Genomic DNA, 121896 nt, shown 5'->3' with positions numbered 1-121896 from the left:
TCTGTACAATAGAAAGTCACAGAAGAACACCAGTTCCCGTTCTATACAGAATAATCCCGGTCGTGCGATGGAGCTACAGCAGTTCCCCTTCTGTACAGTTGGGGTGGATTGGGATGGAAAAACCAGCCCAAGAAATTTCCAGAAGCAGCCATGGGGGGGGGGGGGGGGGGGGGGTTGTTGAAAGGGCAAAATCTTCCTCAAAGGGCCTGATTATAAGTCAGAACAGGCTGCAGCTCTCCTTGTATCTTCTCAAGCAGTTGTATCTGCGATCTTTTGCCAGTTCCGCTAAAACTTCCTTCCCCAGTCTCTCACGTTATGAGTTAGGTTAGTGTACCCCATGATCCACATAAAGTACATTGAAAAAGCTAGTTCCACATAAAAGATACATGTTTCATTATATATGTACTGTAATAAGATGCTCCCATTCACATTACGTCACAATTGGCACACTATTCATGTTACGACACACAGTAGCAGTACTGCATATCCACATTCTGCCACAGAGTGGTAGCACTACATATACACATTCCGCCACACAACAGTAGAACCCCATATACACATTATGGCACACACTAGTAGTGCGGATACTGTAAATGGCACATATTTATAGCACCCCATGTACACATGCCACACAGTAGTAATACTCCATGTACGCATTACGTTACAAACATCATGCCACACAGTAGTAGTACCCTATACACACACACTATGACAAACAGTGGTAATACCCCATATACACTTTATGCCGCACATAACCTTCTAGTAAATATGTTCCTTCTAAAAACATACATACTGCCCCATAGTCTTACACATGCAGGCTGCATCCATAACCACAATGTACCCAAAATATGCTTCTACACACACAGTATACCCAAGGTAGTCACACAGTGTACCCAAAGTATGTCCATATAGTCATACCGTGTACCCAATATTTATTCTCATAGCCCAACACAATTTAAAAAAAATCACAATGTTCCCAGACCTTACAAACTCACACACTACCCCCATGTAACTTTACTAATGTTGCTCCAGTTTAATGCCAGCTGTGAGTCCATTGGAGGGCTCTTTTCAAACATGTTTTTTTTAAAAAGATAGCTCAATGGGGGGGACAAGGCACCTCTCCAGCCAGACACCATCCTGCTGCAAAGCCTACCCCGACTTCAGGCCACCCCTTCCATCAAGCACACTGTCCTGGCTAGCGGTGTCCCCCTCTGTTGGGCCTACCACAGCAAATACTCGTCATGGCTTAGATCAGGGCTGGGCAACACCGGCCCTCCAGATGTTGATGAACATCCTATCAGTTTCAGCATGGCCACATAGCAAAACTAATGCAAATCATCCTGGGATGTGTAGTTCATTTACATCTGGAGGGCCGGTGTTGCCCAGCCCTGGCTTAGATGCTCCTCTTCATTCATGACCTAGAGAAGCAGCAGTTCCACCTAAATGTTACATGTCCAGTGTGGTGCATACTATGATACCAAACAGCAGAGTGACTACTTTTCTAAAATTAAACAGGATGAATTTTAAGGAAATTGATGCTAATGCAAGAAAGCAATTAGATTGGAATATCACAGTAATACAATGGCTTATGATCTTTTCTAAGGGGTAGTAACAATTCTGGCCAGGCCATTTTAGAGTAGGAGAATAAGCATCAATTTAGTTCTTTTCACGTTTCTTTGCTTTATTTTATGACATATGAAAGGTAAAACGAAGCCTAGTTTGGTGGAGATGGACATAATGTTTGTTTAAGCTCATGCTCCAGGCCAAGTTACTAATGTTAGGGAAGATGAAAAAATTCTTAATATTTTAACTGACAATAATAAAGGTCCTTTAATTAGCAGAGATCTCTTGTAATGAAGACCGCATTCAGTGCAATGAACCTATACACATGGATGTCATGTGGGGATTGGGAATCAAATTCAGCTTCAGTCTTCATCTTGTGCACACGTCATCATTACACTAAAAGAAAACAAGTGTGAAAGGTTATATCAACACGTAATGGAGCATATACATAACCACTGAAACAGTGACATATAAGAGGTTCCGTTACATGGTAAGTACCAGAAGTTAAGCTTTATAAACTCTACAATAGGCATGGCAGGATTAAGCTTTGGAGGTGCCTGCGGAACTTATGACATGAGGGCCGGGATGGTTAATGGGGGGTTATAATAGATAGGACTATGGTCATTGGGTCACCAGCAAGTTGTTAGACAGTCATTAGGTCGACATGCAGGAAGGTCGACAGGGTCAATAGGTCAACATGGATTAGGTCGATAGTGAAAAGGTCGACATGGGGTTTTTCACTGTTTTTTTTGAGCGGACATGTGCCAACAGGTGGCATTTCATGCCCTACCATCCACTAGGGCGTGGTGAGAGAATAAAATACATTTTAACCTGTGTCCATGTCGACTGTGCCGACATTCAGGTAAAAAAAAAACAGCGAAAAACCCAATGTCGACCTAATGACTGTCTCACAATTTGCTGGCGACCAACTGCTCCACACCCATTAGATATGTGCTTATTTCCATTCATCTCTATGATATGCCCTGTTTATTTCTTTTAATATTATGCCTGTTAAAATTGTATTTTTATTCACGGTTATGTTTTATGATTTGCAGTGTTGTCATCCAATCAAACCGCTGTATTTCTACCCCTGATGAAGTCCTGATTACGATGAAACACGTTAGTTTAACAATGTCGATCTACTATATATATATATATATATATATATATATATATATATATATATATATATATATATATATATATATATATATATATATATATATATATATATATATATACACACACACACACACACACACACACATATACATACATACATACATACATACACATATATACATACATATACCCCTGATGAAATCTGGAGAATGTTCAGGTGAAATTGCTGTTGGGTCAGCCATATTGTACTTTGTTCCAAAGATGCTGTGAACCACAATACAACTCTTCTTTATTGCAACATACTCGTGAGTGCTGGTCTGTTCCTTCCCTTACATTAAGGTTGGGTAAGGGCTATGTCCAGGCATTTGCTAGGGCACCAGTCTGGAGCAGCCATGACACGGGCTGCCTTTTCGGGGGTACTGGCCTTACACCTGTTTTCCAATGACTTGGGGGGGAGGGAGTTCCATTGGCAGCTCATAGAACCTGATACTATCTCTACCAGCACTGCTTACTTTCTTGCTTCCTGATTTGCCGCTTGGTTCTACTCAGTGGCAGAACTAGCGGCTGGCAGGCCCAGGTGCAAGTATATGGTTTGGGTCCCCACTAAAGAAAAACAAAGCGGGCCATGTGCCCCAGTCTCTCACGAACACCCCCCCTCCACAGCAACATGTTCCTCACTCCCTACATCCCCATAATTTCTGCCTATATCACTACACAACATCACCACAATATGCTGCAAGATCACTACACTACATTTACATTACAGCTTGTGCAGGAAGAGGATCTTTTCGCTGTCTTTCTACTCCTTCCAGCTTAATGGCCAAAATCTGCAGCACACTGTGCCATGCTCCTGCCCGTAGCCCAGCTTCTGCCTGCTGAACGGACACAGTTAGTGTAAATGTAATGACACATCATTTCTCCGCTGGCCTTGCCCAGAGCTCCATTCCACCTGTAACAAAGCATAGGACAGCCGGGCTGACCTGGGATGGGACTATTCCTCAGAACGGGAGGGATTAACCAGGTTAGATGGGAAGGTGGACAGCACTGTCGCAGATGGTACAGCAGGAGAGAGGAGGCATCGCTAATGCATTGTCCCAGCACTCTAAGGCATGTATTTAATGCTCCTATTTCGCCGTTTATAATGGCGAGTATGCAGGTTTTTTTGAGAGTAGAGAACTTTTCTCACATATTTTGTACCTCACTGTATTCAACTCTGTTACTTCACAGAAAATATCTTGCGAAGCAAACTGTGTTCGCCCAGCGCTTCTCCCCGTTGTTCGCTGTGTTTGGTCAATGGGGATTTCAGTGTGTCTCTCAAAAAGTCTATTCAATGCACAAATAGCGAGTCCTGTAAGTTTTTTTTTTTTTTTTGGAGAGATTCTCCGTTTTTCCTCGGCATCTTTTTTAGGTGAACTATATGCTTATCTTTGTTAAATTTGTCCTTTTTTTTGTTTGTTTTAAAAAATTAAAAATATGTACTGTAATGTATTTATTGCAAGTGCCATAATGCTGTACTACTCTATTAATTGATTTGGAATTTAATAGGTTATTTTAATGGTAACCAATAAGAAATAATTTTGGAATGCTCCTAGTAATTTCCCATGCTTCCTCTCTTCTTCCTCACCTAACCCCCAAACAGGCTTTTAAACACGCTAACAATTATAAAATAAATAAAATAAAAACACAGGGCAAAGAAACAATGCCAAAAGCACAACACAAGGATAAAGGCCAAACAGAACAAAATACACCCGTCTGCACAACCCCAACTAAAATGGTCACACAGCCATTTGTTGTAAAATAAATACTGAACAAAACATTAACCTTTTTAAACCTTTGTAAAAAAATACAAGTCCACAAATGCGAGGAACACGCTGCTGAGATGAACACCATGCTCAGGAATATCCCAGTCTGACCAGATCACATGGGGCCTTATTTTGGTTCATTCTTTCTGACAAAATCCTTCTTAGATGGGCAAAACCATGTGCACTGCAGGTGGTGCAGGTGTTACTTGTGCAGAGAGAATTAGATTTGGGTGGGGTTTTACTTCAAAGTGAGATCTATATTGCAGTGTAAAAATAAAGCAGTAAGTATTTTCCCTGCACAGAAACAAAATAACTCACCCAAATCTAATTCTCTCTGCACATGTTACATCTGCCCCCCCTGCAGTGCACATGGTTTTGTCCATCTAAGAAGGATTTTGTCAGAAAGAATGAACCAAAATAAGGCCCATGGAGAGCAGGAGAAAACAGCTCTCTCCAGTTACAGCACTCCCATTTGAACTCGCATAATAATGCTAAGTTCGCAAAAGGGGCCGGCGAGCTGGCCACACGTTGAATACTGAGGAAGTCAGAAATGAGGAGAGGAGAAAAAGTGCCGAGCGCTTCAGCGAGATCACAGGGACACAGTACAGTGAGCGGTGAGCCAGACTCTCAAAAAACATTGAATACTCCTCTAAAGCTGGGTACACATCTATACAATCCCTGTTTTCTTGCGACCGTTTGACCAACCATAGACGCGTCGGACCTTCCACAAACAGTCGATAAGCGTGTACACACCTGTACAATTTTACTTGCGACGTCCGATGTACTCCCATCCAAACAGTCGCAAGAAAAAGATTGTACCACCGTACACACTCTCCTGATTTGGGCTTTTGACATGATATATATGAACAAAATTATCATAATGGGCTGGGTTAAGGGCATACCAAAACAAAGAGGCGTGATTATAGAACCGAAACCAAAATGGCTGGGTACGTGTCTAAAAATTAGTCAGCCTGCAAGGTGACTAAACTTCGATATAGAAATGCCAGCTAGGACTGTATGAATTATCCTGGAGATGTGTTCCAATCGCAAGAGTTCCTACAGTATATGTCACAACAATAATAATAATTATTCTATTATATGTACATTGCATTCAGAACGCACACTTGAATAAATCATGTGTGGAGGTGACAGGATTAATGTAGTTCACGGAGCCGCGGCTCGCTGCGCATGATATATAAGAGCAGGCTGTCACAACATGAGGAATTTGAGCTGCACAAGCAGACAGGCAATAGCCCTTAAAAGGGCTAAGGATAATACAAGGCACAGTTGCTAATATTTCAATATGCATTAGATAATGTGACACACACGGAACACCAAACTGCTATAAAGCCGGGTATGCGACTATAGTCAGTTTGCGGTAGTCACCCTTGCAAGCTGCTATAAAGACGGGTATGCGACTGCGGTAGTCACCCTGGCAAACTGACTACCCGGCTTTATAGCAGTTTGGTCCTCCGTGTGTGTCACATTATCTAATGCATATTGAAATATTAGCAACTGTGCCTTGTATTGTTTGTCTGCTTGTGTCTCACAAATTCCTCATGTTGTGACAGCCTGCTCTTATATATCATGAGCAGCGAGCCGTAGGCTGTTGCTGTGACCAAGTAATATAAGAGACGGGGCGGCAGGAAGGGGGTGGTGGTGGTAGTGCTGGTCAGAGTCACCTTACCTTTCCCCAGCACTCGCTGTGACTGTACGGGCGCCTGGGACAGTGAGGACGCGGGAGCCTGTTGTGGCAATGCTGTCCTGGACGCTCTGTGCTGCTGATTCGTCTGTGTTCCGTCTAGGGTTTGTGTCCCGTCTAGGGTTTAAAAGGTGCTCTGTTCCGAACATGAATTTGCCAGACATGGTGCACATTATGTTACACATTACATTGCTACAGTGTAACATAATGTGCACCATGTCTGGCAAATTCATGTTGAGAACAGAGCACCTTTTAAACCCTAGACGGAACACATAGTGCTCGGGCATGAATGGCAGGCTGTAAGCGGTGGGAAGGCAGAGCGGTACCCGGGCAGCTTACACTATGGTTGAAGGCATTCCTCTGTGCCCCTGCATCCGTGCTGCCTACTCCGCTCCCCCGTCGCTGCACCACGGTCACTGGCAGGTGCTCCACGACTATGGGAACTGTGACAGGAAGTCACGACTGTATGGGCGCCTACACTATGCCGCTTACTGGGAGTAGTGGTGCCGGGTAGCAGGAAAAGTGGCGCTATCTGCGCCCCCCCCCATTGTCTCCATTTATCATTTATCCCTGTGACTCAGCACTACTACTTCTTGAACATAGCGCCTCTTTTCCTGCTACCCGGCACCGCTACTCCCAGTAAGCGGCACCTTTGCTCCCTGTGCATGGCGCCACTCCTCCATATACACGGTGCTGCTGCTCCCCATACACTGCGCCACTTCTGCTCCTGTGACCCCCTTACACTGCGCCTCTACTTCCTTGACCTGGGGCTCTTCCTCCTGTGCCTGCACTGAGTGGGGAGACGGTAGATGGTGTGCAGGGCATCCGCATAGAGTGACTATGAGCCTGTCAGTCTGGTCTCTATATCAAGTCTAGCAACAGCGCTGGTAAGAAATTTCTCGCAAGACATTGCAGCTAGTATTAATTAAACTGTAGGATCACTTGAGGGACATTAAGCATTTCCAATGTTGGGCATGTGCAGGGGCGGATTGGCCTGCCGGGAAACCGGGCTATTTCCCGGTGGGCCGGCCCATAATAGACCTAAAGCGGCCGCTCACCCCCCTGGCTGGGCCGCGGACCGCACGGCCGCGGCCGCAGCAGTTTTCCCTAAACAAATATGGCTGCCGTAAGTAAAAGTAAATGTAAGCAGCCAGCAGTAAAAATGGCCGCGGGAGAGCTGGTGCGCATGTGTGGCCACACGCAGCTGCTCCCGCGGTTCTGTCACTGTTACCTGCTGGCTGCTGTAGACCCCCGCTGCTGTCAGGCTCTGTGGCTGCCCCATCTGCCCGGCTGACAGTAAACTGTCACACTGACTGCATTGAGGCAGCAGCGCCGGCAGCACACAGAGCTGAGCTCTCTCCTGGCTCCCAACCCCCTTGATGTCATCAATAATGACGGATCCTGGAAAGGGGGCGGAGCTTCACGATGTGGAGGGGCGGAGCTTCACGAGTGGAAGGGGGCGGAGCTACATGGGCACTCAGTTAATGAAAGAATTTGAAAGAAGTACATCCACAGCCAGCTTTTAAGGTAAATACAGTTGTGGTGCTGATGTTACACAGCACTACTACTGGTGCGGGCATTATGCAGCACTACTACTGGTGCTGGCATTATGCAGTGTCACTGGTGGCAACTGATGAGGGCATTATGCAGTCACTGCATAATGCCCTCACCAGTTGCCGACAGTAGTGACACTGCATAATGCCCACACTGCATTGCAGTGTCACTACTGTCGGCAACTGGTGTGGGCATTATGCAGTGTCACTACTGTCGGCAACTAGTGTGGGCATTATGCAGTGTCACTACTGTCGGCAAATGGTGTGGGCATTATGCAGTGTCACTACTGTCGGCAACTGTTGTGGGCATTATGCAGTGTCACTACTGTCGGCAACTGTTGTGGGCATTATGCAGTGTCACTACTGTCGGCAACTGGTGTGGGCATTATGCAGCGCTACTACTGTTGGCAAATGGTGCAGGCGTTACGCAGCGATACTACTGTCGGCAAATGATTAGTGTGTTACGCGGTGCTTCCTATGTCAGCAACTGGTGAGGGCATTATGCAGTGTCACTACTGTCGGTAACTGGTGTGGGCATTATGCAGTCACTACTGTCGGCAACTGGTGTGGGCATCACGCAGCGCTACTACTGTTGGCAAATGGTGCAGGCGTTACGCAGTGATACTACTGTCAGCAACTTGTGCGGGAGTTACGCAGCGATATTACTGTCGGCAAATGTTGAGTGTGTTACGCGGTGCTTCTAATGTCAGCAACTGGTGAGGGCATTATGCAGTGTCACTACTGTCGGCAACTGGTGCGGGTGTTAAGCAGCGCTACGATTGTCGGCAACTGGTGAGTGTGTTACACAGCGCTTCTACTGTCTGCAAATGGTGAGTGTGTTACGCAGCGCTACTACTGTCAGCAACTGGTGTGGGCATTACGCAGCGCTACTACTGTCGGCAACTGGTGAGGGTATTAAGCAGCGCTACTACTGTCGGCAACTGGTGAGTGTGTTACGCAGCGCTACTACTGTCGGCAACTGGTATGGGCATTACACAGCGCCACTACTGTCGGAAACTGGTACGGGTGTTACCCAGGGCTAGTATTGTCAGCAACTGGTGTGGGCATTATGCAGGGCTATTACTGTCAGCAACTGGTGCAGGCATTACCCAGCACTACTACTGTTTTTTTTAATTTGGGTAAGTTTTTATTGAAACAAATAAAAGTGGATGTACATCTGTACAGTTAGCAAACAGTATTGTCATTTTTAAATTGCATCCGTTTATACATGTATGGACAGCAAAAACAATAAAACGCTTGCCAACATTTCGACATAAATCAGTCTCTGAGTGTTCTTTGTGGCAAGGTTAAGCATCCATAGGTAATATCGAGAAATGTTCAATGGTAGCACAGATGTACATATGAAATTGTCAAATAGATTTTTTCCCCTAATAAACTATCCCGGTACTCACGCTTTGAGTACCATCTCCCCTCCCACCAACAAATAGAAAAGAAGTAGAAAGAGGAAAAAAGAGAAAGAAATAAGAGAGATTACAAAAAGAAAAATACAATAAAATAGGTTTGCCTAGAAGATATAGCTGTGTAGGCAAGTAGCACGCCAACCGCTGTGAGGGCAGCAGGGTATATTTATCACGTGCCCCGGACGGGGGGGCATTCTTATTGTGCTAATACAGAGGAGGATGCCGCGACACGGGTCATGGTGCAAAGGGAGGGGGGGGGGGGCGGGGACCATCAGGACCTCCCCCGTGGATGATCAACGAGCTGTTTGTTTATGTCGTGGGGTCGGCGGGCAGGGCCAGCCTAGAGGAGGTCCATCTATCCCACTTGGCAGCATAGGGAACGAGCGAGCCCCTCGACCTGTAGGTAAACCTCTCATGGCCCACAACTTCATTGACAAGCGCCCTCCAGTGGTAAATATTCGGGCATGACACGTCAAACCATTTCCTGGCTATGAGCACCTTAGCGAGGGCAGTAAGGCAGAGGACATATTTATAAACTGGGGGCGAGTGAGACTCCTGTATTCCCAAAGCAAACATACAGTATTTAGAGTCAAAGGAAGGGAGAGACGGCTCAGTGAGGAGTACATCTGCCCAGACCGCCTCCCAGAAGGCCAAAATCGTCGGGCAAGACCATAACATGTGCCAGAAGTCGGCGCCAGGTGCCGCGCATCTGGGGCAGGCGTCATCCGGTCTAAGCCCCGCTCGCAGCATGGAGAGTGGGGATCTATAGGCTCTATGTAGTATATAGAATGACACTTGCTGGTATTTCAGACAGGGGGTAGCGTACCTGACTGAGTCTAGAATCTCGGTCCACTGTTCCCCATCAAGTTCCCCAATACTGAGCTCCCATTTAGCTTTAAGGTGGTCAAGGCTATTAGTGTCTGTTTGGCTGATAATGCATTTATAAATGGTGGAGACTTGCTTTGTGGTGGCCAGGGACTGGAGGAGACTTTTAATTGGGGAGTCGGAGGTAGAGGGGGGGGAGTCACCGAACTGAGTCCGGGTCGCATGTCTGAGTTGTAAGTATCTGTAAAAAGATCTATTGGAAATCTGGAGCTCCTCTGAAATTTGTTGGAATGTTTTAATGGTGCCCGTGGAAAAGAGCTGTGAGATTGATGTGAGGCCTGCCCTCAACCAGAAACCATCAGAGGAGAGCTGTTTGAACTCTGGGTACGACCTGTTGAACCATAGGGGAGTCTCCCCATCCACCCCATCCCAGCCACATATTTTGTGGGATTGGCGCCAGATGAGTAGCGCCTGCCTGAAGAGAGGGGACAGAGTAGGCTTAAAGGGGGAGGAAAGAAGAAACTGAAGGGGGGGAAGGCGGGACCCCACACACTCGGCAAAGGTGCCCTCAAAGGTAGGGCCTGATCTCCCCATTATCCAGTCTGATATATGTGCCAGTTGGGCTGCAAAGTAGTAAAGCCTGAAATCGGGGAGTCCCAGACCCCCATCCACCCTTGGTTTAGTAAGGGTCTTGATTGCGATCCTAGGAGGCCTGTTTGCCCATATGAAGGAGGAAAGGAGCGTGTTGATGGCCAGGAATACATGCTTGGGAATGTAGATCGGGGAATGTTGGAGTAGGTATAGATACTTAGGGAGAATAGACATTTTGATAAGGTTAATTCTGCCCATAACTATCAGGGGGAGTTTCTTCCACTGGTGTATTTTATTCTTTAGTTCCCTGGTGACCGCATGTATGTTGAGGTCTACAAAGTCTGTAATGGTAGGGGTTACCCAGACCCCCAGGTATTTAAACCTGAGGACCCACTGTAGTGGAGAGGCAGTTGGTGGTCTGTCCGGTATCACGCCGGACAGGGGGAGTATACTGGATTTCCCCCAGTTGATGAGGAGTCCCGAAAAGGTGCCGAATAATTGTATTATCTGCAGCATCTCTTTCAGGGAGGCCGCAGCGTCGTTTAGAAAGAGGAGGGTGTCGTCCGCGTATAGTGCGACAACATCTTCCCGACCACCCAGGGGGATGCCCCGGATCAGCGGGGAGTCACGAAGCATGATTGCCATGGGCTCAATGGCAAGGGCAAACAGGGCCGGTGATAATGGGCAGCCCTGCCTGGTACCCCTGCCCAGTGGAAACCCCTCCGTCACATAGCCATTGACTGAGATACGGGCCATCGGTGAGGAATACAGCAGTTGCACCCACTTTACAAATTTAGGACCAAAGGCAAACCTGCGCATGACCTCCCAGAGATAGTCCCACTCCACCGAGTCGAAGGCCTTGGCAGCGTCCAGGGACACCACCACTGCCTCCGAACAGTCCGCGCCACCCCCTTGTAAATGGCAGAATAATCTTCTAAGGTTACGAGTGGTGGAGCGGCCCGGCATGAAACCAGATTGGTCCTCGTGTATGACTGAGGTTACCACCAAATTGAGCCTGGTTGCAAGTATTTTAGCGAGTATTTTTACATCAGTGGCAAGGAGAGATATGGGACGATAAGAGTCCGGGAGGGAAGGATCCTTCCCAGGCTTAGGGATCACGACAATAATTGCCTCTGCCATAGACGGGGGCAAGACACCCACTCCCCCCAGCTCCCCATATAATTGAAGGAGATAAGGGACAAAGTAGTCTTTATATTTTTTATATATCTCTATCGGTATGCCATCACTACCGGGAGCTTTTTTATTAGGGAAGGAGGTTATGGCTGCCTCGATCTCAGCAGATGTGATATCAGCCTCCAGCAGGGCAACCGATTGTTGAGAGAAGTGAGGTATATTGATCCCCGAGAGGTACTGAACTAGCTGTTGTGAGGTGTATGTCGCCCGGGATGAGTACAGTGAGGAGTAGAAGGCCAGGAAGATTTGAGCAATCTCCGGCGTGGTGTAATGTTCCTCCCCCTGAGGGTCACATAGTTTTTGTATGGAGCAGGAGGATCTTTCATCCCGAGCGAGATACGACAAATAGCTACCTCCTACATCAGATTGGGAGTATCTGTTATGGGCCGAAAAGAGGAGTTTCCGTTTAGATTTGTCGAGTAGGTGGTCAGTCCACAGTTTACGTGTGACGTCCCACCTAAGTCTATCTTCAGGGAGACCAGATCGCAGGTACGCAGCCTCACTCAGTGAGCACGCCTCCTCCAACCTGACCTCCTCCTCCCTCCCAGCCCGCTTAATGTTTGCTATTCTCCTAAGGAAGGAGCCACGGATGATTGTTTTAAACGTCTCGTGTCTTACAACCGGGTCCCTGCATGAAGCATTGTCCTCGTGGAACCCGGACCACTCCCCCACCAGCACCCCATTATCAGTAAGGAGAGTGAGCCAAAAGGGGTTGAGCCTCCAGGTGCTAGCGCCGCGAGGGGGCATCAAGTCCAGTGTGACAGATAGGGGAGAGTGGTCCGAAATCCCCCTCTGGAGGTACTCCACAGCAAGGATTTTGGGAAGCAGGTCAGGGGAGACCATCACGAGATCAATTCTAGAGAACGACTGGTGGCCCGGGGAGAAACATGAATACTGCCTGTCAGTGGGGTGTCTATGTCTCCAGGCGTCAGTTAGATTCAGTTCAGTGGTAAGTTTAGCAAACGGGGTGGGCGAGGGACCAGAGGGGGGGGGGGAGCGGCCCACAGCCGACCATCTGTCAAGCGACCTGTCAAGGATGTTATTGAAGTCCCCTATGCAGGCCGTGGGGGCCGGCGGGAAAGAGGCAATAAATGCCACTGCCTTCCTGAGGACATCGTTACTGTAAGGAGGGGGTATGTATATTGCTAATATATTCATGGTGGTGTGGTTGATATGTGCCCTAAGGAAGATATATCGGCCATATTGGTCGATTTGATGATGGGTGAGGTGAAAATTTATGGTTTTTTTAATTAGGATCGCAACCCCTCTGGCGTTATTGGAAAAGGTGGAATGGAACATATGACCCACCCAGGGCTTCTTAAGCGACAACGTTTTAGTGCCCATCAAGTGCGTCTCTGAGAGACAGGCTATATCCACACCATGCTTTTTGATCTCAGCCAGCACCAGCGAGCGTTTGATACGGTCGTTGAGACCCCGCACGTTCCAGCCGAGCATGTGGAGGCCCGCTACAGTATTAGAGGGGGGCATAGGTTAGAGAAGAGACAGGGAAAAAGGAGGAGGGGGGGCGCCCATCACCAGGACACAGGACAGACACGCATATTTCCGGCCAAAGCGGGGGGATACAAAATATCGGCCACTTGCTCTGGAGTAAGGTCCCACCCACCCACGACCCGTCCCAGAAACAATTGGTGGAGATAAAGTCACGGTCCCTCACCCTCAAATCAACCCGGCCACAGCACAGACATTCAATCGAAATTTGGTAACGTGTCAGCCTACACAACCTTGCATTTATAGACAAAAAGGAAAGTAGAGAGTAGAAAGTACAGTAAAAGACAGACAAAGACATAGAAATCAAAAAAAATCCCAACATCCCATCCCACCCGGTATACCTACCAAACATTAGATATACTTGGATCCCAATAACAGTTAAAACTAAACTTGCCCAATTAGGCTAATAACTGTGTTAACTAAGGGGTATAGAGACTAACGGTCTACTATAAAAATGAAACTATTTCCTAGCATACTTTGAGCTCCTTTGTGGAGTACATCCTGAGCTAAACAGGTAAATTTATAAAACAACAGAGCCAGACAAAGGAAAAGTAAAGAGGGTTAGGTGTCCCACCAGTGGGATATTAGTATCATTTTGCTCACGATACGGATGTCAGTTCGGGTGCCGTGGTCTGCGGTCCAGCCACTGCTCGGCCTCTTGGGGTGTGTTGAAGAAATGAGTGGTGCCATCCGCCACCACGCGGAGTCGTGCCGGGAATAACATAGAGTATTGCACCTGTCTGTCCCGTAGTTTACGCTTAACCTGAAGAAATTGGGCCCTGGTCTTCTGGACGTCAGCTGCAAAATCCGGGTATGCCGCCACCACCTGGTTGTCGATCTTAAGTGGGCCGCGTTCTCGGGCCAGCCGGAGGACAGCATCTCTGTCCTTGTAATGTAGAAAACGGGCAATGAAGGTGCGTGGCGGGGCCCCGGGTGGTGGGGCTCCAGTGGGCAAACGGTGAGCTCTCTCAACAGTAAACTGTCGGCTGAAGTCGTCAGGGGAGAATGTCTCTAGCAACCATTTCTCGAGGAATTTCTCGGGGGAGGGGCCCTCCGCCCTTTCCGGGAGGCCAACAAAGCGCACGTTGTTGCGACGTAAGCGCCCCTCCATATCTGACATTTTGGACTTGACCGATGCCATCTGCGTGGTGAGATCCGCCACCGCTGCCTTTAGGGGGTTAGTCACATCTTCTAAGTCAGATATTCGGTGTTCAGCCTCCCCCACCCTCTCACGAACCTTCTGCATATCATGTCGGATAAGGGAAATATCAGATTGCACCTGGCCCATTTTGTCCATGACTCTTTGCTCGGTGGCTGCCAAGGCCATGAGGATTTGCTGGGTGGACTGGGCTGGGGTTTCGGCAGGGGGGGAGTCTTCCTCCTCATTCGAGGGTTGTGAGGAATTGGAGGATTGCGCAGACTGCGCTGGGGGAGGGGGGTGGGAGCCACGGGCATACTTCTCAAGCCTGGACGCGGCAGTTGCGCCCCCAGTTTTTCCCATGGTTAGGGCCACTGAGAGGTCGGATATAACCAGTACCCACTAGGGGGCTGAGTATCGGTGTGGTCAGAGCAGAGGTTTGAAGGTGTAATGGGTCTGAGGCCTGTGACACAGATCTTAAAGGCACGCTATCCCACCAGTTCCCAGCAGATGTCAGCAGCGAGGGGTGGTAGGGTCCCAGCAGCAAATTCAGAGAGCACTCAAATCGCAGGGGTAGAGGGTGACCCTTTTGGTGTGGGTAAAAGCAGGTGGGGGTGGCACTTATGCAATATCAGAGAGCAGAGAGTCACTGAGTAGGAGGCAGATCTCCTAGCGCAGGCCGGAGTGAATGGTGCAATATCAGAGAGCAGAGAGTCACTGAGTAGGAGGCAGATCTCCCAGCGCAGGCCGGAGTGAATGGTGCAATATCAGAGAGCAGAGAGTCACTGAGTAGGAGGCAGATCTCCCAGCGCAGGCCGGAGTGAATGGTGCAATATCAGAGAGACAAAGTCACTTAGACAGAGGGCAGTCCCTCAGGGGGCATCTGCAGCAGGTGGCAATTTCACAGTAGCAGTGTCCAGGGACAATGTCACTACATCCAAGGGCAGTTATTAGGATTACTGGTATTAAGTTACAGGGTCCCAGAAAGAGTGAGGGAGTGATGGCACCGCGTGAGCTGGCAGCTCTCACTCAGGGCTTCAGAGGGGCCCACTGTTAGTGCCCTCACCCACCAGGGGGGCTAAGTGAAGGAGTGGTGATGGAGAGGCTGGGGTGGTGAAAGGGCAGGCCGTGTCTCCAATGCCCTGTTGGTGTCTCAAGGGCAGAATGGTGAATGGGCAGGTTATGGGTTCAGCACCTAGTTGGTGTGTGCAGGGCTGGCAGACAGATTATGAGCAGATGGTAGGAGACCCCAGCGTTCACCCAGCGTCCCCAGGGCAGGCAGCCCAGGTGCTGGAGGGTGGTGGAGGAGCAGGCTGTGGCCCCAGCAGCTGATGGGGGTATCTAGGCAGATAGGATGGAGTGGCGCCTTTCTATTACTCCCTGCCGGACACACCGGCCTGACTCACCCCTTCTGCTGTGCCTCCAGGGGGGGGGGACCGTCACCTCCCGATGGATCTGAAGCTGGGAGGCGCCGGGTCCCCGCGTCCAGCCCGCCGCCTCCTGGTGTCTAGTACCGGGCGGGGGGGACGAGGCCACGCGAGCTTGCGTCAGTGCCGGGCGCCGGGTCTCCCAATCGCAGGGTTGTCGATCACGCCGGCGGCGGCGGGTGTAGCCGCGCACCCGGCCACGGCGTGCAGTCACAGGGGCGGGCGGAGAGGTAATCAGCGGCAGATGGACGCAGCCTCTGTCCGGGCCGCGGCGGTTGCAGAGGGGAGACAGCCCAGGGAGCAGCGTCCCTCCTCCTCCGTCTTCCAAGATGGCGGCGGTCACGAGGGAGCCGGCCAGAGCACCAGACCCTCCACCGACAGGCACCCGCAGCTGCAGAGGACTCCCGAATCGCGGCAGCAGGGTCCAGGGGGGGATACCACACAGGTATGGAGGCTCTTAGGGCTAGTGGTGGCCCAGGATTTTAGGATTAGGAAGGATTAATGGTGGAGCTCCGTGTGAACGCTGCTGTTCACATGCTCGGCCAAGCCACGCCCCCCCAGCACTACTACTGTTGACAACTGGTGAGTGTGTTACGCATCGCTACTACTGTCAGCAACTGGTGTGGGTGTTACGCAGCGCTACTATTGTGAGCGACTGATGTTGGTGTTAAGCAGTGCTACTACTGTCAGCAACTGGTGCGGGCATTATGCAGTGCTGCTACTGTATACTATTGTGGCCAACAGTGGGCATTAGGTGTAAACCGTGCCACTACTGTGGATATTATGTGTGTATAAGGGTTCTACTACTGTGAATATTCCATTACTGTATATGTAGTATAAGCAGCGCTACTACTGTGGATATTATGTGTGTTGAAGGGTTCTACTGTGGGCATTATATGTATAAGCAGCGCTACTACTGTGGATATTTTGTGTAAGGGGCACTACTGTGAAGCGTAATGTGAACATAGGGCACTAGGTGATGTGCAGGACCATAACTAGGTGTGTGCCAGTGGTGCCTTGCCCATATGCACTCTGGGTACACCACCTACATGACCACTCACTGCTGATTGCCAGCTGTCACTGCTCTCAGCGCCTGTTCTTGTCTTACACACACACGTATATATATATATATATGTATATATATACAGTCCACTATGTCGGCGATCTGCAATAAATATTCAATCCCGGTGACCCTCCAAAAAATACATTATCCATCCAGCGAAAGGAGGCACACGGACACCAGCAGGTGAATATAACCATAACAATTATTGCTGTGCCCTGAGGAAGAGGTTATTACCTCGAAAGCGCTTGGCGCTAAATACAGCCTGATTTATTCTATTCATCTGCTGGTGTCCGTGTGCCTCCTTTCGCTGGATGGATGGATGGATGGATATATATATATATATATATATATATATATATATATATATATATATATATATATATATATATATATATATATATATATATATATATATATATATATATATATATATATATATATATATATATATATATATATATATATAGATATAGATATAGATATATAGGTATACTATTTTTTTTAGAACCAAACATATGACAAAAAGCTTTGCTCTAATATATATGTATGGGGAGGTTCCGTAATGAGCATGTATGAGAGAGGCGCTCCCTTAATGAGTGGAGGAGCAGCATGCAGTATGTAATGTAATTGTGGTGCCGGAAGCACTGCTCACCTTTAATACAAAGTACAGCGGGAAGCACTGAAGCTGCCTTTCCCATATGGTCCACCTACACCTCGTCTCCTGCAGGAATGTGCTGCTGGGCCCAGTGGTGCAGGGATTTATTTATTTATAAACTGTTTCTTACATTCCGCATCGTTTTTCACATCAGTCCCTGCCCCAGTGGAGCTTACAATCTATATTCCCTACCACATATACACACACACACACACAGACATTCTAGGGTCAATTTTGATGACTCCGGTCTGATTGAAGTCTCCAATCGGTTTTGTCTCCGGTCTGATTGAACCAAATCATGGTTTTGATGCACTATGATTTGATTCTTCATTTGCACACTTCAATCAGACTGGAGTGCCGCAGTTCGTAGATTATGGATTTAGTATGAAATCCCAACGGTCAAAATCCCGACAGGGTCAAAATTCCGAATGGGTCATAATACCGACATGGACAAAATCCCGACAAGGTCAAAATCCCGACAAGGTCAAAATCCCGACATTTAAAATAACGACAAGGACAAAATCCCGACATTTAAAATCCCGACAAGGTCAAAATACTGACATAAAGAAAGTACAGGTGAAACAGTCAACTTGACTTTGGGTCGACAGGTCGCGAGGTCGACATGGGTTTTTTAACTGTTTTTTTTTACCCGAATGTCGACACAGTCAACATGGACACAGTTGGAAGTGAACCGCAGCCCCTCACTGCGCTCGGCACACTATTTTATTCTCCCACCACGCCCTAGTGGATAGTAGGGCATGAAATACCGCCTGTCAGCACATGTCGTGTGAAAAAACTGTGAAAAAAACAATGTCAACCTTGCGACCTGTTGACAGAAAGTCATGTTGACTGTTTCACCTGTACTTTCTATATGTCGGTATTTTGACCTTGTCGGTATTTTGACCTTGTTGGGATTTTGTCCTTGTCGGTATTTTAAATGTCGGGATTTTGACCTTGTCTGGATTTTGTCCTTGTTGGTATTATGACCCATTCAGGATTTTGACCCTGTCGGTATTTTGACCGTCTGGATTTTGACTGCGTCCCGTAGATTATATATGTGTGAGCCGTTGTGATTTTATGTAGATAGATAAATAGATGTTGTAAAATGTGATTGCTGTTTTCTATTTTTGGCACCTCTCAATAATTTTTTTTTTTTTTGCTGTTGTGGAGCCCAATGTGTTCTTATGTTATTCCTGTGGGGGCTAGCGTTTAATGTTTTTGTTTTTTGTTTTGTCTGGTGTCAGTGTGTTTTTTCCCCGTTGGGGCCACCAATGTGTATTGTTTTCTGTTTGGGCCAATGTTTGTTTTTTCTTTGGAGGCCAGTGTGTTTTTTTGTGCGGGGGCATATGTTTTAATTTTCTTTGGTTCCCCCCCCCTATCGGGGGTCAGTATGTTTGTTACCTGTTGTGGGTCAGGTTTTTTCCTGTGGGGTCAATGCTTTTTATTTATGTATTTGGTGGCCAGAGTTATGGTGTTTGTACAGAGTTGCTCATGTGCAAGCACCAAAAAGTCTATTATAAATGTGTTATGCTTTTCTTCGGGTTACAGGGGGTCAGCTACTCACAGTATGGGCTATTTCACACACTCCGGCTCCTGCCGGGCGGCGAAATCCCTCACGGCCAGGAAGCCGTGCCGTACACAGCAGTTTACAATGGTAGGGATGGCCACAGCCAGGAAGCCGTCTCTTCCAGTGGTGGGATCCGGCTGCAACTGGGCGGCCGGGCCATTGCCGTCCCGTGTGAATGGACACAATAGTGTCCATTGACAACTACTGTGTGCGGCACGGCTTTTGGCCGTGCGGGATTTCGCCGTCTGGCAGGAGCTGGAGCATGTGAAATAAGCCTTAGGGCGTGTTATCGGAGTAATATGGGCGAGTTGCTGATAGTGGTTGCATACAGAGAAGCTGATTTGCTCGCATTGGAGGCCATACTGAGATGGATCATCTGCACCAAGGATAGAGCTGGTGAAAGTTTCAATAATGCAGCCAATGGTGGCAGCGTAGCAGCATTAGCATAAAGTTGCATATGCAACTGCATCAAAAAATACAAGGAATTCCGCAACTGCATGCAACTCTGAATCAGATTCTATTAGTAGGGATCCGCCCCCTCTTGACAGACTCCACCCCCTCAGAAGACTCCGCCCCCAGGGCTGCTTCCATAAATTTCCCGGGCTGGTTTTACATCCCAATCCGCCCCTGGGCATGTGCGCAGTAAGGACATAGTGTAAATGCTATAGATGCACTTTATTCACTATTTAGAAAGAATAGGCAGGATTCTCCGTTGTTATGTACAGTATCTTTTTCAATATATTTCTGTACTTTGTATCTTTTTCAGTTCTGCTTATATCATGAATCTTTGATCTGTTTTCTGGGCTGCTTGCCAGTTATACAATGTAACTGTTTTATGGTTAGTTCTTCATTGGTTAAGCTTCTTACGGGAGTTAGCAGAGTTTTATCGGAGAGCAATATTTTCTTATTAAACAGGTAATTTGGGGCTGTATTCTGGTAGCTTCTCTCTTAAAAAGTTATTTTGTTTCATATATTATTTCTTATTTGCATATAGGCAGTGGGATTTAAGGTGTACATATGAATGCATTAATTCCTTCTTTAGTAATTAATCCTTTGTCTGGAATAATTTGGCACCTGTACTCAGTCATATGCAAATCCTTGTGTTTCATTCAATTATTAATTCCCTTCACTGGTGTGATATGAGTGATTATTTGTAACACAGCAGTTGTTTCCAGCTATTAATATCTGTGTCTAGCTCTGTACGGGCTTCCACAGTTTTTGTAGCATAACCTGTCTACATAGAACTTTAGTCACCCTGCCGGCTGACTAAAACTTAGACGCTAAACACCCATATCTGACCATAGTCATATATATATATATTAGTCAGCCGGCAGGGTGACTAAAGTTCTATGTAGACGGGTTATGCGTGTAAACTTTAGTCAGCCGGCAGCGCTGCTGCAGTCGCTCTCTCTGTGCCTGGATCTGGATGTGTCTGACTGGTACCAGTGCTGCAACCCCCTCTGTATCTAGTGGATCTTACTGACCGAGTCAAGGAGCAGCAGGTCCCCTGTGTGTGGCATGGTAGTGTCCCCTAGTCATGTATGTGTCAGGGATTCATGCTGTAGCTGCGGGCGTGGTCACGCAACCCGGGCTATCCTGTCCCTCCATGCCTGTGGGTACAGTGTTGCTGGTGGGTGCGTGGTGCAGCTGCAGAGCTACTGTGTGAGGCGTCAGTTCCAGGACTGGTGCAGGTTGGGCTTTTGGGAGTCGGGATTTTACTGGGGTTCCCAAACGCTGCATGTGTCGTTCCCTTTGGAAGTTGAAGGTGCTGCTGTTTGAGGTCCATTGAAATGAATCTCTCTGAAAGCTGAGTTATCTGGCTGCAAACAAGATTAACCCCCCCCCCCCCCCTCTGCGCCGCTGGAGAAGACTGTAGTGCGCTGGGCGCATGTTGTATCAGCCGTGGAGGGGTTTATCGGTAATTGTAATTATGCTTGTAAAACAGTAATATTTCCACCCAGGGCCATTTTTAGCTATAGATCAGAGGGGGCACGGGGCGACCTGCTGTATGCTGAGGGATAAATTAGGATGTTAATGCAGCCATCTGACTTAAATCTGGTTAATTGGATGCGGGCAGGACGATCCTGAATGCCTTTCCTGATGCTGTAAATCTACCTTAAGCTTCCCCTGCCGCTTCCTCCGTCTCAGGCTGTTAGGGAATTGGCAGATTTTTGGCTGATTTTATTAGAATTTTTTATGTAGACTGATATCCAGATTTTTGTATATTTATCTTTATTAGGAGTCCACAATTGATTCTATTTGTGTCTGCGGCTAATGATCATTTAACCGCTGCTCTCTATATCTCTAAGCGGCTTCTTAAAGTTTAGACGCATAACCCGTCTATATGTGCTGTAGGAGAGATCAGGCAGCTATGGAACGCCCACATGGGCATTCCAGCTTTGTCAGTATAGTCGCAAGGACGGCAGCATATCGGTCGAACGTGCGTACACACTGCACTTTTGTTCCGATATGAGGCCGTCCTGTCGGATGAAAATTAAACAGCAAAGAACCATCCACCGACCGAGTACGGACGGTCAAGACAGTTTTTTGCCGTTTATCGCTCGTACGGGACAGCGTACACACCTATACAATTGAACGACTGTCCGACCCAGAACGGAAGAACGGCCCGACAATTGTATATATGTGTACCCAGCTTAAGCCTCTGCTCAGTGTCCTGGTCTTATTGACTCTTGCACTTGCTGATCTGAGACAGAAGGCAAGTGCTGATCTGGAACCCGGGGACAGCAATGACAATGTCAGTGAGAGAAAGGTGCGGGTGCCCTGTAGCAGATATTACATCTATGGTCACTAATCACACACACTGCTCTTACACACAGCTCACCCACCCCCCCCCCCCCCCCCCACACACACACACACACACACACACACACCACCCGCTCTTAGGGCCCCAAAACATTAGGCCAACTGGTCCTAAGGGCAAGTCAACCCCAACTTCCCCTGAGCTCCCCCCGCAGCTGCCCAGGAGAGCTGGATAAGATTTGGCACTTGATGTGCCTTTTTTTACATGTGATAAATCGGATGCAGTCTTTTGAATAGGATATTTTCTATTCTCCCAACCCGCTCGCCTCTACCATGGACCCTGCTCTACTGTCACTACCCCACCTGCAGCTCCCCCGGACCTCACTACCTGCTGCACATAAGATTTATCTTACCTCTGGATCTGATCCGATGCGCACAGGATCACGGATCAGATCGGATGACATACACCATGCAATTTGGGCTATTTCACCTGATTTCTTGGCCCGATCCTCCAGAATCGGGTGAAAATTTGTCCCAAACCACGTAGTGTATGGGGGCCTTTACACACAGCATACCCCCCACACTGCTCATACTGATATTACAAACAGCGCACATCCCCCAACACACACACACACCTCTCACATATAGCACATCTCCCCACACGCGCACACACACAACTCCATAGAGGCCCCCCAAAAAACCCTAACACACACTGCTCTCATAGATACAGCACCCCTCCCTTGGCTGCTCTCTCACATTCAGTGCAACCCTCCCCCACCTCACCCCTCTTACACACAGCACTCCCCACCCCCTGCTTTTACACACAGTGACCACCTGCTTTTATGCAAAGTGCACCCCACCCCCTGCTTTTACACAAAGTGCACCCCCTACTGAAAATTTTACCTTACACGCAGCGTGTCAGCGGTACAGAGTAGGGTTCAGGGAACAGTATTTCCTCCCCTCTTTTAATCTGAGAGCCTAATATTAACTAATATACCAGGTGCAGCGGCCAATTCTCACCTGAGGGCGTTGCCCTTCTGTCACATTTGCCGTGATGCCGAGAGTTGTGATTATGGAGTCTAGGGGAACATGGTCACCAGGAGAATCTTGTACAAAGTGAAGAATTACTTTTTCTCCCCCTAGATAAAAAATAAACATGAAAAAAAAAAAAATTAGGAGATTTTCACATTAGATTTTATTATCCATCAAAACAAACAAAGCTGTGCAAATAAATTGTGTCTCATATTACATAGTTACATAGTAGGTGAGGCTGAATAAACACTTGCTTCCATGTAGTTCAACTTATGTTTAAAGTAGCTTATCCCTTGTTGTATAGTATATTATGATATTTTAAAAACAGATTTTGTTACTTATTCATACCGATGGATGTTTTTAACCAATAAATGTTTATCCAACCTTATTTTAAACATATTTATAGTGTCTGCTGACACCACTTCTCCAGGAAGAGAGTTGCAAAGTTTGACTGCTCTGACTGTAAAGAAATTTTTTCTTATAGATGAACAAAATCTTTTTTCTTCTAATCTAAACTCGTGCCCTTGCGTCCTAGATTCCTTTCTAGTAGAAAAAAGGGTGTTTGACAGTTCCTTATATTGGCCCAGAATATATTTATACATGTTGAGCATATCCCCCCTTAAACGTCTTTTCTCTAGTGTAAATAGTCCCAAATTGTTTAATCTTTCCTCATCGTTTAAATTCTCCATTACCCTAATAAGCCTTGTTGCTCTTTGGATTTTTTCTAATTCTATGATGTCCTTTTTATAGTGCGGGGCCCAGAACTCTACTGCTTATTGGGCTTACAGGGACAGATCGGACTTTAAGGAAGAGGTACCTGCTCGTCACAGCTTGCAGGCTAAAGGGGAGGGGCAGACCAACAAAGGTGACACAAACACCGAGAGTCAATACGCCATGGAGCAATGGGTCAGGTGGTACTATTGTGTGACTATACTACTTATGTTTAAAACCACTGTCCCTTTATAAAAGTATGCGAGTCAGGGTACAAATTTAAAGTTTACCGAGGGATGCAGAAAACCCTAGCACTGGCACGGGCTCAGCGCCTCCACCGAATGAGGAGCGTGGGAATTTAGATCCACCACTTCTTCATTGACACTTTAAGCCCTGGTTGGAACCCGTTCTCTATAGTACAGCTCAGATTATAGTACACATTCTATTGCCTTCTTCTGCCAGGATTTCCAGAGAGTGTTTATTGTAACAAGAGGAGAGGGCATGTTTCTGATACAATGTATCCAACAGGAGAAACATTTGTATCAGTGTCTCAAACATTTGGGATTACATTACTGGCAACAAAATAACTGTGGAATTGGAGAACAACGGAGTCTTTCATGTTTGAGATTTTACTTCTGATTTCTCTGAACACTAAGTACATAACAAATGGTCTTATTTATTGTAAATAAAAGTTTAAAACAATATATGACCTTTTTAAACATTTTGGGGTTTCACTAAACCCTCATTTATACACCAATTCATAGCGGTGCTGCATTTAACAAAGGCAAGAGATGGCATTCTTCCTTGTAATTTTAATTAGAAGTGCCCCCCCCCCCCCTTGTGGATAATCTGTGCGCAACATAATGCATTAGTTGAATGTGTTTAATAGTTTAATAAATGGAATGAGATCACTGGTAAAAAAATAAAATAATAATAATATGTTACCTTTGCTGACAATTAACATGCCCCCGCTCTGCAGCAAATCTCCACTGAAATTTCCTTGCACCCCATCTGCATTTGCCTGCAATTTGTAAATAGATTGCATATTAAATACAAAAAATCTCAAAGCTCAGTCCCTCAGTGATTAGACCATTACCCCAATTGTTGAATGTATTTTTTTTTATAGGAGAATTCTTTGTTTGTTTTTTTCTTCCAAACAGCCATCCCCCTCCACCAACCTCCTCCTTCTCAGGCTGCACTTTATACATTAAGAAAATGCTCCTAGGAACAAAGGACAGGATCTACCAACAGTTCGTGTATATCAGGCAACCTGTGGAACTATAGTAGGAATGAATGCAGCATGCTTGAAAATGTGACAGTAATGACTACAGCTGTGCAGCAGCTAGGTGATCTGGGGAATGTGACAGTTAGTAATGACTACAGTTGTGCACCAGCTAAGGGATTTGGGGAATGTGACAGTTCGTAAGGGCTAAAGCTGTGCACCAGCTAGGTGATCTGGGGAATGTGACAGTTAGTAATGACTACAGTTGTGCACCAGCTAAGGGATTTGGGGAATGTGACAGTTAGTAAGGGCTAAAGCTGTGCACCAGCTAGGTGATCTGGGGAATGTGACAGTTAGTAATGACTACAGTTGTGCACCAGCTAAGGTATTTGGGGAATGTGACAGTTAGTAAGGGCTAAAGCTGTGCACCAGCTAGGTGATCTGGGGAATGTGACATTCCTCGCTGGAATCTGCTGCCGATGCCATGGACGGCGTGGCCCAGCAGGAAGCTAGCTCAATGGTTACACCAATGAGGGGTTCCCAACATCCCCTGGTGACGCCGGGCAGACCCGGGAGACTTTGTGTCTGAAATGTTGGCTCCTTCACAGTAACAGGAGACAGTTGCTGCAGGATGTCATCACACTGCATCAAGTGGCTTCTGTCACTGCAGTGGAGTCAGCATTTTGGTGTCACCTGGAAAAAGCCTGCACTTCCCTTTTGATGCCAGTGGCCCCAGTCATTTTTCATGGTTCCGTCTGATAGATCTACCATGTCTAAATCGACCAGGAATGGGAAACCTTCGGCCCTCCAGCTGTTGTTGAACTACACATCCCAGCATGCCCTGCAACAGATTTAGCATGGCCAAATAGCAAAACTGTAGCAGGGCATGCTGGGATGTGTAGTTCAACAACAGATGGCGGGCCGGAGGTTCCCCATCCCTGAAATAGACCATCAAAAGGTCTACATGCAACCGGTCAACAGGAAAAAGGTCAACTCATGACCAAGTTGACATGATTTTGTTTTTTCAACAGCTTGTTCATACTTCACCAACCACGTCAACATAGAGTGAGAATATAATAGCCAAAGCGAGGGTACGCATTACACTAATTGGGGGTCTATGGCAACAGTTATCTGCACGGACACCAAAATTTTTTTTTTTAAATATGTTGACCTTTTGACCCTGTGGACCTATTGAGTATCTATCTAATAACATATTCTCTACATGAATATGGCTTTTGATGTGAGCATCTGTGGACGCAGCCAGTCACCCCCATAATAGGCTGAATCTCTGTGCGTATGATCGTCTGCCTGCCTGTCACAGTTCAGCAGCGCCAAATAGGTTTCGTAGACTGTGCGCCTGAATCAGGACTGCAACGCTGTGCGCAGACAGATGCATGAGCAGAGGAACAGCTCACTACAGTGCCTGACATTGGCAGTGCGTGCGAGGCTGGAACAGGCCACAGGGAAGCTGTACCGAACCTTGGCTATAGAAAATACTTTATACAGATTACGGGACTCACCTTGGTGGTAACATCTCGGACCTTCTTCCCCAAAGCAGCAGGAACTACAGAGAGCGCATTATACCTGCACGGAGAATTCACACATTACCTTGTTGGATTACCCAATAAGCCCAATACTAGGGTGCTTCTGCGTGCTATCCCTTTCTCCAAGAGGAATAGCTGTACCCAGGTGTCAAAGCTGGACCGTTACACAGAAATAAGTAACCCTGCCAATTCCTAATATAGACCTTAGTACAGCCAAAGCCAGAATACCAGTTACAGTGACAGTGTTGCACATACATATATCGTACAGCTCAGCGGTTATAGGTACTGGCACATCACTGTTTGGGGTCGGATGTCTTACAGCGAGGACGGTCGTCCTTTGATCACACTAAGCAGTGGATTCTGCGCTGAACACTGTTGCGGCTGCTTGTCAAGTTTGTGATTTTGGGCCCAATTCAGTCCTGCTCGCTGACCGAGCCCATATGCAGGTCTATGAACGGATGCTTAGACATCAGCTCTCTAGCGCCCGCATTGAGGAGAAATCCTTCAGGGGTTATGTACCATTGAACGATTTCTCCTCTTCCTGTACAGCCTGGGGAAGAGGGGGGCGTCTGTACACAAAACAAAGATTATCCAATAGGTGCCTGCAGCTGTGGGCGGGGCTCTGTGACATGCAGGAGGCAGGGCGCCCCCTGCAGATCATCGATGTACAGCAGGATGAAGATGAAATCATATTGTCTCAGACAAAGAAGTGAAGCAACAGCTCCCCAGACTACACAGAGCATTCTGAAAGGAGGTCACATGACCATTCTGACCTTTTGAATCCAAGCTCCTTGTAGCTCTGCTTCGATTCATCCAGATAAAGTTCTGAAACCAAGAAGAGAATTCCAGCGATGTTAGAGGAATGTTACACAATGCTCACCCTTGTCTTACATGTCCCAATGGCTGTAGATAGCAAGAGATTCACAGATCCTAGATGCGCGATATAAGGTTATTGCTCATTAACAGAGTGTAATTAAAGAATATAGTATCCCTCCCAGTAATGCAATACATATCCATGCTTATCTAACACTGCAATTTACTCCAGGAATGATTTATTATTGTGTTAAAAGAGGAACTGGATAACAAAATCGCTACATATTATGGGAGGAACTGATCAAACATTCTAAAGAGTACAAGTGGAGGCGTTGCCCATAGCAACCAAATGCTAGCTAAAATGGTGCACTCATTGACACATTTTAAAAGATCCACAGGTGGAGTGAATTATTTCACTTGTGAGGAGACTTGCAAAACATGCACTGTGTGGGGACGAGTTTGAGAACCTGTGCTATAGACAAAGATTATTATTAACAATAAATGTTCATTTAAGAACACAGAACATTCCTAAGTAAGTTAATATATGATTTTTATAGTAGCGCTAGTTTTCAGTTAATAAAATGATAACCTTAGAAGAATCAAATAATTTGCTGATTCAGTATAAAATAATCACAATTGGAAGAGGGGAATGAAGCAGCAGAAGCCAAAAGTAAAGTTATATAGTGGGAGATGCAGGGTCCCCTAGCAGCACAGAGTATATCATTAGACTAGGTGATTCATCGTGCACTCTTCACACCGGCGTAAGGGGCTGTGCCCCCTTAATTTGTGAATGTTTGAATTGTGTGAAATATGTTTAGAATTGTATGAAAGATGCCTGTATTGCAACTTGAGTTATAGGTGAAATGGGTACTTGTAAGTTATCCGGGCGCCCGATGTTGAAATTGAATGTCAGTACAATAAGAGTACGATGCGACGCGATTTCCCTTGAAATTTCCTCGTATCCAAAATTGCGTCGTAATCGCGTCGCATTGTATGGTATACAATGCCACGCGATGCGACGCGATTTTAACACTGAATGATATTGGATGTTCACAACCAGGCCACTATCAACGCGAACCCGAAGCGTGGCGAGCGCAGCGAGCCCACGAGGGGCGGCGGTACGCGTCCTCCGACCTTTTCATGCCCTACTATCCACTAGGGCGTGGAGAGAGAATAGAATAGTGTGGCGAGCGCAGCGAGCCACCGAGGCCCGAAGCGTGGCGAGCGCAGTGAGCCCCGCGAGGGGACGCGGATACCTTCACAGGTAAGCGCGTCCCTTCGCGGGCTTCACAGGTATCCGCGTCCGCTCGCCACGCTTCGGGCCTCGGTGGCTCGCTGCGCTCGCCACACTATTCTATTCTCACTCCACGCCCTAGTGGATAGTAGGGCATGAAAAGGTCGGAGGACGCGTACCGCCGCCCCTCGCGGGCTCGCTGCGCTTCGGGTTGGCGTCAATAGTGGAGTGGCGTTAACAATGGGGATGGGATTTAAGTTTTGTCACTTTTTGTGGGTTTTGGCCATTTTTACATTGAAATTAATGTAAAATCGGGTCTCAGGGACCATTTTACATTGATTCCAATGTTAAAATCGGGTACACTGCTAAAATCGGGTGCTGATCTCGTCGCGTCGCATCGCATGCCATTTGGTTAACACGCGATGCGACGCGATCCGATGGTACCCGATCTAAAATCGGGCGCCCGGATAACTCACAAGTACCGTGAAATGTGTTAAATAGAGAGCATATGATTTGGAAGGGGGTGTGTATTTGTTTTGTTCAATTAAAAAGCGGTTACAGAGTAAGATGTACATTGATAGTGTGGAGGATACAGTGGCATTTGTGGGTGTGGGGGGGGTGTGCGTGTTGTTGAGGTGTGTGTGTGTGTGCACACGCAATAGTATAGTAGGGTGTTTTTGAGTCAGCGGCTCCCCACTTGCGGAGGTCACGACACAGGAAAACAGGAGGCCGGGTAGTGATAGGGGTGTGTGGGCATAAGGGGGACTAAAGAGGAGGGTGGGGGACACTGTGCAGCTTCTGCCAGTGGGTGAGGGTCCAGCGTGGCAGCACAGGAGTACAGGACGGTGGCCCTGAGTCAGTGTCTCTTCCTACTGGATGGGAGTTAGGGTGCATGAGAGCAGGAGGCTGGGCTATGAGGCATGATAGGGGAATGTGGGCAACACAGCATCAGCGACTCCCCAGTGGTGGAAGTTACGGTTCAGGAAAGCAGGAAGTTGGTAGTGATAGGGGTGTGTGGGCATACGGGGGACTAAAGAGGAGGGTGGGGGACACTGTGCAGCTTCTGCCAGTGGGTGAGGGTCCAGAGTGGCAGCACAGGATTACAGGACGGTGCCCCTAAATCAGTGTCTCCTCCTACTGGGTGGGAGTTAGGGTGCATGAGAGCAGGAGGCTGGGTGGTCAAGCATGATAGGGGAATGTGGGCAACACAGGGTGAGCGGGACCCCACTGGCGGAAGTTACGGGGCAGGAGAACAGGAGGCAGGGCAGTGATAGAGGTGTGTGGGCATGAGGGGTAGTAAAGGTTTTTGGCTGTTGCTGAGTAGGGAAATGCATTGGTGCAGACGCCATCGATGGTTGGCATTGATGGTGATTTTGCACCCTGCCATCGATAGTAGTAACATATTACTTGGATAACCATCGATTGTTGTAGCTATCGATAGTCATCCATTATATCTGACTGAATAGGCCGTGGGTCAATCAGAACTTGGTGGCGGGACTTCCGGGTGTGGGGGGGCGGAGCTATGCTCTGTGTCCCGGCACCTTAAAAAAAAAATTTAGAAACTTGATCGGTTCTCCTTTGCCATCGATGTAGGGAAACCATCTGGTCCTCCCACATCGATGGCAAAAGTATTCAACATCGGCCATAAACCATCAATTATTTGAAATCATTGATGGTCGATGGGCATCCCTAGAACTGGAGGAGGGTGGGGGACAGTATGCAGCTCCCGGCAGTGGGTGAGCGTCTCCTCGCACTGGGAGGGAGTGAGCGTGCATGAGAGCAGGAGGCTGTATAATAGTGGTATGTGGGCAAGACATTGATAAAAGTTGTGGCGCTGGTGCAGAGGACCGTGGGGTCACTTCTGGCAGTGGGGGAACCTGCAGCGCGGCAGCCAGGGACGGATTTCCCACCTAGGGGCGGCACCTGCTTGTGGTGGTACAGGATTCCCCCATTCCGTGAATCGTGGGAGGGGAGGGGGGGGGGGTCGAGGGGGTCCCATGAATCGCAGGATGGGTCGCGGGGGTCCGACGGGAGGGGGTCGCGGGGGTCCTGCGAATCGAGGGGGGTTGCAAATCGCTGGAGGGGGCGGTGGTCCGCAAACTGCGCGGGGGAGGTCGCGGGAGTCCCGCGAATCGCGAGAGGGGGTGGTCGCGGGGGTCCCACGAATCGCGGGAGGGGGTGGTCGCGGGGGTCCCACGAATCGCGGGAGGGGGTGGTCGCGGGGGTCCCACGAATCGCGGGAGGGGGTGGTCGCGGGGGTCCCACGAATCGCGGGGGTCCAGGGGAGGGGGGTGCTGGCAGAGGGTGGGTGGTGCAGGAGTAATGGTGGATGGTAGCTGTGGAGTAATGGTGGATGGTGGGCGTGTATTGTAGCCCTGGCTGGGCGGGGGGAGGTGATGTCAAGGGGGTGGAACATTATACACATAAAACTCTGGTCTTTTCCCTGGGGGGGGCGGGTTTGTGTATGCCGCTGGGCGGGAACACAGGGGATGAGTGACAGATCTGGCTAAATATATAAGAGATGAATGAAGTAATAGTGAGGACAGGTCAGTGACATTATGTGAGGAGGGGGATAGAGGCAGCAGGAAGCCACAGGCTGAGAGTAATATAGTGGGAGGAGCAAGATCCCCAGCAGCACAGAGTGTATCAGGAGTTGAGTGGTGTCAGTGAGGACAGGCCTGTATGTGACAAGGGCAGTGACATGTGAGGAGGGGAATAGAGGCAGCAGGAATCTACAGACTGGGAGTTATCTAGTGGAAGGAGCAGGGTTTCCAGCAGCACAGACAGTGGCGTAACTATAAATTTTGCTCCCCCCTGCTAAAAAATTTGTGGCGCCCCCCCCACACACAAATATATATATATATATATATATATATATATATATATATATATACACATATACATATATAGCCAGGATGCATGTTCTCACTAAGAGAGTGGAGAGAGACAAAAGGACAACAGAAAGAGAAAAGACATGGGAGAGAGGGAAGCAGAAAGAGGAGAGAGAGAGAGAGAGAGAGAGAGAGAGAGAGAGAGAGAGAGAGAGAGAGAGAGAGAGAGAGAGAGAGAGAGAGAGAGAGAGAGAGAGAGAGAGAGAGAGAGAGAGAGAGAGAGAAAGAGAGAGAAAGAGAGAGGACAGCAGAGAGAGGACAGCGGAGAGAGAGATAAGGACAGCAGAGAGAGAGAGAGATAAGGACAGCAGAGAGAGAGAGAGATAAGGACAGCAGAGAGAGATAAGGACAGCAGAGAGAGATAAGGACAGCAGAGAGAGATATGGACAGCAGAGAGAGATAAGGACAGCAGAGAGAGATAAAGACAGCAGAGCGAGAGATAAAGACAGCAGAGAGAGATGAGGACAGCAGAGAGAGAGATGAGGACAGCAGAGAGAGATAAGGACATCAGAGAGAGATAAGGACATCAGAGAGAGATAAGGACAGCAGAGAGAGATAAAGACAGCAGAGAGATAAAGACAGCAGAGAGAGATAATGACAGCAGAAAGAGAGATAAGGACAGCAGAAAGAGAGATAAGGACAGCAGAGAGAGAGAGAGAGATAAAGACAGCAGAGAGAGATAAAGACAGCAGAGATAGAGATAAGGACAGCAATCATCATTTAGACAATCAGTGTACCGTAGAGGCAGCGGCCATTGTCCCGTGGAGGCTGCAGTGGGAAGCAGGGCATCACATTAGGTAGTGCAGGGCAGCAGCGACGGTGGGTCATGTGGACAGTGGAGGCAGGCATCACGGAGGCTGCAGCGGCAGGTCCAGAGAAGGCTATGGCTGCAGAGCCCGTGGCAGGACTCAGGAACGCTGGGCAGTAGAGCGTCATAACACTGCGGGCGTCCTGTGTTTCATTTCTCGCGCCGGGGCAGTCACCAGAGCGTGACATCAAGCCCCGGCAGACTGGAGGGGGAGGGTCCACACAGGGCTGCTCTGTACCTCACTCAGTACAGTCACCGGGCAGATAAGTGGTAATTGCCGGGGGAAGGGGAGGTTGTTGGGCGTCGGGCCGGCAGCGCAGTGTGCACCGGCGATGCGGGGTGGGCAGCGGCAGGCAAGTATATAGAAAGTGCTGGATGCCGGCGCCCACACAGACAGCGCTGCCACTCGCTCCCCCAAGCGGTGGCGGTGGCTGCCTTAGTGTAGTTACGCCAGTGAGCACAGAGTATATCAGGAAATGAGTGATGTGTCAGTGAGGACAGGGCAGCATGTGACAGGGGCAGTGACATGATGTGAGGAGGGGAATGGAGGCAGCAGAAAGCCACGGGCTGAGTTACAAGGTGAAATAAGCATTATCCCAACAGCAGTTGTAACACAAGATGCAACATATTTTCAGGGCTACCAGGAGATCTGCCAGGCCCCGGTTCTAGGGTGCATGGTCAGGTGTGCGGGAGTCTAGTCATGCACTATTGTGACTAGTGGGGCACTCTTTACATATTGTGCACCACCTGGGGGGAGTGCAGTTATGGAGACATACCTCTGCCATCTCTGCAGTTGGGGTTTATTAGAACATATGAATAGTGGCAGGACATGACTGTGGTTCTTGTCTCTAATACACACGTTAGAGGTTTGGCTCTGTATTCATCCGTTTATTAGCTGTATGTAAACTCACCGCCTGTAAAATAGCCTGCATCCACAAATTCTTGCAAGCCCACATTTTCGGGTCCAATTCCTATGAGACGTATCTGGTTGGCATCGAACGATTCCTTGAGCTTAGAAATTTCTTTTGCTGTCCAGCGGCAAATCTGACAACCAAACCGCCTCAGGAAGAACAGGACACTTGTGTTGTCTATCCACAGAGATTTCAGTTCAACCGCCTACAACAACATGGGGTAGGCGATCATTTCAGTCTTCCAGAAACTAATAATGGAAAAGGTCAACAAATCTGCCAATGTGTAGATCAACTGAAAAACAGTTATCATGCCGTACAGTACAGATCCATACCAGTGCATGGTGGGAAGGCACACCTTTCCCATCATGCATTGGGTCCATATCTACTTCGAGGCAGAATATAAACCTGTGGCGAACGAAGAGAGCCTGCAAGGGTACAATGCAGCTAAAATAAAAGAAAAAAACCTACACCAACCTAAAATTTCAGGCAAAATAAAAAATGCTGCAAGGGCATCTAAAAACTTCCGCCCTCACCTCACGTCACATCCTGGTCCTTTCCGCCAAGGGAAAATAGTCTATACTTGTCTACCTGACCCTCTCCATAAGGGAGAAAATGCTCTGTACCTGGACTTCCCTGGTAATGTATGATTGCCATCACCTGTGGTGAAACACCTTTACCTAGCTCCCCACAGTTGCTGGCAATCATACATTACCAGGGAAGTCCAGGAACAGAGCATGTTCTCCCTCATGGAGATGGTCAGGTAGGCAAGTTGGAAATAGTCACAATCATAATGCTATATGTGCCACACTTCCCTGACAGGCACTAGAGGTCCAGTAGGACCTCTAGCATCCATCTTCTCCAGGGCGGTGGCCATTTTTAGCAGATTCTGTGCAATTGGCCAGGCCGCATGGAATATACCAAGACGGTGTCTGCACTCCAAGCCACTGCTTGGACTGTGGTGGGAATACTATACCACTGCTTTGGGTCCCAGGATCAACCTGCAAGATAGCCGCATTCGATTCCTCAGTCACTGGACCTGGCTTAACCCCCTTCCATTGGGTTATATAGCACCAGTGAAGGGTAACCACATTACACTGCACTGTAAAGGTGCAATGGGCATTTAAGCTAGTGGTGGAACGTGCAAGTTTTAAAGGTCCATTGCAAAACTTTAATGTTCTAAATTTGCAATAGTTATAGCATCACCAACATACCATGATAACTCAACATTACACAATCACACTGACACCTGGTAGCAGAAAATATTACACTTTGAGGCTAGCAGCCCCAGCCCCAGCCTGTGCAGCCCCAACCCCAGCCATGATGCTGCAAGCACTGCGGAGCACGATGAAATCAGACGGCTGCATTTCTCAGTGTATTGTTGGCTTACAGAGGGAGAGGATACACCATGAATAGTACACATTATACACACACAGTGACTACATCACTCTGCTGCTAGAACTAGAGACCATGCATGTATAATATAAATAATACCAGCCGGACACATGAGTACCAGTACCAGCAGAAGACAGCAGGTTACTGGGCACTCACCTCTCCAGTCAGGGCATTCTTCACCAGGACAGCCCCCAGTTTAGCCAGATCCACGTTCCCCATCTCGTCGGTAACAAGACTATCTGCAAACCGGCAAGTCACTTCCTACTCCCAGTCCTAGCTGTTCTAATAACTGACCAATCACAGGGCAGGGATTACGGAGGGGCGTGTGCATAGGGGGAAGGCTAAATCCTTGTATGGTCATAGGGGTGGGGCTCCGTTGTATAACTGATACAATGTGTCTTTCATAACAGTGCAAGGTTCTGGGCTGGGTCATGCGTGAAACATTGTATCCTCCCGGGAGCCTGTGCTGTGTGCTGCTGTCATACTGGGCTGAATTCTGTTATATACAGGGTTACTGTTGTGTAATATACAGGGTTACTGTTACTGTTGTGTAATATAGATGGGTACAAAAACACATATATGCAGGTCAGGATGGCCGAGCGGTCTAAGGCGCTGCGTTCAGGTCGCAGTCTCCTCTGGAGGCGTGGGTTCGAATCCCACTTCTGACATGTTTGCTTTTTAATTAGAAAAATTCATTAGGAAAAATGATTTAGGTAAAGCAGCAAACGTTTCAATGTATTAGATGGAGGTATCATTATTTTGCTGTAATAACTGGATATTATATGAGCATAAGTTCCCAAGGAGCATACAGGGGACCTACAGAGAGGGATCTGGAGGCTCCCTCTCCCTATGTATGTGAAATAGTAGCCGTAAGCTACAATAGGATAACAGCATCTGTCATTACCTATCGGTGACCAACAGCCCCCATAGACGTGTTTTGAGGACACATTTGTAAATGAAGAAACTCAGAGGCAGATATCAGAGATATAATACATCTAGGGGTTTCCTAATATGTGCTGGCACCCCCTAACTACTGATGGCTTGTGTATGATCTACTGTATTATTACTGAGTCATCAAAGTCAGTGGCGTAACTATGTTTTGGGCGCCCCCACCCCCGCCGGAAATTTCGGCCGCCCCCCTCCCCTTAAATTAAAGCTTGTCCCCAACTCCGCTACTTACCCCTCTGCTCGCCGCCGTCGTCGCCGGGAACCGCAGATCTACTTGTCTCTTGTCTGCAGTCCCAGGCGGCTCTCCTCCATGCAGGCTTGTTAATGAAAATGACCCTCAAAAAATGGCCGCCCTGTTACAGCAGACCATTTTTGAGGATGCTAGAGGAGGTCGACACCTCCTCTCGCATCCTCAAAAAGTGTCTGCTGTAAGCAGGGGCGGATTTAGGGAGGAGGGCGCCCCTAGGCACAACAATAATGTTTACTAAGTAGGACAGTTTATAGGGGCAGTATCTGCATGTCCTATCCATTTACACTCTATTTAAGATGGAATATAGTACAGTACAGTGGATATTTTGCAGTTATTGGTACATTTTGGGCTGACAGTACTATCACAGGCATCCAAGTGTCGCCCCCAAACATGTGCCGCCCCTAGGCCGGTGCCTCATGTGCCTAATGGGAAATTCGGCTCTGGCTGTAAGGTGGCGGCCATTTTTGGAGGGTCATTTTCATTTACAAGCCTGCATGGAGGTGAGCCGCCTGGGACTGCAGACAAGAGACAAGTAGATCTGCAGGTCCCGGCGGCAGCGGCAGCAGCGAACAGAGGGACACCAGCAGCAGTGCAAAGCATGATAGCCCCGCAGACCCCTGGCGCCCACACTTAAACAGCGCATCCCCACGACCGCGGGGTCTGCGGGGCTGTAGTTACGCCAATAATCATAATGTCATTCCCCAACATTGTGACCCCGACACTCAGAAGTGGATATGGTCACAAGGTCCACCCTATTTACGTCAACATGGATTGGGTCGACAACTCAAAATTGACAGGGCTAAGGTCGACACCTGAAATATGTCGACATGGCTAAGGTCGACAGAGTTAGAAGGTCAACATAAGCATTAAGTCGACAAGGGGAAGGTCGACAGTCAAAAGATCATGACTTTTTCAGGTTTTATCGAGCCGACATATGCCGACGAGGGAGAATATTAAAGTGTGTTGAGCGCAGCGAGCCATCGAAGGCGGTGCGGAGCTGCGATATGGTGTCCATGTCGCCTATATTGACATTCAGGACAAAAAACCCATATTGACCTTTTGACTGTCGACCTTCCAAATGTCGACCTAATGAATGTGACGACCTTTTGACCCTGTCGATCTTAGGCATGTTGACCTTTATCTGTGCCGACCTAAGGCCTGTCGAACTTCGGTGGTGGACCCAATGTATGCCGACCCTTATTTGGTCGACCTAATGACCCATACCCTTCCTGAGTCGGGTGATCTGTTACTGACATCCACTAATAAAGATTTAAACTACGATCACCAGATCTCTCAGCCTTTCTCACACCAATTACTTGGCAACTTTGGGATAAATTGATGAGAATTAAGATGTCAAAAGTTTTTTTATTTTCCCAGTTATGTGTCAGAGCTCTGCTAGTGACATTAGTAATTGGGGAAATAGTTATGAAAGAACTATACTAGATTGTAAGCTCCTCCGAGCAGGGCCCTCTTCCCTCCTGTTGTCAAAGCCCTCTTCTCTTCACATTTCACTCACAGCTCTCCTATACTCAAACACTCAGTGACCATCTTTGTCTGCATACTCCTCTCCATCATTGGCCTCAAGCCTCTAGTTGTATGTTGATTGAGTCCTCACTACTTACATTTAAGCTGTAATGTGTATTGAACTGTGGCGCTCTTTATTTGTACTGTATTCTTGTTATTTATTCAATGTTATGCCAAGCTTTGTCTCCCTGTATTGTTCCTTTGTACGGCGCTGCGAAACACTTGTGGCGCCTTATAAATAAAATTATAATAATAATAAGCTGTAATGTGTATTGATCTGTGGCGCTATTTATTTGTACTGTATTTTTGTTATTTATTCAATGTTATGCCAAGCTTTGTCTCCCTGTATTGTTCCTTTGTAAGGCGCTGCGAAACACTTGTGGCGCCTTATAAATAAAATTATAATAATAATAATAAAACTAAAAAAAAAAAAACAACTGCCGAAACCCGGGATCGAACCAGGGACCTTTAGATCTTCAGTCTAACGCTCTCCCAACTGAGCTATTTCGGCTGTGAAGTACAGTGTGAGACATATAGGACAGAAGTGAGATGGGTTATCTACCTACCAGATCATGTACAAAATGTATTTCAGCATGAGTAAGAGAATACAGGGCCTAATTCAGCTTGGATCGCTAATCTGAGAAGTTGCAGCATACTTGCCTACCTGACCCTCTCCATGAGGGAAGAAATGCTCTGGTCCTGGACTTCCCTGGTAATGTATGATTGCCATCACCTGTGGGGAGCTAGTTAGTTGGTAAGAAAGGTGTTTCACCACAGGTGATGGCAATCATACATGACCAGGGAAGTCCAGGAACAGAGCATTTTCTCCCTCCTGGAGGGGGAGGGGGATGATGGGAGATATGCATTGACATATTTTACAAGATCCACAGGTGGAGCTAATTATTTCACTTGTGATTTTGTGAGGAGATCTGCAAAACATGCACTGTGTGGAATCCGGAGGATCATGTTTGAGAACCTTATACTGTCTTATACTGTCCACAAGGAGTTAAAATTATCAGTACATAACTTGTCAGGATGGCCGAGCGGTCTAAGGCGCTGCGTTCAGGTCGCAGTCTCCTCTGGAGGCGTGGGTTCGAATCCCACTTCTGACATCACTGTTTTTTAATTAGAGAAATTCAGTAATAAAAATAATTTAGGCAAAGCAACACATGTTTCAATGGGATGCGGTCATTTGGTCGAATGTCATTACATCGAATCCATTAGGTCGAATTGCTAAAAGGTCGACATGATTCTAGGTCGACATGGGAAAAGGTCGAAATGATTCTAGGTCGACAAGGTCATTAGTTCGACATTGTCTAGGTCGACATTCACAAAGTCGACATGGGGTTTTTCACTGTTTTTTGAGCCGACATGTGCTGACAGGCGGTATTTCATGCCCTACCATCCACTAGGGCGTGGTGGGAGAATAAAATAGTGTGCCGAGCGTAGCGAGGCACCGTGCCCGACGCATCGCGAGCGCAGCGAGCGATGCGAGGGGATGCAGTGCACTTTAAACTGTGTCCATGTCGACTGTGTTGACATTCAGGTAAAAAAACAGTGAAAAACCCCATGTCGACTTTGTGAATGTCGACCTAGACAATGTCGAACTAATGACCTTGTCGACCTAATGACCCGTCGAACTAATGACCTTTCGACCTAGAATCATTTCGACCTTTTCCCATGTCGACCTAGAATCATGTCGACCTTTTAGCAATTCGACCTAATGGATTTGATGTAATGACATTCGACCATAATGCATTCGACCAAACGATCCCAACCCGTTTCAATGTTGTAGATGTAGGCATGGCAATATTTATTTATATTGCTGGAATAAGGTATAGGAGCCTACAGACCCAAAGAGCATATAGGCAACCTACAGAGAGGTAAAGGAAGGCTCCCTAGAAGCAGTGGCGGATTAAGGGGGGGAGGGGGCACCTGGGACGTGCACCTCCTGTCATTTTATAGATGATGACCAGGGCTTTCCAACGAGCCCAGCCCCATGGTTCTAGCCCCCCGGGAACCGGAGATATCTCCTGGCAAACCTGTAACGTTTTTCCCCATAGAATAATATTGGACCCGTCAATTCCGACCCCCACCCGGTTTGTCTCATGTAAATGGGTCAGTTGGTTCCGAAGATATAGCCGGTTAAATGAGATAACTTGTTAAAGGCGGGAGGGGTGGTTTTCTCTCCCCCTCACACCAGAAAATGCAGGGACTAGGCTGGTGTAAAAGGGGCCAACCTGGGAATGCATTTTCTCGTGTGAAAGGGGTATTATTTCAAATAGCCGGGACCTGCAGTGCTCTGAAAACAGCCGGGCTCTGCCACTGTCAGTGGCTATCACTTCTGCCTGGCGGTGGCTGTCCCCCATTTACCGTGAGCATGTATTCCCCCTTGGCAATGAGAATGTAATCCCACATGGCAACGAGCATGGAACCTCTGGCAATGAGCATGGAACCCTTGGCAATAAGCATGTAGATAAGCAGAACTTATGTAGCATAATTTTTAATAGGCATTATCGTGTTTGGCATAATACATAATGGACATAATGGCATGTAACTTAACGTGTAATGGACATTATGGTGTAAATGTTTAATAAGCGCCTTTGGTGGACAATGTCCCTGTTTATGAAGCATATTGTGAATTTTGGCTTAATCTGTGTGGCATTTTGTGAATTCTGGCTCAATCCATGTGGCATTATGTGAATTTTGGCTCAATCCGTGTGGCATTATGTGAATTTTGACACAATCCATGTGGCATTATGTGAATTTTGGCTCAATCCATTTGGCATTATGTGAATTTTGGCTTAATCCGTGTGTTATTATGTAAATTTTGGCTCAATCCATGTGGCATTATGTAAATTTTGGCTCAATCCATGTGGCATTATGTGAATTTTGACAGAATCCATGTGGCATTATTTGAATTTTGGCTCAATCCATGTGGCATTATGTGAATTTTGGCTCATTACATTTGGCATCATGACACGCCCCCTGTTGATTGGCCACCCCCCCTTTTCCAGAGTGCACCTTTGGCGCGTGTACAACTACATTCTTCACTTTTGTCGCCATGGTGGGCCTGCGTACTTTAAACGCCAGGGCCTATTTTTTATCCCATTCCCATCCTCTCTCTGCCGCTCTCTTAGCATGTACACTGGCACCACTAACACCGCCCCTCACCCACCTAAACCCTCTTTTATCATGGTGCCCCCCTGTCATTTTATCCTGGATCCGCCCCTGCCTGGTAGTAGTAGTAGTAGTAGTAGTAGTAGTAGTAGTTCGTTTATTTATAAGGTGCCACAAAGTGTCCGCAGTGCCGTACATAGTAAACAAAAAAAAATTACAAGGTAACGTATAGGGTGTGTTGATTCAATACAGCATAAATAGGGGCACAGCTGGTAGAACTAAGATCAGCATCAGTTCTGAAGTAGGTGTCGAAATTGTCGAGGAGACTGAAGATGAAGTAGAGGAAGGGAAGAACTGGGCAGGAGCACAGGTGAGGTAAAGAGGTAGGGTGAGTACGTGAGGAAGGAAGTTTGTGATCTAGTAGCCTGTAAGCTACAATAGGATAACAGCATCTGTATTTACCTATCATGGCGAATTGGTGACCGGAAGCCCCCATAGCCGTGTTTGGTGGTCAGATTTGTAGATGAAGAAACTCAGAGGCAGATATCAGAGATATAATTCATCTACTGGTTCCCTAATATTTGCCGGCACCCCCTAACTACTGATGGTTTGTGTATGATCTACTGTATCATTACTGAGTCATCATAGCACTGTCATTCCCCAACAATGTGGCCCCAACACTCAGAGGGGGATCCGGTCACTTGGTCCACCCTATTTACGTCGACATGCATTTTGTTGATGAATGAAAATTGACAGTGCTTAGGTCAACACCTGAAATAGGTCGACATGGCTAAGGCGACAGAGTTGGAAGGTCAACTTAAGCATTAAGTCGACAGTCAGGTTTTTTTGATCCAACATATGCTGACGGGCGGTATTTCATGCCCAACCACCCACTAGGGCGTGGCTGGGCAATTGCGGCCCTCTAGATGTTGAGGAACTACACATCCCAGCATGCCTTGCATCAGGTTCAGCATGGCCACATAGCAAAACTAATGCAAAGCATCCTGGGATGTGTAGTTCCTCGACATCTGGAGGGCCGCAATTGCCCAGCCCTGCATTAGGGCGTGGAGGGAGAATAGAAAAGTGTGTTAAGCGCAGCGAGCCATGCGAGGCGGTGCGGTGCTGTGATACGGTGTTCATGTCACCTATGTCGACATTCGGGACAAAAAAACTTGAAAAACTCATATTGACCTTTTGACTGTCGACCTTCCAAATGTCGACCTAATGAATGTGTCAACCTTTTGACCCTGTCGACTTTAGGCATGTTGACCTTTATCTGTGCCTACCTAAGGCCTGTCGAACTTTGGTGGTGGACCCAATGTATGCCGACCCTTATTTGGTCGACCTAATGACCCATACCCTTCCTGAGTCGGGTGATCTGTTACTGACATCCACTAATTAAAGATTTAAACTACGATCACCAGATCTCTCAGCCTTTCTCACACCAACTACTTGGCAACTTTGGGTTAAATTGATGAGAATTGAGTGGTCAATAGTTTTTTTTTATTTTCCCAGTTATGTGTCAGAGCTCTGCTAGTGACATTAGTAATTGGGGAAGTAGTTATGAAAGAACTAAAAAAAAAAACAATTGCCGAAACCCGGGATCGAACCAGGGACCTTTAGATCTTCAGTCTAACGCTCTCCCAACTGAGCTATTTCGGCTGTGAAGTACCTTATGGGACATATAGGATAGAAGTGAGATAGGTTATCTACCCACCACATCATGTACAAAGTGTATTTCAGCATGAGTAAGGGAATAAAGGGCCTAATTCAGCTTGGATCGCTAATCTGAGAAATTGCAGCATACTTGCCTACCTGACCCTCTCCATGAGGGAAGAAATGCTCTGGACCAGGACTTCCCTGGTAATGTATGATTGCCATCACCTGTGGGGAGCTAGTTAGTTGATAAGAAAGGTGTTTCACCACAGGTGATGGCAATCATACATGACCAGGGAAGTCCAGGAACAGAGCATTTTCTCCCTCCTGGAGGGGGAGGGGGATGATGGGAGATATGCATTGACATATTTTACAAGATCCACAGGTGGAGCGAATTATTTCACTTATGATTTTGTGAGGAGATCTGCAAAACATGCACTGTGTGGAATCCGGAGGATCATGTTTGAGAACCTTATACTGTTTTATACTGTCCACAAGGAGTTAAATTTTGCAGTACGCAACTTGTCAGGATGGCCGAGCGGTCTAAGGCGCTGCGTTCAGGTCGCAGTCTCCTCTGGAGGCGTGGGTTCGAATCCCACTTCTGACATCACTGTTTTGTAATTAGACAAATTCAGTAATAAAAATGATTTAGGTAAAGCAACAAATGTTTCAATATTGTAGACGGAGGTATGGAAATATTTCATTATTTTGCTCTAATAACTGGATAGTATAGGAGCATACGGTCCCAAAGAGCATATAGGGGACCTACAGAGAGGGATCTGGAGGCTCCCTCTCCCTAAGTTTGTGATCTAGTAGCCTGTAAGCTACAATAGGATAACAGCATCTGTATTTACCTATCACGGCCAATTGGTGACCGGAAGCCCCCATAGCCGTGTTTGGTGGTCAGATTTGTAGATGAAGAAACTCAGAGGCAGATATCAGAGATATAATTCATCTACTGGTTCCCTAATATTTGCCGGCACCCCCTAACTACTGATGGTTTGTGTATGATCTACTGTATCATTACTGAGTCATCATAGCACTGTCATTCCCCAACAATGTGGCCCCAACACTCAGAGGGGGATCCGGTCACTTGGTCCACCCTATTTACGTCGACATGCATTGGGTTGACGAATAAAAATTGATAGTGCTTAGGTCAACACCTGAAATATGTCGACATGGCTAAGGCTGACAGAGTTGGAAGGTCAACTTAAGCTTTAAGTCGACAGTCAGGTTTTTTGATCCGACATATGCCGACGGGCGGTATTTCATGCCCAACCACCCACTAGGGCGTGGAGGGAGAATAGAAAAGTGTGTTAAGCGCAGCGAGCCATGCGAGGCGGTGCAGTGCTGTGATACGGTGTTCATGTCACCTATGTCAACATTCGGGACAAAAAATTGAAAAACTCATATTGACCTTTTGACTGTTGACCTTCCAAATGTCGACCTAATGAATGTGTCGACCTTTTGACCCTGTCGACCTTAGGCATGTTGACCTTTATCTGTGCCTACCTAAGGCCTGTCGAACTTCAGTGGTGGACCCAATGTATGCCGACCCTTATTTGGTCGACCTAATGACCCATACCCTTCCTGAGTCGGGTGATCTGTTACGGACATCCACTAATTAAAGATTTAATCTATGATCACCAGATCTCTCAGCCTTTCTCACACCAACTACTTGGCAACTTTGGGATAAATTGTTGAGAATTGAGTGGTCAATAGTATTCTTATTGTTCTAGTTATGTGTCAGAGCTCTGCTAGTGACATTAGTAATTGGGGAAATAGTTATCAAAGAACTAAAAAAAAAAAAAACAATTGCCGAAACCCGGGATCGAACCAGGGACCTTTAGATCTTCAGTCTAACGCTCTCCCAACTGAGCTATTTCGGCTGTGAAGTACATTCTGCAACATATAGGATAGAAGTGAGATAGGTTATCTACCCACCACATCATGTACAAAGTGTATTTCAGCATGAGTAAGAAAATAAAGGGCCTAATTCAGCTTGGATCACTAATCTGAGAATTTGCAGCATACCTGCCTACCTGACCCTCTCCATGCGGGAGAAAATGCTCTGGTCCTGGACTTCCCTGGTCATGTATGATTGCCAGCACCAGTGGGGAGCTAGTTAGTTGATAAGATTGGTATTTTACCACAGGTGATGGCAATCATACATGACCAGGGAAGTCCAGGAACAGAGCATTTTCTCCCTCCTGGAGGGGGAGGGGGATGATGGGAGATATGCATTGACATATTTTACAAGATCCACAGGTGGAGCTAATTATTTCACTTATGATTTTGTGAGGAGATCTGCAAAACATGCACTGTGTGGAATCCGGAGGATCATGTTTGAGAACCTTATACTTTCTTATACTGTCCACAAGGAGTTAAAATTATCAGTACATAACTTGTCAGGATGGCCGAGCGGTCTAAGGCGCTGCGTTCAGGTCGCAGTCTCCTCTGGAGGCGTGGGTTCGAATCCCACTTCTGACATCACTGTTTTTTAATTAGAGAAATTCAGTAATAAAAATAATTTAGGCAAAGCAACACATGTTTCAATGTTGTAGATGTAGGCATGGCAATATTTATTTATATTGCTGGAATAAGGTATAGGAGCCTACAGACCCAAAGAGCATATAGGCAACCTACAGAGAGGTATTGGAAGGCTCCCTAGTAGCAGTGGCGGATTATGGGGGGACGGGGCACCCGGACGTGCCCCTCCTGTCATTTTGTAGCTGATGACCAGTGCTTTCCAACGAGCCCAGCCCCGTGTTTCTAGCCCCCCGGGAACCGGAGATATCTCCTGGCAAAGCTGTAACGTTTTTCCCCATAGGATAATATCGGACCCGTCAATTCCGACTCCCACCCGGTTTCGACGGCTGCCAGTTCCCCCCTGGCATCACAGAAGCTTGTGGTTGATCTCATTCAATTCCAAATCGCTGGGCATTCAATATGATACCATATCGGTCCATCGGTTCCAGAGATATTGCGTGTAAACCAATTTTTTTTTATTTTTGAAATGTAATTTCATGGCTGTTCATGTTCTTTGAAGGCAGATTACTCTGAAACCAAACGTTCCAGTTTCACTGGACCAAAATCATTCAAAGCCCACTCAAAAGTTCTTTAATATGATACTTGTCTCATGTAAATGGGTCAGTTGGTTCCGAAGATATAGCCAGTTAAATGAGATAACTGGTTAAAGGTGGGAGGGGTGGTTTTCTCTCCCCCTCACACCAGAAAATGCAGGGACTAGGCCGGTGTAAAAGGTGCTAACCTGGGAATCATTTTCTGGTCTGAAAGGTGTATTATCTATATAATAAGTTGAAGAGTCTGTGTGCGTGCGTGTGTGTGTGTGCGTGTCCGTCGCATTGCGGACACACCGTGGCACTCAGAGACACCAAATTTGGCAACAAGATACCTCTGGACCCGGTGGTGTGCACCTCGAAGCCGTTTTTGGGAAATTTCACTTAGAATTTTAAAAAACACCAAGTTTTAATTTTCCTTCATTGATGATCTGGGGAAAAGATCGACGATCTGGGAAACCGTGGACGAAGTAACAACTCCACACCTGATTTCATTGCTGTCATTGAGTATGACAGACACATTCTAACATTATGGTGAAGGCTTTAAACAATTAGGAAATGATTGAGGATATACATAGACCACACATAACACACACACACACACACGTACACATTGTACACGCGCACACACACACAGTACACCACATACGCACACATACATTAGCACACAACACACACATTTATACGTAGAGCACCTCACACACTTAAGCTGTGTACACACGGGGGAGATAGGGGCTGAAATCGCTGGAAACACACCGCATGCAGTACAATACAAATCCATACACACTACAACACACACCCAAAAACAGTACAACAAACACACAACTCCTGGCTTCAATCATTTCTATGGAAATGTAATGTTTAAGTGTGTGTGTTCTCAGTGGCGTAGCTTGGTTTGGGGCGCCCCCCCTGCCGTTAATGGGTGGGCGCCTCCCCCCCTCCCCGCCGGCCTCCCCACCCCCGCCGTTAATGGGGGGGCGCCTCCCCACCCCGGCTACCGGCGCCCCCCCCCCCCCCCCCCCATCGCCGCAGGCTTACCTGTCTGCACGTCCCGGCTCCCCTCCTGGCTTCAATTAATAATTCTATGCAGACGGACCACGATAAAATGGCCGCCCCATAAAGCAGACAGTTCTCTGAAACTGTTTGCGGTATGGGGGCGGCCATTTTATCGTGGTCCGTCTGCATAGAATTATTAATTGAAGCCAGGAGGGGAGCCGGGACGTGCAGACAGGTAAGCCTGCAGCGATGGGGGGGGGGGCGCCGGTGGCCGGGGTGGGGAGGCGCCCCCCCATTAACGGCGGGGGTGGGGAGGCCGGCGGGGAGGGGGGGAGGCGCCCACCCATTAACGGCAGGGGGGGCGCCCCAAACCAAGCTACGCCACTGAGAACACACACACTTAAACATTGCCAGGATATGCACAGCACACTACACACACATATATACGTAGCGCACCTCACAAACTTACACATTCGGCAGATATATACAAAACACAACACACACACATAACACACAACTCACAGTACAACACACACCAACATTCACTACAACACACACCCAAAAACAGTACAATACACAGAACACACACTTAAACATTGCACAGATACACACACATAACATACCTCTAACAGCACAACACACACCCACATTCACCACACACACCCAAAAAACAGTACAACACACACAAAACACACATTTAAACTTTGCACAGATACACAAAGACACAACACACACATACTGTATATACATAGCACACCTCACACACTTACGCATTGGACAGATACATACAATATAACACACAAAACCACATACATTACAACACACACACAAAAACAGTACGACACACACAAACACACAGAACACATAAAAAATAATTTGCCGTTTATTTAACAGTCTGTACCGGCAAATAAAAACTGTACCTAATGTACCATTTCTACTTTGTTCCCCATATCCGTCTCTCCAGTCCTCCAGTTGCACTGAGAAATCTTTGTCCTGGCCAATGCACCCATTGATCAATACAAAGTGGGTACACTGCACTCACCCTGTTAGTCAGTTGGATATCAGGCACTGCTCTGCCTTATGGGTTTCCCAGACTCTGTTGGTTCATAGATAATGTTTGGTCGATGGGCATGAGCGCTGCATGCATTTATTTGAATGTTATCAGTGTAAGAAGTTGAAGAATAAGACTGAGATGAAGATTTAACATGTTATAGTGTACAATTTACTCAATAAATCGTGAAAAAAATATGTGTACATAGAAGTACAATCAAGAAATGAAAGTAGGATTAAAAAATAAATTCTGATTCAAACTGATAATTGTTTGGATGGCGGTGGGTGGGGAAACAAATCTATAGGTGGAGGGGGTATGGATATTGTCGGCATAATTGGTGTTTGGTACACCTACAGGGGGTACCCAGATGATGAGAAATTTTCACTACAGTGTCACCGTAGGGGGATTTCCAATTGGGGTTCAGGTGGTCTTTTAGGGACCCCTTTACAATTCCGTTGGTCTCTTCTCCTGGAGCCTATGGTCTCCCTCAGTGATTGACTATCATTAAGGGAGACCGTAAGCTCAAGGAGAAGAGACCTACAGGATTGTAAAGGGTCCCTAAAAGATCACCTGGACCCCAATTGGGAATCCCCCTATGGTGACAATGTGACCGTGACACTGTAGTGAAAATCCCATCAATTGAGGGCCCCATGTAGGTGTAACAAACACCAATTATGCCCACAATATCCATACCCCCACCTATAGATTTGTTTCACAACCCACCACATCCAAACAATTATCAGTTTGAATCAGAACTTATTTTTTTATCCTACTTTCATTTCTTGATTGTACTTCTATGTACACTTACATTTTTTTCACGATTTATTGAGTAAATTGTACACTTTGTAACATGGCAATTCTTTTTCTCAGTCTTATTCTTCAACTTCTTACACTCAAACCTTATCAATGCACCCATTGATGATTGTGATGGCTGGATCAGTGGATTGGCTCGGCGGGTGTAGGGAAGAATTTGGCACATTGCACCCATTCCCAGTGGGGCATTACAGTGGTGCGGGTAGCGTGTGTCGCGTCATGACATCATGTGGCCAGGCCCGTGGACCTGCTCCCACACTCAGGGGCTGCCCCACTGTTTGGTAGAGATGCCCGGTGCATGTGCTTTACAGATCCCCAGACCTCAGAGACTGCTGCAGGTTCGGTGAGGGGAGTGGCAGTGGCAGGGAGCAGTGAATTTTTAAGTAAGTAACGCCCACCCCGGTCCCTTCGCACTCAGCGCCTGTATTCACACACCCTAGAAACTGTACAATTTGAAAGTATAGAAATGGAGGTGTGGCCACGTCCCTTTCTGATTTTGTACCGATTTCTGACCCTCAGATGTTGGAGGATATGTCATACAGTAGGTGCTAAATCTCAGGAGTGGATGTGGAATTCATCAACACATACAAGTTATCAACTCAGGAGCGTTGTGTTTCAAACAACAACACCACACCTGATTTCATTGCCGTCATTGAGTATCAATGCAAACACATTCTAACATTATGGTGGAATCTATAACAAATTACAATCTTAGGTCTTTGGCACAGCCTATTGTAAGATGACATTTTTCAGCAATTTTGGAAATAAAGAAACCCCAAGGGTTTCCCGGGCAACGCCGGGCGGGTCAGCTAGTTTCAAATAGCCGGGACCTGCAGTGCTCTGAATACAGCCAGGCCCTGCCACTGTCAGTGGTTATCACTTCTGCCTGGCGGCGGCTGTCCCCCATTTACCGTGAGCATGTATTCCCCCTTGGCAATGAGCATGGAACCTCTGGCAATGAGCATGGAACCCTTGGCAATAAGCATGTAGATAAGCAGCACTTATGTAGCATAGTTTTTAATAGGCATTATCGTGTTTGGCATAATACATAATGGACATAATGGCATGTAACTTAACGTGTAATGGACATTATGGTGTAAATGTTTAATGTGCGCCTTTGGTGGACAATGTCCCTGTTTATGAAGCGTATTGTGAATTTTGGCTTAATCTGTGTGGCATTATGTGAATTCTGGCTCAATCCGTTTGGCATTATGTAAATTTTGGCTCAAACCGTGTGGCATTATGTGAATTTTGGCTCAATCCATTTGGCATTATGTGAATTTTGGCTCAATCCGTGTGTTATTATGTAAATTTTGGCTCAATCCAACGTGGCATTATGTGAATTTTGACACAATCCATGTGGCATTATTTGAATTTTGGCTCAATCCATGTGGCATTATGTGAATTTTGGCTCATTCCATTTGGCATCATGTGTAAGGGGCAAGCATAATGGGGTCTAGTATTTTGTTGCATAATGTGTAGAAGTTGTATATGGTGTTGTACACTACACTTAAGGACACGCCCCCTGTTGAGTGGCAACTTCATCCTTCACTTTTGTCGCCATGGTGGGCCTGCGTACTTTAAATGCCAGGGCCTATTTTTTATCCCATTCCCATCCTCTCTCTGCCGCTCTCTTAGCATGTACACTGGCACCACTACTCAAGTCAAAAGGTCAAAACTCATATTGACCTTTTGACTGTCGACCTTCCAAATGTCAACCTAATGAATGTGTCAACCTTTTCACCCTGTCGACCTTAGGCATGTTGACCTTTATCTATGCCTACCTAAGGCCTGTCGAACTTCAGTGGTGGACCCAATGTATGCCGACCCTTTTTTTGGTCGACCTAATGACCCACACCCTTCCTGAGTCGGGTAATCTGTTACGGACATCCACTAATTAAAGATTTAAACTACGATCACCAGATCTCTCAGCCTTTCTCACACCAACTACTTGGCAACTTTGGGACAAATTTATGAGAATTGAGTGGTCAATAGTTTTTTTTATTTTCCCAGTTATGTGTCAGAGCTCTGCTAGTGACATTAGTAATTGGGGAAATAGTTATGTGTCAGAGCTCTGCTAGTGACATTAGTAATTGGGGAAATAGTTATGAAAGAACAAAAAAAAAAAACAATTGCCGAAACCCGGGATCGAACCAGGGACCTTTAGATCTTCAGTCTAACTCTCTCCCAACTGAGCTATTTCGGCTGTGAAGTACAGTCTGGGACATATAGGATAGAAGTGAGATAGGTTATCTACCCACCACATTTTGTACAAAGTGTATTTCAGCATGAGTAAGGGAATAAAGGGCCTAATTCAGCTTGGATCGCTTATCTGAGAACTTGCAGCATACTTGCCTACCTGACCCTCTCCATGAGGGAAGAAATGCTCTGGACCAGGACTTCCCTGGTCATGTATGATTGCCATCACCTGTGGGGAGCTAGTTAGTTGATAAGAAAGGTGTTTCACCACAGGTGATGTCAATCATACATGACCAGGGAAGTCCAGGAACAGAGCATTTTCTCCCTCCTGGAGGGGGATGATGGGAGATATGCATTGACATATTTTAAAAGATCCACAGGTGGAGCTAATTATTTGACTTGATTTTGTAAGGAGACCTGCAAAACATGCACTGTGTGATATCGGGAGGATCATGTTTGAGAACCTTATACTGTCTTATACTGTCCACAAGGAGTTAAAATTCACAGTACATAACTTGTCAGGATGGCCGAGCGGTCTAAGGCGCTGCGTTCAGGTCGCAGTCTCCTCTGGAGGCGTGGGTTCGAATCCCACTTCTGACATCACTGTTTTGTAATTAGAGAAATTCAGTAATAAAAATGATTTAGGTAAAGCAACAAATGTTTCAATATTGCAGATGGAGGTATGGCAATATTTCATTATTTTGCTGTAATAACTGGATAGTATAGGAGCATACGGTCCCAAAGAGCATATAGGGGACCTACAGAGAGGGATCTGGAGGCTCCCTCTCCCTAAGTTTGTGATCTAGTAGCCTGTAAGCAACAATAGGATAACAGCATCTGTATTTACCTATCACGGCCAATTGGTGACCGGAAGCCCCCATAGCCATGTTTGGTGGTCAGATTTGTAGATGAAGAAACTCAGAGGCAGATATCAGAGATATAATTCAGCTAGGGGTTCCCTAATATTTGCCGGCACCCCCTAACTACTGATGGTTTGTGTATGATCTACTGTATCATTACTGAGTCATCATAGTACTGTCATTCCCCAACAATGTGGCCCCAACACTCAGAGGGGGATCCGGTCACTTGGTCCACCCTATTTACGTCGACATGCATTGGGTTGACGAATAAAAATTGATAGTGCTTAGGTCAACACCTGAAATATGTCGACATGGCTAAGGCTGACAGAGTTGGAAGGTCAACCTAAGCTTTAAGTCTACAGTCAGGTTTTTTGATCCGACATATGCCGACGGGCGGTATTTCATGCCCAACCACCCACTAGGGCGTGGAGGAAGAATAGAAAAGTGTTGAACGTAGCGAGCCATGCGAGGCGGTGCGGTGCTGTGATACGGTGTTCATGTCACCTATGTCGACATTCGGGACAAAAAAACTTGAAAAACTCATATTGACCTTTTGACTGTCGACCTTCCAAATGTCGACCTAATGAATGTGTCAACCTTTTGACCCTGTCGACTTTAGGCATGTTGACCTTTATCTGTGCCTACCTAAGGCCTGTCGAACTTTGGTGGTGGACCCAATGTATGCCGACCCTTATTTGGTCGACCTAATGACCCACACCCTTCCTGAGTCGGGTAATCTGTTACGGACATCCACTAATTAAAGATTTAAACTACGATCACCAGATCTCTCAGCCTTTCTCACACCAACTACTTGGCAACTTTGGGATAAATTGATGAGAATTGAGTGGTCAATAGTTTTTCTTTATTTTCCCAGTTATGTGTCAGAGCTCTGCTAGTGACATTAGTAATTGGGGAAATAGTTATGTGTCAGAGCTCTGCTAGTGACATTAGTAATTGGGGAAGTAGTTACGAAAGAACTAAAAAAAAAAGAACAATTGCCGAAACCCGGGATCGAACCAGGGACCTTTAGATCTTCAGTCTAACGCTCTCCCAACTGAGCTATTTCGGCTGTGAAGTACAGCCTGGGACATATAGGACAGAAGTGAGATAGGTTATCTACCTACCAGATCATGTACAAATGTATTTCAGCATGAGTAAGAGAATACAGGGCCTAATTCAGCTTGGATCGCTAATCTGAGAAGTTGCAGCATACTTGCCTACCTGACCCTCTCCATGAGGGAAGAAATGCTCTGGTCCTGGACTTCCCTGGTAATGTATGATTGCCATCACCTGTGGGGAGCTAGTTAGTTGGTAAGAAAGGTGTTTCACCACAGGTGATGGCAATCATACATGACCAGGGAAGTCCAGGAACAGAGCATTTTCTCCCTCCTGGAGGGGGAGGGGGATGATGGGAAGTATGCATTGACATATTTTACAAGATCCACAGGTGGAGCTAATTATTTCACTTAAGATTTTGTGAGGAGATCTGCAAAACATGCACTGTGTGGAATACGGAGGATCATGTATGAGAACCTTATGCTTTCTCATACTGTCCACAAGGAGTTAAAATTCACAGTACATAACTTGTCAGGATGGCCGAGCGGTCTAAGGCGCTGCGTTCAGGTCGCAGTCTCCTCTGGAGGCGTGGGTTCGAATCCCACTTCTGACATTACTGTTTTGTAATTAGAGAAATTCAGTAATAAAAATGATTTAGGCAAAGCAACACGTTTCAATGTTGTAAATGTAGGTATAGCAATATTTCTTTATATTGCTGTAATAATTGTATAGTATAGAAACATACAGACCCAAAGAGCATATAGGCGATCTACAGAGAGGTATAGGAAGGCTCCCTAGTAGCAGTGGCGGATTAAGGGGGGGAGGGGGCACCCGGACGTGCCCCTCCTGTCATTTTGTAGCTGATGACCAGGGCTTTCCAACGAGCCCAGCCCCGTGTTTCCAGCCCCCCGGGAACCGGAGATATCTCCTGGCAAAGCTGTAACGTTTTTCCCCATAGGATAATATCGGACCCGTCAATTCCGACCCCCACCCGGTTTCAATGGCTGCCAGTTCCCCCCTGGCATCACAGAAGCTTGTGGTTGATCTTATTCAATTCCAAATCGCTGGGCCTTCAATATGATACCAGGCTGGTCCATATCGGTCAATCGGTTCCAGAGATTTTGCGTGTAAACCAATTTTTTTATTTTTGAAATGTAATTTCATGGCTGTTCATGTTCTTTGAAGGCAGATTACTCTGAAACCAAACGTTCCAGTTTCACTGGACCAAAATCATTCAAAGCCCACTCAAAAGTTCTTTAATATGATACTTGTCTCATGTAAATGGGTCAGTTGGTTCCGAAGATATAGCCAGTTAAATGAGATAACTGGTTAAAGGTGGGAGGGGTGGTTTTCTCTCCCCCTCACACCAGAAAATGCAGGGACTAGGCCGGTGTAAAAGGTGCTAACCTGGGAATCATTTTCTGGTCTGAAAGGTGTATTATTTCAAATAGCCGGGACCTGCAGTGCTCTGAATACTGCCAGGCTCTGCCACTGTCAATGGCTATCACTTCTGCCTGGTGGCGGCTGTCCCCCATTTACCGTGAGCATGTATTCCCCCTTGGCAATGAGCATGTAATCACACATGGCAACGAGCATGGAACCTCTGGCAATGAGCATCGAACCCTTGGCAATAAGCATGTAGATAAGCAGAACTTATGTAGCATAACTTTTAATAGGCATTATCGTGTTTGGCATAATACATAATGGACATAATGGCATGTAACTTAACGTGTAATGGACATTATGGTGTAAATGTTTAATGCGCGACTTTGGTGGACAATGTCCCTGTTTATGAAGCGTATTGTGAATTTTGGCTTAATCTGTGTGGCATTATGTGAATTCTGGCTCAATCCGTTTGGCATTATGTAAATTTTGGCTCAATCCGTGTGGCATTATGTGAATTTTGGCTCAATCCATTTGGCATTATGTGAATTTTGGCTCAATCCGTGTGTTATTATGTAAATTTTGGCTCAATCCATGTGGCATTATGTGAATTTTGACACAATCCGTGTGGCATTATTTGAATTTTGGCTCAATCCATGTGGCATTATGTGAATTTTGGCTCATTCCATTTGGCATCATGTGTAAGGGGCAAGCATAATGGGGTCTAGTATTTTGTTGCATAATGTGTAGAAGTTGTATATGGTGTTGTACACTACACTTAAGGACACGCCCCCTGTTGAGTGGCAACTTCATCCTTCACTTTTGTCGCCATGGTGGGCCTGCGTACTTTAAATGCCAGGACCTATTTTTTATCCCATTCCCATCCTCTCTCTGCCGCTCTCTTAGCATGTACACTGGCACCACTAACACCACCCCTCACCCACCTAAACCCTCTTTTATCATGGTGCCCCCCATCATTTTATCCTGGATTCGCCCCTGCCTAGTAGTAGTAGTAGTAGTAGTTTGTTTATTTATAAGGCGCCACAAAGTGTCTGCAGCGCCGTACATAGTAAACAAAATAAAATTTACAAGGTAACGTATAGGGTGTGTTGATACAATACAGCATAAATAGGGGCACAGCTGGTAGAACTAAGATCAGCATCAGTTCTGAAGTAGGTGTCAAAATTGTTGAGGAGACTGAAGATGAAGTAGAGGAAGGGAAGAACAGGACATGAGCGCTGGTGAGGTAAAGAGGTAGGGTGAGTACGTGAGGAAGGAAGTTTGTGATCTAGTAGCCTGTAAGCTACAATAGGATAACAGCATCTGTATTTACCTATCACGGCCAATTGGTGACCGGAAGCCCCCATAGCCGTGTTTGGTGGTCAGATTTGTAGATGAAGAAACTCAGAGGCAGATATCAGAGATATAATTCATCTACTGGTTCCCTAATATTTGCCGGCACCCCCTAACTACTGATGGTTTGTGTATGATCTACTGTATCATTACTGAGTCATCATAGCACTGTCATTCCCCAACAATGTGGCCCCAACACTCAGAGGGGGATCCGGTCACTTGGTCCACCCTATTTACGTCGACATGCATTGGGTTGACGAATAAAAATTGATAGTGCTTAGGTCAACACCTGAAATATGTCGACATGGCTAAGGCTGACAGAGTTGGAAGGTCAACCTAAGCTTTAAGTCGACAGTCAGGTTTTTTGATCCGACATATGCCGACGGGCGGTATTTCATGCCCAACCACCCACTAGGGCGTGGAGGGGGAATAGAAATGTGTTGAACGTAGCGAGCCATGCGAGGCGGTGCAGTGCTGTGATACGGTGTTCATGTCACCTATGTCGACATTCGGGACAAAAAATTGAAAAACTCATATTGACCTTTTGACTGTTGACCTTCCAAATGTCGACCTAATGAATGTGTCAACCTTTTGACCCTGTCGACCTTAGGCATGTTGACCTTTATCTGTGCCGACCTAAGGCCTGTCGAACTTCGGTGGTGGACCCAATGTATGCCGCCCCTTATTTGGTCGACCTAATGACCCATACCCTTCCTGAGTCGGGTGATCTGTTACGGACATCCACTAATTAAAGATTTAATCTATGATCACCAGATCTCTCAGCCTTTCTCACACCAACTACTTGGCAACTTTGGGATAAATTGATGAGAATTGAATGGTCAATAGTTTTCTTATTGTTCTAGTTATGTGTCAGAGCTCTGCTAGTGACATTAGTAATTGGGGAAATAGTTATGAAAGAACTAAAAAATAAAAAACAATTGCCGAAACCCGGGATCGAACCAGGGACCTTTAGATCTTCAGTCTAACGCTCTCCCAACTGAGCTATTTCGGCTGTGAAGTACCTTATGGGACATATAGGATAGAAGTGAGGTAGGTTATCTACCCACCACACCTTGTACAAAGTGTATTTTAGCATGAGTAAGAGAATACAGGGCCTAATTCAGCTTGGATCACTAATCTGAGAAGTTGCAGCATACCTGCCTACATGACCCTCTCCATGCGGGAGAAAATGCTCTGGTCCTGGACTTCCCTGGTCATGTATGATTGCCATCACCAGTGGGGAGCTAGTTAGTTGATAAGAAAGGTGTTTCACCACAGGTGATGGCAATCATACATGACCAGGGAAGTCCAGGAACAGAGCATTTTCTCCCTCCTGGAGGGGGAGGGGGATGATGGGAGATATGCATTGACATATTTTACAAGATCTACAGGTGGAGCTAATTATTTCACTTGTGATTTTGTGAGGACATCTGCAAAACATGCACTGTGTGGAATCCGGAGGATCATGTTTGAGAACCTTATACTGTCTTAAACTGTCCACAAGGAGTTAGGTTTATTAGTACATAACTTGTCAGGATGGCCGAGCGGTCTAAGGCGCTGCGTTCAGGTCGCAGTCTCCTCTGGAGGCGTGGGTTCGAATCCCACTTCTGACATTACTGTTTTGTAATTAGAGAAATTCAGTAATAAAAATGATTTAGGTAAAGCAACAAATGTTTCAATATTGTAGATGGAGGTATGGCAATATTTCATTATTTTGCTGTAATAACTGGATAGTATAGGAGCATACGGCCCCAACGAGCATATAGGGGACCTACAGAGAGGGATCTGGAGGCTCCCTCTCCCTAAGTTTTGCTGCTTTCCCACTGCAGACCCGTTTTAAGTTACAGGTAATCTTAAACGGTATTTAGCATTCCCACTGCAGCAGATTACAGTTTTAAATGCCATTTAAGTACCATTCCCATTGCAGGTAAAACGTTTTAGCTCTTCAAAACGTTTTTACAGCACAAATGAGTGCCTGTGACTTAATTGGGCTTTTCTCGGTTGTGGGGAGTGTCACAACACAGGCAACAACCAATTGCTTGAATTGTAGCCTGTTTACATTAAGAATACCGTTTAAAATGCATTCCCATTGCCTCTTAAACGGTAGATTACCATTTAAAACACTGCTTTGAAAACGGGTTGAAATACCGTTTAACTTTAAACGGTATTTCAACTCTGGCGCTTTCCCACTGCAGCCTTAAACGGTATTTTGCCCTCAAAAATCGGCAATATACCGTTTTAAGGCTGCAGTGGGAAAGGGGCATAAGTGATCTAGTAGCCTGTAAGCTACAATAGGATAACAGCATCTGTATTTACCTTTCACGGCCAATTGGTGACCGGAAGCCTCCGTAGACATGTTTGGGGGTCAGATTTGTAGATGAAGAAACTCAGAGGCAGATATCAGAGATATAATTCATCTAGGTAATCCCTAATATTTGCTGGCACCCCCTAACTACTGATGGGATGCGGTCATTTGGTCTACAGCATGATGGTAGACAGTCTTTAGGTCGACACCATTAGGTCGACATGGGGAAAGGTCAACATGGTTCTAGGTTGAAAGGTCATTAGTTCGACAGGTCATTAGTTCGACAGTGTCTAGGTCGACAGTCAAAAGGTCAACATGGGGTTTTTCACTGTTTTTTGAGCCGACAGGCAGTATTTCATGCCCTACCATCCACTAGGGCATGGTGGGACACAGTTTAAAGTGCACTGCATCCCCTTGCATCACTCGCTGCGCGCGCCATGCATCGTGCACACTAGACCGATGCATGGCGAGTGATGTGAGGGGATGCAGTGCACTTTAAACTGCACTTTAAATGGTGTCCATGTCGACGGTAAAAAAAACTGTGAAAAAAAACCCCATGTCGACCTTTTGACTGTCGATCTACATATTGTCGAACTAATGAACTGTCAAACTAACGACCTGTCGAACTAATGACCTTTTGACCTTTTTCCATGTCGACCTTTTTCCATGTCGACCTAAACCCATGTCGAGCTTTTCCCATGTCGACCTAATGATGTCGAACTAATGACTGTCTACCATCATGCTATATACTAAATAATACTGATGGTTTGTGTATGATCTACTGCAGTGGTTCCCAACCCTGGTCCTCAAGTACCCCCAACAGTGCACGTTTTCCAGGTCTCCACACAGAATCACAGGTGACATAATTAGCTCCACCTGTGAATCTTTTAAAATGTGTCTGAATAATGAGTACACCTGCTGGGTGACCTGGAAAACGTGCACTGTTGAGGGTACTTGAGGACCAGAGTTGGAAACCACTGATCTACTGTATCATTACTGAGTCATCATAGTACTGTCATTCCCCAACAATGTGACCCCGACACTCAGAGGGGAATATGGTCTCTAGGTCGACATGCATTGGATTGGGTCAACAGGGCTTAGGTCGACACCTGAAATATGTCGACATGGCTAGGGTCAACAGAGTTGGAAGGTCAATATAAGCCCACATATCTTTGATTATGTGGCGAATAAATAGATTAGATGTCTGCACTTCACATTTCCGGCCTCTTCCGGATCACATGACTTACGGAGGTCACGTGAGCCTAAAACTTTAATTGTATATCTAAGTATGAATGTACAAAAGTGTGTTTTTTTAGTATTTAGAACCATAATAACCTATATATCATTAGTCCTTCTGTGCACTCGTTCTATACAGATGTATAGCACGCATTAAGATTTGTGTTGTATTAGAAAATGTCTAATTAATTATGACCGCATCTGGGACCACTTCCCCAATCAATCCAGGGTATATAAACCCTGACCCTGGTCCCACCAAACACTCCAGCTCCTGATGAAGGCGTGTGAACACGCCGAAACGCGTTGAGCCACAGTATCAATATTCCAGCTCACTTTTGGAGAGACATCCCATCTCACACCTTTCTCCAACTTGGAGCCACCATACCAGACCCCATACGGACCAGTAAATACCATCACTTTGGATTCCTTCACCAAGACTCCACTCTGCAGTATAGGGTATAGGTATACCACAAAAACTGCACCACTCAAAACTTGAGTGACACTTGGCATCCATCACTGGGACTTTGTTTCAACTTCTCCTTAACTAAGGACATCTGCAATATCTGGTAATTATACATCTAATGGTGTTGCTTGGGATACAAATTGACTCTCTCCAACATATTTGAATAGCAGCTGGAATCATTCCCCATTTTAACAGTCTTTGTTTATTATATATACATGTTTATCATGTTTTTTTCATGAGAATTCTCATATGAAATGTATATTGTGTGACATTTTATTCATTGAACGGCTTTTAACCAATTTGTAATACATTTCTTTCAGTAGAAACCTAGTGCTGGATCATATATATTTTTTCTTGTAACTAGCAAACAATGTCTACTTGGATGCTGTACCTGTAACAACAGGTGTGCAATATAACTGTTATTACTACCCCCCTCCAATACACATGGAGACAGTCAGTTAATTAGCAAATGAATCCCAACAAATGCATACTGTACCTCCCAACATGACCCTCTCCAGGAGGGACACAATGCTCTGTTCCTGGACGTCCCTCTGAATGTATGATTACCATCACCTGTTTTAAACCTCTAAGCGTCTGATGCTCCCGCCATACTTTTACCCTTAAAGGGACTAAGAAACCCCACCCCTTAAATGTCCCCGATCCCTCCCTTCCCTTTCCACATGTTCCCCTTTTTCCTGAAATAACCAAACAGAGTCATTTATTTATGGAGAATTAAAGGTCAGATTTATTAATCAGATTACAAATATAATCTTACTCGCTTAGGTGGCAAAGAAAGCACTGCGGTCCACCAGCCCTCCAACGTAACTGAATCAAGCCGACCATGGGGGGGGGGGGGGGGGGAGGCCCCATGGACCCCTTCTCACAACTGAAACCTGTATCCGATCTGGGTCCCCAGTTTGCACAATTCCTTTCTCCCAGACCTGATGTACTTCTTGTAGCTATCTGAGTTCCACCTCCCAATGCATTTAATCTCTTTCTCCGAACACCCTGCGTTGAACGCTGTGGTGGCTGCGCCAAATCTAAACAAGTGCCTACCATACTTCCTTTCCTCCTTAGCCCTCACACATCGCTTAAGCAGGATTTTAAATTGGTATACTCTGAGTGGGGACTCATCTGCATGCGCCAAAAAGCCTCAGACCCTGCTTTACCTTCGCTGGCCCTGAGTGCCAAGTATTCCTTTACTAACCTAACGGGGATGTCGCTAGGTTGCTTCCTTCCCGCAATGCAACCCATTTTCCATTGCCTTGCTGGTCTGTCTTAGACCTGTGTATTTTGCAGGCCACCACCGTTCCACTCATTGATATATTGCATGCCAACATGCCTGACCCCTTGCAACCTTTTAATGCAGCCACCAGCTCGCTAACCCTAAATGCCCCATGGAATGCCCATGCCCTAAGCAACGCTGTTTCGAAAAACCCTTTGCACACGTCCTTAGCTGCCACCATGAGCTGCCCCAGCATTGGCTCAGTAATGAGCCACCTAGTACCAGGCTCTGTTGGGCTCCGCCTGCCCCAACCTTTCATCATTCAGCTGATGGTAAAGCTCTTTGTAATGTCATCCTCCCCTGCTACCTTTGTAAAGAAAGCAATGGCTGCCAGCGCTATCCTCGCCTGCGCCCTAGACTTCCCGTCTTTGTACATTCCCCACAGGAATTATTTTAGTGCTTCGCTTTCCCGCTTACCCTCCTTCGCTGCTGTTTTCTTATGTTTCCCCCATTCCTCCCAAGCTGCCCTGTAGCTTCTCCATGTCGCAGGCGCTAACGAGTTTCACCAGCTTGTTCACGCCATCTTGACAAGCTGCCATAAATGAGGTGGACATGTTAAACCTTGCAGCTGCACATGTGGTGCCGCTTCCCTAAAGGACGTGATTGGCGCGAAAGTTAATGTTGTGCCGCAGGCAAACCAATACCAAATGCCTGATCAGATTAATCGGTGGTGGGGAGGAGGCACTCTGCCTGTTGATCGCCTGAACCACCCCCGGATTGTCACACCAAAAGGTTATATCCTTGTTGGCTAACCAGCTACTCCACAACTCCACCATTACTATGATTGGGAACAGCTCTAGCAGCAGCATGTTCCTGGTCAGCCCGGCCAGATGCGAATACCATTGAATTCCCTTAGAAGTGTTTCCCACATCAACATGTCTTCTCTGATTTCTGCTATCAGCTTAATCAGATGATGCAGCTTTCTTAAGGTGCCCACACACTAGAACGATTTTTGGGCCGATTGACCGATTTCCGATAAATCGGTCGATATATCGTCCAATGTTTATCGATAATCGGTCAAAAATCAGCCGATATCGGTCCGCTGCGGGCTCCCGTGGATCTTAAGCTGAATCTTCTGATCTTACGTGCTGCACGAAAGATCAGGAGGTTTAACAAAAGATCCATCGGAACGCACACAGGATCTTAAGAAAAATCTTTGGTAAAGATGTGCGCTTGCCTGAAATCTTTTGTCCAGGACGAAAAAAAGATTTCAAGGCTAATTTATGCGCACATCTTACGATCGCAGATCTTTCTAGTGTGTGGGCACCTTTACCCCTGCTGTGGCCCTTTCCAGTTTACGGCAGAAGATTCTGCCCATTGGGATAACCCTGCATGCAATATTCAGTGACTCCAGCAACGATTAGAGTTGTTTTAGTGTAATCTTGTTTGCTCTGGCATGCTCTCCAATCTGCCTCATAATGCCAGCAACCTTGTCCTCTGGTAACCTACACAGCCTGTCAGTGGTATCTATTTCTATTCCCAGATACAACAGTTTGTTCGTAGGCCCTCTGTTTTTTCCATTGCTATGGGAACCCCAAAAGTGTGGAACAGCGCCTGCGTGGATTTTAACAGCCACTTGCATGTGTCAGTGTTCGCCTGGTCGACCATTAGAAAGACATCCAGATAGAGCGCAATTGTCCTGCAGCCCGTCTCCACCTCAACGCACCAGTGCAGGAACGTGCTGAATTTTTCAAAGAATGCACATGAAATGGCGCAACCCATGGGTAAGCATAAATCCACATAATAACTGGCCTCGAACTTTAGTCCCATGAATCTGTGACTATGTGGCTGAAGGGGGGAGGAGCCTGAATGCTGATTCGATATCTATCTTCTCCAATTGGGCCCCTATTCTGAGCGCATCTTCAAAAGACTGGTAAGCAACGCTGCACTGTTGCTTTTCCAAGGCATCATTCGCTGATTTTCCTGCTGGGTATGACATGTGATGGATGAGCCTGAATTTCTCATGACCTGGCCTTTTGGCATGTGCTTTGGACTCCCTGCGCTAACACATCTCCGGCTGACCTGCAGCTTCTCCATGCCGCTGTCACTAATGCTTTCTTCGCTATGGCGAATGTAAGGCTCTTGCTACTTTATGCACATACTAACACAACGTGGGGGGAAATGTATGGGCCATTGGAACCTGGTTATACCATCATTTTGTCACCACACTAGAACTCATTCCTGTCAAGAAAGAGTACGTTAGCATACTATGCTTTAGGCATTGCCGTAGCTCAGCGTCCTTCCAGGTCCTGCCCGCCCCCTCCGATCCTTGCACTATGAGGTGACCAGGGGCGAATCCAGGAAAAAATGACAGGAGGGCACCATGAGGGGGAGGGGTGGTGCCAGTGTACATGCTAAGAGAGAGGGTGGGAATGGGATTAAAAATAGGCCCTGTGTGCCTTTTCAGGTGTGAGGGGGAGAGAAAACCACCACCCCCTTTAACTGGCTATATTCAGGGGTAAAAGTGTGTGTGTGTGTGTGTGTGTGTGTGTGTGTGTGTGTGTGTGTGTGTGTGGTAGGGGGGTGAGGTGGAACATTTAAACCTCCACATTGGCCTTGCACAGTAATTATCACAGAAAAGCATTCTATTTTGCAGGTGGATGCCAATAACCCGACCACTGGCCCTGTCTCTGCCAAATGGGGAGAAGGGAGGGGGGGGGGGTAATTAGGTGGCATAGAGAGATGAGTTCACCCACCTCTGCATGACTAATTTAAGCCCTGGCTATATTGATTAACCGGCTATATCTTCGGAACCAACTGACCCATTTACATGAGACAAGTATCAACTTTTGAGTGGGCTTCAAATGATTGTGGTCCCGCGAAACTGGACCGTTTGATTCCAGAGAAATCCAGAGAAATCTGCCCTCAAAGAACATGAAATTGCCATATCGACCTTTTGCTTGTGTCAACCTTTTGACCAAGGGGAGCAACGGCAGATGCTGAGAGTCATGGCAGAAGCTGAAGACTAGAGAGGATTGCAGTGTTGCGTGGCAAAATAACAATATGGCATATTAAGAACTTGGGGTGGGGCATAGAAGTAGACCAAGGCATATTTCAGCACTTGGGCCTATCACTGACAAGTTCTGCTACATGCTCATGGGTGTACATTGAGCATGGATTCCTCCATCTGCCACTGTGCATAGGGTAGTGCGATAGTAAATGTAGTACTATTGGTGGGAAGGGATGATGTTGACGGGTCTGCAGAACCCTATGCAGATATCACATGACTAAGGAAAGCTGGGTCAGTAATGAGAGAGATAAGAAGGAAATGATTGTCATGTTTCATTGCTTCAGCAGTTTTGAGTGTACGGGCGCTCGTGTGTTCAGGCAACCGAACATACATAAGCCCGAGGGCTCCCAAGCGGCCCCAAAGTTCTGGAGCAAGGAGGTGGGGCCTCCCCTGTGCAGCCACAGGGGAGCCTCGGTGATCTAATGCCGTGGAGGTAAGTGTGGGATTGGGGGGCAGGTATGTGATGCTGGGGGGAGGAGTGATGCAAGGGAAGCTAAGCCCGAGACATTTCCAGGTATACCACCAAATAGGTTAATAAATGCTTGCCATCATTAGTGTTATGTGTCAGAGATCAGATACTGAAATGCAGAATTAGTGAAAGTGTAACCACCGGCAACGGGAACACAATTACCTTGGCTTGCAGATGCCGAAACCAATTCACACCCAGTCTTCTTCCTATTTGGTGAGGAGTCTTCTCACTTCCACGTAATGGACACCAAGGAAAGATGGACAACAAATATCACTTTTGACTATTTTATTCTGCGGTCTGTAACAAGGGGCACCAACCTTCCAGTATTCAGCACAAATAAGCACTTCAACAGCACACAATAATCACAATGCAGAAATCCAACAATAATTCAGCAATAATGAACAATAATCACAATACATGCTAACCTGCAGTACCCGGGTACTCTCTATTACTAGGGCCGGACAGTCTTGAACGGAACCGGTGCACCGTGTTAGCGTCCAGGGAGAAAATCACACTTTGACTAATAAGGGTCTTCTCTTCAAGTTATAACAAAGGCTGTACTTTCACTCTTGGGCCACCGGGTGGCACTATTACTCCAGGGATTCTGATGTAGACCCTTAAACAGTAACCTGGTCCTTAATGTATTTTCTGGGAACCTCAAAGGCAGGTGCAGAGGCGGAAGTACCGCCGGTGCAGGCGGTGCAGTGCACCGGGGCCCAAGAGGTTAAAGGGGCCCAAGGCCGCCGTCTGCCCGGCATAACATATTGAATTTTTTTTTTTAACATGTGTGCGGCGTGCCGTGTGTGGGAAAAGGAGGGTAAGCGGGCAGCGCGGGGATCGGGGGTGGCGCGGCTGCCTCATTCAGTGTAGTGGTCTAGGCACTGCAGCGGCTTCTAGAGTGGCAGGCAGCGTGTGGTATCGGGTGGACGCCAGGGCATACATGGAATGGATGCAGCTGCAGCAGCACTCTGCCTGCACGTCTGCATCCATTCCGGCCCGGGACTGGTCTACTGCTGTAGCCTAGCAACAGGCAGCCAATCGCAAGGCTGCCTGTTGCTGCTCTGACTCTGAGCAGATAGGAAGTTAAATCTGCTCTGAGGCTGAGCATGCAAGCGGAGCGGAGGAGCGACGGCACCAGTACCAGGCACCCGAGGTAAGTACAATTAAGGGGGGGGCTAGGGGCAGGCACACAATAGGGGGGCGGGGCGGGGGGCGGCCGTAAAAATATCAGATGGGGCACTGATAAAATAGTTATATATTTATAGTAATAAAAAAAATTCCCTGTACATTTCTGTGAAAAAAAAATAAATATATATATATAGGCACCAGGCCAGGGCCTATAGACACTGGCTGAGGGGGTGACAGGCCACATCCACTATATATACAGGGAATGGTTTTATTTCTTAATATAAATATATAACTATTTTTCTGTGCCCCATCTACGGCGGCCGCCCCCCCACCCCATATTGAAAAATTATTGTGCGGGGGGCCCAAAGCATTTTTTGCACCTGGGCCCATGGCTCGCTAGTTCCGCCACTGGGCAGGTGTCTATATGGATGAGGCTTCGGCAATTCTTGGTGCAACCTCCAGGTCACGCTAGTGTGGGCGCTTTTGCGTTGCCACACTCAACAACACCTCGGTACGGTACTGGGGAAGTGCTATCACCAACTTCTTCAGACGGTCTGCCAAGGATTAACTCCAACTAACTCACCCTTTGGCCATTTGCTTTGACACAGCAGCCCATAAATCACAATGACACACTCACTATTAGCTGGCAGGGTTCAGCTGGGCTCACCATGTTACTGGTGCTGCTTTACTCTGAGACTGGGTTCTGCTGCTGTTGCTTCACTCTGGGACTGGGCTCTGCTGCACCCCTTGCTTGCCACCTGTGCTCTGTGGTGCTGGGGCTCCTCTCTCTCTCCCATGCACTCCACATGAGTCCTTCCCTGCAGGCTTCTCTCTCCCATGCACTCCACATGACTCGAGTCCTTCCCTGCAGGCTTCTCTCTACTTCCTCTTCCTGCTCTGCCTGTCCATCAGGGGATCACCCCCGCCCCCTGCTGCAATTAACCCTGGCTGGGCTGGCAGCATACATTATGCTGTTAACCCCTTACTAACTGTGGCACCTGGTGACTGATATCACCTAATGTCAGGGTGTTACAAAAGCACTAAAAGGTTCTGCCGAAACCCGGGATCGAACCAGGGACCTTTAGATCTTCAGTCTAACGCTCTCCCAACTGAGCTATTTCGGCTGTGAGATACAGTGTACAACCCATCAGACAGAAGGGACACAGACCAGATTCCTGTCATATGCATCTAAATCATTTATTAAATATATTTCATCATGAGTTTTAGACAGGGGCGTAGGGAGGGCGGAGCCGGCAGAGCATGAGCTCCGGGCGCCAAGAGATCAAAGGGCGCTGGAGTTGTGCACCACAAACTGTGCCGCTGTCTCCCCCACCATGCCTGCCCAGCTCGCCCACTCCCCTGCTCCCCTCGCCCACTCCCCCGCCAGCTGCTCTGCCCAGCTGAGCAGCCCTGTCCACCGCTATTTTCAATTAAGTCTCCCACTGGACCACTAGCCAATATGCACTTGTGTCCAGCAGCCAATCAAAAGTAGCATTGATGGCTGCTGGACTACGAGCGCCTGTTGGCTAGCGGTCCAGAAGGAGACCTAATTGAAAAAAGCAGCAGACAGGGCAGCTCAGCTGGGCACAGCGGGAAGCGGGTGGGCTGCAGTCCCCCTTTGCAATGAGCTTTTTAGTGCCTCTTGGCAATGAGCTATTTAGTCCCCCCCAGCAACAAGCTATATTAGTCCCCTTGGCAATGAGCAAATTTTGTCAAATGTGTAGTGGGCATTACGGTTTGTTATACAGTATTTAATGGGCATCATGTGTGGCCTTATATGTAATTGGCATTACGGCATGTAAAACAAAGTTGGCTAACATGTGTAATGGGCATTACAGTGTGTGGTATAATGTTGGACTGCGCCCCCTTTTCGCCGCGCAAGAGCCCCGTCTGCTGCAAATCGGGGGGGGGGGGGTTTGGCGTTTTTTGACCGCATGCGATGCGACCGATGCGATTTACCTTTTACCATTCATTTCTATGTGAAATCGCGGGCATCACATCAGTCGCATCGCATGCCATTATAATGGCATGCGATGTCAATGCGATGCCCGAGATGGGCGCCGTTCTAGGTAACAAGTACCGTTGGACTAGCTATGAGGCATCCACACTTTGAGTCAACATGCATTAAGCTGACATGGACAATAGGTCGTTACAGGTGATTGACATTGTAATGGTCGACATATGAAAAGGTGGACATGAGTTTTTCATGTTTTTTTCCACTTTATTGAATTTTTTATACGTTACCATCTACTGTACATAGACTATGATTGGCAATGGTAAAGTCTGCCAAGAGCAATGGTAGAAGACCATGGCACCTGGACCGAAGAATAATTCACTATTTACACTGTGATCACCAGATCTCTCACACCAACTACCTGATGCTGCTTTCCCACTGCAGACCAGTTTAAAGTACTGGTAATCTTAAATGGTATTTAAAACGGTATTAGCATTCCCACTGCAGCAGATTACCGTTTTAAATACCATTTAAGTACCATTCCCATTGCAGTGAACCGTGTAAAATGTAGAGTGCCTAACCCCCCCCCCCCCCCAGTGTAAAGAGTGCCTAATCCCTCCCCCCCCAAGTGTAAAGAGTGCCTAACCCCCGTACCTGCCCTGTGCCCCCACCTCCCCTCCCCTTGTACTTACCTGCACGGGGATGCAGGGCAGTGGGGAGGCAGCGGGGGTCCATGCAGGGTACAGGCATTCCCAGTGCCTGATGAGAACTAGTAGTTCTCACTTTGCGCATATGTAATGAGTGCACATGCATAATAATGAGCCGCTCATTACATATGCGCATATGTAATGATCGGCTCTTTTTTATGCACGTGCACTCATTACACATGCACAAAGTGAGAACTACTAGGTCTCATCAGGCACTGGGACTGCCTGGAGGCTAAATTACGTTTAAGAGGCATTCCCACTGCCTCTTAAACTTTATTTTAACGTGTAGGACTCTGCTTTAAAAACTGGTTGAAATACCATTTAACTTTAAACGGTATTTCAACTCTGGCACTTTCCCACTGCAGCCTTAAAACTGTAAATTGCGCTGAAAATCGGCAATTTACCGTTTTTTAGCTGCAGTGGGAAAGGGGCATGACACGTATGTGATACATTGATGAACACAGAGTTGTCAGTAAATATTTTTGTCATTATCATTATCAGTGCAGTGCGTGTGCGTGTGTGTGTGTGTGTCAGAGCTCTGATACTTTAGGAAATAGTTATGTGCTGTAGCACTAAAAGGAACTGCCGAAACCCGGGATCGAACCAGGGACCTTTAGATCTTCAGTCTAAGGCCCCATACACACCAGAAAGATTAGCTCACGATTAGGGCTAATTTCGACCGTTGTAACGACGGTTGTGCATGCATTGTGGGTCAATCGTTCGTTTTTCACTCACAATCAGGATCGTTTGCGACGGGATGCGCGCTCCCGTCACGTCGTGTGTCGCATTGGAGATTTTGCCTCCTGCAGCAGAATCTCCAATCCGACCGCAGGTCGGGTGCTGATTGTATGCACATCTGAAGCACATTGTGTGTGCTCCCGTCGTACGGACCGTCGTTCCAATCCGGCTTGTTTATAAAGACACTCCCACCGCAGCCATTTTGCCTCGTGTACTCGCGATTTACTAACGATCCGCACATCCGACGGTCGTACGACCATCGTTACCGATGTCGGATCGTTAGCTAATCGTGTGCACCAGGGAACATGATCGTTCCCTAGTCGTTTACCGGCAGCGGGAGAGCGCACCAGGAAAGTGCACGCCAAATCGGTAGCCGATCGTTAGACGATCCTGGTCGTTCTGGTGTGTATGGGGCCTAACGCTCTCCCAACTGAGCTATTTCGGCTGTGAGGTACAGACTGTAACCCATATGAGAGATGTGACAAAACCAAACTTCAAGTTAAATACTTATGAATCTTCTATTAAAAATATTTCAGAGTGAGGTATCGAATAAAGTTGGGTATTTATAGGACACTTTAACTCTATATATTAATGATAACAAGTTACACTAAAGATATGGTATAGACACAGGAAACACTGGGGGAGATGTAAGAAGAGCTGGTAAATATCATATGTTATATAACCAGCATAACCATGAAATACTGGGAGTTCCAATATGCTAACGTAACGCCTCACGCCCTTCTCTTACATTGGGCAAGGGTCTGCCATCAGCCAGGGAATCTGCAATGGATCCGGCAGGTGTTGGGACCAGCAAATATGCAGATGCCTGAGCAATTTGCACTATATACCATTGACAATATCGATATTGCCCATATCATTAACAATATATCGCTCAGTGTGTACCCAGTTTAAGATCAAGTGACACTTTTGCTATTTGTATGCTGCAGATCTGTCAAAAACCTGTTGCAATATATATTAAGTGCTGCCGGGATGATCAGATGCTTTCTGCAAATGTGTCAGAAAGAAGATACAATTGTAAAGTATAACATAAGTGTCCAAATCAAAGCTTGATTCATGCAAGTGCTGCAACAATAGGCTGGTAATTATCAGTATCAAACTTTCACAGTCAGGATAAATTCAGAAATGAAGACGAATTAACCTTCCAGTACCCATGTGAGGTTTACATATACCCCTACATATATCCCTTTCACATTGCACAAATAACCCAGGTCCGACCCGGGCAGTTTGAAAGGGCCTTCTGAAAATGCTTAGGTCCAGCAACCCAGCATTCCGACACCGGTTAAAAGAAGGGTTAATCCCGGGTCAGACCTGGGTTGCTGTGCATTGTGAATGGGTAATCCGGGTCGAGTGACCCAGGTTCCATTCACACTTTAGGAGGAGGCAGCGGCAGCCTAATCCTCCGCCCCCCATGAGTACATCAGTGACCTGGCTTATTGCCAGGTAGCTGTGATGGACCTTGCATCATCGCAAATGCCGGGTCGCTCCTGGGATGATCCCATGTCAAAATCCCTGGTGGGATGCGGCATTTGCGATGTGAACAGGGTAATAGAGACACTTAAACATTTCACTGATAAATAAGTGTCTAAATATCTATAATAATAATAATAATAAATAATAATAATAACCATTTTATTTATATAACGCACTTTCTCCAACAGGACGCAAGGCCCTTTACAGGCATCAAAAACAATACACATAAAACAGAAGATTTAAAAAGAAAGCCTTGCGGGCAAAATGCAGGATTGGTGGGGGCATTTTGGATAATAACCTCCACGAGTTGTGTCATCTTGGGTGCACTGTGTAGGACTACCCTGGGTGGTATAGGTTACCCCTAGAAGAAATAACACAAAATGGGGTGATTGCAGTGTAGAGTAGGGTCCCTACAAAACAATCAGGACAATGTATTTTTCCATCCCATTCACAATGGTAATAAGGGCCAGTAGCGCACGCAGGGGGGGTTTCCGAGTACCCAGAAACCCCCCCAGAAGTCTAAGGGCCCTAGACTGAAAGCTGAGGGTCCCCTCTTTCCATAGGTACAAGAATTTTAAAAATCGGCCCTTGGGAACCGGAGATATATGACTTCAAATCAGTGGTCCCCATCCAAGCCTGTTAATTGCTCTTCCCAGTCAGATATTTCGGGTTCTATCAGACTTAGAATTTTTCTGAGGGTATATTCCAAAAGCCGGGACTCTCCCCCTTTGAGGGACACCAGTTTCTTGTCTCTACTGTTTCCAGAACTAGAGATATCAGCCTTCCAGCAGCTGGTTACTGCTCCAGCTCCACACACCTGGTATGTAGTTTTATATTCTCGTTGGCAGATTGCTCTGCCTCCTGAACTCTGATCCCCTAGTCCCCAGTACTATTTGGTAGGTGGGATTCTCTAGTTTTTAATTCCTCTACAATCTAAGAAATCTATTTCCGGGAACTTTAGATATCTGCAGTCAAGCAAGCTGTCCTCCCACCAGAAAATTATGAATAATAAGAGTATTAAACATCCTCTACCACCCTGGAAGTTATGTATCAGGGCCCCTTCATTCAGCCCAATGCCTCCTCCTCCCACCTCATCTCCCAACATCTGTGCAGTAAAGGGGTAATTAGTGGAAATTACTGATCCAGGCCCTACATGCAGAGCGGTTCAAATAATACCCCCTACCACCCGCAGGACATCAAAGCTTCCTCCACACCTACCGCTGGAGGATCGGTGGGGGCCCCAATGCATTGCTATGCCCAGGGGCCTACACTGCTGTTGATGCCCCTGTATGTATGTTTGTGTATATATATATATATATGTGTATGTATGTATGTATGTATGTATGTATGTGTGTATGTATGTATATATATATATATTTGTTTTTATTATTTATATACATTTGGTCTATCTATAATACTTTAACTGACCCGGCATATACTGGGTCACCTAAGTGTCCATTTCCGTGCTTTGCTCCGCCCCTCTGGAAACCCCCTTCTGAAAATCCTGCGTTTGCCACTGAGGGCCGCCTTCAGGGGTACATTTGTCCCGGGCCCTGCCGCCCTGAAGAGAGGGGGGCGTCTGGTTTTCTCTATGCCAGCAGAGTATTAAGTAATCAGCGGAGGGCCGCCTGCTACCGCCACACGCTAAAGCCTCCTGTCAGCGGCTGGTTGCAGGGTGCGTGATGCCCGCCGTCCGACACTCAAACAGCGATAGCCGGAGGGGACACAGAGCAGGGACAGATGCTAAAGGTGCCCATCTGCACAACTAGCAATGACAGGGGAGCGCTCAGCGCTATCTGGAAGCGCTGGCATAGAGTGCGTGCCCCCGGGCATCCAGCATCTTATTCACACAGGCTTCTTTGTTTCCTCCGTGAATGCTTGTGTCTCAGTGTGCTCTGCAGGTAAACATTTCAAGAATAAATAATATGTATTGTTTTTTACCCTTGTATTTGATGAATTTCTCAGACCTAGAAACATTTATAATCTTTGTTCCTGGAACCCCATGTGAATGTAATTTTTTAACCCCTGATCCAACCTTCTCCCTCTGTCTCTACTAGGCAGCAGCACACATGTACAGCATGTGCTGTGCTGACAGCACCCTCAGTGTGAGAGCTCATGCTTGTGTGTGCTACTGAGGTGGGGCGAAAATTACACTCTCCCCTTGAGAGTACATGCCTCCCGAAATTAGGCCACGGACCCAAAATTTTACCGGGGCCCGGCATACCTCTCAGCTGCCCTGGGGGCACAGAAAGGGCATGCTGCTAAGATGGCTGTGTTTCAGGTAATTATAATAATGATAAAGCCATTCAATGACTGCACACTGACTGGCGTGCGCACCCTTGGGCAACAAGCACGTTTTCCCCCTGAGCAAAAAGCAAATAAGTGTGTTATAATGTGTAATAGGCATTACGGTGTGTGGCATAATATGTATTAGGCATTACAGTGTGTGACATAATATGTAATGGGCATTACGGTGTGTGGCTTAATATGTAATGGGCATTACAGTGTGTGGCTTAATATGTAATGGGCATTACAGTGTACTGTATAATATGTAATGGGCATTACGTATGGTGAGCACCATAATATATACTGGGCATTTCGGTGTGGGACGTAATATGTAATGGGCATTACGGTGTGGGGTGTAATACGTAGTAGGCATTACAGTGTGGGGCATAATATGTAATCGGCATTACGGTATGCTGTAGAATATGTAATGGGCATTAATGTGAGCGATATAATATGTAATTTGCATTTGCGGTGTCTGACAATGTATTATGTAGTTTTATTGTCATTTAGGGGTTTTATTAAAACTTAAATTGATTGCGCCATCCGTGAGATGGGTGCTGCCAAAATATCTAACTAAATTTATCAGTCCCGGGCCCCACAATTTCTGATGGCAGCCCTGAGTGTAATAGATGAGGTAGCCAGGTTACCCTCGCTGACAGTGGCTAACAATAGCCCTGCAGACCCCGTGGTGGCTTGGAGGCGGGGTGCGCACACATTGTAGTTATGCCACTGCTCTCGGTTGTACTCTAAGGATGTATTTCTGCATGTGCCATTGAGCATTGAGCTTATGTAAGTGCAAAAATAAATTAAGTGAGTGTGAGGAAGCAGAGTATTATCTATTGGTGGAAAGGGATGATATTGGGTGGTCCTCAGAACCCTATGCAGATATCATATGACTAAGGAAAGCTTGTTTTTTGGGGTCAGTAAGGAGAGGGACAAGGAGAAAATGGATGATGTTTGTCATTGCTTCAGCAGTTTTGCAAATCACAATACTGCTCAGTCCAAGATATTTTCACATCCTTCAGATATAACATCACTGTCCACAAGGAGATAAATTCAAAGTTGTGCATGTTGTCAGGATGGCCGAGCGGTCTAAGGCGCTGCGTTCAGGTCGCAGTCTCCTCTGGAGGCGTGGGTTCGAATCCCACTTCTGACATATTTTTTAAGAAAAAGTTAATATATTAAAAAAGAAAGATAGCGGATGTTTCAGTAAAGAGGAAAATACAGTATGTTGTGACCACTGCGTTTGTTACAGTTAATTAATAAATGTTTATATATGTGGAAAGTTTTTATCTGCTCTCCACCCATGAAGTTTAAGGAGACTTGCACGTTCCACATGAATAGCTTTTAATATAAACACTTAATACACAAAAAAAAAAATCTTCAAAAAGTTTATCTGGATATCAAATACACATATAGGTATATATTTAGTTATTTATTTACAGTTTCTTATATAGCGCAGCAGATTCCGATTCCGATTTACTATAGTAGACAGTGATAAAACAAACTGGGTAACAACAGACAGACTTGGAGGTTAGAGGGCCCTGCTGCAAGCTTACAATCTATAGGGACATAGGAGGGAAACACAAGGACAGGCACCAGTAATAGTGTAGCAGTCCCACCAAGTTGCAGGTCCAGAAGGGAAGCTATATATTACATAAGTGCCTCAGGGGGTTATGCGTGTAGAACTTAAATATGATAGGCTTGCCTGAAGAGGTGTGTTTTCAGGGAACGCTTGAGTCTAGTGGAGAGTCGTATTGTGCATGGAAGGGCATTCCATAGGATGGGAGCAACCCTATGAAAGTCCTGTAATAGTGAATGGGAGCTAGTGATACGAGCAGAAGAGAGACGCAGATCTTGCGCAGAGCGGAGTGGCTGAGATAGGAGATATTTTGTGATAAGTAAAAACATATATGCTGGTGCAGTATGGTTAATAGCTTTACTGTATATGCGAGTAGAAGTATTTTATATTGAATATGCGGATCAGCAGACGATGAGCGTCTTGCTAGGAAGATCTGCCTACAGTATCAGCAGCATTTAGGGTAGATTGTCATGTTGTTAACAGTTATGGAGAAATCAGGATGGTACTGTTCTTGGCCAGTGGGAATATGAATAATTCCCTTTTGGATATATTGGGGCAGATGTATTAAGCCTTAACAAGAGATAAAATGCAAGGGCGATAAAGAGAGAAACGTCTAACCAATCACCTGCTAACTGCCATGTTACAGACTGTGTTTGAAAAAAGTCAGTAAGGAGCTGACTGGCTGGATGTTTATCTCTCTTTATATCCTTGCTTTTGATTTGAGTATTGTCCACATACAAGTGATACTGAAATCCGAAAGAGCTGATTAGATTGAGAAAAGCACAGGACCTAAAACTAAGCCTTTCAGAACTACAACTGACAGAGGTAGTTCGTCAATAGCATACGTGGCTATAATAAATGGTTTATTGGAACCACATATGCTATTAACAAAATCACAGCATCTGAATCTGACTTATGATATGACTGCACGATCATTTAAAGGGGACAGAGTGAAAAATGAAACACACATATACATATTTCTACCCAACAGTGGCGTGGCGCTCAAAATCAAGACCACAATGCACTCTTGCAAGATCCCAATCCAGTGAAGTAAACAGGAGATGTATTTCCAATAATTGTTTATTTATCTTCATAGGATTGTCAAGGTATAAAACGCTTATAGACTCTACAAGCGTTTTATACCTTGATAATCCTATGAAGATAAATAAACAATTATTGGAAATACATCTTCTGTTTACTTCACTGGATTGGGATCTTGCAAGAGTGCATTGTGGACTTTATTTTGGGCGCCACGCCACTATTGGGTAGAAATATTGGGCTTTGTTCGTTCCCTATCCCTCAGGGAACACAGTGGCGAGGCTGCCGAGTTTGTAACTGTGAAATCTTATTGTAATCTTATTGTAAACTTATTTGGTGTAATAGGCTTGAGCGCGAATTGGAATATTGAGGATAACACATATACATATATATATATATATATATATATCCTATATAATAGCCCAGATCTGTCACTCTTCACTCTGTGAGCGTCTGTATAATGCTGGGCGGAGTTACAGATGAGGGCTAATAGCCTATCAGCGCAGCATGCCTAGATCGCCCCTCCCCAATCTCTCATCAAAAAATAGCAGAGCTGCCATTGTACACAGGCAGATTACCCCCACACTATTGGATTTTTATTTTAAATACTGCATTCGGCCAGCGCTGCCATCCTGTACCTAATTTATTTCCCTGCCCGTGCCTTCTCTCCCCTTCCGCTGCCAGCGCCTATGCTTTGAACCATGAAGGGGGAGGAGCCGGCATGGTTAACAATCAAGTTTGCTGCTGCGGCTGGTGCGGTGCAGGAGACCCGGCCCTGTCTGCGCCGATTACACAGTACCGCTGATGTGCTGATCCGGCGCTGCTGAGGGGATCCGATCCGGTCTGATGACCATGCGCCCCTCATGGGGCCTATGCTAAGGAGACCCGGCGCTCATATACCCACCGCTGGAGGTAACAACTTCTACTGAAGGAGGGGAAGAGGCACAGCAACCCGTAATGGGCAGGTTACATATATATACACATACACACACACTCCTATTAGCGTTGGGAGGATCAGTGTTAATCCACTATCACCTTTCTAAATTTGAGAATGTTTTGGTGGTATAGATGGATGGTGCAGTAGTGTCTGTTTCGGTTAGGATAATCCCCACCTGTGATAGACATATATTCCAGGCTCATCCGCTCTCAGTCCTGAACTGGGTGGTCTGTTACTAATTCAGTATTTACACTGCGATCACCAGATCTCTCTGCCTCTCTCACACCAGCTATCTGACACGCATGTGATACATTGGCCAACAAAGAAATGTCAATAAACATAGAAATGTCAATAAACATTTGTCAATGCTTTTTTATTAAAACAATTGCAACATTTAAATACAAATATATACATCATATATACATACTTTTCTTTTCCAATATTTACAAATATAGAAACAATCAATTAAAAATAAACAGAAAATCCCCTCACACCCCCCCCCCCCCCCCCCAAACAACATCACTTCACCTACAATTTTTTACAACAAACATTTGTCATTATCAGTGTGTGTCAGAGCTCTGATACTGTAACTAATCATTGGAGAATTAGTTATGCACTGTGAAAGCACTAAAAAAAATCTGCCGAAACCCGGGATCGAACCAGGGACCTTTAGATCTTCAGTCTAACGCTCTCCCAACTGAGCTATTTCGGCTGTGAGATACACACTCTCACACATCTGAGAGAAGTGGCACAAACCAACTTCCTGTCTGACTCCTTTACAAAATGTGTTTCTGCATGAGGCAGAATAAGAGGGTCATTCTAGTGATTTTTAGCACAGCAAAATTAACCATCCGCACTCTGCATACCCGCTGGACAAAATTGCATTGTGTATGGGCGACAAAGCTTGGATTGTCTGGGTCAGTAAGGCGAGGGATAAGTAAGAAATGAATGTTGTGTAGCATTGCATCAGCAGTTTTTCAGATCACGAAATTGCTCAGTTTAAGTTTTTTACATATCCTCAATATGTTCTCATGTCCACAAGAAGTAAAAGTTTATACTTTGCCAATCGGCAGGTGGGCTGAGTGGTCTTCAGGCATTGTGTTCTGATTGCAGGGTTATCTGGAGGTGTGGGTTCAAATCCCATGTCTGAAGTGTTACTTTTTTGTTTTAGTAAACAGTATATTAAAAAAGGTCATATTTGTCATAGGGTTGACAGCACTAAGGTCTTCTACATGCATTTGTTCAACCGCTGAAGGTTTACATGGGCCAAGGTCGAAACAGTCAACATGTACACTGTATCGGTGCTGCGCTACGCTCGGCACACTATTTTATTCTCCCACCATGCCCTAGTCTAGTGGATGGCAGGGCATGAAATACCGCCTGTCGGCACATGTTGGCTCAAAAAAAAGGAAAGATCATATGTTGACCTAATGATTGTGTCGACTTAATGTCAACCTTCTGATAGGTTGACTTTGAGTTATGTCGACCTTTAGTGGACCTTAGTGCTGTCGACCTAATAATCGTTTACCATTAAAAAATAAAGAATGAGGATGTTTTAGTGTTATAGATGGATTTGTGTTTTGCTCTATGTGATTATATTATATTTTGTTCTATTATATTGTCACTCAGTAACAATGTGACAGTGACATGTGGTAATGTCTGCTACTCAGTAACAATGTGACAGTGACATGTGGTAATGTCTGCTACTCAGTAACAATGTGATAGTGATGTGCGGTAGTGTCTGTTACTCAGCAATAATGAGACAGTGATGAGCGGTAGCGTCTGTGACCCAGTAACAATGTGACAGTGACGTGCGGTAGTGTCTGTGACCCAGTAACAATGTGACAGTGACGTGCGGTAGTGTCTGTGACCCAGTAACAATGTGACAGTGACATGTGGTAATGTCTGCTACTCAGTAACAATGTGACAGTGACATGTGGTAATGTCTGCTACTCAGTAACAATGTGATAGTGATGTGCGGTAGTGTCTGTTACTCAGCAATAATGAGACAGTGATGAGCGGTAGCGTCTGTGACCCAGTAACAATGTCACAGTGATGTGCGGTAGTGTCAGGAATTAGAGTGGAAGAGTCCGGAATATCTGACAGTGTAGTGTCTGTCACCCGGTAACAACGTGGAAGTGATGTGTGGTAGTGTCTGTCACCCAGTAACAATGTAACAGTGATGTGCGGTAGTGTCTGTCATCCAGTAACAAAGTGACAGTGATGTACGGTGGTGTCTGTCACCCGGTAACAATGTAACAGTGATGTGCGGCAGTGTCTGTCACCCGGTAACAATGTGACATTGACGTGAGGTAGTGTCTGTTATCCAGATATACTGTTACAGTGACGTGCAGTAGTGTCTGTTACCCAGTACCAATGTGACAGTGACGTGCAGTAGTGTATGATCTGCATTTCGGCCCAATGTCCATTTCTGTGAGGATAATCCAAACTTGTGATGTCAGATATTCGGGACTCTTCCACTCTCATTCCTGAGTTGGGTGATTTGTTACTGACATCCACTAACTGCCTGACAAGCCTTTATTATATTGGGCAAAACATCTGATAAAATAGTTACTTTCAATGAAGATTTTGTCCATAGCCCCAGTGGCCTAATGGATAAGGCACTGGCCTCCTAAGCCAGGGATTGTGGGTTCGAGTCCCATCTGGGGTGTAACATTTTTATGTTGTACTATTTATTTGTAAGTTGTCAAAATGAATCAAATAAAATAAACTACAGCCTCAGTTCATGATACATAACATCCCATTTTTAGTGACTGTCTAATGCCCCTTTCAGACCTCACTTTTAACCTATTTTGCCTTTTTTTACCGTTTTAAAACGGTAATTTGTGCAGTCAGAAAGGTGCAGAGTGAATTTACCGGTTCTATTGAACTGGTATTTATAAACGGTAATAAAGCAGGGTCCTACCCGTTTCAGACCCGTTTTTTTCATCCACTGTTTTCTATGGCTTAAAACAGGTTCAGTGTTGTGAAGGAACAAAAACTTCATTGAAATACCGTTAAAGACATGCGGTGTGAAAGGGGTTTTAGCTGGCAGACCCGTTTTTAGACACGTTTTAAAATACCAGGTCAAAGCCAGTTTTGCAGTCTGAAAGCAGCATATAATAAGCTCAGGTCACACAAAATTCAGTTGAGCGAAAGTGTAGTCTATGCACAGTGGTATTGTTGTCTTCTTATAGGGTCCTATCAGGGACGTGCGGTGAGGTAAATGGGTCAAGAGTCCCTGGCAAGTACCAGAGACAGATTTGCACACACTATATAGCCCCGTACACATGGGGGAGATATATTGCTCAGTTTCTCCTTTTCATCAGCGACCAGAGATGGTCGCTGATGAAAAAGAAACTGCCAGGGGAGCCTGGCAGTGGTAATCAGCTGGTCGCAGGAGCATGTTCCTGCGACCAGCAATCACTACAGGGGTAAAAACGGGAGCGCGCATCCGGCGATATATCGCCGGTGAACACTCCCATCGTGGGCAATATGCTTAGCGACCATATTTCCCGCGATATTGTACAAAATCGCCCCCGTGTGTACGCACCTTATGAGCCATGGAGTACATACCAGCATTATACACATGTGCAGCAGTATACACTGCTGGAGATTCGCTGAGTTTTGATAAGTGATGTGCAGAAAAGGTAGCCAGGTGAGGCACTGCCTCACATGCCATAGACTTTTTACTCCAGAGTTTTGACTATAAAAATTATTATAATAATAAAAATAAGATTCTTTTTATATATTATTTGTATTTTTGACATACTTTATAAATTCAAACCGCCGGCATATACGCTAGTATGACAGGAAAGGCTGTGCCTCACCCCACCGCACGCCACTGGGACCGTCCTATGAGGATGTGACTGGGAATAAGGGCCCTATTCTGATGGACACGCTCCTCTGCAGCATGTACTCGCAGGGGAATGATTTTCCCTGACTGCGCATGCGCATAGTTAGTTATGCACATGTGCAAGCGGCCATGGCGAATAGATTTTTCTCCAGGGGCTCGCACACAACAGTGTGGTCTGGAGGCGAGGTGCGGCTGGCTGGGGCATTCACCCATGGGAATGGCCAGCGTTTCATAGGCGTTCCAATGAAAATGCTGGGCGTTCACATGGTAATTCCCCGATGGTGCGGGGGGCGGTCAGCTGATGTCAGCGGTCATGGTGGGAGAATAAAATAGTGTACCGAGCAAAGTGAGGCACCGTGCCCAAAAGCATATCGAGCAAGGGGATGTGGTGCTTCGTTTCAGTGTCCATGTCGACTGTGTTGAAATTCGGGACAAAAGGGGAAAACCCCATGTCTACCTTCCCCACGTCGACCTAATGATTGTGTCGACCTATTGACCTGTCGACCTAACCCATGTCAACCTTCAGTCATGTCGACCTTCCTACATGTCAACCTAATGCTTGTTGACTTAGTTGCTGTCTGTCCAGTGATCCATACCCCAGCTAAGAACCCAACAAGCCTTGCCATTTCCGGAATGCTTGACCCAAACATTTGGCCACAGCAATGTGACCCTTATCAAAGGTACTAAGGTCATTACACCTGCCCAGGGCCACTGCTAGGGTGTTGGCACCCCCCCTCGCAAACCATAACTTTGTGTATAAAATGCCCATAGTAGTAGTAATGTGCCCACTAGCACATACTTGCCTACCTGACCCTCTCCATGCGGGAGAAAATGCTCTGTTTCTGGTCTTCCCTGGTCATGTATGATTGCCAATCATACATGACCAGTAGGGTGACCAACTCATCCCTTTAATCCGGGACACATATTAATTACACAGGTTCTGTGGCTGGCTTTCACCTGGTTTTAAACTGCCACACCCAAGACTCCATTTTACCTAGTTTTAAACTGCCACAGAACCTGTGTAATTAATATGTGTCCCGGATTAAAGGGATGAATTGGACACCCTAATGACCAGGGAAGACCAGAAACAGCGCATTTTCTCCCGCATGGAGAGGGTCTGGTAGGCAAGTATGCACTAGCAGTGCAAGAACTCGACTTATTGATGCCCTATGCTAGAAAAGGAATTGGTGCCCCCAACTAAGGTGACCAACTCATCCCTTTAATCCGGGACACATATTAACTATACAGGTTCTGTGGCTGGCTTTCACCTGGTTTTAAACTGCCACACCTCAAGACTCCATTTCACCTGGTTTTAAACTGACACAGAACCTGTGTAATTAATATGTGTCCTGGATTAAAGGGATGAGTTGGTAACCCTACCCCCAACATATACACAAAAATAGGAACAGTGTGCACCGAAGCTAGAGCTCCTTAGGCATACTGTGCCAGGTAGAGCCCCTTAGACCCACTGCACCAGGTAAAGCTCTTATACACTCTGCACCAGGATTAAGCACTCCGTAATGCCCGTTTGTCACACGCCGCTGTGCGGCGACACGGCGGGCACAATACTCACCCGTCCGTGTCCGCCGCCGGCTGGCATGTGTCCGGTGGAGTTCTCGGTCGGGCTGGCGGCAGCAGATCATGGCGGCTCAGAATGCTGGCTCTGAAAGACTTGTTGGAGGCGTGGAAGTCTGACTGTGTGTTGGTAGGTGCTGGGAGGCCAGCGCCACCATCTTGGAAAAGGGCAAAACAGTGATTGGCCAGGTCTGGGTCTTTCCCTCCTCCTCTGTCCAGGTGGCCAATGGCAGCAACCCCCTTGCCATAAAGGGGATCTGCCTAAGCTATCCTGTGTCAGTGCAAAGAGTCTCCTGGGAAGATTCTGACTCCTTTTAGTGCCTCTGCTCACTGTGTCCTGTCAGTCGTCCCTGCTGGCCTCTGACCTCATCTCAGCCTCTTCCTGGTATCCGGTCCATTGACCCACCTCCATTCCCGGGGAGCCACTGGACCATCACGGTACCCCCCGGTTCTACCTCCTGATCCGGATCCTATCTTCAATCTTCCAATCATTCAATCTTCCAATCATTCAATCGTCCAATCAATCTTCAAACACCAATTCCAATATTTATGCAAAGACTTGTTTCTCAGTTCTTTCCGAGGTTATTGCAAAGACTTATTATTTATGATTTGTGACTGCTCATCAAAGAAGTATTTGATTCAAGTTCATGTCACTTATATATGAGTTCTTTCATTAAACCTGCTCGTTTTAAACTTGCATCTTCTGGTGAATCATATTTTCCTTTGCACTACATGATACCATCTAATCCACCACCTGTGACACCCATTAGACACTGTCATACACCGTAATGCCCATTACATATTATGCCACAGATTGTAATGCCTTTTACACATTATACCATACACTGTAGTGCCCATTACATATTATGCCACATACCGTAATGCCCCTTACACATTATACAACCCACTTAAACGCCCATTCGTTTGTAGCTCAGCTGCTTTTTCAGGATGGCAGAAGGCGGGGGGTTGTTGGTAGGAGAGTGGAGCATCTAGCTGTCGCCGCTGCTGCCTCCCAGAAAAAGTGACGGTGCCGCACACAGTGGGGATGCAGAACAGGAAGAGCGCCTCTCCAGCCTGGCGCATCCTCTGCTGAGCGGGTAGCATCGGCTCTCCGGCTCTGCACCGGCCCATGTCTTCTGCATTATACACAATATGCCTAATTCAGATCTGATCACAGGACAAGTTTGTTCTTAAAATAGACAAAACCATCCTGCACTGCAGGTGGGGCAGATGTAACATGTGCAGCGAGAGTCAGATTGGGTAAGTTATTTTGTTTCTGTGCAGGGTAAATACTGGCTGCTTTATTTTGATACTTCAATTTAGACTTCAGTTTGAATGCACCTAGTTCAAATCTAACTCTCTATGCACATGTTACATCTGCCCCACCTGCAGTGCACATGGTTTTGCCCATTTTAGGAACAAATTTGCCCTGCGATCAAGTCTGATTAAGGTCCATTGACTATGAGTACCCAATGTCAGCTTACCATCCAATATATCGTTGATACAAAATAGTCAATACAATTTGTTTCCTATAAAAGTGGTTATGATGCTTTGACTCATGGGTGTCCTTTAAGTATGTATTCCTTCATGTGGCATCAAGCTTATGTAAGTATGTAAATGAAGCAAGTGTGCACAAGCATACCTCCCAACTGTCCCGCATACATACCGCAGGAACATCCCAGGGCCAACAGGGGGGGGGGATAGTGTCAGTTGGGAGTCCCCCTGCAATCCGGTGAATAGACACGTCTATTCCCACAGCAGAGAGGCTGGGAGCTAGCCAGCAGCTTACAGACATAGGCGAATCTAGGGGGTGGTCCGGGGGTGCACAGCCCAGCCCCATGTCTCTAGCCCCCTGGGAACTGGAGATACTGCCAGGCAAATCTGGAATGTTTTCTCTATAGGATAACATGGGACCCGCTAATTCTGACCCCCACCCAGTTCAACGGCTGCCAGTTCCCCCTTCGGCACACCTGAAGCTCGAGTTTGATCTCAGTCGAACCCAAATCGCTGGGCCTTCAATCTGATACCAGGCTGGATCCATATGAGTTAATTGGTTCCAGGGATATTGAGGTTAAACCGTTTTTTTTTTGTGTTTTTTTTCTTAAATGTCATTTTATGACTGTTTATGTTCTTTGAGGGCAGATTTCTCTGTAACCAAACAGCCCAGTTTCACGGGACCGAAATCATTCGAAGCCAACTCAAAAGTTCTTTAATATGATACTGGTCTCATGTAAATGGGTCAGTTGGTTCCGAAGATATAGCTGGTTGGTTAAAGGGGGGTAGGGAGAGGGGAGTGGTTGTCTCTCCCCCTCACACCAGAAAATGCAGGGACTAGGCTGGTGTATAAGGGTTCAGCCTGGGAATGTCCCTGCATGATCCTGGGACCATAATCCTGGGTAAATCCCTGCATTTTCTGTTGTGAAAGGGGTATTATTTCAAATAGCCGTGACCTGCAGTCAAGGGCGTAACTACCATAGGTGCATGGGGTGCAGCTGCTATGGGGCCCAGAGCTGAGAGGGGCCCACTTTGCCTGTCAAAGTATCATGTGCTGTATACATTTTTCAGCATAAGGTAATAAATAGGGGCCCTTACAAACTTTTGCTATGGGGCCCACATGTATCTAGTTACGCCACTGCCTGCAGTGCTCTGAATACAGCCAGGCAGCCCCCTGCTCTCTGCCCAGCTGTCAATGACTGTCACCCCTGCAGCTTCCACTCCAATTCATCTCCCTGCTTTCACCTCAGCCCGCCCCCCCCCCCCTTTAATCATGTGGTGCCGGCGCCCGGCGTGCTCCCCCGACGTCACGCACAACAACAGTGCGCACAATATTTCAAATGTCCACTCCGCTAGAGGGGACACCAGGAGGGGAGAGGGAGCGTGCTCTGCGTTGCGCTCTGCTCCTCTCCCCATAGAAGCAGCTGCACCGCTCTCCATCTCTCCCTGCAGCAGCAGCGAAGGCTCCCTTGCCAGTAAGCCACGCCCCTTATTTTCGGGCGGCTGTCCCTCTTCCATGGGAAGAGAAGTTGGGAGGTATGCAGAAGCATAGTTTATTATTATCTTTTGGTGGGAAGGGATGATTTTCAATGTGTATGGCCCGGCAATGAGCGGGAAGCACTAATGACCCCCCCCCCCCCCCCCGCGCATAATCGCCGCCACTCTGCTGGTATTACCAGCCAAGTGGATGGCTTTCCAATCACTCAGTGTGTATGCTCCCTAAGGAAAGCTTGGATTGTATGGGTCAGTAAAGAGAGGGATAAGTAAGAAATGAATGTTGTGTAGCATTGCATCAACAGTTTTGCCGATCACAATACTGCTCAGTTCAAGTTTTTTTCATAACCCTGAGTTATTCCAATACAAATAGTATGTTTTATCACTTGTCAGGATGGCCGAGCGGTCTAAGGCGCTGCGTTCAGGTCGCAGTCTCCTCTGGAGGCGTGGGTTCGAATCCCACTTCTGACATTGATACCTATTTTTGTTTTGAGAAAAAGTTAATCTATTAAAAAATAAAGATTGAGGATGTTTCAGTGTAGCCAAATCTTAAGGCCTCCATCCACTAGTGCAAAATGGCCTCTTTTTATGCGATTTAGATGCATTGCTGCGACGGATCACATAAAAAGTGACACATCGCATATCATTTACCTGCGATTGCGGTATGAGGCACATTCCCGTGTCTGGTCTAAGGCGCTGCGTTCAGGTTGCGGTCTCCTCTGAAGGCGTGGGTACAATTCCCACTTCTGACATTGATTTGTTTCTGTTTTAAGAAAAGTTAATTAATAAAAATAAACGTTGAGCATGATTCAGTGTTATAGATAGATGTCTGTGTTTTCCTCTGGGAGATTTTATATAAATAGTTTTAAGTGGCAGCGCTTACGTCTGTGGAGGAGGGGCACAGGCTAATGCAGGGGGGGGGGGGGTCTGGCTGCCTGGAATCCCCCCTCCTCTTATCAAGTGCAGGGCAGCCAAGAGAAATCCTGGGCCCTGGTACAACAACTTCCTGGGGCCCCCACAGAGGGTGCTCCTCGCACACTCCGCCGTCGCTGGCTTCCCCAAGCCGCTGCGGGGTCTGTGGACATGTTGTTACGCTACTGGTTCAAAGGTGTATGCTTAGTGAATGGCAGTAATTGCATTGACATATATATATATATATATATATATATATATATATATATACACACACACACAAGGGCTCGACATACAGGGACAGTGCGCTTGCTGAAGGATCGCACCAAAAATTGACACTGTGATGCCTATTACACGTCACACACCCATTACATATTATTCCACATGCCATAATGTCCGTTACACGTTATGTCACACACTGTATTGCCCAGTACACATTATGCCATACACCATAATACCTATTACATAAGTTTGCGCTGCATTGGGAGGTAGTGCCGGAGCTAGGGTAGATGCTCCCTCTGCACTAGCTCCAACGCTCACTCCTGAGGCAGCATAAGCTGTTGGGTCTGCTACGTGCACTGTGTACCTGCTCCCCCCATGATCTTATCTCAGACAGGCAGCTAGTAATAAACAATAATAATAATAATAAAGATGATCCTAGACAGGCGGCCGCCGTCAATGCAGCTCGCACACCTGAGCTGACCTTAGGCTGCATCAGTATGGATCGTGGAACTGTCTCTAAACTGTGTAGAGACTTGGCTGCCCTGCCCCTACAGTCAGGGGCGAATTTAGGGGTCAGGCCGCCCCTAGGCACAACATTTTTGGCCGCCCCCCCCCCCCCCTATTTTAATGTAATCATTATTAGGGTATGAGTCCTAACTTGCCAGTATACTGTAACCGTACAATGAGCCGAGAGATAAAACCTTTTTCAATTTTAATAATTTTAATAAGTTTAATTGTCCTCTCTAACATAAGATAACAAGATAACAGTATCTCTTTTGTGTCAATTTTCCTGTCTATTCAATATACCATAGGAAAAGTTAATCTCTCATATTATATATCATATTGATGCATGGGTAATGGCTGTAGGAGGGTCTGAAGACGGTATTTGTTCCCCAAAACTTTACCCATGCTTTTAAACAAAAGTTTTTTTTAAACCATTGAAAGTCTCTGAGTACCATTCTTATCGCCTGGATGGGGGATTTGGAATATATATATATATATATATATATATATATATATATATATATATATATATATATATAGATATATATATATATATAGATATAGATATATATACACACACACATAAACATATGTATATAAATATATATATATATATATATATATATATATATATACACAAACATTATATATATATATATATATTTATATATATATATATATATATATACACTTCATTCAAATGTAACTGTAGCCCACCTCATAACGTGGAGTATTAACTGTATGTGAGCCAGAGAGCCACAGTCAGACACTGACTGAGAGCAGCGCAGGATGAGCTCAGCTCAGCTCAGCTGCTTTCCACGCCCATTGGATACACAGCAGCATAGGCTGTGTGTATACAGTAGCCAATGGGCGCTGGAGGCAGTGAGCCTGAGCAAATCAGCTCACTCGACGAAGACGCAGCCTGGGGGGAACCATGGATACACAGCCTGACAGTGACAGCTGCGAGCCGCCGCCGGTGATGTACATACTACTGTATGCATGGCAGAGCGGGAGGGTAGCGGCGGGTAACGAGCGCCGCTGCCGCTGACATATGATGATGAATCATGTCAGCGGCGGCGCCGCTTGTCACTTGCCGCTTCCCACCCGCTCTGCCATGCTGCTATTTAAAAGCATGGCAGTCCGCAAGTGCCGCCCTAGATTAGTGCCGCCCTGAGGCCCGTGCCTCACGGGCCTAGGCACAAATCCGCCTCTGCCTACAGTATATATGCATTGTGGGCCAGCTCACAGCAACAAATATGGCAGCGGCAGGGGATGGACAGCAACAAATATGGCAATGGCAGGGGACGGACAGACTGCTGAGCATGCCCTCATGCAGCATCATGTCCTCCCATGAACCTTTTGGAAGTCCAACTCTGCCAGACACCATTTTCTTTCTTCCCCTAATTCAAAGCAATTCAAAGCAGCAAATACATGGGCAGACTGACAGAGCTCAGTACAGCTCAGCTCAGCAGTGTGAGTACTACTATATCACAGTGAGTGTCAGCAGCGCTGGGGAGGGAGAGGCTACAGGATTCAGCAGCCCATACTAGCCACAGCTGCCTAGCCAACAGCAGCAGTGGCATAACACATAAGAGATTTAACTGTGACCCGTGTAGCTCCGCCCCCTCCCGAAGCCCCGCCCCCATGCACGCAGCTGCCTGCCCTGCTGTGCTGTGTCAATGTGGACAGTGTCTCGTCATCAGGGTAGGAGAGCAGAGCAGCCGCCAGCCGGGCATGTGGCAGTGCACCTAGGCACCCTGCCCCATGGCTCAGTCCGCCACTGCAGTGAGCTCAGGCTCCCTGACCCTGCACAGCACACCACTATCCTCTCTCGTGTGCAGGCTGCAGCATCCCGTCCGGCTGCTGCTGCAGACTACAGAGAGTCACACAGTCAGACAGAAGCTCCGCAGCGGTGAAAGCCTCTGTCACTGCCTGCACACAGTGACAGGCTGACGCTGTCCAGTCCCTGATTTCCCTGCGCCCCCACCCGCGCTCCGTCCTGCTGCACAGGTGACCAGGGCGGCACACCCGCTGCCTTTTAAAAAAAGTGTGTGTGTCCTCGGCTCGGACCCGGGCCCCCCTGACAGGCCCGGGCCCAGGTAAAATGTACCCACCCCCCCCTGCCTCTTGGCGGCCCTGATCAAGTGCCTTAAATGATGACAACGATAGCTGGTATTTAATATGATCAATAGAGCTGCCACCACATCATGCAGTGTAAGGGACAGAGCAGAGCTGCAGCACATGCCCAGTGTACCAGCTTTTTTCTACCACATTTACTGTATGTGACAGGGACGTGCAGTCAGGGGAGGCAGGGGAGGCAGAGCCTCCCCTGTCATTAATGATTAACCCCTTCACGACATTTGACGTATATATACGTCATGGCCGGGAAGTACTTCCCGACACATGACGTATATATACGTCATGACTTTAAACTGTCACTGCGTCTAGAGACGCAGTGACAGAGGGACGATGTCTGCTGTCCCTGACAGCAGACATGTCCCTGCATGCCCAGGGGGGGCTGCGATGCCGCCCCCCCCGTCGGCGATCGCTGTGATTGGCTGTTCAGTGTGAACAGCCATTCACAGCGTTTTCCTGTGTTACCAGCGAATCAGACGCTCGGTAACACAGGTGTCAATCACCGCCGGGCGTCAGGGGGCATGAGGGGGTCATCGGTGACGATGACACCTCACCCCACCCTCACCCCACCTGCCCCCAAGGCTGTGATTGGTCCGTGGGACCCACGGACCAATCACAGCCAAGGCGCGACATTTAAACTAACGGTGACTGCGCTGCAGACGCCATTCCGGTCTGGAATAGCGTGCAGAACGGTCACCGTGCCTGTCTGCCGTGATACCGACCTGATCCTTGCCTAATACTTACCTGATCCTTGCAAATACCTTACCTGATCACTTGATCACTGCTTGTAGCGTGCTGGACGCTTCCTGGATCTGACTTCCTGAGACCTCCTGCTGCTGCTGCAGTGTGATAGAGAGATAGAGAGATAGAGAGATAGTGACAGAGAGAGCTATATTTTGTGTCTGCTACCCCCCCTTTTTGGGGGTGCAGGGGTTTTATTTTATATATATAACTGTCAGTGCTGCTGCAGTGTCATAGAGTGATAGATAGTGATAGATAGTGAGAGATAGTGAGAGATAGTGAGAGATAGAGAGAGATAGAGAGAGATAGTGACAGAGAGTGATAGAGAGTGTATATTTTGTGTCTGCTACCCCCCCTTTTTGGGGGTGCAGGGGTTTAAATAACTGTCAGTGCTGCTGCTGCAGTGTCATACAGTGATTGATAGTGATAGATAGTGATAGATAGTGAGAGGTAGAGAGATAGAGAGATTTGTGTCTGCTACCCCCCCTTTTTGGGGGTGCAGGGGTTTTATTTTATATATATAACTGTCAGTGCTGCTGCAGTGTCATAGAGTGATAGATAGTGATAGATAGTGAGAGATAGAGAGAGATAGTGACAGAGAGTGATAGAGAGTGTATATTTTGTGTCTGCTACCCCCGCCTTTTGTGCTGATCACTATATCTGAGGTGATCAGCAACTTTTTGGGGGCGCAGATGTTTTTTTTTTTATATATACCTGTCAGTTGCTGCCAGTTGCACTGTCAGTTGCACCAAAGGTTGTGCACCTGCTGCCCCTCACTGGTAATCAGTGTCGCATCACTGATCACCTTTTTTTTTTTGTGGGTGCTGTGTGGTCTTTTTTAATTTTTTTTTTACACACACTGTGATTTTGTGGGTGTCCTGTGGCCACTGTGCGCTGATCAGTGACGTACATCACTGATCAGCTTTTTCGGCACAGGGTTGATCTATTTTTTTTTTTTTGATCAAATTCCTGTTGCCTTTGAGCGCTGTTCAGTGACGGACGTTACTGACCAACATCTGTGCTCAATTTTTGGCGCAGGACCTTTTTTTTTGTTTTTTTAACCCCTTCAATTTTTTTTTTTTAACCCCTTCAATTTTTTTTTTTTTTACCCCTTCAATTTTTTTTTTTTTGTATAAAGTATTTTTTTTTTCTGCACTACATACACACTACACACTACATACCCCCCGGGTTGAAATAAAGTTTGTACCCCCCCCTACACTATACACGTGTTGAAACATTTCACTACCAGTAACACAAAAATAAAAATGGCATCCCAAATGTCATCCCAAATGTCATCCCAAATGTCATCCCAGTCATCCAGAAGAATGTATTCAGTGGAGGAGGCATATGCCATGCTTGCCTCTGACTCTGACACAGCCAGTGATGCAAGCGGGGAATTTGAAGGATTCGTCTTAAGCTCCTCTTCCTCCTCCGGTGATGAGGGACCCCCTCAAAGACGCCCCCGTAGATCAGCTGAGACCCCCCCCCAATAATTGATCTAGTATGGACCCCACCACCAGACAATTTTGAGCCCCAGGTTCCTGAGTTTTTGGCCATGCCAGGAATCCAATTTGATTCCACAGGTCTCAGAGAAATTGACTTTTTCAAATTATTTTTCTCTGATGATTTTATAAATTTAATGGTGGACCAAACTAATTTATATGCCCAGCAGTTTATTGCTCAAAACCCCACATCATCATTTGCAAGGTGGACCCCTGTAGATGCAGTAGAGATGATGACGTTTTGGGGTCTGGTGCTTCATATGGGCATAGTAAAAAAGCCACAAATTAGGCAATATTGGAGTACAGATGTTCTGTACAGCACCCCATTTTACCGTATGGCCATGACTCGGATTCGTTTTGAGGCAATCCATAAATTTATACATTACACCGATAATGCACAGTGCCCACCCAGAGATGATCCCACCTTTGACAGGCTATTCAAAGTCAGGCCGGTCATTGATCATTTCAGTGCCAAATTTGCAGAGCTATACATCCCTGATAAATGTATTAGTATCGACGAGTCCCTTATACATTTTAAAGGAAGGGTTAAATTCCGCCAGTACCTTCCCAGTAAGAGGGCAAGGTATGGCATAAAAATGTATAAGCTGTGTGAAAGCACCACAGGGTACACCCACAAGTTTAGGGTATATGAAGGGAAGGATTCAAGAATTGAACCGCCAGAATGCCCCCCCTCCCTCGTAGGTGTTAGTGGAAAAATTGTCTGGGATTTAGTGCACCCCTTCCTGGATAAAGGTTATCACCTCTATGTGGATAACTTTTACACCAGCATCCCCCTGTTTAAGGCCCTTGGTTCAAGAGGTACAGCAGCTTGCGGTACTGTGCGCAAGAACCAAAGAGGCCTCCCCAAAACGCACATTGCCCAAGTACTAAGAAGGGGTGAAAGCAGGGGAATATGCACCGAAAATATGTTGTTGGTCAAATATAAGGACAAGAGGGATGTCCTTATACTGACAACAATTCATGGAGACAGTACCACCTCCATCCCTGTACGAGGTACCAGTACCCACACCTCAAAACCAAATTGTATCCTAGATTACAATAAGTACATGGGCGGAGTGGATCTTTCAGATCAGGTACTGAAGCCGTACAGTGCCCTGCGGAAAACAAATATCTGGTACAAGAAGCTGGCCGTGTATATCATCCAGATGGCACTGTATAACGCTTACGTGCTATTCCGTTCTACCGGCCAGAGGGGGACATTTATGCACTTTCAAGAGGAAGTCATAAAGGGCCTAGTATTTGGGAACCAGCAGGCAGAGGGCCCCAGTACTTCTAGTACTGGCCCCCGTATTGTACCAGGGCAGCATTTTCCCAACGAAATCCCCTCCACTGCAAGAAAGGGCAGGACACAAAAAAGGTGCAAAGTTTGCTATAAAAAGGGAATAAGAAAGGAAACTATTTTCCACTGTGAAACTTGCCCCGACAAACCCGGCCTATGTATGAAGGAGTGTTTCAAAATATACCACACATCTATGGATTATTAGGTTCATCATTTCACCGTGCTTCGGGGGTCTTGCTAATGCCACATAGCACCCACCATTCATTCCACCAGAATCTGAGCTGCAAAATCCAAAAATCACTCCTTCCCTTCTGAGTCCTGCCATGCACCCAACTGGTATTTTTTGGTCACATGTGAGGCATTGCCGTACTCGGGAGAAATTGGGGCACAGACTTTGGGGTGCTTTGTCTCCTTCATTCCTTGTGAAAATGAAAAATTTTGAGCCAGAACTGCATTTTTGTGTAAAAAAAATGTAATTTTTCATTTTCACAGCCCAGTTGTACCACAATTGGTGAAACCCCTGGGGGTTTGAAATGTACACTATACCCCTAGATGAATTCCCTGAGGGGTGTACTTTGCAAAATGGGGTGACTTGTGGGGGGGTTCCACTGTATTGGTAATGCAACATAGCACCCACCATTCATTCCACCAAAATCTGTGCTGCAAAATCCAAAAAACACTCCTTCCCTTCTGAGTCCTGCCATGCGCCCAACTGGTATTTTTTGGTCACATGTGAGGCATTGCCGTACTCGGGAGAAATTGGGGCACAGACTTTGGGGTGCTTTGTCTCCTTCATTCCTTGTGAAAATGAAAAATTTTGAGCCAGAACTGCATTTTTGTGTAAAAAAATGTAATTTTTCATTTTCACAGCCCAGTTGTACCACAATTGGTGAAACCCCTGGGGGTTTGAAATGTACACTATACCCCTAGATGAATTCCCTGAGGGGTGTACTTTGCAAAATGGGGTGACTTGTGGGGGGGTTCCACTGTATTGGTGCTTTGGGAGTCTTGCTAATGCAACATAGCACCCACCATTCATTCCACCAAAATCTGTGCTGCAAAATCCAAAAATCACTCCTTCCCTTCTGAGTCCTGCCATGCGCCCAACTGGTATTTTTTGGTCACATGTGAGGCATTGCCGTACTCGGGAGAAATTGGGGCACAGACTTTGGGGTGCTTTGTCTCCTTCATTCCTTGTGAAAATGAAAAATTTTGAGCCAGAACTGCATTTTTGTGTAAAAAAATGTAATTTTTCATTTTCACAGCCCAGTTGTACCACAATTGGTGAAACCCCTGGGGGTTTGAAATGTACACTATACCCCTAGATGAATTCCCTGAGGGGTGTACTTTGCAAAATGGGGTGACTTGTGGGGGGGTTCCACTGTATTGGTGCTTTGGGAGTCTTGCTAATGCAACATAGCACCCACCATTCATTCCACCAAAATCTGTGCTGCAAAATCCAAAAATCACTCCTTCCCTTCTGAGTCCTGCCATGCTCCCAACTGGTATTTTTTGGTCACATGTGAGGCATTGTGGTACTCGGGAGAAATTGGGGCACAGACTTTGGGGTGCTTTGTCTCCTTCATTCCTTGTGAAAATGAAAAATTTTGAGCCAGAACTGCATTTTTGTGTAAAAAAATGTAATTTTTCATTTTCACTGCCCACTTGTATCAAAATTGGTGAAACCCCTGGGGGTTTGAAATGTACACTATACCCCTAGATGAATTCCCTGAGGGGTGTACTTTGCAAAATGGGGTGACTTGTGGGGGGGTTCCACTGTATTGGTGCTTGGGGGGTCTTGCTAATGCGACATAGCACCCACCAAAATGCCACCAGAATCTGAGCTGCAAAATCCAAAAATCACTCCTTCCCTTCTGAGTCCTGCCATGCACCCAACTGGTATTTTTTGGTCACATGTGAGGCATTGCCGTACTCGGGAGAAATTGGGGCACAGATTTTGGGGTGCTTTGTCTCCTTCATTCCTTGTGAAAATGAAAAATTTTGAGCCAGAACTGCATTTTTGTGTAAAAAAATGTAATTTTTCATTTTCACTGCCCAGTTGTATCAAAATTGGTGAAACCCCTGGGGGTTTGAAATGTACACTATACCCCTAGATGAATTCCCTGAGGGGTGTACTTTGCAAAATGGGGTGACTTGTGGGGGGGGTTCCACTGTATTGGTGCTTGGGGGGTCTTGCTAATGCGACATAGCACCCACCAAAATTCCACCAGAATCTGAGCTGCAAAATCCAAAAATCACTCCTTCCCTTCTGAGTCCTGCCATGCACCCAACTGGTATTTTTTGGTCACATGTGAGGCATTGCCGTACTCGGGAGAAATTGGGGCACAGATTTTGGGGTGCTTTTTCTCCTTCATACCTTCTGAAAATGAAAAATTTTGAGCCAGAACTGCATTTTTGTGTAAAAAAAATGTAATTTTTCATTTTCACTGCCCACTTGTATCAAAATTGGTGAAACCCCTGGGGGTTTGAAATGTACACTATACCCCTAGATGAATTCCCTGAGGGGTGTACTTTGCAAAATGGGGTGACTTGTGGGGGGGTTCCACTGTATTGGTGCTTGGGGGGTCTTGCTAATGCGACATAGCACCCACCAAAATTCCACCAGAATCTGAGCTGCAAAATCCAAAAATCACTCCTTCCCTTCTGAGTCCTGCCATGCGCCCAACTGGTATTTTTTGGTCACATGTGAGGCATTGCCATACTCGGGAGAAATTGGGGCACAGACTTTGGGGTGCTTTGTCTCCTTCATTTCTTGTGAAAATGAAAAATCTTGAGCCAGAAGTGCATGTTTGTGTAAAAAAATGTAATTTTTCATTTTCACAGCCCAGTTGTACCAAAATTGGTGAAACCCCTGGGGGTTTGAAATGTACACTATACCCCTAGATGAATTCCCTGAGGGGTGTACTTTGCTAAATGGGGTGACTTGTGGGGGGGTTCCACTGTATTGGTGCTTTGGGAGTCTTGCTAATGCAACATAGCACCCACCATTCATTCCACCAGAATCTGAGCTGCAAAATCCAAAAATCACTCCTTCCCTTCTGAGTCCTGCCATGCGCCCAACTGGTATTTTTTGGTCACATGTGAGGCATTGCCGTACTCGGGAGAAATTGGGGCACAGACTTTGGGGTGCTTTGTCTCCTTCATTCCTTGTGAAAATGAAAAATTTTGAGCCAGAACTGCATTTTTGTGTAAAAAAATGTAATTTTTCATTTTCACTGCCCAGTTGTATCAAAATTGGTGAAACCCCTGGGGGTTTGAAATGTACACTATACCCCTAGATGAATTCCCTGAGGGGTGTACTTTGCTAAATGGGGTGACCTGTGGGGGGGTTCCACTGTATTGGTGCAACATAGCACCCACCATTCATTCCACCAAAATCTGTGCTGCAAAATCCAAAAAACACTCCTTCCCTTCTGAGTCCTGCCATGCACCCAACTGGTATTTTTTGGTCACATGTGAGGCATTGCCGTACTCGGGAGAAATTGGGGCACAGATTTTGGGGTGCTTTTTCTCCTTCATACCTTGTGAAAATGAAAAATTTTGAGCCAGAACTGCATGTTTGTGTAAAAAAATGTAATTTTCCATTTTCACATCCCAGTTGTACCAAAATTGGTGAAACCCCTGGGGGTTTGAAATGTACACTATACCCCTAGATGAATTCCCTGAGGGGTGTAGATTGCAAAATGGGGTGACTTGTGGGGGAGGTTCCTAACTTTTAGCACTTATGGTGCCTAGAAACCTACATGGTGCCTAAAAAAAAATCTCATAAAAAGGAGGCTCCAAAATCAAGTAGGTGCTCCTTCTATTATGAAGCCTGTGGTTTGGTCAACGTGCACACTAGGGCCACATATAGGATATTTTTGAAAACAAAAGAATTGGGGGAATCAATTTTTAGTCACATTTCTCTAGTAAAATCTACTGTATTCGTTAGAAAAATGTATTAAAATTGAAACTCTGCAAAAAAAAAGAAATTTTGAAATTTCACCTACACTTTTTTTTAATTCCTGTGAAACACCTAAAGGGTTAACAAACTTCCAAAATGCTGTTTTGAATACTGTGAGGGGTGCAGTTTTTGAAATGGCATCATTTATGGGGGTGTCTCACATACAAGTCCCTCAAAGTCACATCAGAACTGAACTGATCCCTAAAAAAATCAGTGTTTGAAATTTTCTTGAAAATTTGAGAATTTGCTATTCATATTGTAAGCCTCCTAGTGTCCAAAAAAATTAAAAGGAAGTTGAAATAATGATGGAAACATAAAGTAGACATATGGTCTATGTTAGTTATTAACTATTTTGAGTGGTATGATTATTTGTCTCACAAGCAGAAAATTTAACATTTTGCAAATTGCTAAATTTTCCATTTTTTCACGATATTTTGGTATTTTTCACAAAAAAACACAGACTGTATCGACCCAAATTTACCACTAACTTGAAGTACAATGTGTCACGAGAAAACAATCTCAAAATCACTGGGATAAGTAAAAGCAAAAAAAAGTTATCCCCACTTAAGTGAGACATGTCAGATTTGAAAAAAAGGGCTCTGTCATGAAGGCACAAACTGGCTCTGTCATGAAGGGGTTAATATCATTAAAAAATACAAAGAAAATACTTATATGTATATATATTATTATAACCATTTTACCTTTTTTTATTTTTATTTAGGAGGCATCCAGTCCGGTGCCTCCCGCTGTCTATCGTACAGTAACAGAAACAGGGGGTGGGCAGGGGGCAGGGCTGAGCACTGGGCTGTAAAAGCCCATTAAAAAAAGGTCTATAGGCGGCACCTATAGCGGTGCCTCGGTGACAGGGACGTGCATTCTGCCTATATGAAAGCACACCCCTGTCACTGAGGCAGATGTGATTGGGCACAGTGGCGCTGCCTCAGTGACAGGGGTGTGCTTTCATATAAGCAAAAAGCACATCCCTGACTGTCACCGTGGCTCTTCTATAGGAGCCGCGTATAGCACAGAGCCATTTTTAATACCGGACGAGCCGTACCGCTGACTTGTATTGCCGCTGTCTCCCTGGCCACTGGGTACCTGCGTGCTGATCTTTTACGTTTTTTCCTGTGCACACAGGGTCCTGTGACATCGCAGGATCCTGTGTGCTGCGCTGTACAGAAGTATACAGCAGTTGCCACTCGCCGCCTGCAGCAGCACCGCCGGGCGCCGAGTATATCTTATGGAACCGGGAGTCTGTTTGCAGAGCAGTTCCCCAATAGCGGAAGCAGGGAGAAAGCGGCATGCAGCAATCTGAGTAGCGGTAAGGACCCTTTTAGTACTGTAGTTTGTGACCACAGTTGATCTCAGCGTTAATGCGGCGGCGGCGGGGGTTAGGGGGGAGAAGAGAGAGAGATTAGTATTTATGCACAGAGCTGCACTAGGGTAGTGTTGTGGGGGAGATTTGTATATATGTACAGTATGGAGTCACACTAGGGTTGTATTAGGGGATGGGGGAGGGGGGGGGGGCAGGGGGGACGTATATTTGATTTGATCATATAAGAGAGGCAGTGTACACTGTATGTAGAAATGTAAAGTATGAGAGTGGCGGTAGGTGCATGTATGTATGTATGAAAGAGAACAGCAGTGTATATATATATATATATGTATGAGAGCAGCAATGTATGTTTGTATGAGTGCGGTTATGTATGTATGTATGTATGTATGTATGTATGTATGTATGTATGTATGTATGTATGTATGTGAGAGGCGGTGTATGTATGTGTGTAGGTGAGAGCTGGTGTATACATTTATATACAGTGTGAAAGAGCAGTACATGGATGTATACTATGTATGTATGTATGTATGAGTATCCGAATGAAATAGAAAATTATAGAAGTGTGTGTATGAGAATGAGAGACCAAGAAAAAGGTGAGATACACACGGGGGGAGATATATTGCTAGCAATATATTGCCCAGTGTCTCCTTTTCATCAGCGACCAGAGATGGTCGCTGATGAAAGGGAACCTCTGCCCGGGGATCCGCAGAGGTAATTAGCTGGTCGCAGGAGCAAGCTCCTGCGACCAGCGATTACAATGGGGCTGAAAACAGGAGCGCGCACCCGGCGATTTATCGCCGGGGCACACTTCCATCACTGGCAATATGGTCGCCTGCGACCATATTCCCAGCGATTATAGCCCCTATCGCCCCCGTGTGTACACAGCATAATATAAGACAGATGACAGAGTCCTACCCCTCTGTGGCAGACAGCAGAACAGTCGGTGACTTTCACCATCCTGGTGACTCCCATCCTTAACCCCAGCCCCGCCAGCCACTGCCTGAAACTCAGAGTTTTTATAACGGAGTAATGGCTTGTTTGCTGGGCCAGCATTAAAAGGATTAACAGCGCTAACCACACCTCTTGTGCGGCACTAGCCATACAGACTCTGGGGGAAACCTAAGTTGGGGGGCCCCTTTAAAAATGTTGCTATGGGGCCCACAAAGTTCTAGTCTGGCTGCCAGTTTGTTGTTGTGCAGGTAATCAGTGCCTTTGTTAAACAATGCGGTATGTATGGTGTTTGTGGAGGGTGGGGGCTGTGTTTTTTTAAGTGAGGTGTGTTTGTGTAAAGTGACAGAAGTGCATTTGTGTAAAGTGACAGAGGTGTGTATGTTGTGTAAAGTGACATAGATGTGTATCTGTGTGTTTGTGTAAAATGCTGTGTTTTTAAATGAAGTATAAAGGCCAAATGTACTAGCCTCTGAGTACAGTGGCTGTGCGGGATGCTAGCTGAACTCAGAGGTTCTTTTAAAGAGGCAGACATCTACAAGACAAAAAATGATTACCCTGTTACAAAAAACTCAGAGTTCAGTTGGCACCCTGCACAGCCACTGAACTCAGAGGCTTGTACATTTGGCCACATGGTTTTTTTAAGTGAAAGTGTTATGTGGACAGACCCCATGGTGGCTTGGTGGAGCCAGTGACGACGGGGTCTGTGGCGAGCGCTGGTCCGGGTTGCTTCTGCATTGACAGGAAGGAGCTGCTCTGCCGGTCTCTGCTGCTTATGCAGGCGGCAGCTCCTGCACCTACCTGTCAGCACAGAAGCAACCCAGTCCCAACGCTCCCCACAGAGCCCATCGGCACTGGCTCCACCAAGCCAGTGCCTCACCAACCACTAACCTCACCGCACGTCACTGGTGTGGATCTGAGACATCAAAAAACGCAATGGACCAGAGAGTAGCTGCCAGGAGGAAGAGACAGGAGCTTTATCATAAAGGGGGAGATTGTGAGATTAGAATTTGCAGTACTGGTGGTGTATTTAATTATTATGATATGTTTAACCTTTTACTGACCACTTATCTTATTTAAGTGTTTGAAGCTTATACTATAGATCTGCCATAGTGTTATATATTAATACTGTATTCCATTCAATATCCAGTGTATAAAAAGACCAATTTCAGGTCTGTGAAATCTTCCCCAGACTCCCAAATTTACTCCAATGCACTGCAGATTTGGAGATTTTGGATTAAATTTGAAAACCCCTTTTAAAAATCCTGCATTTGCCACTGCTGCAATACTGACACCCCCACCCCCGATACATAGCAGTCCATAGAAGTATATTCACAGTCCTCAGTACTACGCATGCTCAGAACCCATTTTTATGGGCTGCTGCAGCAACAGCCCTTTGAGGCGTACCTGAGGAAGGGAACACCTTCCAATGGGACTGCCTTAGGTGACTGGCAGGTCTGACTTCCAATAAGAAGTCACTGCCAGTCACATTGAAGCCAGCACAATCTCAAAGACTTCATCTGATTTCACACAGTGATGAGTTTTACCTGGGGGGCTGTAGCAGCCCTGCAGCCCATAGGTAATTACTGACACTGGTAGTTTTGTTCTATGATATTGTCCCTTAGAAACAATGTGACAGTGACATGCAGTAGTGTCTGTCACCCAGTAACAATGTGACAGTGACTTGCAGTAGTGTCTGTTACCCAGTAACAATGTGACAGTGATGTGCAGTAGCGTTTGTCACTCAGTAACAATGTGACAGTGTTTGCAGTAGCGTCTGTCACTCAGTAACAATGTGACAGTGACATGCAGTAGTGTCTGTCACCCAGTAACAATGTGACAGTGACTTGCAGTAGTGTCTGTTACCCAGTAACTATGTGACAGTGTTGTGCAGTAGTGTCTGTCACTCAGTAACAATGTGACAGTGATGTGCAGTAGCACCTGTCACACAGTAACAATGTGACAGTGATGTGCAGTAGTGTCAATCACCCAGTAACAATGGCCCTTATTCTGGTTGGTGCGGCCGGAGCCGCACACGGTGCTCCGGCCGCACAAACCAAGCCCCGCCCACGAGACGGATCGCCACGGGCCGTCCGTACACGGACGGCTGGCGATCCGCATAAAAATGGTGGGGCGTACGCCTCCACCATGGTGGGAGCTGCCCCCTGCATTCGATGGTCGTCGACCATCGAAGGCAGGGCCGCACGCCACAGCAGCTCCCGCAAGCTGAGACCACACGGACAATCGTCCGTGTGATAGCTTGTATGGGGGCTGAGAGCTGACATCCGGCGACGTCAGCTTTCCGCCCCCATCAGTGGCGTCATACCCTGATTAGCATGCATACGCCCTGCGTTTGCATGGGAACGCCCATGAAACGCGGGGCGTATACATAGGGAAATGAGGGTATGAAGCCCCTCACGCCCCTATACGCCCCCTTTGCGGCGGACGAAATACGTCTGCGGCGAATGGGGCTGCACATGCGCAGATTGACCTCTGCGCATGTGCAGACTAAAAACATCGGCGGTACGGCCGCACGCGGGCCGTACCGTCCGATTCAGAATAAGGGCCAATGTGACAGTGATGTGCAGTAGTGTCAATCACCCAGTAACAATGTGACAGTGATGTGCAGTAGTGTCTGTCACCCAGTAACAATGTGACAGTGATGTGCAGTAGTGTCTGTCACCCAGTAACAATGTGACAGTGATGTGCAGTAGTGTCTGTCACCGTGTAACAATGTAACAGTGACTTGTGGTAGTGTCTGTCACCCAGTAACAATGTGACAGTAATGTGCAGTAGTGTCTGTCACCCAGTAACAATGGGCCTTATTCTAGTTCACTCTTTCAGACAAAATCCATCTTAGATGGACAAAACCATGTGCACTGCAGGTGGGGCAGATGTTACTTGTGCAGAGAGAATTAGATTTGGGTGGGGTTTTACTTCAAAGTGAGATCTATATTGCAGTGTAAAAATAAAGCAGCCAGTATTTACCCTGTACAGAAACAAAATAACTGACCCAAATCTAAATTTCTCTGAACATTTTACATCTGCCCCCCTGCAGTGCACATGGTTTTGTCCATCTAAGAAGGATTTTGTCAGAAAGAGTGAACTAGAATAAGGCCCAATGTGACAGTGATGTGCAGTAGTGTCTGTCACCCAGTAACATTTTGACACTCTCCTTCCAACGCGTTTCATCAGGATAACTTGTCTTCTTCAAAGCTTGGAGAGGAGTGATGGGAAGACCGTATTTATACTTACGCACATTGCATCAATTAAGCTTACTTCCGCCGGATGTTTAGCCTGGGCGGAGGTGCCATAGATTACATATGATAGTTTTCTAAAACAGCTGGTTAATACAACAAGGGCCAAATGTATTAAAATTATTTTTATGTGGCTATTATGGCGACTAGGTAGATTAGCCATAAAAGTCCTTGTAAAAACTATCTGTAAGCGTCCAGCGCCGAGCTGTAGGTGCTGTGGATGAAAAGGGACAATTTATTAGGATGAAAAGAAAGTGTTCGAAGCCTGAGGAGTATGAGAAAATTGTCAAAGTGATGGAGTCAAAGTTTATACACAAGGGATACAAATCGACCACTTTAAGCAAAGCCATCGAGGAAGTTGATACTACTGTTGGATAAACCAAAAGAACCAAAGGAAACTGGGGCCAATATCGCTTTTATTTCAAATTTTAGCAGTCATCATCGTCAAGACCAGAGAATTTTTAATCAAAATTGGAATTTGCTTTCACGTAACCCCATTTTATCTGATATTTTTCCCAGCGAAACCTAAGTTTATCTATAGGAGAGCTCCTAATATAAAAGATAAATTAGTTTCCAGTGCTTTTATAGAGAAACCACTGGGTGGTATCATCAGAAATAAAGTTTTCACAGGTGCGGGGATTGCGCCATGTGTAAATCCTGCACTACCACTGCTAAGAAAACGGTCGAGCTAACACTTAACCATCAGGTGTTTAAATTAAATCATTTTATGACGTGCCACTCTAAATTTGCTATTTATGTCATTATGTGTACCTGTGATAAACTGTATGTGGGAAAGACCACCAGGACCTTGAAGATCCGGTGGTCAGAGCACATAAGAAATCTAAAAAAGGGGAATCTAGATCATCCCTTTTCACTGCACTTTAAAGAGGTCCACCCATGCTCCCCGAATCATATTAAAGGATTTTGGGGTCTAGAACTTATCAAAGATAATTGGCGGCATAAAAATAAGGAAAATCATCTGGCCGAGAAAGAGATGCGGTGGATTTATGACCTCAATTCTTTATCCCACCATGGCCTCAATTTAGATTTTGAATTGAAATGGTTTCTTTAAGCCTTTTAAAATCATTTGTTTTTATATTTCTTATGTATCCCCATTTTAATGTATATTTATCTGAATTGATACGTTCTTAAAGATGTATTTATCCATGAACATTGCCACTTTTAATTTGGAAAGCTGCGCTAAACTTGTAAGGGTCTATGCGCTCCATAGATAATCACTTCTGTGCGTTCCACGGTACCCACATGGAAATAAATCCCCCGCCAGAAGTCATGCGCTCCTTACAGAGCATTCCGTGCGGTCCATGGGTTCTGTATACAAACAGCCCCCGCCGGAAGCTACGTAGATGCCGAAAGGTATCATGCGGTCCAGCGGCCGCTGCCGGTGCGTTCCACAGCACCTACGGCTCGGTGCTGGATGCTTACAGATAGTTATTACAAGGACTTTTATGGCTAATCTACCTAGGTGCCGACTTAGCCACATAATAATAATTTTAATACATTTGGCCCTTGTTGTATTTACCAGCTATTTTAGGAAACTATCATATGTAATCTATGGCACTTCCGCCCAGGCTAAACATCCAGCGGAAGTAAGCTTAATTGATGCAATGTGCATAAGTATAAATACGGTCTTCCCATCACTCCTCTCCAAGCCTTGAAGAAGACAGGTTATCCTGATGAAACGCGTTGGCAGGAAAGGAGCGTGCTTGCTGCTTTTGTTGCTGGGAATACTGCTTGTACACGGCTACGGATTGGGGTATAAGGCCAATACCCCAGTCACAAGGTACCGGACTTCTTTCCATCTTGTATATCCCAGCTTATGTGCATATATTTTTTTGAATAAATTTATCAACATTGAAATAGGGATTTCTGTCTTTACATTACATATCTGTATACGGGAGTTGACACCTTCCAAGACAGGAGATCCCCAAATACTGAGATGCATCTGTAATTGCACATTTATTTGTGAGTATGGTACGCTCTACCTTTGAAGTTGCACCTGTGGTGAACCCTTAATATCTTCAAAAAGATACCTTTATGTGCACCATCTACCTTTTTCAATCGTGAGTGAGGGTACGCTTGCAGTACGATGCATTGATCAACAAAGTCATGAATAAATGTTTGCCATTATCAGTGTGTTATGTGTGTGTCAGAGCTCTGATACTGCAATGAATAATTGGGAAATTGTTATGTTCAATGAAAGCTCTAAAAGAAACTGCCGAAACCCGGGATCGAACCAGGGACCTTTAGATCTTCAGTCTAACGCTCTCCCAACTGAGCTATTTCGGCTGTGAGATAAAATCAGGAGCACATGGGAGGGACGTGATACAGACCAACTTCCCAGTAGAGCAAACCCTGTTTTACAGGAAACAGATTTTCTCGCTTTGAGCTATTCACAAAGAAGGTTACTGTGGGGAGATTCCTGAATTGTCCAGCAAGTAATCCATGGTTATGGTATATTGGGTTTACCATGGGTAGATTGGGTCGGCAATCACTGGGTTGACCCCCATTGGTCGACAGTGAGTAGGTTGACACCTATGAATGGTCAACACACCCACGGTTGACAGGGTCGAAATGTCGACACAAGCCTTAGGTTGACCATAGAAAGGTTGACAGTCAAAAGGCTGACACAATTTTTTTCAAATTTTTTTACACAAATGTTGACACGGACACCATCTAAGTCAGGCATGTCCAAACTATGGCCCTCCAGCTGTTGTGAAACTCCATATCCCAGCATGCCTTGCCATAGTTCTAGCATTCCCCAATAGCAAAACTGTGGCAAAGCCTGATGGGACTTGTAGTTTCACAACTGGAGGACCATAGATTGGACATGCCTGATCTAAATGTACCGAGTCCCCCCACGCTACGCTACGCTCTCCATGCTTCGGGCACAATGCCTTGCTACGCACCTTCCCATGTTCGACCCAAGGCTTGTGTCGACCTTCTGACCCTGTCAACCTTGGGTGTGTCAAACCATTCATGGGTGTCGACCTACTCATTGTTGACCAATGGAGGTCGACCTAGACATGGACTAGGCCCACATTTAGTGTGTCAAACCATATAGTCAACATAATGAAAAGGTTGACACAAGCAAAATGTCGACATGACAATGGTTGACACATGGGGAATATTTGTCCATTTTTTAAACTGTTTCATACTTTATCATCCACGTGGGCTCCGAACGGAAACAGTAAACTTTGCACGAACTGGGCTTCCACACTCCCAATTGTTGACATTGACAACAAAAACCCCACACCCAATCTTTTAATGCTGACTCCTCCAGAGTCCCGTGCAAATGGCAATAGCACTGCGGAAATCACTGAAAAAATGGGCACCGGTCCACTTTTACAGAGATCTGCCCTTGCACATTAGAGTCTGTGCCCTCTAGTGCTCAGACTCTATAGTGCTGCGTGGCTGCGGGCAGACAGGAGGGGTCCATCTGAAGGTGCTGCACACAGGCCTTCTCTCTTTAGATTTTCACTTTTTTTGAGCCGACAGGTGATATTTTATATCCTACCATCCACTACGGCGTAGTGTGAGGATATAATAGTGTGCTGAGCGCAGCCAGGCACCGTGCCCGAAGCATGGTGAGTGCATTGAGCGGTGTCCATGTCGACTGTGTCAAAATTCAGGACAAACACATTGGCGACCTAATGCCTCCCAACCCTGTCAACATTAGCCATATCGACCTATTTCAGGTGTCAACCTAAGGCCTGTCGACCTTCTTTGGTCAACGCAATCTTTTTTGATCTTAATTGAGTCGACCCTTTGACCCATCCATACCCCTGTGATCAGGTTAGGATCTTGTGGTTTAAATCACAATTTTTTTATTTATTTTTTTATAAGAAAAGTTTAATTAATGCAACAATAAAGAATAAAGATGTTGCAGCATTACAGGTGAGTGCATGGATATATAGGCTAGTCTATGAGATTTTATATATAAAACAATATATAAACAATGCTTCTTTATATTATCTCCTCAATGTGTTTCCTCCACTGGGCTGTCATGTTATAGGAACAGCTGCTGTACGACTGATTGGAGAAAGGAATCCTTAATAGTTTTGATGAGTTACAGTAACACAGTACCCAGTAACAATGTGACAATGTGACAATGACAATATGACACATTGGTTAAAACATTTGATAAAATGGTTACTTTCAAAAATCAGTCTGTGCATAGCCCCAGTGGCCTAATGGATAAGGCACTGGCCTCCTAAGCCAGGGATTGTGGGTTCGAGTCCCATCTGGGGTGATAACATTTTTTGCAACATTCTATTTTTTGCAAATATTCAAAGTTACATAAATAAAATACACTGAAGCCCCAGTTTATAACAATCTAAGGCCCCCATACACTGGGCCGATTTGTTCTAAGGACAAGGTGGACCAATTTTGCCCTTGAAAGCCCCCAGTAGGCTCACATGCGATTTGGCACGCGATCGCATGGGATTTATTGCATGTAATCCTGGGGAGCTGTTGTGGTGGTGGGGGTGGGCAGCGGGGTACAGCCAGATGGTGGTGGTGGGCAGGCGGGCAGCTTATAGTGGTGGCCAGTGGGGTCCACCAGAGCAACAGCAGCAGCAGCTGGGAGCTTGTAGCAGCCAGCATTTTGCCAGGCGGGGGTTGCGGCTGCTGAATATTTTGAAATGACTGGCCGGACACTGATTGGCTGAAAGAATTCTCGGTACTTGTTTCCTAGCACGGCCACAATCTTTGGGATCGTGTACCTTTAAGTGAAGGTACACAATCCCCGCGATGGACCCGATTTTGAAATCAGGTCCATTTTGCCAGCAAAGGAAAAATCGGGGGCATCGCGTCGGTCGGGACCATTAACATTATAATGGCACAAGATGAGATGGACTTGATTAAGTCCATCTCACATAGTAAAAAATGTGAAAAATGTGAAATGGGCCAATATGACCCATTTCACATTATATATGGCCCCGTCGTCACCCCACGATATACGCCAACCAGAAGCGTGGCGAGCGCAGCGAGCCCGCGAGGGGCGGCGGTGCGCGTCCTCCGACCTTTTCATTCCCCTACTATCCACGTCGGCGTGGAGTTGAGAATATATAGTGTGGCGAGCGCAGCGAGCCACCGCGCCCGAAGCGTGGCGAGCCCCGCGAGGGGACGCTTATACCTGTGAAGTTATACGAGTCCCCTCGCGGGCTCGCTGCGCTCGCCACGCTTCGGGTTGGCGTCTATCGTGGGGTGGGGTTTACGTTGTAAAATTTGGGGGTTTAGGGAATATTTGACATTGAATCCAATGTAAAATCGGGTCCCAGGGACCGTATTTACATTTGATTCAATTAAAATATTGGGTTGGTCGCATCGCATGCGACCAAATCGTATGCGATGCGATCAACGCGATTTTTCCGACACGACCACCCCGATGGAAATCGGTGTGGCCGTGCTAGGAAACAAGTACCAAATTCTCTCAGCCAATCAATGTCCGGCCAGTCATATCAAAATATTGAGCAGCCGCATCACACCTCGATGCCCAGCAAAATGCTGCTACAAGCGCCCAGCCATCGCCACTGCTCGGACAGACACCGCTGCCCGCCACTACAAGCTGCACGCCCCCCTGCCACTGCCCGCCCCACGAACCATGCTGCCCAGTGGCGTAACAATAGCCCCGCAGACCCCGCGGTCGTGGGAAGGCGCTGATTAATTGAGTATTATCATGCACTATACTGCTGCTGGGGCCCCTCTGTTCGCCACCGCTGCCGCAAGGATCTGCAAATCTACTTATCTCTTGTCTGCGGTCCCGGACGGCTCTCCTCCTGGCAGGCTTGTTAATGAAATTGACCCTCAAAAAATGGCCACCCCCTTACAGCAGACACTTTTTGAGGATGCTAGAGGAGGCGTCGGCCTCCTCTAGCATCCTCAAAAAAGGTTCTGCTGTTAGGGGGCGGCGATTTATTGTGGGTCATTTTCATTAAACCTGCAAGGAGGAGAGCCGCCCAGGACCGCAGATAAGAGACAAGTAGATCTGCGGGTCCCGGCGGCGGTTCCGTCGGTAAGTAGTGGGGCTGGAGACGGGTGCAAAAAATTGTTATGCACTGTCCCAACTGCTGGCTGCACATAGGTGTGTGCCTGTGGTGCTTCACTGCTGGCACCCAACTAGGATCGGACCGACACATCGCATGCTAGAAAGCATCCGCAATGTGCCACTGATGGGCCCGATTGTGAGACATCTGATGTCCCACTGGTACAACCACAGGGTCCCGGTCTGATGTGCAGGGGACCGCACATTGGACCTGATGGCATGTCACACACAACCGATTTGGTCCTATTTTACTGCCTGATCCGTCAGAATCGGACCAAATCGGCTAAGTGTATGGGGCCTTTAGATTCAACCAACGTAATTTCCAATGAGCAAATGTTTGTCCTAATATTTTTGAACACTTTCAGCATTTATCATGGTATTTATGAAAGCATAACACTTACTGGAAAGGTCTCATATATCTACATCTTATGGAATCTCTGTGTTGCTCCAAAGACATTTTGGTCTGGCAGATATAGACAAACTGCATTCACCCAAGGCAATTCTGTACATTCAGATGTCAGTGTTTTGGGGAAGGTTGAACAGATAGATACAAAGCTGGAGTCAATGAACGGTAAAACAAAACAAGACTGAATCACCTACATAGAAATGTAAATGCCAATGTTGGGCCTTGATTCATGCAGCACTACAGGTGCGGCAGATGTAATTTGTGCAGAGTGAGCTAGATTAGGATGGGGTGTGTTCAAACTCAAATCTAGGACTTAGTTGTAAAAATAAAGCTTACTTTTGTGTGCTACATACAATGGCTGTCAGGATTTACCCTAAACAGAAATGATATAACCCAAACAAATATAAATCTCTCTGCACGTTACATTTGCAGGGTTAAGATTTGTGAGGTCCCCGGACAACAAACTTGTGGGGGCCCCTCTCAATAAAAGTGATATAATGGCGTTCAAAAAAAAGAAAGTATAATTTATCAATCAATCTCCTTATGTAAACCCATTAGCTGCTCTGTATAATTTATATTATGCAAATTATAGATGTTACTTCAGTGCTGATTGGTTGTCATGGGCAACTTCTCCACTGGCTCACTTCTCCATTATCACTGCATCATACATCTGCCCCAATGTGAGAAAGAAATGGGAACTGTTTGTCAAATTGCTGTATCTTTGCATAAGACACAAGCACAATAAAAAAGAAATCTCTCAAAGTATTTAAAAACTTAGAAATGTGTGGCAGTTTCTTAGTGAGTCTAATGGGATAATCCTATTTTGACATAAAAATGGGAATTTATCTAGTAGTATTAGTAATTTTTTATTTTGATTTGATTATAGACCCCTTATAGGTATTATGTGTCTTCCGTTAGGTGTGGGCTGTCATATATATTGTATATAAACATATAAATACATCATTGAACATTTTTATATATATATATATATATATATATGACTAACTTCTCCTCACCTTTATGAGGTGAACTACCGCCAATGACCTTAACAGAAAGTGAAAGCTATTTTTTGCAGGGATACTAATCTGTTTCCAACTTTCTGGATATGGAGAAAGGGAGCTGTGAAGACAGAGATTGGAGGTAGGAGCAGGTAGGGACTGAGGGCGGGGTGGAGAGTTTGTGGGCTAAAAACTGTCACAGCCCAAAGTGAAAGTAAAAACTGTCACAGCTCAAAGTAAAAGTACATTGCAGAAGCCATCGCTTTGATGGGCTTTTAACTAGTATTACATAATTCTTTGTCAAGTATTTTTTTTTGCAACTAAAATTCTTTTCATTGCTCCTTTCACATCCTTGTTCCTCAGACTGTAGATGAAAGGATTTAACATCGGTGCCACCACAGTGTAGATAATACTCAAAATTCTGTCATAATGTACCGAGTAGCTGGAAGATGGACGCAAATACATGAAGGCTATTGTCCCGTAAAATAGGATGACCACTGCTAGGTGAGAGGAACATGTGGAGAAAGCTTTGTGCCTGCCTTCCGTGGAACGTATTTTAAGGATGGATGAGATGATACGAGCATAAGAATACACTACTATTATAAATGGGATCATAACAGGAAGTCCACCTTCTGTGTAGATCAAGAGTTTGTTGATCGAGACATCTGAACAAGCCAACTGCAACAGAGGGGCCATATCGCAGAAGAAGTGGTGGACTATATTCAAGCCCCGAAAAGTAATCCTAGAAGCCATGGTGCTATGCAACAGTGAGTGAAGACTAGCCGCTAACCATGATCCAACCACAAGAAGGACACAAACTTTGCGGCTGATGATCACCATGTAATGCAACGGGCTACAGATGGCCACAAAGCGGTCATATGCCATGACAGCCAACAGTAAGCATTCTGTGGAAGCGAATAAAAGGAAAAAATACAATTGGAAAATACACTCAGCCAAGGAGATAAACTTATCTTCTGATATGATGCTCACTAACAATTTGGGGACAATAGTTGAGGCGTAGCATATGTCCACAAGAGACAAATTACTCAAGAAGAAATACATGGGTGTGTTTAGATGGGAGTCCATCCTTACTAGGAAAATTATGGTGGCATTCCCTAAAATGCTCAAAAGATACATGGTCAGAAATACCACAAACAGCATCGTCTTTTGCTTCGTTAGGTCGGAAAGTCCCACCAGTAGAAATTCTGTAGGTCTGCTGGAATTCATCTTATCTGCGGAAACAGGAAAAAAAATACCCCAAACGAATCAGATCATTTATATTGAGCTACTAAGTGGCATATTCAGTTGAACGTTCTCATTTTTTTTTTCAAGCAATACATGACATTTGTGGCACATACAGGGCATACCATCTCTAGGATATGATAGGGCTTAGGTCGGAAGGTTGATACAGCCATTCGGTTGACAATGGGAAGGTCAACGGTCTGTTTTTCATATTTTTGAGCCGACGTGTGCCAACAGGCGGTATTTCATACCATACCATCTATTACGGCATGGTGGGAGAATAAAATTGAGTGCTGAGTGCAGCGAGGCACCGTGCCTGATGCAGTACACTCAGCTGGTGTCCATGTAGACTACAGTATGTCCACATTCAGCACAAAAAAAACATGATAAACTTAAGTCAACCTTTTGACGGTCGACCCATACCCAGACACAGGGCTTTTGCAATTCCATTAGACTCATTCTTTTTTTTTTTTACAGGTCCCCAAAGCAGGTACAAACTTTGGAAAAATCCTTATTTTAAGGTAAAAATATCACGACTTGGGCCCTTATTCTGGTTGGTGCGGTAATATCTGCGTGCGTTCGTGCCGCCGATGTTTTGTGTCTGCGCATGTGCAGAGGCGTCTCTGCGCATGTGCGAGACGGACGCACGGCCACATTCCGCATGAAATGTGTACACCACGAACAGGGGGTGGAGAGGGGTGTGAAGGGCTGTTTGGGCTCATTACCATATGTTTACACCCCGCGTTTCATGAGCGTTCCCATGCAAACGCTGGGCGTACGTATGGTAATGCGGCCGTGACGCACGTGTAGGGGGCGGACATATGACATCGCCAGATGTCAGCTGCCCGCCCAGATCCCTGCTTTTGCACGGAGAAATGCCCATGTGGTCTGAGGTTGCGGGAGCTGCCTGGCCACTTGGTCCTGCATTCGATGGTCTGCGACCATCGAATGATGGGGGAGGTTCCCTGAGATGGAGGAGGTGTATTCATGAGAAATACACGTGCGGTCCGTTCGGACAGCTTCTTACTGCGTACGGACGGAGTTGGCGATCCATATGGAAGGCGGGGTTTAGGACGCACGGTGCTGGCCGCATATTCGGAACCGGCCGCACCGATCAGAATAAGGGCCTTGGTTCAGAAACCCTAAAGCTGGGTACACACTATGCCATTTTCATTAACCATATGTGCATTAACGATAATATTAACAATATTACTGTGCATATCGTTTAGTGTGTACCCACCGTATCTTTAACATTGCTCTCTCCCGTGGTTTTTTAATGATCTCCTCATCATCTGAACATTCAGTTAAATCTGACAATATCCGTATTGATACTGTATACGATACCGTATAGTATTTGATAGCTATATTATTCAGTCCAGGGCACTGACTAGATCATTAATGATCTCAGCAGTGCCGCTTATCTTATAGTGCGCACCCAGTTTAAGTCACCCCTTTAACGGCTAATTAGGCAATTGGACGTTTTAAACTAGCTTAATTGGGCCTAAAGTTATATGTCATTATTTGAAAAAAATCTGTAAAGTTCAAAATAATGGGCTAGATTATAAAGGACAGGTATATTGACCCAAAATAATTTTTTTTTTTTTATGTTATGCACCTCAAGTTCAACTATATAATTTATTTAAACACACAGGAATAGCTTTTTTTAAAATTGTTTTTTAATTAAATAATTAGTCATTTAAACATTTTAAAATCTCACAATATTTTTATTTGCGGAGATAATAGACATCTCATATTTACCCAATGTTTATTTGTAGTTTTTGGAGGTACAGGCTGATTTCCACATTTTATTTAAATATTTCTTGTTGGTTTTTGTAAAAATAAAAAAAGAATTGGATAGCGCAAGAACTGAAAGGATATATATCAGTCTATATCGCTTTCATTCAATATGCCCCTAAATCTATCTGAGCTTTATCTAAATATGTAGACACCTAGAAATATCCAGCACACAAAGAAAAGAAAGAGCTAAGTTTTAACAAAACTTACATTCTTTAGACTCCAAAAAATACAGGGAGTATTGTACCTGATGTCCAATACAGAAGTCTGTATATTAAGATTTCAAAGACACCGTTCAAATATAATGCTACTGTAGCTAAAAAAAATTTCCCAAAAATAAATAATAACATCCATTGTGTATGTAATATATTATTATACTTCTCTGCGGCCTCTGCGGCCATCAGTTTAGAACAGAGTTTTTCAACCACTGTGCCGTGGCACACTAGTGTGCCTTGAGCTGTTCTCAAGTGTGCCCCCAGATCTAGAGATGCCCAAACCAGTTTACAGCCACCACCAGTTCAACTGTTATTTACTGGTCTCTTCTTTTCATGTAAAGAGCCAATGTATTTTATTTGTGTTACCTGTGGGGACCAGTGTGATTGTTTTTTATATGGGGGCCAATAGGTTTGGTTTTTTTCCTCTGAGGGCCGATGTGTTTTTTCCTGTGGGGATCTCATGGTGTGCCTTGGCAATTTCAAAATGTTATTTTGTGTGCCGCAAGGTAAAAAAGGTTGAAAATCACTGGTTTAGAAGATAAGTACATATGAACATTGGCCCTTATTCTGGTTCACTCGCAAATTCAAATTCCTTTTCAAATGGACAAAATCACAGGGAACTCAAAGGGTTAATGAAAAAGGTTTGCTTGGCATTTTTTATGCCTATTTTGACAAAATCTCTTGGCACTCAAAGGGTTAAAAGTTTCAAAGAATCCTCTATTCTGTACCACCAGCAATGACATGTAGGCAAATGCATGCAGCCCTTAATTAGAGCCTTGCCTGCAGGTGCTATTTACATGTGTATGGACCACCTATTAATGCACCTAGACTGCCATTTTCTCTCAAAGGGGGGATTTCAGATTTTTCAGAAATATTCATGCAGTTTGCTTATAACAGGCAATGTGCGACCTTACGCTACACTATACACGCAAATAGAATGGAGAATAATAATGAAAAGTGCCTGCCATCTAGAGGTGATGTGTGGTAGTGCACAACTGAGTCAAATGTCCTCCACTTCTGTAGGCTAACAGGCAAATTTATTAAAGCTTTTAAAAATTAAAAGCATACGTATTGGGCGGGATGAAATGTCGCCAGTGATTGGCAACTGTGCAGGATGCTGGCGAAACTAAGAAATGTTTAAAGGTGGAAATCACTTAAAGGTCCATACACACTGGGAGACTATGCCCAGCGTGTAAGGACACAGCGATATCATCCCTGCGGGAAAGCCGCTCAGTGCATGCACATTGAGTGGCTTTCCCCCTGCCCGGCGCTGACGGAGGGGGTAGAACGGGGTTGCATAGCGCAGAGCTATGCAAAGCCGTCCTGAAAGCCGCTCATCTGCTGGTATAACCAGCAGATGAGCGGCTTTCCCGGGGATGTTGCGGGAGCGTGCAGCAGCACTCATCGCCGGGCCATACACACTGGGCGGCTTTGAGCTGAAAGTCGCTCAAACCTGCTGTTTCAGATCAAAGTCACCCAGTGTGTATGGGCCTTTACAAGGCAAACATATGCCTTATAACTGATTGCACCTTTAAGAAAGTCAGAGTTCGCTCTGCATCTCGCGCAGCCGCCAGATGGACGGTATTACATCTCACCCATAGAGAGAGAAAAGCAGAGGTCCAAGAACAGAACATTGGGGTGATCTACTTTTAGAGGAAGTTCAGGGGAGATGAAGTCAAGAGAGAAGACGGAGCAGTCAGGGAGGTATGAGGACAGCCAGGAGGGGGCAGTATCGTGCAGACCAATGAATTCGATGATTTGCAGGATGAGAGTGTGGCCAGCAATGTCAAAGGAGCAGAGATGACAAGGAGAGTAAGCAGAGAATAGTTGTCCTTGGATTTGGGAGCATGGAGCTCATCAGTGGCGGAACTCCCGGAGGCAATGGAGTCATCTGCCGCCGGGCGCCAGTCTTAAAGGGGGAACCGGCTCCATTGCCCCCCAAAGTTCCACTCAGAGGTGCTGCCCGGTGGTACCCTTATTTTATGGTGCGGTGCGGCGCGCCCCCCCCCCCCCCCCCAACAGTGACAAGGAGTCGTCGGCTGAGAGTCTGAGACTCCGCAGCCAGTGGTCGGAAATACACTACACCACTCTGGGTCCAGACCAGCAGGAGGCTCCCAGGTAGTAGTAGAGACCTGGAGATTGAGGCGCAGAAGCTGACAGGGAATCCGTAGGCATTCGCTGTGAGCTGTACCTCCCTTCCGCGGCTTACCCACACTGCCACTAGTCAGGAGTCGGGCCACCCGAGGCTGCGCTGCAGGAGGGAGCGGAGGAGGAGTATCCTGCAGGATGGCCTACAGCCAGTGGCGTAAGTTCATCCATGTTGCCCGGAGGCAAGAAAAAAGTTGCCCCCATCCCCCTAGATAGATAGCTAGAGACAGAGGTGGAACTAGAGAGTTGTGGGCCCAGATACAAAAATATGCTTCCTCCCCATAATGAAAATGAGAACAGTTTGCGCCAAAGTAGGGCTGAAGGGGTGGCGTGTGTATGATTAGGGTTATAGACTGCTGGGTGTGTGTGTGGTCAGGGTTATAGGCTGCAGGGTGTGTGTGGGGTTAGGGTTATAGGCTGCGGGGTGTGTATGGTTAGGGTTATAGGCTGCAATGTGTGTGTATGGTTAGGGTTATAGGCTGTGGGGTGTGTGTTTTGGTTAGGGTTATTGGCTGTGGGGTGTGAGTGTATGGATAGGGTTATAGGCTGCGGGGTGTGTGTGTATGGTTAGGGTTATAGGCTGCAATGTGTGTGTGTGTGGTTAGGGTTATAGGCTGCGGGGTGGGTGTGTGTGGTTAGGGTTATAGGCTGCGGGGTGTGTGTGTGTGGTTAGGGTTATAGGCTGCGGGGTGTGTGTGGTTAAAGTTATAGGCTGCGGGGTGTGTGTATGTATGGTTCGGGTTATCATACACACGCCCAGCAGCCTATAACCCTAATCATACACATGCCACGACTTCAGTCTATAACCCTAACCCCACACACACACACACACACCGCAGCCTATAACCCTGACCCCACACGCACCCAGCAGCCTACAACCCTAATCATACACACGACACCCCTTCAGCCCTCCTTTGGCGCAAACTGTTCTCATTTTCATTATGGGGAGGAAGGGGGGGGGGGGCAACTTTTTTCTTGCCTCCGGGCAACATGGATAAACTTACGCCACTGGAGCTCATTGTAGACTTACATAGGGCAGTGTTCAGTAGTGTGGGGGTTGTAGACAATAGGCTTAAGGAATTTGGAGGTGAAAGGTAGGAAACAGAGAAAACTAACAATCTCTCTGACTTAGGACCCATAGTAAAAGAGATTGTAGGTTTTTCTCTATAAAATAATAAGTAGAGACCAGGGCCTGATTAAAGGTTCAGGTGCCCCAGACTAATACACATGTAGCTCCCCCTGTAATGCTGCTAAACACATGTATGTATGGGCACTCAGGGACTCACCAGTCATACTGTCCATGTGCATGTAACAAAGGTTATACAACTGGCATCAAATGCTTGTGAGACTTTGGGCCAGAAGCACTAAGCTTCAAAAGTGATAAAATGGAGAGTGATAAACAACCAACCATTCAGCTCCTGTCTGACATTTTTCAAACACAGTCTGTGACATGGCAGGTAAGAGCTGATTGGCTGGCTGTTTATCACTCTCCATGTTATCACTTTTGAAGCTTAGTGCATCTGGCCCTTTGGCTTAAGACTGCCAAGCTGGCTCTGTAGCACAATGTAATGGTTCCATCAGTAGGTTACATTAGCACAGTCAGCTGGCAGTCACCTTAAGAAGGTTACCCCCACAATGGGTGATAGCTAACAAGCATGGAATGAATTATTCCTTCATTTTATTCCTCAGCTGTCACCTGCAAGCCCACACACACATAGACACACACACACATAGACACACGCACACACTCACTCCTGGTGCCTATTGGTTAACCAGACACAGGTAAAAACTGATTGCTTGCAATAGGCAATTTTCACTCTTTAGAATGTTTGATACATTTGCCCCAAATCCTATGAGAACATCCTAAAAATCAAGCTTCAGAGAACTAAATCTATTTGGTTTGCTTCCTCCTGAAAGGCTTACCTTCAGCACCAAATGCTATTTATGCAATAAAATCACATTTATGTAAAACAATTTCGTAAACATAGTACTATATTTAATTGACACTAAAAGGGTTTTTCTTAGTACATCTATGTTACAACTCTTTAAATGCCGACGTTGCTGTTGGAGATCCTCAATTATCCGCTTAAAATGCCAGCGCCACTCACAGCGACATATTGGGAGCAATATTTAACTAACCTTCAATGAATTGGCTTGGCTGTATTTGTATTTATTTATACCAAAAGAACATTTGCTGTTATGCACAAAATAAAACACATTGAAATAACAAACTTAAATAGAGAACACAAAAATTAAACATATAAGTAAAACTGTAGTAGACATAAATTATATTAGTTACAGAATTATTCAGCAGATGGGTTCACATTGGACCTTGTTTTATATTGTGCATATTAAATCCATTTTTAACAATCTGACATTTAAATATAAATGGTTGATACTTACCTGGTGCTGAAGAACAATAAGAAATAAATGAGGAAAGATTAGTAAATTTGTGTGGTAGACACACAGAGTGTGATCCGTCTTCTTGGCTATTTATCCTGTTAGTAGTCAACTCGGATGGGTATCTCCCCTATGTACATGATGTAAGTTCAGTGTAATTGGCCCTAGCAAATGGTATGCCTAATTTTAGTTAATCATTAAATTGGTCCCAATATTCAAATTAATTTTAGTGCACACAATGCACATAAAAAATGCAAATATTAATGTTGCTATTATCTGTGAGATTGTTCCATCTCCCTATACTGTTCAAAGATATCAAAAATGAGGCAAGAATGTTCTACATAGGCTGACAAAATGGCGGGGAGAACTTGCAGGTGACTTTCCCAAGTTGACAGTTCCTTTATTTCTTAAATATAAATATGCCTAATGGTGCCCACACACGCACCGATTTCAGTGCTATGCGTTTTTGGCTGTACAATGGTTCTTTACAATTTTTCTGCCAGAATTAAGCATGACTCGACGTGATGGTTATTTTGCTGTCTGCGATGCGATGCTGTGCGATTTAAGCACATTTTTTCACTGGCTTTTTCTGACCTTTATTTTGTTCGTGTTCACATGTTTTAAACCTGCAATAAAGTTGTTGATAACAATTTGTATGTAATTATTTCCCAAAAAAAAAAAAAAACCCGTCGTATAGCATCGGCTCGTATGCCTGTATAATGCTGAGCCCGATGCTATGCGATAATGTCCAAAAAAGTACCTGCTGCACATACTTTTTTGGACATCTAAAATCGGCCCCCGGGAACGCGCATAGCACAGCATCGCGTCGCACACGCCGCACTAATACACCCCGATAATTGTACGCACGATGCGTTTTGTACTTTAAAAGTACAAAACGCGTTCTAAAATCGATGCGTGTGTGGGCTGCATCAGCATAACTTTGCCTCTTTCTATGAGGTGCTATATGTGCACTACTCGTCATCTGGAGGCACTAGGTGCCAGTGAAACCCCTTTTAGGCAAAGCGAGTGTGAGGATACTGGATGACCAGAGGTCCAAGAGATCACACAGTTGGACCAATTTGCAATGAAACAATGTGAACATTGTATAACGAAAAAAAAAATTCCACAACTCAAGAACAGGAATGTTCCGGAAAAGTCCACAGATTAATAAACAGGAATTTTCTGGAACAGTCCACACAGGATTGAGCAAAGTACTTCAAGCTACCCTATGACTCCTCCCGGAGAGGTCAATGATGACACCTGCAGCTGTACAGGTGAAGCGGTTGCGGCAAACCACCAATGATTCTGAGAGTTGACAACACCCCAACTGCAATTGTACACCAGGTTCGGACTGACCCACAGGGGTGTGCCCCATTTCCTGAAGGCCGATCCAATCTTCTAGGGATCAAGTTCCAGACTGTGCACCAGAGCTATTCATTATATATATATATATATATATATATATATATATATATATATATATATATATAAAAACAAGTGTAGAGCCTGGCACTCCTGTGCCCACAGGGAGTGGCAATTGTATGCTGCCCGGGTGCCGGCCCTGGGGGCTGGGGTAGCTCCCTAATATAGCAAGGTGGATAGAGAGCATCACTCCGGGACTTGTAGTAAATAAAAAAACAGCTTTATTGGCGTTTTGTCAATGCGTTTCGGGAAATACGCGTCGTCAGGACAATCACCATAACATGTAAAAACAGTGTATTATAAACATACCGGCATGTGGGTGCTCCCCCTCCGTCTGGCGGTCCTCCGTTCCGGTCCTTGCTCCAACTTCCGGGTTGCGGCCCGGAAGTGACGCTTATCCGGCGGTGGAACGCACACCAGTGGCCGGGGGAGCTCTGTGAATCAAAATGCAAAAGCTTTGTTGTACAAACAACAATGGCTTATTGTGCTCATATCGGTCAGTGCCTTAATCAGCACGTATGTTGTGTGGCAATAAGACATTAAATAAAATGGTGACATTGGGCTGTGTGTCAAGACTCGTCATTAGTAGTGTATCATAGAGTCATTCTTGTGATGTTCTAACCGTGTGTAATCAATATAAGTGATTTAGGGAAGAATCCTCCCTTATTTGGGGGTAATCTTTCCTATAAGAAAAAACATGGTGTTATATATCTTTTTAAAGACAGTTGTGATACTAGGAATATTTATGACCTGCATATGGAGCCCGTCATTTATATGGGACATATGTCAGTGGTACATTGGGGGGCATAGTTCTTAGTGCCCCTTTCTTGGTAGCAATTAGTTGAAACGATATATATAATAAATAGAATAAGTACAAGACAAAATATACACATAAACAAATTGTGAAAAATTAAATATAAACCATTGAGTGAAAAACTTTGCTGAAGCGCACAGAATTATTGGGCATGGGCCTGAGGGAGTGGATACTGGTTTATGCTAATCATAGAAAACAACTATAATTAATGGCTTCATTCAAGCCGTCCGGATTAACCGTTTGCAATTTGAAAATCCACTCACACTCTAGTCTTAATAAAAGTTTATCCCTGTACCCTCCTCTGGTTAGGGGTGGGACATGGTCTATCATACAATAGCGTAAACCTGCCATGTTGTGGCGTGCTTGTGCAAAATGGCGAGCTACCACCTGTTCACTATTTCCTGACAACAGGACAGCTTTGATGGCAGCCCTGTGTTGGGCCATCCTTTGAAATGCCTTGCTGTCTTGCCCACGTAGTGTAACCCACATGGACAAGACAGCAAGTAGACCACGTACCTGGAGCTACAAGTTAATGGGTACTTAATTTTATGCACAGCACCCTTGTGTGGGTGTGTGAATTTGTCCCCTGTGGTTAGATATCCACAGGTGGCACATCCTGTGCATCTGTAGCAACCCGGTTTTCTGGTAAGGAAATGTTCCACTTGTTTTTTAGGTTTGTCACTGATATCCATTTTTACCACAAGGTCACGTATGTTAGGGCCCCTTTTATAACTCGGCATGAGTTTGGATCTGTGTAAACTTTTTAGATTGGGGTCTGTGTTTACTATAGGCCATAAGGATTTGACCTTGTTGACAATCTCAGGGGTTAGAGAGGAATATTGTGTGACCCAAGTTGTGGCATCAGTGGTTCTGTGGATGGGCATTTTATTCTGCAACAATTCCTCACGGGTTTTGGTGCATGCTTTTTCCCTAGCCTGTTCTAATTCTTTTTTGGGATAGCCTCTCTGCATAAATCTGGTGGTCATATCCTCCAGTTGTTTGTTACGAGTGTCAATGTTGTTATTAATTACATAAACGTAAGTATTGTGAGTAGGGGAGCCCTGCTTTGGTGTGGATCGGGTGAAAGCTGTTGTGATGTAACACATTGTTTCTGTCCGTTGGTTTGGAATATAATTGGGTTTGTATTTTTCCTTGATCGATCCGAATCTGTACGTCTAGGAAATTGATGGTTTTCATATCCAACGTGAAGGTGAATCTCACCGGGCTAGGGGATGCGTTATGCTCTTCTAATAGGTGTATAAGGGTTTATTTTGGGCCAGACCAGAAGATTAAAATATCATCGATATATCGAAGATATAAATCGATGTATCGATGAACTTCTGTGTTTGTGAAAAAAATTGTTTTTCCACCTGGTACATGAATGAGTTGGCATATACTGGCGCTGCCGCAGAACCCATCGCACAACCCTTGCTTTGATTGAAAAACTTTTTATTGTGCATGAAGTAGTTATGGGTCAGTGTGTATTTCAAAATTTCAATAAAGAAATTGATATCTGGACCCTTGTAGTGGGTATTTTTGGTTATCAAAGTGCAAACGGCCTCCAATCCTGCCTGATGCGGGATACATGTATACAAATTATTCACATCAATGCACGCTAAAATAAGGCCATCTTTAACCTGTGGGAGGGCTTCAAGTTTTTGCAACAGACTGGTGGTATCTTTTAGATATGTGTCTGTGTTTTGTATGCATGCCTGCAGATGGTGGTCGATCATTACTGCTAAAGGCTCGCACAGAGAACCCCTGGCCGAAATGATTGGACGACCCGGGGGCCTCTGTGCGTCCTTATAAATCTTCGGCAGTGCATTTTGATTCACAGAACTCCCCCGGCCACTGGTGTGCGTTCCACCGCCGGAGAAGCGTCACTTCTGGGCCGTAACCCGGAAGTTGGAGCTAGGACCGGAACGGAGAACCGCCAGACGGAGGGGGAGCACCCACATGCCGGTATGTATATAATACACTGTTTTTAAATGTTATGGTAATTGTCCTGACGATGGGTATTTCCCGAAACGCGTTGACAAAAAGCCAATAAAGCTGTTTTTTTATTTACTACAAGTCCCGGAGTGACGCTCTCTATCCACCTTCCTATATATATATATATATATATATATATATATATATCGACAACAGCAAACACAGGCACTCTTCTCTAACAGCTTATCCAATGAATAAATGGACACCCACAACGGTAGGTTAATGTCAACGTTTCGAGTTCTTAGACTCTTTATCAAGACATGAAAAAGACAGACATGAAACTTACATTTATAGTAGTGATCACATGTACAATTACCAGTGCAGACAGCAGCTCCCAGCGTGTGCGCCCCACGGGACTCCTGTGACGTCATGCAGGCGCCGATGCGCTTGACAGGCCCGTCAGAACGGAGGGGGGGCGTGATTCCAGGGGAGAATGCTTTACAAATAAGTGACACCTAAAAAGAAAACACACGGTGCATAATAAATGATTAAAAACACGTATCCCCGAATGAACCTCATTCATTGAACGGCAATAAGTGCTGTAAAATGTGCATATTTGTTACAGCGGCTAATTAATGTATTGAAATACAATTAAACAATTAATGAAACAATTACTGAGAATACACCGTCTTAAAGCAAGTTTTGGGACAGACACAGATGGTTAAATACTGTTAACCCGAAGTGTGCCTCATCTAAGTGAGCAGACAAAGATAGTGATAGTGGGTGTGTAATTATGCTTGTACAGTTTACCCAGGTCTGTAGTGATATTCACCCCCCCCCCCCCCAAAAAGTGGGCAACGAAGATTGTCAAGGACCAACTACATCCTGGGCATGGCTTGTTTAACCTGCTGCCAACAGGCAGGCGCTACAGGGCTATTCCCACCAGAAGCCTAAAAAGTTTCTTTCCTCAAGCGGTTCACCTGTTGACAGGTGAAGTCATGAACACCTCACTGTCTAGTTGTGCCATAACCCTTTGCACATAGTCTAACACGGTGTCCCCTCGGAATAACTTTCTATATGACTGTACATGTTCCCCCACCTGTTTATATTGTTTATTGTGTATACTGTATGCTGTTTACTTGTTACCCACCTGGCTGCTGCACAGCAAATCGAAAACAAATTCCTAGGGAAGGGAAGAGAGATATGATTTAGTGTGACTCGAGAGAGTGCTAAAATGAAGTATCTCTAATTTTGACATGTTGATGCAATATCGTGCTTTCGCCCCAAAAGTATCAATAATTCGCATAATTTCAGGTATGGATACACTGGGATTGGAAATAAATAATAGCATATCGTCTGCGAAAAGGGACAGACGAATTTCAAGGTTCCCAATAAGTATGCCTTTATAAATAGAGGAAGATCTAAGTACTATGGATAAGGGTTCAAAGGTGAGTGCAAAAAGGAGGGGAGAAAGTGGGCATCCCTGCCATGTCCCCTTTTGCATGTCAAACAAATCTTAATGACTTTTTTGACTGGGTTACTAAAGTATTAGATCAAGGTAGGGCTGTAGATGTAGCTTCTCTAGACCTTAGTAAGGCTTTTGACACTGTCCCTCATCGCAGACTGTTAAATGAACTTGAAAGCTTGGGATTGGAAACGATAAGATGGTTGAATGGATAAGATCTTGGTTGCAGGACAGAAAACAGAGAGTGATAGTAAACAGACATACAGTCAAAGGAGGGAAAGGTTACAAGTGGGGTACCCCAGGGATCTGTACTTGGACCAGTGCTTTTTAATATCTTAAATGGTGATATTGCAAATGGAATTGAGGGTAAAATGTGCCTTTTTGCAG

General features: G+C 45.9%; 3 protein-coding genes and 20 non-coding genes across 23 annotated transcripts in view; 12 read left to right on the top strand and 11 right to left on the bottom strand.

The window, feature by feature from the left end:
• Nucleotides 1–1401: 1401 nt before the first annotated feature.
• PRXL2B (peroxiredoxin like 2B) lies at nt 1402–34759 on the bottom strand. Its single transcript, XM_083161759.1, has 7 exons — nt 34607–34759; nt 33059–33263; nt 27175–27226; nt 26378–26441; nt 24581–24656; nt 22913–23031; nt 1402–1959 (listed from the first exon to the last, which is right to left on the bottom strand). The coding sequence occupies exons 1-7, from the start codon at nt 34667–34669 to the stop codon at nt 1933–1935; spliced, it is 606 nt and encodes a 201-aa protein (XP_083017885.1). The 5' UTR covers nt 34670–34759; the 3' UTR covers nt 1402–1932.
• A 276-nt stretch (nt 34760–35035) lies between these two features.
• On the top strand, nt 35036–35118 carry TRNAL-CAG (transfer RNA leucine (anticodon CAG)). The gene has a single exon. It is a non-coding gene; the product is annotated as a tRNA-Leu (tRNA).
• Nucleotides 35119–37610: 2492 nt separating this feature from the next.
• TRNAF-GAA (transfer RNA phenylalanine (anticodon GAA)) lies at nt 37611–37683 on the bottom strand. Its single transcript has one exon. It is a non-coding gene; the product is annotated as a tRNA-Phe (tRNA).
• Nucleotides 37684–38201: 518 nt separating this feature from the next.
• TRNAL-CAG (transfer RNA leucine (anticodon CAG)) lies at nt 38202–38284 on the top strand. Its single transcript has one exon. It is a non-coding gene; the product is annotated as a tRNA-Leu (tRNA).
• A 3597-nt stretch (nt 38285–41881) lies between these two features.
• On the bottom strand, nt 41882–41954 carry TRNAF-GAA (transfer RNA phenylalanine (anticodon GAA)). The gene has a single exon. It is a non-coding gene; the product is annotated as a tRNA-Phe (tRNA).
• Nucleotides 41955–42472: 518 nt separating this feature from the next.
• On the top strand, nt 42473–42555 carry TRNAL-CAG (transfer RNA leucine (anticodon CAG)). The gene has a single exon. It is a non-coding gene; the product is annotated as a tRNA-Leu (tRNA).
• A 1209-nt stretch (nt 42556–43764) lies between these two features.
• TRNAF-GAA (transfer RNA phenylalanine (anticodon GAA)) lies at nt 43765–43837 on the bottom strand. Its single transcript has one exon. It is a non-coding gene; the product is annotated as a tRNA-Phe (tRNA).
• A 518-nt stretch (nt 43838–44355) lies between these two features.
• On the top strand, nt 44356–44438 carry TRNAL-CAG (transfer RNA leucine (anticodon CAG)). The gene has a single exon. It is a non-coding gene; the product is annotated as a tRNA-Leu (tRNA).
• A 5583-nt stretch (nt 44439–50021) lies between these two features.
• On the bottom strand, nt 50022–50094 carry TRNAF-GAA (transfer RNA phenylalanine (anticodon GAA)). The gene has a single exon. It is a non-coding gene; the product is annotated as a tRNA-Phe (tRNA).
• Nucleotides 50095–50604: 510 nt separating this feature from the next.
• Nucleotides 50605–50687, top strand: TRNAL-CAG (transfer RNA leucine (anticodon CAG)). The gene has a single exon. It is a non-coding gene; the product is annotated as a tRNA-Leu (tRNA).
• Nucleotides 50688–51943: 1256 nt separating this feature from the next.
• TRNAF-GAA (transfer RNA phenylalanine (anticodon GAA)) lies at nt 51944–52016 on the bottom strand. The gene has a single exon. It is a non-coding gene; the product is annotated as a tRNA-Phe (tRNA).
• A 517-nt stretch (nt 52017–52533) lies between these two features.
• TRNAL-CAG (transfer RNA leucine (anticodon CAG)) lies at nt 52534–52616 on the top strand. The gene has a single exon. It is a non-coding gene; the product is annotated as a tRNA-Leu (tRNA).
• Nucleotides 52617–55678: 3062 nt separating this feature from the next.
• Nucleotides 55679–55751, bottom strand: TRNAF-GAA (transfer RNA phenylalanine (anticodon GAA)). The gene has a single exon. It is a non-coding gene; the product is annotated as a tRNA-Phe (tRNA).
• A 518-nt stretch (nt 55752–56269) lies between these two features.
• TRNAL-CAG (transfer RNA leucine (anticodon CAG)) lies at nt 56270–56352 on the top strand. The gene has a single exon. It is a non-coding gene; the product is annotated as a tRNA-Leu (tRNA).
• Nucleotides 56353–65686: 9334 nt separating this feature from the next.
• On the bottom strand, nt 65687–65759 carry TRNAF-GAA (transfer RNA phenylalanine (anticodon GAA)). Its single transcript has one exon. It is a non-coding gene; the product is annotated as a tRNA-Phe (tRNA).
• A 7125-nt stretch (nt 65760–72884) lies between these two features.
• TRNAL-CAG (transfer RNA leucine (anticodon CAG)) lies at nt 72885–72967 on the top strand. The gene has a single exon. It is a non-coding gene; the product is annotated as a tRNA-Leu (tRNA).
• A 3040-nt stretch (nt 72968–76007) lies between these two features.
• Nucleotides 76008–76080, bottom strand: TRNAF-GAA (transfer RNA phenylalanine (anticodon GAA)). Its single transcript has one exon. It is a non-coding gene; the product is annotated as a tRNA-Phe (tRNA).
• Nucleotides 76081–77966: 1886 nt separating this feature from the next.
• TRNAR-CCU (transfer RNA arginine (anticodon CCU)) lies at nt 77967–78039 on the top strand. The gene has a single exon. It is a non-coding gene; the product is annotated as a tRNA-Arg (tRNA).
• Nucleotides 78040–84175: 6136 nt separating this feature from the next.
• On the top strand, nt 84176–84258 carry TRNAL-CAG (transfer RNA leucine (anticodon CAG)). The gene has a single exon. It is a non-coding gene; the product is annotated as a tRNA-Leu (tRNA).
• An 18585-nt stretch (nt 84259–102843) lies between these two features.
• Nucleotides 102844–102916, bottom strand: TRNAF-GAA (transfer RNA phenylalanine (anticodon GAA)). The gene has a single exon. It is a non-coding gene; the product is annotated as a tRNA-Phe (tRNA).
• A 1890-nt stretch (nt 102917–104806) lies between these two features.
• Nucleotides 104807–104879, top strand: TRNAR-CCU (transfer RNA arginine (anticodon CCU)). Its single transcript has one exon. It is a non-coding gene; the product is annotated as a tRNA-Arg (tRNA).
• A 3498-nt stretch (nt 104880–108377) lies between these two features.
• Nucleotides 108378–109304, bottom strand: LOC146041595 (olfactory receptor 1E5-like). Its single transcript, XM_083161541.1, has one exon. The coding sequence runs from the start codon at nt 109302–109304 to the stop codon at nt 108378–108380; it is 927 nt and encodes a 308-aa protein (XP_083017667.1).
• A 12170-nt stretch (nt 109305–121474) lies between these two features.
• The window catches only part of LOC146041593 (olfactory receptor 5V1-like), an 18148-nt gene continuing 17726 nt past the window's right edge, over nt 121475–121896 (top strand). Inside the window, exon 1 of the mRNA XM_083161540.1 lies at nt 121475–121492. Coding sequence (XP_083017666.1) covers nt 121475–121492 — 18 coding nt within the window. The remainder of the gene's footprint in view (nt 121493–121896) is intronic.

Source organism: Crinia signifera, chromosome 19 (genome assembly GCF_055691185.1).
Source record: "Crinia signifera chromosome 19, ASM5569118v1, whole genome shotgun sequence".
Classification (NCBI taxonomy): Eukaryota; Metazoa; Chordata; class Amphibia; order Anura; family Myobatrachidae; genus Crinia; species Crinia signifera.
Note: the sequence above shows the minus strand (reverse complement) of the source record. Positions and strands in the feature narration are given on the sequence as shown.

Bases quoted from the DNA above. Each gene is read 5' to 3' on its own strand.
- LOC146041595 (XM_083161541.1), bottom strand. From the start codon at position 109,304: ATGAATTCCAGCAGACCTACAGAATTTCTACTGGTGGGACTTTCCGAC.
- PRXL2B (XM_083161759.1), bottom strand. From the start codon at position 34,669: ATGGGGAACGTGGATCTGGCTAAACTGGGGGCTGTCCTGGTGAAGAAT. The intron at 23,032-24,580 runs GTAACATATTAT...TTTTTTATCTAG, and splicing joins CATGTTAATTGTCAGCAAAG to GGGGAGAAAAAGTAATTCTT. The intron at 1,960-22,912 runs GTGAGAATTGGC...GTTTTCTTTTAG, and splicing joins CAGAAGGGCAACGCCCTCAG to TGTAATGATGACGTGTGCAC.